General features: G+C 42.4%; 13 protein-coding genes across 14 annotated transcripts in view; 5 read left to right on the top strand and 8 right to left on the bottom strand.

Annotated features, from left to right (window-relative positions):
* Positions 1-658: 658 nt before the first annotated feature.
* On the bottom strand, positions 659-12461 carry LOC140996330 (triacylglycerol hydrolase DDHD2-like). 2 transcript variants are annotated; one of them, XM_073466698.1, is made up of 18 exons: positions 12357-12461; positions 11601-11789; positions 9664-9856; positions 8596-8789; positions 8374-8463; positions 8110-8230; positions 7908-7997; positions 7677-7818; positions 7334-7542; positions 7181-7242; positions 6942-7061; positions 6762-6857; positions 5574-5750; positions 4837-4992; positions 4342-4444; positions 4074-4235; positions 1215-1383; positions 659-1059 (listed from the first exon to the last, which is right to left on the bottom strand). In XM_073466698.1, the coding sequence occupies exons 2-18, from the start codon at positions 11718-11720 to the stop codon at positions 978-980; spliced, it is 2286 nt and encodes a 761-aa protein (XP_073322799.1). In that variant the 5' UTR covers positions 11721-11789; positions 12357-12461; the 3' UTR covers positions 659-977. The 2 variants fall into 2 exon arrangements, with proteins under 2 accessions (XP_073322799.1, XP_073322798.1); XM_073466697.1 differs by lacking the exon at positions 12357-12461 and adding an exon at positions 3795-3899 and having other exon boundaries at positions 896-1059; positions 11601-11783.
* A 1227-nt stretch (positions 12462-13688) lies between these two features.
* On the top strand, positions 13689-26333 carry LOC140996585 (clustered mitochondria protein homolog). Its single transcript, XM_073467021.1, has 28 exons — positions 13689-13896; positions 15335-15444; positions 15828-15999; positions 17498-17635; positions 17734-17888; positions 17971-18125; positions 18250-18372; positions 18503-18635; positions 18730-18822; positions 18942-19108; positions 19990-20169; positions 20266-20703; positions 20788-20861; positions 20967-21071; positions 21182-21282; positions 21373-21525; positions 21616-21678; positions 21818-22050; positions 22149-22233; positions 22768-22921; positions 23030-23169; positions 23376-23456; positions 23595-23720; positions 23808-23917; positions 24029-24122; positions 24208-24333; positions 24444-24514; positions 25483-26333. The coding sequence occupies exons 1-28, from the start codon at positions 13851-13853 to the stop codon at positions 26072-26074; spliced, it is 4218 nt and encodes a 1405-aa protein (XP_073323122.1). The 5' UTR covers positions 13689-13850; the 3' UTR covers positions 26075-26333.
* A 1383-nt stretch (positions 26334-27716) lies between these two features.
* srrd (SRR1 domain containing) lies at positions 27717-30421 on the bottom strand. The gene is made up of 6 exons (XM_073466583.1): positions 30202-30421; positions 29850-29890; positions 29598-29770; positions 29410-29508; positions 28137-28288; positions 27717-28055 (listed from the first exon to the last, which is right to left on the bottom strand). The coding sequence occupies exons 1-6, from the start codon at positions 30348-30350 to the stop codon at positions 27815-27817; spliced, it is 855 nt and encodes a 284-aa protein (XP_073322684.1). The 5' UTR covers positions 30351-30421; the 3' UTR covers positions 27717-27814.
* A 673-nt stretch (positions 30422-31094) lies between these two features.
* On the top strand, positions 31095-36150 carry tfip11 (tuftelin interacting protein 11). Its single transcript, XM_073467029.1, has 15 exons — positions 31095-31238; positions 31670-31880; positions 32151-32316; positions 32405-32561; positions 32677-32804; positions 32925-33086; positions 33334-33525; positions 33669-33848; positions 33948-34082; positions 34172-34275; positions 34391-34559; positions 34685-34928; positions 35069-35211; positions 35340-35505; positions 35652-36150. The coding sequence occupies exons 2-15, from the start codon at positions 31672-31674 to the stop codon at positions 35996-35998; spliced, it is 2502 nt and encodes an 833-aa protein (XP_073323130.1). The 5' UTR covers positions 31095-31238; positions 31670-31671; the 3' UTR covers positions 35999-36150.
* A 443-nt stretch (positions 36151-36593) lies between these two features.
* thoc5 (THO complex 5) lies at positions 36594-44507 on the top strand. The gene is made up of 20 exons (XM_073467030.1): positions 36594-36708; positions 36971-37075; positions 37525-37668; positions 37833-37946; positions 38334-38431; positions 38923-39069; positions 39181-39295; positions 39589-39721; positions 39827-39904; positions 40096-40139; positions 40817-40916; positions 42608-42716; positions 42815-42916; positions 43019-43115; positions 43199-43310; positions 43400-43503; positions 43616-43703; positions 43799-43914; positions 44011-44201; positions 44308-44507. Exons 2-20 carry the CDS (start codon positions 36977-36979, stop codon positions 44369-44371), a joined length of 2055 nt encoding a protein of 684 aa, XP_073323131.1. The 5' UTR covers positions 36594-36708; positions 36971-36976; the 3' UTR covers positions 44372-44507.
* Positions 44508-46707: 2200 nt separating this feature from the next.
* LOC140995508 (uncharacterized) lies at positions 46708-50369 on the bottom strand. The gene is made up of 5 exons (XM_073465513.1): positions 49775-50369; positions 48270-48469; positions 48055-48179; positions 47195-47965; positions 46708-47062 (listed from the first exon to the last, which is right to left on the bottom strand). Exons 1-5 carry the CDS (start codon positions 50367-50369, stop codon positions 46708-46710), a joined length of 2046 nt encoding a protein of 681 aa, XP_073321614.1.
* Positions 50370-54323: 3954 nt separating this feature from the next.
* Positions 54324-61063, top strand: fancg (FA complementation group G). Its single transcript, XM_073466696.1, has 14 exons — positions 54324-54462; positions 55388-55487; positions 55609-55734; positions 55865-56037; positions 56584-56737; positions 57529-57659; positions 57781-57927; positions 58158-58318; positions 58465-58531; positions 58613-58941; positions 59028-59068; positions 59175-59348; positions 59499-59613; positions 60749-61063. Exons 1-14 carry the CDS (start codon positions 54382-54384, stop codon positions 60849-60851), a joined length of 1902 nt encoding a protein of 633 aa, XP_073322797.1. The 5' UTR covers positions 54324-54381; the 3' UTR covers positions 60852-61063.
* A 466-nt stretch (positions 61064-61529) lies between these two features.
* On the top strand, positions 61530-70193 carry vcp (valosin containing protein). The gene is made up of 17 exons (XM_073465958.1): positions 61530-61695; positions 63410-63521; positions 63682-63854; positions 63940-64082; positions 64210-64340; positions 64432-64563; positions 64934-65036; positions 65496-65629; positions 65842-65977; positions 66873-66985; positions 67421-67585; positions 67671-67793; positions 67921-68133; positions 68257-68565; positions 68803-68958; positions 69064-69218; positions 69644-70193. The coding sequence occupies exons 1-17, from the start codon at positions 61679-61681 to the stop codon at positions 69747-69749; spliced, it is 2421 nt and encodes an 806-aa protein (XP_073322059.1). The 5' UTR covers positions 61530-61678; the 3' UTR covers positions 69750-70193.
* Positions 70194-70380: 187 nt separating this feature from the next.
* akr1a1a (aldo-keto reductase family 1, member A1a (aldehyde reductase)) lies at positions 70381-75107 on the bottom strand. Its single transcript, XM_073465962.1, has 9 exons — positions 75035-75107; positions 74343-74440; positions 74134-74253; positions 72563-72714; positions 72200-72395; positions 72069-72118; positions 71832-71981; positions 71572-71731; positions 70381-71237 (listed from the first exon to the last, which is right to left on the bottom strand). The coding sequence occupies exons 2-9, from the start codon at positions 74421-74423 to the stop codon at positions 71172-71174; spliced, it is 975 nt and encodes a 324-aa protein (XP_073322063.1). The 5' UTR covers positions 74424-74440; positions 75035-75107; the 3' UTR covers positions 70381-71171.
* An 873-nt stretch (positions 75108-75980) lies between these two features.
* dnajb5 (DnaJ heat shock protein family (Hsp40) member B5) lies at positions 75981-85959 on the bottom strand. Its single transcript, XM_073465961.1, has 4 exons — positions 85805-85959; positions 83872-84149; positions 82468-83123; positions 75981-78015 (listed from the first exon to the last, which is right to left on the bottom strand). Exons 2-4 carry the CDS (start codon positions 84080-84082, stop codon positions 77782-77784), a joined length of 1101 nt encoding a protein of 366 aa, XP_073322062.1. The 5' UTR covers positions 84083-84149; positions 85805-85959; the 3' UTR covers positions 75981-77781.
* Positions 85960-90022: 4063 nt separating this feature from the next.
* epg5 (ectopic P-granules autophagy protein 5 homolog (C. elegans)) lies at positions 90023-111626 on the bottom strand. The gene is made up of 45 exons (XM_073465612.1): positions 111018-111626; positions 110207-110815; positions 109596-109856; positions 109288-109486; positions 109049-109185; positions 108841-108948; positions 108680-108753; positions 108431-108539; positions 107701-107815; positions 107468-107618; positions 107226-107381; positions 106986-107143; positions 106194-106345; positions 105782-105922; positions 105506-105667; positions 105302-105424; positions 104932-105194; positions 104708-104848; positions 104458-104602; positions 102906-103103; positions 102460-102567; positions 102239-102361; positions 101325-101491; positions 100986-101222; positions 100747-100870; positions 100494-100638; positions 100134-100305; positions 99856-100018; positions 99619-99761; positions 99356-99512; positions 99013-99207; positions 98705-98918; positions 97604-97791; positions 97303-97510; positions 97095-97170; positions 96686-96789; positions 96428-96603; positions 94891-95109; positions 94590-94799; positions 92879-93023; positions 92548-92790; positions 92074-92287; positions 91744-91962; positions 91538-91652; positions 90023-91440 (listed from the first exon to the last, which is right to left on the bottom strand). Exons 1-45 carry the CDS (start codon positions 111069-111071, stop codon positions 91258-91260), a joined length of 7704 nt encoding a protein of 2567 aa, XP_073321713.1. The 5' UTR covers positions 111072-111626; the 3' UTR covers positions 90023-91257.
* Positions 111627-113468: 1842 nt separating this feature from the next.
* LOC140996561 (protein limb expression 1-like) lies at positions 113469-117825 on the bottom strand. Its single transcript, XM_073466994.1, has 6 exons — positions 117744-117825; positions 116309-116514; positions 115402-115542; positions 115205-115300; positions 114028-114105; positions 113469-113933 (listed from the first exon to the last, which is right to left on the bottom strand). The coding sequence occupies exons 1-6, from the start codon at positions 117823-117825 to the stop codon at positions 113469-113471; spliced, it is 1068 nt and encodes a 355-aa protein (XP_073323095.1).
* Positions 117826-119109: 1284 nt separating this feature from the next.
* LOC140996651 (serine/threonine-protein kinase RIO2-like) overlaps positions 119110-121896 on the bottom strand; it is a 3971-nt gene continuing 1184 nt past the window's right edge. Inside the window, exons 3-10 of the mRNA XM_073467104.1 lie at positions 121865-121896; positions 121396-121571; positions 121174-121262; positions 120889-121080; positions 120699-120791; positions 120041-120493; positions 119723-119822; positions 119110-119465 (exon numbers count right to left, since the gene is read on the bottom strand). The exon at positions 121865-121896 is cut by the window's right edge and continues 85 nt beyond it. Of these exons, the coding sequence (XP_073323205.1) occupies positions 119304-119465; positions 119723-119822; positions 120041-120493; positions 120699-120791; positions 120889-121080; positions 121174-121262; positions 121396-121571; positions 121865-121896 (1297 nt within the window). The 3' untranslated portion in view covers positions 119110-119303. The remainder of the gene's footprint in view (positions 119466-119722; positions 119823-120040; positions 120494-120698; positions 120792-120888; positions 121081-121173; positions 121263-121395; positions 121572-121864) is intronic.

The raw sequence follows: 121896 nt of genomic DNA, 5'->3' as shown, positions 1-121896 counted from the left end.
TACGATATAGTCATTTACCATGACTTCGATGACTGAGAACCTTCATCAATATATTTAGTATGATTGAAATGAACTACATATTGCAAGTGAAATTAAAATATCAGAATGCAAACTTCACTTGATAGTGATAGTGGCCGACATCGGCATTATTGATACATTGCACAAATGTAGGAGTAGCAGCTCCGAGTTTCAAGAGACCATAATGATGACAGAAGAAAATATAGCTGCCTGAAGGACTTGTTATAGACAACGCATCCACCTTCATTTATCTTAACAGAAAGTAAACGTTTTATGGTCAACCAAATTAAACCACCTGACCCAGTTATTTATGAAGGTGCGGCCTAATGTGAGGTCAAGCGAGAGCTTCCCTGTCAAATGAGCTTTAAGTTGAACAAACCTATGAGAATCAGTTATTTGTAGTTATAGCTCTACATTTTTGGAGACTTGTCATAGGGCTGGGGAATATATAAATGACATCTTATAGATTATATTATTAGAAATAATTATGTTTCTCTATACTTGAAGTATTGTGCATCTTCTGGTTATCATGATAGTTATTATTTAGAATATTAATCAGCTGTAGCTATATGCATGATATGTCAATAAGTGAAAATGAAGTGTAAGTGAAATAAAGAATGATTCATAAAACACAGAAAGGTGTGACCAGAACATGTCAGTGATGTTTGGGTGGATTACAAACAACTATCAGACACAAAACCCAGTTTGCAGTGGTAATTGAGGCGGCACCTAGAAGTCACCGCAAAGTTAAAGTTAACTGGCATATCTGAACCAAGATCACCTGACTGCTGCAACAGTCTCCATTGTCAAGAGCGGAAAGGGCGGGGCAGTCAGGTAACACCCAGACGGTAAGGCATTCTGAAAGTGGATTGTGCAGCCTCCGGTTCTGTCAGCTGTCCTTCATTTTCTCTCTTTCATGTTACAGTCAGGTTAAAAAGCAAGTCTTCATTCATCAACTATTACTGTTGTGGCTGTTCAAAGGCCACACCTAGCTTGTCGTAAATCTCCTTCAGTAGCAGAAGAGCGGTATCCTCAGATTCCCTAACAGACAGACAGATACAGAGAGGAAAACATCATTTATTTGAAGTAAATTGTGTTACAACAAAGAGAACACAATATACAGGAATAACAGCAACACAAACTCCAAAGAAACACAATTACTGTAGTCCACCCTGCCACAGGTATGCATGACTCACCAGTAACACAGATGGGACTGGATGGCAAACAGGTATTCGTTGAAGCTCTCGATGGGTTTTTCCTGAAGTACGTAGTCGATCCTTCGTCCTCCATTCAACATACCCACTTTAATTTCAGGCTGCTCCGTCTCTTCTGCTGACCCCGAGGACTCTGCCTCCTCACACACTCCTGCTAGGACAGAGGTGAAAAAGCTGATGAGACTGTACGGGCAGACAACAAAAACAATGATAAGAGTCACCAGCAGCTATTTGCTTTGACCCATATTTATATATGGTAAAACAGGAGGAAATCAGTGAACAGGCAGAAAAGAGAGTATGTGCTGTCTGCAGTAAGCAACATTCAAGCCAATACAGGTGAATAAAATTCACATTACTCTACAACAGTGTCCTTCATCTGTCCCAGAGGTGAGTTAGTGTCTGAATGTTGTAAGAAAAAAATTGCAAGTCACAAATATTGCCTACATTTGCTGAATTGGGTTTGCAATTCAGTCAGCATCCATTACTAAAGGAATTTTCCAGCGCAAGTGGTTATCTGCCTCCAAAAAGAATATTTTAAGAGGTGATTTAAGGAGGTAAAGTGCTTTGTAATTATTTTCTATAGCACTGCGTTATGCTTTTATAGTTAAGGACTTGTTTACTGTAGATGTTGTTTGGAATTCTAGTAGTGGTAACCCATTATGAACTTGGACGAGTGCTTATTTGATGACATTGCTCAGTAGATGTTTTAAACTTTCAGAGAATTAGTCAAATGAGTTTACGGCATTTCACATTTTTTGATTAGCACTAAATAGATGTCCATCATATCAACTGATAATGGAGGGGTCAAGTTTAAATCTCCCTTCACCCTTAGGTGCAAGTAAATATCAGTGAGGTGGGCTAGTTTTGTGATGAGTAATAGTATGTTATGTATGAATTATTGTCTTAACAGTCTCCATAAAGATGTAATGCTCTGCTGGTGAACCCTGATGAAATCACTGCCCGCTGGCTTCTCATATATTTTTAATGGCAACTTCTGACAATCTACCTCTATATTTATTGGCTTGTACAACCTATTCCAAGAAAGTTGGGATGCTGTGTCAAATATAAAGTTGTTGGGTGTTAATTTGCTCATCCCTTTTCACATATATTCAACTGAATGGCACTTAGTAGAGCGCATACCTTCGCCAAGGCCTAACAGTCCCCTTTAATTCAATCAAGCCTTATCAAGGGTTGTACTTTTCCGAAAACAACCTCCTTAGCGAAGTTAATCAATACAAAGTGAATATATCTAATGTTTTACCTCATTAATAGATTTTTGTAAATATATGCAGATTCTGGATTTGATGCCTGTAACATGCTTTAAACACGTTGGGACAGGACCAACAAAAGACTGGGAAAGTTATGTAGTGCTATAAAAAATGCTGTTGGGAAGATTTAACAGGTAAGCAGGTTAATGGGTAACAGTTGATTGGATATTTAAAGTACATCCGTAAAAGTTCACATCAGGATGGTGCGAGGTTCACCACCTTGTGAAACACATGACTATATTAAGCATATTACTAAACAGGCTCTAGGAACACCTTGTGAAACCACTGTTGGTAAACACAGTTAATTTACCAAAGGACTGCTTTCTGTTTTAAATGACATTTTACACAGCGTCATAACTTTTTGTAATTCTGACAGAACTATACGTGATACAACAAATGAAGGTTGTGAGGGCTGTAAATGAAAAACTATATGTCCACATTAACAAAACGAGTGATAGGTAAAATAAAAAGGTCTCATGTTATGTAATTGTACAGTCTGTTCTACCAGCAGCTGTATTCCTTTTGACCCATTTAATTAACTGACAGACTAAGTGCTTGAGGTGCTATCGAAAAAGGGAGGACATGTACCTGCATGCAACTAATGTAGGTGACCTGCTACTGATGAAGGATGACTGACTGCCTGCTGGTTGAGATCCAGCTTACTGTATGACTGTTGTTAAAAAAACAACTGCGATCACTACTGTTTAACTTGACCTATTTGTTCAGCACATGCCAGAGTGTGTCGTGAGCTGGTTACCTAAGTGGCTTTTAACGTTGACAATCAGTGAAACAGTCAATAAATTCAACCAATCAGAAGTGACAGCAGGAGAGGGAGGGAAGGGCCTCAAGGAGGTGTCAGTAAACTCAAGTTGAGTTGAGGACTAGGTGTTCAGCTGTAGTAGTGCAGTTGGGGGAAGGAGGAACAGAGGACTAGTGAGAGCCCACGGCAATAATGACATATATTACATAACATTTGCTCTTTGTAAGGGAGACGATGTGCAAAAGTGAACCAAAGTAATCGTCCATTGTCATTTTTTTCCCTAAATTCTGCAGGTAAAGCAGCAAAGTTTTAAATTAAAACAGGTATTCACAGAAATCATTTATTCCTCCTTTGTGCAGGTTTCTTTTCCAGATTCTAGCCAGGGAAGTTAAATGAAATACGCATAGTAAAATAAAGTTTATAGAGGCTGATAGGCTTTCACTGAATCAGGCAAGTTTACAGAGAAATCCAGATGGAAAGATTTCATTTACTCGTTTTCTCATTTATTCTAGCCAAGTGACTATCCTGGCTTACCTTGGAAGTAATGCTTATAAAGGGCCCTGGGCCACTCCAGTATATTAGTCCACAAATCAGCACTTTTCTCTTCCCTCTCAGCAGAAGCAGTGACTGCCGCTGATGCTGGGGTTCAAGGTAAAGTGGTAAGGGGTGAGGGAAGCAGGAGCAACAAGAGGGGAGAGGGAGGGTGGCAACATGCAGAAAAGGGTGAGAGGAGTACGAAGAGACTGGGTTAGACACACACTTGTGCACGCTCACACACACACACACACACGGCAAATAAAAGTGCTTTTTTACCCTGCGCCTCTTGAAGATTTCTCTCTATTGTAGTTTCTCCTTCCTCCACCGGGGGCAGTGCAGCAACTGGTAGTCTGGCAAAGGACTGCCACGCAGTCCGTAATGATCCCAAAACATTGTTCTTCAAATCCATGCTCATACGAGTCAAGCTGTCCTTTAGTTCTTATAGACAAAGGTGGACAGGGATTATCGTTAAACCCACTAAACAAAAAGCCCTTACCATTATATTGTTCCACAGAGACAAGGAGAAAGAAACAGACAGCCATACCCAGGTGCATCCTTTTGCGGCCTTTATGGTGAGGGATCAGCATGGGCTCCAAATCCCCATCTGACACAATCATGGGCTCTATCCGATATGCCACAGGGTCATACTACAAAGCAGAAAAAGGGACGAGATGAATGTAACTCCAATACATGCCTTATTTCCTATTTTCTTTTTATAAAATCTCTGTTTAGCACATGTGTAGGTAGACACGTGCTAAACATGGTAGATCAGACCAGTGGTTGCATCTGTTTATTTTGGAAACAGGTACGAGTATTCTTGTCATTATGTTGATTCAATGCTGAAACTACATCTGTCATTTCAAACATGACTCATGCAGGTCTACAATGCAAACAAAATTTGGAAACATTCAGAGCTGCCTTATTAATGCTTCTTTGTGTGATAATAGTGGGAAAAATCCAACTGTAGTTGTGGAAAATAAAAGCAGGTCTTATCCTGCTTAGCGCTGGATGTGTGCACAGTAAATCACAGAATACTCACCGGGTGATAGATGTTGTAAAAGCTTTTGCAGGTTGGGAAGGTGTAGTTGGGATCAACTTGTTTGAGACCACGGACGGTCAGGAACATTCCAATGGGAGAGCCAAAGGCAAAAAAAGTTTGAGGGTGGAAAGCCAGCTGTGGGTAATCAATGGATACCTGGATGGAGAGAAGGTAGCCAGAAATAAATGTGGCATTAAATTTGTTAAAAACTCAAAACAAAGTTTTTGTTCTAAGACTACAGAGCTATTCAGAAAGACACTTCTATGCTGCACAATGGTGTTGGGAACATTTAAACTACATTTCATGACATCGAGACAACATTCAGAGACTATGACAGTAAGTAAGGAGGAGACCAGCAAGCACTCATGCAGGATTGAATGAGCACAGACAGTGTTGTGTTGTATGACTCAATGGGAACAAGGTGGAATCTTCAATCACAGCACAATGTAGGAAACTCTATTGCTCATAAAAAAGCCACTATCTTTCATTCTCCTTAAGTTTGCCCTGACCAGACTTTATGTAATGAGAAACTCCAGGCATAGTAAGAACAAAGAGAGCTAAGGACAAAGCCTTAGGGCATGGGGACACCATGTGAGACACACCTGTCCCTTGGCTATGCCTCCATTAGTCTGTCCAGGCAAGCGGGGGGAGGAGAGAAGCAGGAAGGTGATGCATCAAAGCTTTTATCTACCGGTACTCGCAAGCATACATTATCGTGTCCTGTCCATGTGTGGTACCTGTCCGATGCCCACGTCAAAGTATTCATAGTCGACAGCACTGGTGATAGACTGCGCCCTGTGGAACTGGGGCTGCTGCATTGTCAATCCTGAAGACTGGTTTCCATCAGGATCACTGATCACTTGAGGTGGAACTTGCAGCCCTGGTGCCAGACGTACTGCCCCTGTCTTACAATCCTAGTTAAATTGAGAAATGTAAAAAATTATATCAACAATTCAACATTTAAATTATATGATTACTATCAATTGGAAAAAGAGCCCCAAGGAAAAGAGCATAAGTGAAATGAGCCACACCAAGCTGCCTGCTTCCTACTGTAGTCTAGAGTAAAGCAGTTCCCAGAGATAGTTTGACCTGTATTTGGTATGTAACAAGAACTACCACCTCGTGGTTGCATGCCTTCGCACACCAGTCAATTTGCAGTTTACATGTCCAGGCGCATATACTATATGTGGTGTAGACTTTGAAGGAATGAGGTGGCAATATGTGTAGTTCTTGCAAAATTTATTGGCATGTATTGTTTCAGTGAATAATGTTCAGTCAAATACATGCTGTCTTCACTTAGAGACTACTTTTACATAGGTGTACAGAGGACTGGTAGAGAGCCTCGTCAAATGGAGAAACGACAATCTACTGAAGCTCAATATCAGCAAATCCAAAGAGCTGTCAGTGGACTACTGCTGAAGTTAATTGAGAAACAAAAAACAGTCAAATTCTTGGTATGTGTTCACATGCTTTGCCAATAAAGCTGATTCTGACAGAACATGAAGAAACCACAATTTCAAGGTGGACACCCAAGATTTGTGTCTCCAAGTCAGTATCTGAATTTGAATTTGTTTGGCAGAACATCATGATGTCACAGTGAAGATGATCCTGAGACATAGTGTTCAGAAGAATGGGATGGATGTAGATATGGACTTACAGACAACCTGAAAACATTGTGTGTGTGTGGCCACAGCTATAGCCGTCACATGGCCAGCAGCAAACAATCCACATAAATGGAGGGAAATAAGTATGTATATGGTCATGTGAATGTTTTGTTGCAGATTATTGTGTGGACATTGAAAGTATATCAATGCCAAGAATTACTTCATTAATTAATAAGAAGAAACACATTAACGTAAAGGAGTTGTAATGGCCATATGTTCTGAGAACAAGAAGAGCCAGTATAGTTTCAGGTTATGTCTGACCTCTGGGAGCCATTTCCTCTTGACGTAGTTCAGGATCTTCTTCCTTGGTCCTAGAGGAATTCCTAAATCTTTGAGATCACTGTCTTGGCAAAGAGCCTAAAAGAGGAGATCCATACATTTTTAATTATGCATTACACTTTAATTTCTATGTACATTGCATGTCTACTGTGAGTGTCATACCAGAGATTCCAGGTCTAGGTTTTCTGCCTGTAGTGTTTCCAGGTATTGCTGTAGGCCCAGTCTGGTGAGAGTCTGCTCCAGTGTGTCACAGTTCAGGTGAAAGGGCTCATCAGAGGGCACCTGAGGCACAGCGGGGACAGAAAGGAAAAATGATTTATTTTTTCTATATGTAGACAAATATGCAATCTTTTTTTTAATCACTCTACTGGTTTTATCTTTCACTGTGAATGAGAACATACCCCCTTTCTGGGTTCTGAATCAGTTCTCTGATTAGTTAGCAGGTCAAACAGGATCAGTGAACCTGCGGAATGAGAAACACAGGTAAGAGTGAAGGTTTTGCATTTCAGTGACTTGCGACTATGTGGGAGTTTCTGTGTTTGTGGGTGTCTTACCCAGGCTATGGCCAACAACTGAAACTGCCCCTTTAAACTCAGGATGTCTCTGATTGAAGAGGGTGTGAAGCCTGTTGATCTCTGAGGCGACTGTGTCCACTATGGTCTGGCAGTAGGTGGGGCTGTTATAGAAAAACAGGTCAAGCAGAGTGTCGTTGGTGAAATGTCTCAGCTTGCTGATGCTGGGTAGAGTAATCCTCTGGATGTCCCTGGAAAAAATGGGGATTAAAGGAGAAAACAAAGGGAGGAAAGACAGAGTTTAACATGTTTTGCAACCAGTGGAGACATAAGTAGTATTGTACAACAGAGGAATCTTGTTTTGTCCATCTTTCTCCATACTTACTCATCCACACCAGTGGCATCCCCATGTAAGGAGCTGTGCCAGTTGACTGGGAGGAACTCCACTCTTCCTACCTGGCCATCCTGCTGAGCACGCTTGTAATGAGAGGCCAGGAGGGACAGAGAAGCACTCCTGAAGTCATTTACTGGAGAGAGACAAGAAGAAAAGGAGTCATGCATACACATAAACGTATGCATTTCTACACACTGTACACAAACAAAAACTCACACTTACCACACTGTATGATGGACCTGAAGCGCAAGTCACATGCAGGACCGATGCCATGGACCATAAAGACAAGGTGGTCCACCTTTTCTGGTTCACCTGAGAAGAAAAATGAGCCAGAAAGTACCAACTGTAGGCAATACTTTAAAAAATGAGCTTATGATGGGTTTATATTCTCATGTATTTCCTACTGGTACACCCACAGACATACCATCAGGTATTTCCACAGAGATGTTGTCCACTCCTCTCTTGACAGTTCGAGGCCTGGTCTGCTCCGAGGGTGAGGACACCCACTCATCCTGCAATCCGATTGGCTGATACTGCATTATCAGCTGAGAGAGAGGTAGGGGAATGGAAGAGAAGATGCTTAGTAGAAGTACCAAATTGAAAAACTATATGCTCAAAAAAGCCATGGTGTGGCTTTGTTGTGGATTTAATTACAGTGTACAAAGAGATACTTTAACAGAGGGTTTACTTTGGGATTGTGTAAAATGACAGTCTCTCCAGTGGGGAACTCCAGTTTCCTATTCCACTCGTCCAAAGTTACTGCAATCATATAGGCCTCCTGAAAAATTGGAAGGGCAGGAATCAAAGACAACCAAATGTGAAAAGAGAAGTAAGGGACAAGCAAAGTCAGGAGGAGGACAAAGTCAGAAGTTGTAGGAATGAGCAGTGTGATGGGTCAGTATCAAACTACCTCCAGACTTTTGCTGAAGTCCTCTGGGTAAGGCATGAATCTGGTGTCTTTGTCTCCTTTATAGAACCAGGTACAGCGGCGGACTTCAGTGGGACCTTGCTCCCAGTACACAGCGTGGCGCCTCCTTTCCTTGACATATACGTCATATCGCTCTCCATCCACAGCCACCACCACCTCCTCCCTATTTTCTCCTACTGCAAAGTAAACACACACATACACAAGCAGATACAAAGACTCTATAAAGACAAGTAAGTATGCTGGTGCTGTGCTTTAGTTCTGGCAATAGATTTGCAAAAGAGTATGTTCCCTGATGTTCCACATATTTGTGTCAAGAGCATGGTTGAAAAAGGTACATGAATTCATTGTTTATGGGCTACAGTGATTCTGGTCTTTGGACTTTTGCAGCAACAACAGCAAGTGCACTCTTCTAGAAAAATATGGGCAAATAATGTAGGCCAAGGAACTGTCATCCTGTCTCACGTTCAAGAGACTTATATTGTCAAAGGGAACGACAAGAACTTATTTAACTTTATTAACCTATATAACTTGTAGAAAAGAGTCCCTTTGGAATGATTGGGAAATATTCACTGCTGTTTTTTTCTTGTTTTTATATTTTTCCTTTGGTGGGCGATGTGTGTGATTATTAATGTACAGTGGATATGTTTAGGAATGGCAACGCAAATAACCTCTTGTAAAACCACAGCAGTTTGTTTTTAAATGAAATAACACAGATACTTTAAATAAGAGTATCACAGATTTCAACTCTGAGTAAATGTATTCAACAAAGTTTCTCCATATAATTCATCATGACATTTACCGAAAACCAACCTGAAAATCAACTTCAACTTTCTTGTTAAACAGCTTGTAAAAGTGAGCAAGTCCTGTCAGGAGAGTAAAGTGTCCTACTGGGCACCAAGCCAGTGCTGGCAACAGTCTTTTATCTTCCCACAGCTGTTAATAGCAAACTCATTACTTTCCTACTTTTCACACACATAATTATAAATAAATGTCTACAAAATGTACATATACAGAATAAAATGTGCATGTAAAGTATAAATGCATGCCTACCAGTGTTGCAGGCGTTTTGCAGTTTGTCAGAGTCCTCTCTGCTGAAGGGAAGCCAGGAGGTATTGTCATCAGCCCGTCGACAGAAGAACCAGTGAGGTTGCACCTCTTGATAAGGCGCTGGGACCGACTCCATGTCAAGCATCTCAAAGGAGGATGTGGAAGAAGGTGAGGCCTCATCCACCACAGGCGACACCTGGAGAAAAATGATGAAAGCATGCCAAATCAATGTAACTTCTTCATGTCAGCAATATTGCTCAGATCGTAAAAAGCAAATATACACCTGTGTTTTCCTTCTTTGGACCAGTCCACTTTTCAAATCTGTAGTTTCGAGATAAGTAAATATAGAAGTCTTAGCCTGCGCTCTTCCACTAAGCTGATGGCACCTGAGACCATCACACAAAGCAAAGGACAGTCGGACAGGAAAGGATCAGGCCTCTACTTGGACAGACAGACAAAGCCCTGTTTGATTCTTTCCTCCAAAACAAGCTGTCTTTTGTCCCTCTTCTTTCCACAGTTACAGCTTGTAAACAACCTTCTATCACTGAATATCTTACAGAAACAATGCTGCCAGTAATATTTTTGGCACAAAATCCTGTTTTAGGGTGTTGAGAAAGAGCAGCCTGCCACTGCTTGACACAACAACAAACACCCACATTACACAACAGCTGCCAAATCAGCAATCCGATTTGCAGGGTAATGTGCATACAGGAGGTGGACAGATTTAAGACAGGATTGTGGACTAACTGATATGTGAAAGGAACACCCTTCCTAAGAAATAAATCTGGTTGATCTCCTCTCTGCATGCCATGCAATGAAATCTTGATCCAGGTACATGTAATGTTTCTAGCTTATCATTAACACCCGGACACACGCTGGCAAACTAGCCCTGGTGGTTTTAGTGTCCCCTCTGGACTGTGTGTTGTGTTCAAAAATTTACAACATGCCCATACCTTAAGGAGGGACGCTATGTGACTTCTATCTATAACCCCACAAGCCCACCATTTCTACTTTGCTCTACAGTCAGGGGAAAGAATGTAGCAGAGCTACTTCTGCCTGAGAGGAAAGCACAACAATCTCTTTGTACCTTTCATTTGTTAATCAGATTTACAAGGCAGTCAATCATTTTAGGATGTCTTTGTAGGGGGAACATCACAATGCATCACATGATAACTGAATTTTGTTACCGCTGTAACACAACATTTGCACTTTTTCAAATTCATAATCACTTGAGAGGAGTAAATACTATTTCATGTCTGTTGTGTAGTATTCGATAGGAATGAAAGTCTGTTCCCCATCAACTTGTGTTAAACTTAAAGGAAAAGTTCACCCTCATGCCGGTGAAAGTCAAAAAGTCAGGTGAAGTTTTGTAGTCCACAAAACATTTCTGGAGTTTCACAGTAAAACAATGTTGCAGCATTGTCCTAAACAAGTAGATGGGTTTTTCAAAAATAAAAAAAAAACACACACACACACAAAATGGCCACATACAGCTCATTTAGCATAGTCCAAGTCTCCTGAAGACCAGAGATCTCATATTGATTTGAAAACATCTTATTTACACCCTCAACACATGGCCAAGCTTAGCACCCACTTCAGATGGGGTGCTTTTTGCCCAGCAGCTACAGTGAAGCTTTTGCCTTTAAAGGGGGTGTAAGTAAGGTTGTAAGAAAGTGTATAGGGGAATGCTGCAACACTGTTTTGCTGTGAAGCCCCAGGAATATTTTGCGGACAGAGAAGTTACACTGGACTTTCCATTGGCATGGGGGTGAGCAGAATGAAAGAATTTTCTTTTTAGGATCAACTTAACCTTCAAATGCAACCAATCATATTTGCAATGCCTAACCATAACCTAGCCTAATCCCTGACACCAATCATTGAGGGCAGTGCTATGACAAACTCTGTTAAACTCACACCAAGAACCACATATACACCCTCACCTGATCCTCAGGTGTTTTCTCTGTTGCCGTAGTCTGAGTGGGGTTGTCAAACAGGTCTTGGGGGTTGATGTTCGGGGCAGCCTGAGATAGACCCCCCTCTTCACAGGGACTGTTTGACATTAGCTCAAGACCTGACCCCAACCCTCAGCTCTGACCTGAGGTATGCAGGGAGCCACACAAACACAGGACCTGTAACAACCCACAAGAGGAGAGCAAAAAATGAGGCTTATAGACGTCACAACATCATCACAACTACTACATGACATGTTGTACACTCCCCAACTTGCAAGGAATTGTGTTAACTGCACCAAACTGTTGTTGACAGAGCAAGGTGGTTTATCGTTAACTAGTAACTAATCCCAGCTCACATGGTACACTTGTAGCTGTCTCATAAGCTGTTGGTCAGTCACGTTTAACCCAAGGGAAAATGTAAACACCCAGGTTATTGTGACAGCTAGCGAGCTGTTAAGACACACATGGATGAATTATGACTTATGTTGAAGTGCGTAGCAATTACTAGGCATTACCCAGAATAAAACTTGCTAGTATTAGCGGTTATATGTCATGTTACTGGAGTATCTTTCAGAATGCAACAAACACATCCCACAGGCCAAGTTGTTATCGTTGGTTGAGGTTCATGCTAGCTGAGTGACGATACCTGGACGGGACACTACTGTTAAGTTGTCCGTTTCCACACTCTGCTGGTGTTTGGGCCGCTACAGCACTAGTAACAGACAGTCGTCAACTTAAACTCACCAACAACTTCACATGCAGTTAATTCAGAGGTTTTGTATTCGTTGTTTAGTTTAGCTAGCTCACGCTAGCACGGCGAACCAAGGACAGCCTCTCCTGTCAAACGCTGCCTAGTTACAGTGTGCTCGGAAATATGAAGATTACGAGATTTACGTTCACGAACGAGCAGGCTAACAGCCAAATAAAGGCATAAAACAAGCGCACTAATAAATAAGGAGTTGTCTGTGACGCCAGCAAGTTTTCAAAGTGTGACCATTAGATGCTGAAATACGTGCTGTCACAAAAGAAAAAAATATTATAGTATATAATATAATTATATATAAAAATATAAGAAGTCTATCCTTTCTTCAACATAGTATTCCGTTGTTACACGAAGTAATCATCAATTAAAATCAAAATAAAACAATCGCCGACAAAATCACAATCAGAGTACAACAACGAACGTTTATGTTTGAAATTTAGATTTACGCGAAGCGCGTGAAGGCAACATCAACACCACCAAGCATCATGAGGCCACCGCCCCCCAAATACTAGCTGACGTCACGAATTAGTAATGTTGACAGTTTGTAGTAAATGTGCACCAATTATGAAGCTAATTTTACGCTAATGGTGGTCCTAATGAGGATTTCATATATGTTGTCTCTGCTGCAATACTCATTAAATGTCTAACATTTCAAACATGGGGCTGACATACTGTAGATGTTAGATAGAGTGACATTTAAAACCAAAGAATTTACCTGTTCAGCCTAACCCAGAAATCTTTGGGCTGGTACGGAGTGAAATGTGCCCAGGTACGTGTAAAACGTTCAGACAGACGCATACACACCCATTCATGGGATGCTAACTGTCTCCAAGTTAATTCTCATTTAACTGACTTCACTTTCATTAGTCACCATAGAGGATGAACCCATCAGGTTTCTCTTGACCTTGGTTTAGAGCAATATGTGTGGAGTTAAAAGTATAATACTGCCTCATAACATCCCTCTGTTTCCAAACATGTATACACAGATTCACTAAATGAACTGTTTCATTTGTAACATGAAGTATTTTACTTCAAAAGCAGCTTGGTTGCCCACCAAACCACCACACTATGTGCTTAATTCCCACCTTTCCTCCAGGGTTTATGGAGGGAGGGTGGAGTGAAACATACCAGGGGGAGGAAGAGTGAGTAGAGCTAAACTGCATAGACACACCCAGTCCAACAAAGTGTGAGAGAAAGCAGAGTAAAGAGTCGTGTGTGTAGCAATAAGAGGGTGTGGCTTTTTTACTCAGGCAGAATAGATAAGCTGAGTTTGCCTTGTCGAGAGGGGCAGGAGTCACAATCCTGAGCAGACAGTCGTTTACTTTCACTCTGCACGTTCCCTCTCACTCTGTCCCTCTTGTGTGCACTCTGCCAGCGGTTTCAAGCAAGACTTGGGGGGGAGGCAACTTCCAGCACAGAGAAGTGAAAAAAAAACACACAAGAGGACAGCTCAAGAAAAAGTTCAACACGCAGCCATGAAGGACAAAGTGAGGAAAGGAGGAAGAAATCAGGCCAAGGCTGGTGAGAAATCCCTGCGATGTGTTTTTCTTTACAGCTCCTCTTTGTCTCTCTCTGTCTCTCTCTCTCCTGTTGGGACTTTCCTCTTCCTTCTTTATTTGTCTGAGGCCTCCCTCGCTAGAGAATGTGAGAAGAGTGGAAGATTTAGCACTGCTGTGAACATGGCTGGTGCCATTCTCTGCTTTCACCTACTTTTTGACCACTTAGAGAATCTGCTGCGCACTTTTAACTCTCGTGGTGAATTCATTCACATAGATACACACTAAAACCAGCCTGAAATCCATAGAAGAAAACTTAAAGTATCAGTTACAAATAGCCTTTATAGAAATCTCTGTACACTCTTCCTGTTCATCCTTTTTCACAAATTCCAACCACCTTATCTACCTTTATCCTTTTGCCTACCTCTCAAGTGGGCCTCTCGACCTCTTTTAACCTTTGCCACTCCCCTTTCTCAAGACACAATGATTGAATTAAGGAAGAGTGTGTTCACCGACTTTAGATGAATTGCCTTGAAGTGTTATATACCAAGCAAAGACATAGAAATCTGTGGGCACATTATTATGATTAACAGGTTTTGTCAGATGTTCTTGTAATATATGATGTGTAAGGGAGGAATTTGGCGTGCTTGATAAGTTTATGGGATTGGTACGGTGCCAAAATAAACTTGTCAGGGCTGAAAACAATGCTGCTTTCTGTAGTAGTCACGCAGCAACGCCAAAAGGACGCTGACGACTCCAAGCCTGCAGAGAGGAGGGAAGTTCTTCCAGCCAATCGCAAACAGAGATGCTATTTTTTGGGTGTTTTCCAGTAGTAAAGCAGGCCCAGATTGACAACAAGAGCTGGGGATTTACAGTACAATAAACTACAGCCTTGAATTTTCTGCTTTGTTGTATATACAACATCTGCGTGAACTGTACATGCAGGCACGCTCTACTGCAAAGCTATAGGTTTGTTATAACATTCTGCTGTCTCCACATGCCAGTGCTGGGTGTGGTTGTCCCTTCACCCTGAGATGACATGAAGGCCAGTAGGCAAATTCAACAGGTTTAGTCACACTGCAGGTTGAGGAACACGCTGGGTCCTGCTCGCCCTCTGGTTCTGCATGTGTGTGTCAGAAAGCAGACACACCCCACTTTCCATTTATTTGATGTTTTCTTGCATAAATTCACTCTCACCGTCAGGCATTCTCACAGTCACAGTCAGAGATTAGTGACTGTTTAATCCTGCGGCAAAGAACAGGTGATAGAATCTGAACGTAATATGTCACGATTGTCTTTCATTCATTCTTTCATCGGTTATTCATGCATTATCTATAAAAAAAAGCATTTTCTGAGTCATAGCTACAAGCAGCCCCACCACACAACCAGCAGAAGGCAGGGAAGCCACCCAAACTATTTCGCTCGTTGATTGAAGGACTTTCTCTTATTTCTCCGTCCAACAGATGTTATCAGCCTGATTAGTGGGAAAGATGTTGCTGGTATGAAGCAAGACGAGGACACATCGTTCCCTGTGAAGATCCAGGGGGCAGGAGTCGAGTCATTTGAGCTGCAGGTAGAAAAAACCAAGCTTCTTCTCTGTTCCCTCTTATTCTGGTAATAATGAGACTTGACAAGTGATGGAAACTAACAATGATAGCTGAGACTATATATAGACAACAATGTATCATATTTATTGTGTATACTGTATGTAATTTATGGTACTTATGATATTGTTGCATATATTCTTCTATCTCTATGTAAAGACCTCACAGGATGTGTTTTCTACATATGATACTGCATCGTCTGTTAGTGTTAATGTTTAATGTACTGTCTTTATGTCCTTTTTCATCTATATCTTTCTGTCTACTGCAGAAACTATCCCCATAGAAATCTTATGTTTTTTTTAATATTAGGAAGGTTTATAATCTGTATTTTTGGCGTATTTTCTCTTTGTAGGTCCATGGATTTTGGCTTGTTCAAGATGCGATAATGACTCTGCTTTCGAGGGATGAGGTTTGTCCTCGTTCCAACCTGTTGCTGGCATTCGCCGGCACCACTCTGGACCCGCTCGCAGAACTGCAAAGCATCAAGGGACTTAAACCGGGAGCCGTCCTTCGCCTAGTGGAAGGTACTGGCATTCTTTATTTGAGAGTCCTCTCTTTTATTTCAGCTATCCAGTCCATATTTTTAGCATTTATAAATAGTTGAGAAAAGTTGTTGAGTCTGTAGACTTTTTTGGGCTCATTGAGAAACTGACTTTCTATTATAACTTGGATGACAGTACTTGAATTTTTATATATTGTGTGTTTTTGACACAGTTATAGCTTTTTAAGAACATTTCTGTAATGCAGCAATATAATATTTACTTCCATTAGCATCCATGAATGGATCCACATATCTGGGGTCCAGAGATGTGGACTTGAGTCAGTGTGACTTGGACTTGAGTCTACTTGAGTCACTGTTTTGATGACTTGAACTTGAACTGCTGCTCATGACTTGACTTGACTTTGACATTTTGTGTTTTCACTTTAGTTTTTTAGTGCTTTTTTTAAAGTCTGACTGTCAGTTTCTCACACTTTAGAAGGGATGGGTTTTTGGATTGAGAAGAAATTAATGAAATAAATAAGCTTTTATAAAAAAAAATGTTTGATTACATTTCTTTCACTGAATATCAATTGTTATATACAACATTATATATATACAACAATTTTTGAACAGGTTACATGAATCAGTCAATAATATCATTATTAGACAGGTATTAATACCTACTAAGGCTAGATGCTGCAGATTAAATTGCAGTATCTTGGGTGGGGAAAAGGTCACTTGACTTGCCTTAATAAGGACTTGACTTTACCTGACACAACCTGTGACTTGACTTTGAATTGACTTGACTCAACTAAGGAAAAATTATTTGGGATTTTTTTTCACTTTCTTTAACATTGCGTTTTGTTTTTAACAGAGCATTTTTCTGACATAATTATTAATTTCTTAGGGAATAATGCTGGATATTGATGAAAAAAATCAGGCGTATTTAGCTGGCTGGTGTCTTTGAGTGAGTATAAATTGATGAGGATCTTAGATCTGTTGGTATTAAATTATGGTTTAGGAGTTAATGATTATTAAGAGTGATACAGAGCTTTCAAGTTTTATATTGAATTAGGCTTGATTTAATTAAAGGGGACTGTTGGGTCTGAATGCCATTCTAGTTATAGAACTCGATTACCAGAATGGACTTGGCCCAGTCATGCTTTCCCTTTCACATACACACTTAAGTTTCTCTCAGCTCAATGTAAATAGCTGACTCACCTTTTCTGAGTCATAACAAGGTTTATAGTTGCAGAGATTACAGCTGTGTGTAAACCAATTAGTCTGTCTCTCACCGGCTAGCTGTTAAAATACTGAAACAAACAGTCCTGCAGTGTGTACCCTGTTAGATGTACTGTAGGTCTATGAGAAGATGCAGAATTGATTAACTGATTATCAATGTGTTTTTGAGGTTTTTGAAATGACAATAACTTCAATGTTGACCCCTATTTATTTTTGAGTGGATGATGACATTCTGATTCAGTCTTAGAGTTATTCACAGTTTCATGAAACTTTTATGATAATGCTGTGTGTCTCTCCAGAACCGTACACCGCCCGCGCAGCCCGGCTCCACCTGACTCGTGTGCTGGAGCTGCTGAGAGCATCTGGACCACAGGATGCACTGAGAGAAGGACGGTCACCAAGCATACTGGAGACACTCACACATAACCAAACACCAGGTAGACACTTACACTGTGCACTTATTAGGAAGGTTAATACAAAGATGTAAAGTTAAACTCACACTGAAATCTTTGAAATCTCTCTATTCCTGCTGCAGACACTAGCTTACCCAATGGAAAGAACCTGAAACGCTCTTTAAGTAACACAAAAACAGAAACAGCTAACCAGGACGGAGCTCCTCCTGAGTACCTCCTCCCTGGTTCCTCTGAGAGACCTCTCATGGCCTTGCTACCACAGAGCTCCCAACCAGAAGTAGGTGTTTGTTTCACAGTGGGCCAGCCCATAATGCGCACAGACACACTGACTCGCCTTGACTTTATATTTGTCTTATCAGGCCCCCAGCTACTTGAAGGACTTGTCTCTCAGCTGCTGGAACCCACCTCCGGGACACAGGAAGATGCAAGGAGACTTCCTGTACATCACTGTAGTAACAATAGAGGGACGGCGGTGTGACATCACATCCTGTCCAAAAGGTTTCTTTCTCAACAGGTAAAGACGTCACTTCATACAAGTAACTCAAGCAGTTTTATATCAATTATTGCAGTAAATTGTTGTACTAATAAACAAGTTTGAGTTTAATTGTGAATTCTTTTCTCGTCCTTCTTCATCTCAGGTCTACAGAGGATGTGTTTGATCCTCGTCCTGCACAGTCTTCCTCAGTTTGTCACAGTTTCACAGATGTGCTCTGTCACATCAGCCCGGCCTTCAAACAAACTTTTACTGCACTCAAAAACAGGTAACATTATTACCTACGCATATAGAAAACAACAATCCTACAATATGAACTGTTGCTGCATCAAAAGATTGCATCTAAACTGACTGTAAGTGAAGTGGATTTTGGATAATAGAGCTCTTTCTCCCTTCAGGCCTCAGTTACCCCCAGTTGAGGTGATGGCCACTCCCTACCACACGCTGAGCTGGCTCGGGCCTCCCTGTGCCTCTCGCACTCATAAAAATACCTTCAGCAGACTGGGAGTGGAAGACGAGCCAGCGACACAGGTCATTCACAAATCGGCATCAATAATTGTTGCTATTTGTTTTATAGTGTGTTTCTGGCAGTCATAGTAACTGTAACTATGTGTGTTATGTGTAGGCTCCAGACTGGAATGAGGAGTTGCAAGCAGCCAGAGATCTTCCACTTGGCAGTCTGGAGGAGAGGCTGCAGAGAGAGAGGGCTCTGCTGCAGGTAGCTAAGAAAAAGATATAATTTAGCTCGAAACACCAGCAGGACTCGTATTAGCTGTTTTCTTCCTTGTCCACTCAACCTTCTCCTCCCTTTACCTTCATTCATACCTGTTTTCTCAGGTAAACAGTGCGTTTGTTAGGGCCGTGATGCAGGGAGCAGAGACTGTTGTAGACGGCTTTGTGGAGCCGGTGAATGGAAACCACGAGGACCCGGCTTTCCTGTGGGGGGGCCTGTTCATGAGCCAAGGGGCAGCATGTGCAATGTTTGGTGGAGAAAGGAGCCGCAGGTGAGAGCAAGCCACAACTTCAATGACAAGATCCTGTGGATGTATATATGCAATGTATATATCGGTATGCCAATATCAAAACGCAATGCAGAAAAAGATCCTTGGGCTAATTTGTAATTATTGAATTCCCAGTAAAGTTTACTGTTTCAGTGCACTGATGTCAGATTGGAAATTAAAGGTTATTGTTGAATTTTAAAATATCCTGCCTCTGTTACATACGTATCTTGTTTGATAACCACATTTGAGGGTTCATGGCAACAAATTTGTTTTTATATATATGTACAGCAGGGTTAAAAAGTCTGAGAGCACTAGTCAAAATGTTTTTTCATTATAAATGATGATATCAGCCTAACAATGCCAGTGGTAAGTTGAATGACGACTCCACAAGTTTGTGCAAAACCTGATGACTCATGTTATCCCGGCATTATTTGACAAACCTGTTAAGTCCATGCCAGCTGTATGCTGTCATTACAGCAAAAGTGGAACTTACCAAACACAGAGATGTTCTGAAATTCATGGAAAGTCTTTTTAAAAATCCAACTTTTCACTCAATTTTTAATGCTGATATCATTTGTAGGGAAAGAAATAGCATGACAAAAGCACAATAGAAGTATTTTGACTAGTGACCTCAGACTTTCTGTTTATATAAGAACATCGAAAGCTTTTCCTCTCCAGTATCGATATTGGAATCAGCCCCAAGAATCCAGTATTAATGAGGCTCTAATTTGATCTTAATCATGTTATTTCATTGAGTGATGGCTGTAAACGATTCACAAAGTACACTGTGGCCATCTGCTGTGTCTGATAAAACCCTTCTAAAATCTTTCTTGATTGACTTGTAGAATTGCATTGCTTTAAGGCCAGACTTGTTCTTCTTGCAGGGTTGTTCAGAGGCTAGAGCTGAAAGGAGTTCAGGCCTACAATAATGTAGAGAGCCTACAGGCGCTGCACACTCTGCCTACAGCCATTGTGGACTACAGAGGCGTGCGTCTGTTGGCTCAGGGTCTGGCCCCTGGCTTGGAAGGCTCAGAGCAGGACCAGGAAGCTGGTGCCGCATCAAGGTACAACTCATGGACCCATTATTCAACATTTTACTCTGGTCGTTGTGTCAACGCTGTAAGCACATTTTTGTCTAACTGTCTTCTTCTCTCCTGTAGAGGCTTGTTGTATGGGGTAAATGCAGGCCCTCAGGAGTCCCCCCATCGCAGGCGACTACTAGAGCTCTTGGCTAGCTCTGCCAAGTCTCTTTGTCTCCAGAGACATGTCGTTTTGGCGCCCAACGGTCACCAGGTACCACTGTTCACCTCAGTGGATGCTCAAGGACTGTTGGGGGCTGATGGGAGGTTCTACGTACTGGATGTGTTCAGGACTTTCCCAGCCGATGCCAATTTCTGTCTAGAGGTGGAGACAGAAAGTCAGACAGTCACTGGAGATGAGGAGAGCAATAAAAACTGCGAGGGGGACGAGGAGAAGAAGGGCTGTGTGAAAGAAGGTTGGCCAGAGAATTATCACTCAGACTCTGGGCTGCCAAAGAGCTTCACTCACGGTCTCTGCAGACTGAAGCCAGAGCTGGTGCAGGCCTTCATCCAGCACAAGTGAGTTCACTGTGAAATAAAACACTTCAAACTCAGTTTTGACATTTTTCACGAAGCTGACGTTTAGTTTTTTCCTTGTTTTAGACATTGTCAGTTCACTCAGCGTGTCAGGGAGATATTGGACGCGAATGGAGGCTTTGAAGAATGTGCAACAGCTGGTAAGAAGTGTTGTAGTAGACTTAACTGAATAGAAACCACAAAAAAAGTAAATAAATAGAGTACTTTGCCATTTTATGTTTGACAAATGTTTGTTTAATGTGTAGGTGACTCTCGAGCTACCGAGGCAGTACGAGCTGCTTGTAAAGAAGTGGGCTCAGTTAGCGACATCATCTTTGAGATGCGCTTCAACTCAAGCGTCTTCTCGCCAGGTAACATAACAGACAACACTAACACAGACAAACACACACACACACACACACACACAGTCAAATCTTCTGCAAGAACACAATATGACAGGCTTCTTGTGCTTTGTGTTCAGGAGTATCCTTCCCTCCTGGTGAAAGTAAGTCAACGAAGCTGCAGGAGAGGTTACTGAGGGAAGCTGCATCTTTCATCATCACACACCAGATACCAGCCTTTGTAAGTGGAGCCATTGTTTGCATACTATAGTGGGCACATCTACTACAAACATGGCTCAAGCTCAGCATGTGTGTTTTTGTCTGTGGGCAGGTGGAGTATTGCCTACAAACCAACGAGGCGCCAATGGACGGAGCTTCTATAAAACAGGCACTACACCAGAGAGGCATCAACCTTCGGTATTTGGGCCACGTGGTCAAGACCATCAACCAGACAGAGCACAAGGAGCACCTGAGGCATATACTGGTGTGTTTGACTTACAGCTTTGTCACGCTCAGTCTCAGTGATGTAATCACTCTCCTAACCTTCTACCAACCCTCTTTCTGTCTTCACCAGAGATTGGTCATAGGCGACATTTTCATCCGCTCAACAAGACGAGTATTCAACAACTTCCTCCAGGTACTTTTTAGTATTCTGTAATGAGCGTTCTCATTTGTTCATGTTTGAACACCTCAAAGTTAGCTGGTGAACTAGCAGCAGATATGCGTCCACATACTCCGGAAAGAACGAACTGCAGCCTCTGGTCATGTCTTCGCAGGGTGTGGACATGCCTAGTCTCTCCGCAGCTGTCAGTCACTTCCTCTGCTGCCTATTGGTTCCCCACTTCACACCCACTACGATCGGGGAAGAGACAAAAAAGAAGTCAAGGCGGCGCGGCCGAGGGGCTGGGGCCTCTGAAAGCACCCCCTGGAGCACGCTCACGGGGGCTGAGCTGTGGAACCTGGTCTGCCAGGACGCTGCTGAGACATATAACATCTCTGACAGCCTCGGGTGAGGAAATAGCTTTTGTTTGTTCTCACCTTGTGTTTGTTATTTACGCAGCGGCTTAGAGCTCTTTGTAGAATAACTGTCATTTTTCTCTGTGACAGCTCTGGTCCAAACCATCTGGTGGAACACTACGGCATTCAAAAGCTCTCTTTGCTCAGAGAGTTCTGTTTGAAGACTGGAGTACAGGTAACACACATCTGAAATATTGGTTAAAAATAGTCACTAGATTAACTGAAACAAATATATTAGCAGTGTTATAATACACCATTAGTTGTAATTGATCAGGTTGATTGAGTACGCAGCTGAAACAAGTATCCAGTACAGATATTGTACTTTTTTTTGTATCATCCGAGTGAAATGTCTCATTATCTGTACTTGTGATGTAGGAAAATCCTCATTCGGTAGCTGAAGTTTATTCATTTAAAGGTAATAAAAACTTGTTTTGATACACTGAAGCTCAGTCCTAAGGTCTTTCTATCAATAGTTTTCTAATATATAAGATATATATAGCAACTTTTGATCAACCCACATCAATTTCAGGCTTAAATTAACAATGTTTAATAAGCCACACCCTTTTCCTGTTTAAGCCCCGCCCACTTCAAGTACAGCGACAACTACAGATAATAACATTGCAAAACTGGCTGCTTGATAAAAACTTGAAAATACTGTATAATAAAATGATACAATAAAAAATGTTTGTTAATTCTGTGTCTACACCAGTTGAGACTGAGAGACTACTCCCTCGACAACCAAAACAAAGCTCCCATTGGTCCAGACGATGTCCTCAACATCTTCCCCGTTGTCAAGCACCTTCACATGCCAACTGTGGACGCTTCAAAAGCACATCGTGCCGCACATACTTCCATTCAGAAAGGTGGGTCAATCCAAGCTGAGCCCTTGTGCTGCACCTTCTTCATGTTCAATGTGTGTTTTTTAACAAAGTCTATTGGAAAAGTAAATTCTGCGTGTCTCGCCACTGCAGGTCTGCTGGATCAGGCCCACGAGCACCTGAAGGAAGCTGCCTACCTGTTTGGTAGAGTGTGTAATGACCTCCACCCTGAGGCCTGTTACTGCCACAGCCTGCTGGCCAAGGTGGCCTTCCTGCAGGGGAAGCCAGCTGAGGTAGGCTGACTGCTCCACAACGTCTTACAGCTACATTAACACATTTTGCAGTGGTGGAAAGTAACTATGTACATTTCCTCCAAGTACTGTACGAAAGTACATTTCGAGGTACTTGTACTTAACTGACAAATTCAGGTGGTATTAAAGTGACATAAAAATACATGAAGCTGGCCATTATCATCACTGTGACTTTCTCTGTTCTCCAGGCTCGCAGCATCCAGCTGAAAGCAGTGGTCATCAGTGAGAGAGTTCTTGGATTTGACCATCCAAACACCATCCTGCAATATGTGAGTGTGCACATGTTTCATCAGTCAAAATCAAATGAAACACGTGTCCATTACTACTCAGTTCTATCTGTTTCTATAGAGTACGCTATGATTCACGTGTTTAAAGTGTGATTATTTTCATTTTGTTGTTATCTGTAGGCCCTCTTGGGTGTGTACATGTTTGCTGGAGGGGAGACTGCCCTGGCCCAGAAGTGTCTCCTCAGAGCTCGTCTGCTAACACTAACAGTCCATGGAGAGGACCATCCTTACATAGCAACACTGGATGTAGGTCACGACCCACTTCACCCCCAAACGCAACAGAAGCTTCTCACAGTATCATTATAAACAGTATTTACTTTTTGTTTTTTGCAGAGCTGTCTTGGGTTGGTGCTGACAGGAGATCAGAGAGGGCAGTACTTAAAGAACGCCCTCAGACTCAACACTTCCTTCTTTGGCCCTGAAAATCTGCACACTGCTCTCAAGTAAGATGGCATCAATAGCTTGCATTTTGTATGAAAAGTAATAAAGTTACTTTGATGTATTTTGTCCCCAACATCATCACCTTTTCTCTTCCTGATGTTTCCTCTGTTCAGTCAGCACCTGTTGGCCCAGTGGATGTGCAGCAAGGGTGACTACCGAAGTGCTATGACCCATGAGAAGGAAGCCCTCACTGCTTTCACCTCCTTGGTCAGTTTGCCTGTCGAGAGAGCAAAATGGAGATAAGTGGATTGGTTGTGCATGCATGTCATCTTATGGTTATTTTCTTTCTCAGTTTGGCGAGGATCACTCTCAGACACGCTGCAGCAAAGAGTTTCTGGGAGTCATAACCAAGCAGGCGGTGAAGGTGGAGCGCTCTCTCAGACAGGCAGGAGCTGACTGCACGGAGCAGGCAGTGGAGGTACTGTATGCCCAGGAGCTCATGCGGTCCAATGCCATTAACTCTTTTTTTGAGTCATACTAAGAAAAGGTAATTGTGTGTTTATTAACTCATGTCCCCTCTGTCCTCAGTGTGTGACTCCAACAACTGACACTGTGCTGGAGCAAATGGTTCTGGTGATGGGGATCAGGAAGACACAAAGGTAAATATTCACTGTACTGTATGATATGATGTGATGCCATATGATAAGCCTAAAACATGTTGAAGCACTGAAATGTAGCTGTTCTGAAGCTGATACCGAGATCAAAATCTTTTAAAATCTGTTAGCGATATATCGATAGCAAAATCAGTAGATATCAATCAGTCCAGCTCTGAAAGTACTTCAATAATATTTAATACTGCAGATGATATTGAAACTTATGACTTTTTTTGGATTATTTTCTTTTTTGTTGAAAAATGCAAATACTGAATGAAAACCGGACCTTTAAAGCATTCACTGATGCATAACTTTACCCTGCAGCTTTTTTTTTTTTTAGGGGTGACCCACATTTACAATTAAAGTCAAATAAACAAAGAAAAGGAATAACAATAAAAAGGAGAAATACTGACAAAGTAAAAGCAGTCCCACAACAGACTAGTGAACAGCCAAGGCTGTTAAAAACGTAAAATAATTTGATACAAAAAAAACAACAACAATAATAATAATAATAATAACATAGATTATAATTGAAAGTAAAATAAAAATGCTGTCATGTAAAGCATACATAATTAAAATAACTGAATCTTAATAAAAACTATAATTTGGGAGGTTTAAGATCACATTTCTGAAATAGCCAAAGAATATCAGAGATTTGAATTAAGTGTTGTATTTTGTTCCAGGAGGAGAAACAGAATCTTTCCAAGTTAAGACCCAGTATTGTGTTATAAACCACCATAATTGTGTTTCAGTAAAGGAAAACGTAATCTGGCTGAGCCAATATAAAACTGTTTATCACGAAAGGAATGCAGTTAGAATTTGAAGCAGTGCAAGGGACTGTATCCGAAATCTAAGCACTTTTTCAAACCTTGAAAACCTTGAAACACACATTGAAATCCAAGGATTTCCGGCTGGAAACTAAATATTCTTTTGCCAAGTATCAAGCCTTTCATGTATTCATTGTGTTCTTATAGTGACAAGTTCCAGGAGTATAAGCAGAAACACCAGGAACTAAAGGCAGCAGTGGCAAGGGAACTGGGATTCAAAGTAGTCAACGGGGTTGTTACCCCGCTGGATGAGAGTGAGAAGAGCTCCAGTCAAGAAACAGGAAGCGGGAAGGAAGCTGATGACGGAGGAAGCTCGGCAGTGGAGAATGCAAGTGAGGGCCAACAGGAGCAGCCAGCGGAGGAGACCTCAGTGGAGACTGCTGCTGTAGATTCAGCTAATGGTCATGTGGTGGAGCCAGCTGAAGAGAACCAGCATGAGGGCAGTGACAGAGCAGCTTCAGAGGTCAAGATAGTGAACGGGGAGTCAGAGGTTAAGGCTACAGGAGAGGAAGATGAGACGAGCACAGCCAATGGGGAGGTAAAGTCAGAGTCAGACGAGGTTAATGGTGAAATAAACAGAGCTGTGGATGTCCCTGCCAGCCCATCAGTCCTTAAGAGTAAAGGAACCTGGGCAGATGTTGTTTCAAAACCTGCCGTAGTCAACGGAACAGGAGACAAAGACGCAGCAGTGAATGGAGTGGCAGATAACATCACTGCTAACGGCGTCGCTAAGGAGTGAAAACATATCAAGCAGGGAAACAGTGTTGTAGTTGTTGTTTTTCCAAGTCACTGCTGTAAGATAAAAGTCTCCCAGGATCCCAGATGTAGGCTAATCTGATCTGATGAACATGAAGCAGAGCGTGAGATGACAGAGAGTCAGATGATGAGTATTACTTTGTGTTGGTGATGTTGACGATGCTGGGAGAGGGCTGTATGTTGAGTGTTATTTTGTTTCTTCAACAATAAACTTTTTACTCTCGTTTGTTTTTTGGCACATACGCGGTTTGTTTGCTTGTTAAAATGACGTGTGAAGGTGTGATTCTTCACAGGTACAAACAAACGTCTAATCACATTGAAAGAAAAGACATTTTTCTGCCAATCATTACCAGCACAAAGTGGAAGTTTAAGCTAGAAAATATACTTTGAACATAGAAGTTTTATAGTCATACTATTTTTGTAGCTTGTAAGTAACAATTATATCTGAAAATGCAAACACCTCAACTGAACTATCATACATATGTAAAGGACTACACCTGGGTTTTTCACTTTTACTCATTTCTAATACATTAATCACTTTAAAAAACACACCATAGTGACTAACATTAGCACTACTGTTTATTTAAGGTACAGACTGATTATCAGCCCGGCCGACTATCAGACCTGGTATTCGGCATTTGTCCAATTATCAGAGTCAAGTGTTTTTATGCCTCCACGCCTCCAGTTTGACATAGATGGCTTATTTTACTCATCTTTCAAACCATCTGTCTTCTCTGGCCAAGATGTTTACATTGATTTCCTGAAAGGAATGATTTTTCATGGTTTTTCACGCTTGTTCCTGTTGAGGAGGGCCAACTCTTTGGGTCAAGACTCTGCTGTCCACTCATATCTAAAGGAGAAGAATCATTCCACATGAAGGCCGGCTGAGTCAACGACCCACAAGCGGCCCTTACGACTCTGTAAGGACACTCCCACACAGGGTTTAAAGCCTGCAGCTCCTCTCCAGTTAGTTAGTTAGACCTGAAGAAGTGTCTTCAAGAAACTGAAACAAGTCCAGTTGCCTCTGATATAGCACTTAAAATGACCAAGACCTGGATGACTGAGAACCTTCATCAACATTCAATTTTGGTACAAATGTCAACTATGACTCAGGAATCAACTGATTAGAATTTTTGGCCACAACTCAAGAACTGAACGATAATTACGAGACAATTTTACACAAATGTCTTATAGGATAAAAAAAAGTTATGACGTTCGATGTTCAAAAGGTCAGAGATTAAATGCAATGCACCATCATAATCTATGTATTCAGTGCCACAGCGAAGGAACAGCAACTTGACTGGTGCGTGAAGGCATACAACAGCGGTGAGGTAATTCGAGTTTTAAGTGATTGAACTTCATCTAAAAATGTGCTACTTTGGCTCTGATGCAGTCGCTTCTCTGTCTCTAGTCTCAATATCCCACCATCAACATTATCTGAAACTTATCATTTTCAAAAGTATGTTATGCAATAAAAAAAGTGTTGGATAACTAGAGATGTACATTACCCACCTACTGAAAAACTGAAAAACCAGATATGTCACATTGTCACGGAGCACACCTGTACATCACAGGGTGCCGAGAACTGGTCCAAGATGCTGAACAGTGCAGTAGTACAAGACTCATTTCTCATTATGAAGCCAAGTTAATTTATTTAAAAGTCACTTATATCAATGAAAACTATAAAAACAGTGTAGTGTCCATTTCTTGTCCATCGCCTGTCTCATCTTTGTGTTTCCCTCTGAATAATTTCCAAATCAGGGCAGTGTTCATACTGTGGTTCAGGTGGCTCCTCCCAGGTGGATTGTGGGAGTCTCTGAAGGCTGCTGGTAGGAAATGTGATGACTGCCGTGTCACTGAAGACGTCAATCAGTCGGGACGGACAAGGCAGCTGTCTCTCCTCACACACAGACACAGCCTGAGTAATGTAGCCGTAGTCCCGCTTGAACTCTCTCTCGATTGTCCTGTTGGGACGACGGACAGAAAACGTCACCTCAACTCCAATTTCTTGAACACAATCTCCCTCATTTGTGTCTTGTACAAACCTGTCTCTCATTCCATTGAAGCTGTTTCCGATGATTATATTCAGAGGAAGATGTTGTGTACTCCAATTCTTCCACAGAAGGTTGTTGTACAGGGCTTTCCCACAATGCATCAGGTAAAAGAGTGTGGGCCTGGTCGCCAGACGCTTCCCCTCCTGCAGGACACAGTGAGACAGATGGCTGTTGTTTTTGCACTGATTTCCATCCGTACAGGCGGCCAGTCAGCTATGAAAATCAACTTTCACTGACCTGAAACCTGCTTGAGAAAAGTTGTCTTTGCTTTTATAATAGTCGTATTGTTAATCTATTCTTGGCATTTATGACGTTTGAGATTTAAAAATCTGCCCCAAACAGCAACTTTTGAATGCAATGATCACCCAAACTTGTGTTTCACAAAGTCTGTGTTTTCTTCTTGTTTGTGCTCTGGATCTGATCTTTGGACAAAAATAGGGCTGCACAATATAACGTTTCAGCAACAATATTGCAATGTGCACATGTGCAATAGTCACATTGCGATGACCTGCAGTGTCAAGTATAGCAAATTAACTGCTACAACTCTTTTTGCAGCTTCATACAAAAGCAAGACTTGCAGACAAGAAGTCTGTATAATATAACATAATTTAATTTGATGTCAGGGTTCGTGGATACAGAGCTTTTGCTTGTGGGTGACATGCAAGCTCTACATCATTCTTGATCAATTTATCAAACAAAGCAGGGTCTACTTTGGTTGGTTGATTGTTTGATAAAATGCACTCCCCTACAAAATCACCTCAATCATTCTACAAAGATTATTTCTGTCCAGACTGTAATCTGGAGGAAATCCCTCATGTCGCAATGTATTTTCCAATATCATGCAGCCCTGGAAAAAAAGTGCTTGCTCCTTTTTCAGTGGTTTCTAAATTTTGATTGTGACAGAGTTTCCCATAAGCTCTTTTAAAGCCACAACACTGGAAAATGTTACAAAACAGTCCACACTTACAGGCCAGATACCACACAACAATAACTCTGACTATGAGAGAAATCTACTCACCTGAACAACTTTCTAGTCTCTATAAATCAACGTTGACTCCGGACTGTAATTAATTAAAAATAATGTCCGTCTGAGAGGGTCCTGGTTGGCAACTCTGTAGTATTTTTAAGTATTTATAATTTGTATGAACTGGGCTGAAACATCTGACAACACTGGGACTTCCCATCTGTTCCCTGTACTGTATACCAGCTAACTGTTTTTCTGACAGGATAAAATAAACTTCAATATGAGTGACCAACAACTGACCTCATTTTCTGTGAGTACAGTGACACCCAGCTCTCTCAAAACATCCCTCTCTCCAGAGGAGAACGCAGGGTCGTATACAGAGCAGTCCTTCAGTGGAATCTAGAGGCAGAGTGACACAGACAGCATAATGAAGAGGATCTCATCAGGTAGAGGTTTTTATATCTCATTGGATAAACACATCCTCTAACCTGTCCTGCATCGAGCAGCAGCAACAACATGGCAAGCTGGTGGCGTGCAGAGACACAGGAGGAGAAGGAGCCAAGGCCGTAACACACACACTCCAGGCTGTCAGTGGGGCCCGCGGTGTCATTGCTCTCTGGAGGATATGAGAGGGCTGCTGATCCTGCAACCAGCATCTGCTCTGAAGACAAACATCCTGTAAGGTTCACTGAGCTGCAAGATCACAGCCAGACAAAAATATTTGGTGATAACAAACTCACTTTTCCACTCTTGCCAGAACTCCTCGCATCTTAGCTCAGACCTACAGAGGAAGAGGATGAGCAAAGTTACAGGACATTCTTGTTTTGAATATTTTTTATTGTGAAGCATCATTTAAAAAATCAGAAAAGCTGGTGTTGCACTGCTTCTTGTCATACTAACAAAAATACCTTCATGAGGCAGAATAAACACATGACAAAAGATAAGTAAGAAGTAGAAGAAAAATGAATATTAATGAATAATTAACAAAGGGAACCTCCATGAGACTTTCTCGAGTTTGTGGTGAAAATATGTATCCAGATGAGATATTAATCATACTGATGACTCTGCTGCTAAACTGTAATCAGAACTTACATTGTGTCTCTGATTCGTTTCACAGTTTTCTTGATGTCCAGATCATCCTGGCAGCATGTCGACAGTGAGGACACCTGAAGTGTTTTTGGTTTCCGCGCTGCGCCTTTTCGTCGCCGGGCCACCTGCCACTCCTCCCCGGTGTCCGACATCTCTGCTCATTCACCGACACCCCGTGAGCACAGACACGTGGGAACAATAGTGTTTCTTATCAACCAGGTTCTCATGTAAGTGCTGAGAGTCGACAGCAAGTGGGACCGTTTTGAGTGTAACACACACATTTCCTCTTCCGGTGTTAAAACTTCGTACCGTGGTGTGTTCTCATGTTCAAATGGTCGTTTTTCCCAGATATAAACAACAGCCTTTTGGCTTGAGTTACAGATATACCTTTCAGAAATGCTTGAAAAAAGATGTCACCCTAACAAAGATTGATATTTTACTCAACAAGTCCAACTTCTCCCCAGATGAAATGTACTTAATTAATTGAATTATTATTTTAGCAAAATATTAAATCCACAAAATGAAGTGGCTTGAAAGATTGACCTCCTGTCACACTTTTAAAGTCACAGATTTGAAATCGTATTTGACTTCAGTTGAAAATGGTTCACTTAAAGCATTTGAGAGAGTAGAAATGGCGACATCTGCGGGCCGATCCTTTGGCATGATTGTGTTTAACATTTGAGACCACGATGTGCGTATACAGCTTTAAAAACATTGTTTTTGCCATCTGAACTGCCATGAATCGAGAAACGGAACAAGACTAAATTATCTTCTAGTTTATATTTGTTTTGTACTGTAAAACTGACACACAATTACGCTTACACGTGCGGACATACAAACCGAGGAACGATATTTTTCGGGTTACGACGTTTGGTGCAACACGGGCAGTGACTGTGGTAACAACCGGAAGTACTTATGTTTTCGTGTGCACAACGAATAAACGTGAAGCTAACTGACTTTAGCTGAATTGTCTTTCACTACTGCCACAGAAGAATGACTGCACATTTGATCTCTAGTTAGAGGAATAACAAAACTTTCAGGTGAGTCAGAGAAAACATTTATTTCGTAATTTCCCTACACACAAGCTTTCGGGTAAAGCTATCTGTTTATATTAGCTAACGTTAGCCCTTGCTAATAAACGTTAGCTTGTCTTAACATTTGGTTTTCTCGAAGGGGAAGATCTGGCCATGTAATTGTAGCTGTTTGGATATGTTTACTAAGAGTTATTATGTGACCTAGATAATTAGTTCGTTTAAGATGTTGATATTTTACTTGGAATAAATATAAACTTAGCGTTAGCTAGCTAAATGGTACACTAAGCTAATTGTTGTTGATTTCGTATTTGGGCAAGATATATTTAACAAGTGTTCATAGCCTCGAAACATAATTAGGACGTTAATGTTGGTTTGGCGTTGAATTTTTAAGACCATTTTAACCATCTTTCTGTTTTTATTTTTATTGTGATATTCAGAAATGTCAATGTCCCACCTGTATGGGCGGAGAGGGGAGGAGGAGGAGGAAGGTGTGGAGATAGAGAGCTTTGAGGTGACAGAATGGGACCTTGCCAATGAATTCAACCCAGACCGCCGCAGACACAGGCAGACCAAGGAGCAGGCTACATACGGCATCTGGGCTGACAGGGACTCAGATGAGGATGAGAGGCCTAGCTTTGGAGGCAAAAAGTAAGGAATGGGTTTATTTACACTTCTGCCTTAATGCCCCTGATGTGTTTAAGTCTTTTCCCCTGTCAATTTGTGTTTCCAACACCTTAACCAAACACCCCTCTTCTGAGATGCTTAACCTGACCCCAACCATATCTTAACTCCAACCAGTTAGACATCGACTATAGACCCAGTCTTAGTCATATCCAGATGAATAGTCCACAGAAACACCAGCTGAGTTTTTAACAGTTGTGAGCAAAATCATTCATTTGTTTGTGGGGTTTTTTTTAGAACTAAAGACTACACTGCTCCAGTGAACTTTGTGAGTGGTGGTCTGCGTAAGAGTGCCGCGGAGGAGAAACAGCTAAAAGCAGAAGCAGGCTCTGATGACTCCGATGATGATGGTCCTTCAGCACCTCCCCCTTCTCGGAGCACAGCGCCCAAAAAACTTCAAATGGTAAATTTTGTTGTGTTCTATGTTCTTTTCCCATTGCAGCGTGTTCTGTAACAGTGTTTTTTCAAAGCAAATCGTTTTTATTTTTTAGGGTAATTTCCGGGGGAACCAGTCCCAGAGGTTTGCAGGTGGCATACAGTCTGGTAAAGGCATTGGTAGCTGGGAGAAGCACACAAAGGGAATTGGACAGAAACTTCTGCAGAAAATGGGATACCAACCAGGCAAAGGCCTGGGCAAGAATGCTCAAGGTTGGTATGCCTGAGCAATATTTGTTATTGAGATGTTTAGTAATACTGTGTGTTTTTACAGGGGAAACGGAGTAGAGGTGGTATATTCTGACTCTACCCCCTTTTGCTGCTACAGGTATTATAAACCCCATTGAGGCAAAGCTTCGTAAAGGCAAGGGAGCCGTGGGTGCTTATGGCAATGAGCGAACCCAGCAGTCTCTTCAGGATTTTCCTGTGGTTGACTCCGAGGAAGAGGAGGAAAAGGTATAATGCTGTAAAAATAAACCGTCTTTGCTTTTTCCAGCCATACATACCCGTAGATCATATAGCATAAGTGATATTGTAGAGTTAGTCAACATGATTCCCCAATTGTTGTCTGTGTAGGAGTTTCAGAAGGAGCTAGGCCAGTGGCGTAAGGATCCTGCAGGCCCTGGAGGAAAGAAGAAACCCAAGTACTCCTACAGAACTGTCGACGAGCTGAAGGCTAAAGGCAAGGTTGCAGGGCGCAGTACAGCTGCAGCCGCTGGAGTGTTGGCACAGGTCAAGGTATGTTTGAAAAAGACTTACAATAATACTTCTTTGCGTCTGTCTCACAGGGATGTTATCAGGGCACAACGACTTTAATCTTCACACTCACACTGAATTAGGCTGCAATATTATAATATGCACCAGGAACTTAAATTAATTTTACTTTTACACTCAGTGCAATCCCCTGTGGGTGAAATTTTTATGAATGAAAGCACATGATCGACTGTAAGAGTCTCATTTTCCTCATATCTCTTTTCATCTCCAGGTAATAGATATGACTGGAAGAGAGCAAAAGGTATATTACAGTTACAGTCAGATGTCCAACAAGCACAGTGTTCCAGATGAAGGTCCGCCAAGCATGTCCACTCAGGATCAGAAAGGATCTGGCTTTGCGCTTCCCGAACTCGAACATAACCTGCAGCTACTGATAGACCTTACAGAACAGGACATATTACAGGTAAGAGGGAACCAAACATATATGCTAAATATCTTCAGTTTGTGTTGTTGTGGTTTCTACAAGTTTTCTATGTTACTATGCTACGTCTTCTGTCGAATACTGACAGGCTTTCTCTTTTGCTATGTAATTACCACCTCCTGTAGTCTGCCAGACGTCTGCAGCACGAAAAAGATGTAGTTGTGTCCCTGAGCCACGAGTCACGAGCACTGCAGACCAGACTGGATGCAGAGCAAGATTCCATCCAGAGAATGGAGGCCGTTCTGGCATTGGTGGAGCGTTTTCCTTCTGTGGAGATGGCACCGGGAGAGGGACCCAGCCTGCAGGTGCATACACAGTGATTAACAGCTTAAGTTAGTCCTTTCTCTGTTATCACATCCATATAGATAATTATTTGTTTCTGTGCCTTTCTTCTCTTTTTTCAGGAGTGTGCCCGGATTTTTGAGACTTTACAAACAGACTATTACGAAGAATACAAGACAATGGGACTGGCAGACCTGGCTGTAGCTGTTGTTCATCCATTACTGAAAGAGAAACTTCGTTCGTGGGACCCTCTTAAGGTAAGCTTTTGTAATTATCCTACTACATAATGTAATGATTTGCTGTAATAAATTAATAATGAGCAACCACTGTTCTCTGTTTATTTCAGGACAGCTCTTATTGTCTGGAAGACATCGGCCAGTGGAGAGCAATCCTTGAGTCTAGAGACCTCCTCTCAAGTGGCCCAGATTCAAACATGGATCCTTACCACAGGTCATTTTAAACACACACATATTAAACTATAGTTGTGTATTTACATGGATACATTTTACTGGCTATTTGTTACACTCTGTTAATGACTGTATATGTGCTGTTTCTGTTGGTCCAGACTGTTGTGGGAAGTGTGGATCCCAGTGATGCGGCCCTGTGTGTCAGGCTGGCAGCCTCGTTTGGTCGGGCCGATGGTAGACTGTGTGGAAGTGTGGGCTCCTCTTCTCCCCCTGTGGATGCTGGATCACCTGTTGGAGCAGCTGATTTTACCCCGGCTACAGCGAGAGGCAAGACACATGAGCATTATCTCCAATGTGGAGAAACTTCCATGGTTTTGATAATTTCTCATAACTGACTTGTGGATAAATGCTGTCTACATTGCAAGCTGTATTTATTCCTTTCTGTTTGGTAGGTGGATAACTGGAACCCTCTAACTGACACAGTACCCATCCACTCCTGGATCCACCCATGGCTTCCTCTGCTCCAGTCACGTCTAGAGCCTCTTTACCCACCAATCAGAAGCAAACTATCAAATGCCTTGCAGCGTTGGCATCCCAGCGACACCTCAGCCCGCCTCATCCTGCAGCCGTGGAAAGCCGTTTTCACACCAGGTGCTTGGGAGGCCTTCATGGTGAAAAACATCATCCCTAAACTAGGTATGTCTTCATCAGTGGCAGCCCTAAATGGGCAATAGCAGTGTGAGAAAATGTATTTTTCTGCCATCTTATCCTTCCCTCAATCTCCATTTCCTCCTGGTCTTTTTTCTTCATGTGGTGGTTCCTGTTTCCCTCCACAGCCCTGTGTCTGGAAGAGCTGGTTATCAACCCTCACCAGCAGCAGATGGAGCCATTTCATTGGGTGATGGACTGGGAAGGCATGTTGTCCCCCTCCAGCCTTGTGTCCCTGCTGGACAAAAACTTCTTTCCAAAGTGGTTGCAGGTCTGTATACTTTTATACTTTAACAGTAAATTGAACACAAAAAAGGTTTTTAAGATGCACTTACCCGCAATTGATTATTTTGATTGTTCTGTTTTTGTGACTTTATGTCTTTGTTTCGGTGATTATAGGTCCTGTGTTCATGGCTGAGCAACAGTCCTAACTATGAGGAAATCACTAAATGGTACCTGGGTTGGAAAAGCATATTTAGTGACGTCTTGCTGACACAGCCGGTCATTAAAGAGAAGTTTAATGAAGCTTTGGACATCATGAATCGTGCAGTGTCTTCAGGCATGGGTTGGTATCACATCAAGTCTAAAAAATCAGTACTTGAAAACTATAGAACAGCATTCCTTTTATAAAAAATATAATTCAGTACTTGAGCCTGTTTTTTCTCTGTACCAAAACATACAACATTTGTTCATCCTCTTTCATATCCACAGGTGGATATATGCAACCTGGTGCAAGGGAGAACATTGCATATCTAACACAGACGGAGAGACGAAAAGACTTCCAGTATGAAGCGATGCAGGAGAGAAGAGATGCAGAGAGTGTGGCTCATAGGGGCATCAGCGCTGGTGTGCCGACTAACTTCAAAGATCTTATCCAGACCAAGGCAGAGGAGAACAACATTGTTTTTATGCCCTTAGTTGCCAAACGCCACGAAGGCAAACAGCTGTACACATTCGGGCGTATTGTCATCTACATAGACAGAGGGGTTGTGTTTGTGCAAGGAGAGAAGACTTGGGTCCCCACGTCTCTGCAGAGTCTGATAGATATGGCCAAGTGAGGCCGGACTGACGGATTCCTCAGTCTGCCAAGTGTAAAAGAGAATAAGTACAGCAAAAGTTTGCTTTTCATGTAACTCAGTATGCTGATCCTTGTTGTCTTTGTACATTTTTAAGTGTCAATAGAGCTGTGAATAAATACTTTTTGAATGTATGTGGTCGTCTTTGTGAATAACTCAATATGTTCAAATACTGTACTAACACAGAATAGTGCATGTATGTATATGATATTAGCTTTCTTTCAGAAGGTTATGCATTTGACACAGGCAACAACATTTTCTGTATAGCATATTTATTTATAGGGAAAGTCACCTGTTTAAAATAAATGCTGCTAAAGGTAGTAGTAGACCATGTATATATACACAAAACAGTACTTTGTGTACTGTACCTTTTTGAGTATATTTCCACCGTTAATGTTTTTGAATATTTATTCTTGTATGGAATATAAATCTAACAATAGAGAAACAAAAAATAGAGTAAACTCATTTTTTAGTATAATGGTGTTTGAATGACTTGCAATACCAATGTTTACATTTTTACGGTAGGTGGCAGTGTAGCTGCTAGCTCCGTTTCCGGTAAACCGGTTTGGGGATTGTTGGCACGTCAGGGCTTCCGTCCGTCTGTGCTCAGCGGTTTGTGGTGAAACAAAGTACCGTGTACATGTGTATTTGAGCAGATTTAAGAATTTTATAAGTATTTTTGCATCACAGAGGTACGTGGATGTTTATAGATAACTAAGCAAACACACAATATATCGACGGGTTGGCGTTTATGATTTGAAAACCTTACTTTATGATTAGAAACGGTAACGCTTAGCCAATGAGCTAGTCACCCTTAGCTATCACAGAGCTACAGTGCTACCATTAGCTAGCATGCTAATAGAGAAACATTGGCCCGTATGTCGCTGTAAATAGCTTAACCCTAACCCTAATCTCTCTGTGTGTAGTCTAAATACTGTCGATATATTTATCTAGACACCCATGTCGTCGGACGCCCTGAAAAAGCGAAAGTCCAAGGTTCTCCGCAGTGAAGGAGGAACCCCAGAGATGAAGCGAGGTCGCGGAGAATTGGACCAGCAGGTAGGACACTTGGGGCAGAAGGAGTGGGTCAAGGTCCTGTGTCAGCAGCATAATATCCGCCTTGACAAGGTGTCATTGGGCGATATAAAATTCTTCCAATTGAGGTGTACACTGAGGTAATAAGCACTTGAAAAAATGTATCCACTCCAGCCAAATCTCACTTCAGTTTGCACATCTTATACAGAAAGACATGTGAAGCATTTATTATATGGCTGCGGAGTTACCCTATATTACAGTAAGTGTTATTATGTCTACATCCTGTCTAATTTAGACATTGTCACAGAAAAGTATTTTAAGCCTATACTGCTACCAGATAACCAGTTACTTATGCACAAGTCTTTACATTAATGGACTTGAGTCACTCACCACTTTTGACCACAAGTCTGAATCCCTGCTTGTTGTGTTGTAATAGATTAAGGATTGATGTAAGTTATTTTATCTTTTTTCAGGATGTGCGTGTGTATAGTGAGGAGGTGGAGCTGGATGGCAGGGACCCTGAGCAGGACTTCCTGCTGTACAAGGAGTCATGTGAGAGTTTGGCTACACTCATGAGTGAGATCCAGGATCTTAAAGCCAATGGAGCGAAAGAGGGGGTAAGAATCATACAGTCTGATACAGAAGCAAGAACATTCCCCACTAGCAGAAACTTTATACATGCAGTTTGTTGTACTAGTGGATCTACATCACACTGTTGAGGAAGTTGATTCTGTGTCCTAACTAACAATAGTGAAGTTTAACCTGTTGCATCTGTTTACAGTGTGCCGAGGTGGAGCAGAAACGTATGCAGAGCTGCATCCACTTCATGAATCTGAAAAAACTCAATCGTCTGGCTCATATGCGACTAAAGCGAGGCAGAGACCAGACACACGAGGTAACTGCCACACGACTTTCAAATGCTGTCCAACATTTACGAGGTGTTAAAAGAAATACCAGCTGAGATGAAGTTTATACTATTTCATTCATTTGCTGAAAAAGTGCTGCCTCAGCTCACTTTTGTGCTGATCAGGAAAGGCGAGTTGAACAACAAGCACTTTGTTTCACCTAACTGCAGCTGCTACTGTCAGCAAAGAAAAGCTTAAGCACCCTTGGGTTTGTTTTCGTTATTGATCCAGTATTAGAACCTTCTTATTGATCCTTGTTCTCATTGAATCCTGGTTCTGATTATTGGTGCATTGTCTTACGTGTTTGTATTTCCAGGGTCACCTGGGTTGCGTTTACAAACAAGCCTTAACCATTGTGTTATTGTTTTTTTCTTCAGGCAAAGCAGAGAGTGGATGTGCTGCACCTCCAGTTACAAAACCTGCTGTATGAAGTTTTGCATCTCCAGAAGGAGATCAGCAAGTGTCTGGAGTTCAAGTTAGTTCAAAATGTCTCATTAAACTACAGCTTTTACTTTGAATTTACTTCAAACCAAGTAAAACTACCAGCCTTGAAAATGTTCTGAAGTTACCGATCATTACATACAAGAAGAATAGAAAAGCAGGCTTTATTTATATTGCACTTTAATCTAAGAAAGATTACACAATTCCATTTCAAATAGACATCAGTGCCACAGTAAGCCCTAGAAGTAAAAACACCCTGGTTCTTCATGTCAAGATACGTTTCTAAGGAGCCTATATGTACTTAATCTCCTCAAAAGTTATTCAAAATGTGTAGTTAATTATACAAAAAGTTGCTCATGTGAATAAAGCTTGTAACTACAACTTGTTACTTCCCTGTTGATACTTCATGTACATATTTTAAGAAATGCATGCTTCCGCTGTAGTATTAGTAATACATTTTATTCATATAGCGCCTTTCAGACCACGGCTCAAAAGGCTTAGTTAACATACCTTTTTGTGACCCAGGTCTAAACATGAGGATATAGACTTGGTGTCTGAGGAGGAGTTTTACCAGGAGGCGCCAGAAGAGATTTCCAGGCCCAACCTAACTACAAATGATCCCCACCAACTCACACTGGCACGCCTAGACTGGGAGCTTGAACAGAGGAAGAGGTATGCAAACTTCCTTACAGCATAGTGCATTATTAGCATGCTGTGGTCAAAAAACAGTCCTGATTTTTTGGGAACACAAAGCATCCATTAAAAGTCTGTGCTTGGTTACAGGTTGGCTGAGAAATACAAGGAATCACAGGCCACAAAGGAGAAGATCCAGAAGAGCATCGAGGTGAAGAAGGAACATCTGACCAGCTTGCAGCCAGGACTCAATGCCATCATGCAGGTATAACAACTATCTGGGTGCCATAATACATAAAGGTTTTGAGCTTTGATAGGACCACACCCTTGTGTTCCAGTCTCAGCAGCTTGGAGCATTGATTTTGCTAAGAAAGTGTGTTGTTGATTTATTATTTAATGATATTAAATGTCTATTTACATATGTAGTATTAAAAAAGTCTTCTTTAGAGTCCCATTAAGCTTTTGTGTTCATTGAGGTGAAGGTGTCAGCTGTTGTACCACCAATGGACACCATGTATGTATAGTCTGAATGACGGTATGCTCTCTCTTCCTTCCCAGGCCTCTCTCCCAGTGCAGCAGTACCTGGCCATGCCTTTTGAACAGATTCAGAAACAGACAGAGATTGCCCGCCACCTGCCTCCACCTCTCTACGTCCTGTTTGTTCAAGCCAATGCCTATGGCCAGGCCTGTGGTAAGTAATCGTGACAGAATATCCTGTTTCGAGACAAAATTGTGTTTTTATTAATGGGAAGAAAGGCCAGAATGTCAATAATTTGTTTTTGCTTTTCCATTTCAGACAAGAACTTGACTGTCTCCATTAGTGGTGATGTGGATGAGGCCAAGGCCCTGTCCAAACCTCCAGAAGATTCCCAGGGTAGAAACACTAAAATAAATGCCTGCCATCACGTATACAACATGTGCACATGGCACACAAACACTGAGCTTTGTTGTGCAGCTCATTTTTCTTTTACACTCTTTTTTGCTTAATATTTAAGATGTTACATTTGTTAGGGATGCATCCCGAACGGAAAGTAATAGAATAATATGTTTTCTGGTTTCATCCAGATGATGAGAGTGATTCAGATGCAGAGGAGGAGCAAGAGAAAACGGTGAGCAGCACTTGTGCACAAACACAGACACACTCAGGTCAATGGGTTCAATGATTTCTTAATATACCCGTATCTGCAACGACACAAACTGTCCCTGAAGCCTTGGCTGCCACACAGTGTGGTCTGGCAGGACGGGGAGCAGCAGTTATCGATCGCCTCCTGCATCCGGACAAGCCAGCTGAGGGTTTCCGGGAAATTTTTGCCAAGAATGGCTAGGTGACTGTAACCTGAGCCCACCTCATGCATGCACACTCAGCACCAAACCAGTGCTTGTTCTTGTTGTCAGATTGATGGTTGTTTGTCTATATATGGAGTAAATGAGTATTTTTACATTTACATTAGATTACAGGTTTGGGAATAATTGATTTGCTATTTTGTTGTAAACTCTATTTAGGCTTTTACCTCCTTCAGACAGCTCATCTGAAAATCCTGCATCTCTTTCCGTTTTTTACAACTCCAGCCTTCCTTTGAACTGCTGCTTCCTCCTTTTATCTGTAATAGTAGAGGGCTAAAGTGCTAGCGATGCTAAGTGACTATCATGTTTCTCCTGTAAGCAGCTGAAATTTGATTCAAATTGTTTTTCTGATTTGATATACCACAATGTCAAACATGTGCTTTGTTTTTCGTTCTTTCTTTTCATCTCTTGTTTCCATTGCTTTTTATTGTCTGGTTGACAGAAGAGGAGGAGGCCGACTACTGGTGGCCAGCTGGATGAGAAAAGAAAGGAAATGCTGAAAAGGCATCCTCTGTCCCTCTGCTTGGACCTCAAGTGTAAAGGTAACTCATTCTACATTATTGTTGACTAACGTTTTTAGTGTCTGCACCAAATAATTCTGTTATTTTTTTGATGGGATGACACATTCCCTGTCTTAAAACTAGGACTGTTCCGACTCTGTACGATGTCTTAAAAAGCTGAATTGGGTAACGGTGACAATTGAGTCGATCTACTCTATTCTAATTCAGTTCTAGATGAACATATTCATTCTGCACTGTCATGAATCACTAGCACGCTGGTAGACCTACTCATTTTGCTTGAAGGAAGAAGGAGGGAGTTTTCTCAATACATCCATGGAATTATCTCACATGGTGGGAGCCAACAACATGGGGGAGAAAAATTTTTTTAAGCGTAATGAACGTATCATTACAGAGAGGAGAGGTGAAACAAGATAGAGACCTGGGGTCCGGTGAGTGCGGAGTTCATTTAGAGGTTGAACTGAATTTAAATTTACAGACACACACCCTCTGTGTGTGTTTCACAATAGCTTATGGCTCATGTACGGTAAAGTAATCTAGTAGTAAAGTAATCTGGCTGCTTGCGGTCAATAAACACTTGGAACACAAATAAACAAATTGTGAACACATCATTAAACAACTACCATTGTTGTTGAAAATCTATTTAACGTGATTCAGGCACAAATATTTACAGACGAGGTAAAGTTTAATCACGTTACGTTTTGTCTTCCTCACTCTCTGAATCTATTCCAAAAGTTGAATACGACCAAGTGAAACGCACTGTTACCTTAAACAAACTAGTGGATTTCTCTGGATTTGAACATTGTTGTAAACATGTGTGATAATGTAAGTACATGACTCAACAAAATTTATAACAATGGTCTAGTTGCTTTAAGACATTTTAATGCAGAAATGTTGCATGTTATATCTTGAAACACTGGTATTGTATCAGTGTTTTCTATTGGCTGGTACCCAAATCCCAGGTATAGGTATTGGTGCATTCTAACTTTAAGCAGCGCATTTAAGCCCAAATATTTACAAATTAAGCGTGTTACTTTCCCTGTAATGTGACCATAGCTGCACTGTGTATTGTGGTAACTCTATACCTGCCAGATAGTTTGTGAAAGAAAGCAACCCTGACCTGCGCTATGATGTCATGACACCAGTTGACCCATGTGTTCCCTCTGCTGGCAATAAAAGGAATAGTGACCAGCTTATAGTGAGATCTGCATTGCAGGCGTAACTCTACCTAAAGGGGGAGAAGGGAGAGAGGTGAGAGAGACGCTTGCAGCAGCATGGGTCTGCAGCACCTACCACACGCCGTAAGCATATTTTCTCATCGCCAGTCTCTCTCCAGCTTCTGCTTTTATTTCTAGTGCCTCGCCTCTCCCCAGTTATCTTCACTGCTGCCAGCTGCAGCAGTCAGTTTGCTGCAGTAGAAGCAAAAAGCTGTGTAGGATAGGTGTCTGTGAGTGACAGAGTGTCACTGGGTTTCCTGAGACTGCAGAGAGAGGAGTGTGAAAGATGACCATCAGCATAGTATGCATCCCATGGGTGCTGCTCGCTATCATCTTGTCCACACCCTGTTATCTCTTTCTAATGCGCTGCAGTGTTAAGTAAACCCTGGGGGACATTCACTGGGAAGATTAATGAAAAGAGCTGCGGGGTAAAGGGAGTATTGAATTCAGCTAGTAATGGATTAGCTCATCAGTGTGTTACCTATCATGTCTCCACAGATGGCAGCATCCTCCACCTCTACTTCTACTATCTGATGAATCTGAACATTATGACAGTCAAGACCAAGGTCTCCACCTCCACAGACCTCAACACAGCCATCAGTGCAGGGTGTGTCTAAGTGTGTGTGTGTGTGTGTGTGTATAGAGAGCCTTCATCTCCCTCTCTGTGTCCCTGAAGGGAAAGTCTAATGATGTCTTCTTCTGCAGGGATCTGCTGAAATCAGATACTCTGCTCAGCTGTCTCTACACTGGCGACCATGGACGTGAAACACCAAATCCATCTAATCGCTACCAGTTTGATAAAGTCGGGTGAGGATGTCAAACAATTAGAACAAATAAGAAGATTAGTAGCCAATCGCATCATTGAATTCAACAAAATTCCAGCAGAATTAACCCGTAATTTACTTTTAGGATTGTTTCCTTTGTGGATTATGTGGACGAGCTGGGCTATCCCTACATGTGGGTTCAGACTCTGGGAGGACTCCATTTTCCCAAAGATTCTTCAGAGGTTTGTGTTGAGATCAAGTTTTATCTGAGATGAGCACATTGTCTGTTATTTACAGCCTCATCATGTTGCTCTTGTTTTTCCAGGGTGCGCGTATGGGCAGTACTCTGAGTGCCAGCCAAATGGAGAACACCATGAAGCTGCTGAGGGGACGAGTCCAGTCCCGCTTGGCTTTGCACAAACAATTTGCCTCTTTAGGTACATTTTATGTTAATGACCACACATGAAATACTCTTCAAGAAGATAAAGATGATTTTGACTGAGATTGTTTGTGCTTGTGTCTTCAGAGCACAGTATCATCCCCGTCTCCAGTGAGTGTCAGCATCTCTTTCCTGCTAAGATCATGTCACGTTTAGCTCGCTGGACCACCACCACCCACGAGGACTACATGGTATACACATATAGAAACACATGCACAGATATCTGAAATCACCTTTACTAAAATGATGCATCCGAAAGTCACCCCATGTAGCACATGTCACTGATCATGTCTTCCTCGGTAGGATCTGCCTTATACACGTCACGTGACTGATGCCGGTCTGGCAAAGGAGACTGATATGTACTTCATGACTGTAGTGGAGAGGGGCACAGGTAAATACTAGAAGTGATAATAGAAGCAGCCAATATTGAAAATGTTTTCTTATCCTATTTTATAAACCGTCTTCTTCAATCTTTTTCTTCCTCAGCTCGTCTCCATGCCGCTGTGGTGCTGAGTCCCCGTTACCCAGAAGTCTCTCCTCTTTTCTCCCTCTGCCTCAGCTGGAAGGGAGAGCGCAGTGGACGCACTGACGACAACCTTCGAGTACGAACATTTTTTGATATAATAACTGTTGTTTAAAGAGCTTGTTTTAGGTCTAGATTTTTGAGGCTCCAAATTACTCACCTGTTCCTTGTTTAGGCCATGGAAAGCGAGGTCAACGTGTTCAAAAATGAACTACAGGGACCACGTCCAGGACACCAGCTCCTGACCAATCAAATTTCACGCCTGTGCGTCTGCCTGGATGTGTATTTGGAGACTGAAGGACAAGACGACGGCGTGGAGGGACCAAGAGAGTTTCCCAGAGAAAAGATGTGCTTGCGCACTGTCAGGTACACGTGCACGTACATCTTCAATAGAAGGAAAAAGTTAACTCTTTGCACACATTCAGATCTGAGTAGATTTACTGTATCTTTGACATCTCTCCCTCTTTCTCAGGGGTCCAAATCGCCTGAAGCCATTCAAGTACAATCACCCTCAGGGTTTCTTCAGTCATCGCTAAATCGGTTCATATGTTTCTCTCCAGTATACTTTACATCTTTAACTCCCTGAAGCTTACATTTGTGACTTTTTTGACTCACTCTCTTTTTAAGTCTTTGTAACAGTTTGAAAATAAAAAAAAACATTTTCTTAAACAAGTGTGTATCTGGTCTATTTAAAACTGTGTTACGCCCATGCTTTCTTGTTTCTGTTTTATCTCTCCACCTTCCCTTCTACCTTCACCTCTTTCTGTGCCGCTCTATTTATAGGTGTCGTCTGCACTACCTGATTATTATGCCATTGTGGTTCAGTGCTACAGCGCGCTGAGTCATTTCCCCAGAGAATTCTGTCCATGGAATATGATATTTCGTGTATTGTCAGCCTTTGACCTTTCATTTATCATCCCAGATGCTTTAATTGAAGAAAACAGGCTGTTATTCAGGATACTGATGTTAAATTCATCAAGGATTACTTTCTTTTTATGATTAGCTAGCAGCAGTCGACAGAAGTGTTTGACAAAATTATTCATCTCGGTTTTTGCGCATTTGGAGGGCGAATCCAGCAGGATGTAACCTAATCCAGACATTAATTGGCTCATAGATTTATATACAAGGATGTAAATCATTGGAAGGAGAACACAAGGCCACTGATGCAGATTTCTCTTGGATTTTCACGGTGGAAACATTACTGCAAACAAGGACTTTTACTGATGCTTGTTTCTACTTAAAGATACAAAAAAAATAAAGAAATGGAATCTATTTTAAGTAAAATCTTTGTCTTTAAAAAAATACAATTGGAATAACTATCAGCAAAAAGCTCAAACAAAATGAGATGGCTTCTCACGGCTGATGTGACTATGAACTGCTCCGCAGCTGTTCAATACTTAAAGCCTGCTGGGAGCTGTCAGAAGTGATGTGATTTCAGATATGGTACTTCAGGAAAACTTGGTGGAAAAAGTGCTGTTCAAATGCACTGAAATGAGCAGAAGAAACGACCACCTGTTAGCTGCTGATCCCATTAATATAAAGCCATCTATCAGATGCAATGAAATTGCATTTGATGTAAAGGGGACGCTGAAATCATGCCAGGAGAGAAATCCTTCCATTGTCAGCCAAAGCGTGTCCGATGTCAGTGTTGTATCTGCAAAACAGAGGTTCGTCAATGGCGTCAATTGAACTGCTTTTAATCGACATGACTGACGCTGCTGCTCTCAGTAAATCATAGTAGATATTCAGCTTCAGCTTTTTTGTGAAAGATAGAAATCTAAGTCATGACCAAAGACGACAGGGGACTTGTATTTCCTCACTAATGTCGCAAAGTGAATTCTTATCTCATGATAATCTATTACATAATTAATTAAAATGTTAATTATGAACTAATAATAATGAGTAAATGTGGGAGTGGTTAAATAATTATAAGATCACTGCTTCAGTGTGTGAAGTTAACTTTTTGCAGTGAGGAAAGGGTGGGAAATTGAAGGGAAATGGAGTCTGTTCTGTGCAAGCAAGCAGCGCTGCTCCTGATTAATACATGAGCGTGGTCTCTGGGATGTGAGGAAGGGTGCACTGGGTGGGTACAGCTCCTCCTCTCCTCAGCCGCAATGCAGTGCAGTTAGAGGCAGCATCTACCTTTCAGCCTCACGGACCTCGTATGATAATCTTGACACCTCTCCTTCATAAATCTCCGCTTAAGGTCACAGTGTGGGGGCAGTGAAAACACATTAAGAACAGCCTCTTGAGTTTGATTTTTCATTCTTTATTGATCTGTTTCATATTGCATATTCTCAGCAGTAATACATAGCACAGTCATCATTGTCCTAGCATTGCAGACCAGAAGAGTGAGACACTGCAGTTCACCTGTCAGGAGAAGCTGCATTAAGGTGCACAACAAGCGAAAATTCAAATCTTTCTTTACTCATGTATCTGTAAATATAATAGACATTTGTATCTGCTTAAATATACATCTTTATATTTTATATCTGTCACAATCTTTAGCTTGACATTGTTTTGACATCTCTACCCTTGGAAGGCTTGTTTAGGTACAGCAGGCCCCTGCGATCCCCGTCAGCGGGATTCAGTTTAAATGCACTTGTTATTTATTAGGGGCAGTTGTCACATTCAGATAAAGAGTTTAGAGCATTCTGCATTCACTACAGTCATACATCAGAAGCATCGGTTGGGTGTAATGGCCATACCTAGGGAGCAGGGGATTATTTGCTACAGAAATCACTATTGCTTACATACCATTACCTGCTTTGCTTTGAACATTAAAGTGCCTGTCTGCTTTCTCCTGCTCTTTACTCCCTCATAGTTCTTTGGCATCTCCACCTTCTCCTCTCTCATGCCCTGATTCACAGTCTTACTTCTTGGCCTTCTCCTCTTTGCTCTCCTTAGACTCAGTACCAGAGGATTTCTCAGCCTTCGCTCCCTCCTTCGCCTCCTTACTTTCTTCTTTACTAGCCTCCTTTTTCTCCTCTGGTTTCTTCTCCTCTTTCTTGGTGTCTGTTTTCGGGGGTTCGGCTTTAGGTGCAGGCTTCTCCTCTGGCTTCTTCTCCTCCTTCTTTACCTCTGTTTTCTCAGGCTCTGCTTTGGGGGCAGGCTTCGCCTCGGGCTCTGCTTTCTCTGGTTTGGGAGCAGAAGGCTTCTCCTCCTTCGCAGGGGGAGCGCTCTCTTTAGGCTCAGATTTAGGGGCAGGTTTGTCCTCTGCAGGTTTGCTGGGAGGAGCAGGTTTGTCATCCGTCTTTGGGGCGTCATCTTCTTTGCTCTCTTTCTTTGCCTCAGGTTTGTCTGCCTTCTCTGGCTCTTTCTCCTTTGGCTCCTGCTTCTTCTCCTCCTTCACAGGTTGCTCTTTCTCCTTCTTTTCCTCCTTGACAGGCTCAGGTTTCTCCTCTTTTTTCTCCTCTTTAGGGGTGTCTTTGGCAGCGACAGGCTTGGCCTTCTCTTTCTCTGGAGACTTTGGTTCAGGGGTCTTGGGAGGAGATTTAGATTCAGGGGATTTGCTGGGTGGGGATTTTGACACAGGTGACTTTGGTGCAGGTGACTTTGACTCGTCTCCTGCGGGGGATTTGACTGCAGGCGACTTCGCAGGTGATTTGGGCATCGGGGATTTGGCTGCTGGGGATTTAGATTCTGGTGATTTAGATTCTGGTGATTTGACAGCAGGAGATTTAGGTTGAGGGGATTTTGAAGGAGGTGACGCAGCCTTTTCTGGAGATTTGGACTTCTCTTCCTCCTCACCAGCCTCTTCTTCCTCTCCCTTCTCCTCACCCTCCTCTTCCTTCTCTTCCTCTCCTTTTTCTTCCTCCTTCTCTTCTTCACCCTCTCCTTCCTCCTCTTTCTCTTCTCCTTCCTCGCCCTCTCCCTCCTCTTCTTTGGTTTCCTCACCTTGCTCTTCTTCCTCTCCTGCCTCTTCTTCTTCTTCTCCTTCTTTCTTTTCCTCTTCTTCCTCCTCCTCTGCCTCCTCTGTCACCTCTGTCACCTGGGTCTCATCTGTCTGTTCCTCCACGATGACTGTATCTGAGATCTCCTCTCCTTTCACTTTGAAGAGTCTGCTTTCCAGGTAGGAGTATGGACTTCCTCCTGACACGAAGCGATTCTCCTCTCCCTCCAGCAACTTCCTGTTTTAAAGACACATGCGCACACTCAGTGAAAATGTCTATAGCGAGAGAATCTATTTAATTATGTGTGGTTTCAACCTCTGACCGACCTATAAGCAGCAATCTCAATATCTAGAGCCATCTTCACATTCAGCAGCTCCTGGTAGTCTTTCAGCTGGCTGGCCATCTCCCATTTGGTGGTTTTCAGCTCGTTGTCCAGCTGATTGATGGTCTCCTGCAAAATGACAACATGCAGCCTCACAGGTCATACTCATGAATGTGCATGTCACGTGTAATATGTGAGATGTTTGTGTTGATTTCCTGCCTGTAGTGAGTTGAGGTCGTCGTTGTGTCTGTCTTCACTCTCTATACGTTGCCTCTCCAGTGACTCCTTGGTTCCTCGGAGAGTCTCCAGCTCAATGGTGCGGCTCTGGAGCTGACGGCGGTACTCTGCAATCTCTTCCTTGCTGCCACGAAGGGCGTCCTGGTTAGACCTTGCGGCATCAGACAGATGCTCCATACGCACTGCGGAAATGACATAAAAAAGGATGCATATTATTTATAAATCATATGTGCTGTGTCTGGCCTTAGTCCCAAAACAGGTCGACGTGACAAATTCAGCATTCTGACTCGGCCCGTATGCATGCATCGTTGTTCTAACTTCCTGAGACACTTGACCTGCCCTCTGCCCACAAGGCCTCACAGAGCCACTGGGAGCCTGAGTAACCTTGACAGTGTCCGTCTGTCAGTCAGTCGTCTGACTCAGCTCCCTCCCTCTTCCAAGCATGAATGAGCCACACTGCTGCAGTCAGCTGGACACCACACAGGGAAGGTCATCCTGACTGCACCTTTCACTGCTTATATCAAGTCAGCATGTGGATGTACAGCAAGGGCCGATCCATAGATCATTAAGTTCTGTGACGTTCTCAGATAAAACCCTTCAAGGCCTTTGAGGGTGCAGATTGTGTGTGTGTTGTACCACAAAGGTCAGCAGCTGTGTGTGTATCGGATCTTGCAGTATCATTGAGAGGAGGATTCTCACAAGATGATGTCTCAGTTACTGCCTCGCCTCAGCAAACCTAATCCATCATAACTGCATTAATAACTCACTTCTGTGGCCTTGGTTACCTCCAGTCACGACATCAGACAGAATGACGTTAAAGGGGTGGCTGTCTGGTCTGCCTGTGACCTTGAGACGATGATTCTATTTGTAGAGGTTCAGGTTTTGGGTGATACACACAAATAAGAGCGTACATGGGGCGCTGGCAAGAACACACCCACTGTTACCCACAGTGAGAGTGCAAATTAATCATGGTCTCCTCTCAGTGTGCCGTCTCACTCCTGCAGTGCTTGCTGTAAGTAAAAATTATCATTCTGCGGCAACGATGCACCCAAAGAGAGTCGCATCACCTAAACTGGAGATTATGCTGTTTGAATCTTTATCTCTGCACATTTTCTGTTTAGTTTATCTGCCTTGACTTACTTTCTTTGACTGTAACCGGTAATAAAAGTAAATTAAATCTCTTTTGTTAAAGTTTGCAATCTGGCAGGTTGCTGGGATCTGTTAGTCTGTCAGCATAATGCACCACAGTGTTAATGGTCTCAGTGGGTAACCCTGCAGGCCCCTGCTCAGTCACCTGAACTCACCTTCTACATGATAATAACTATGAGCTATAGCCTCATTTAAAGGTTGATGTTAATCCCACGGGTGTGACCTCAGACTTTCAGCACCATGGACAGAGAACATGCACTATGTTACACAATTAAGTTTCTCTGTGATTTAAAGACTATACGATTTTTAAGAAACTTTGCCTTTTTCACCACACTCACCCTTGAACCATTCCTCGCTGTGCCTTGAGCTCTTGGATGCGTGGGTGTCCAGCTGTGAGCGGATCTCTCGCAGTGCGCCGGTGACGTCCGCCTTCAGCGTGTCTCGCATATCAAAGCTCACCTGCGCGCCCTGAATCTGAGCGAGGAGCTCGGCCACTTCTTCCTCGTGGTTCTTCCTCAGGAAAGCGTCCTCCTCCTCCAGGGAACGGTGCTTCTTGTCCAGCTCCAGTCGCGCCAGCCGGCACTCCTCAACATACTTCTTCATGGCGCGGGCGGCAGCCTCCAACTCTTCCCGGTTGCGCGCCTCGTCCTCCAGCCTCGCCCTCAGGTGCTGGATGTCCTCCTCAAGGTGTTCGTGCTCCAGAGACGCACGGGCCTTCTCCCCGGTCAGCTGCTGCAGGAGACCCCTCAGGTCGCCCAGTTCTCGCTCGTAGTGCTCCCCGACGGAGGCGCGTCCCGCCTGGCTCTGCCGCAGAGCTGCCGCCTCTGCCTCCAGGTTGCGGTTGTGCATCTCCAGGTTGCGCACCTTGTCGATGTAGCCGGCGAACCGGTCATTCAGGGTCTGCAGGATCTCCTTCTCGCTCCTTCGTGTCATGTCGCCGTTGAAGGTCTCTATGCTGTCGACGGAGGACGGCTGGCTGTAGGTGAGGCGGCGGCGCTGGGAGTGGAAGCCGCTGGAGGACACGGAGGCAGGCCGTGCCTTACGGTACGAAGTCGGGCCGAAGAGGTGGTGCTCTACCGAGTAACTCATGATGGCTGGGCCGGAGCAGTGACTGCAGCAGGAGGGGGAGCGCTGGGCTTATATAGGAGGGAGGGAAAACTCACTAGTCAGCACCAGGATGCACTATTTAAAGAGATATGTTTCTACAGAAAACTACTGCCTGCGCAGGAATCTATTCATTATAATCAGTGTGGCACCTTGTTGGTGATTTGTATTTTCATTGAAGTTGTTAATGAGGTGTATTTTATTTAAATCTTTTAAATATATATAATATATATAATAATAAAATCTAAATAAGGGTTTTATGTAAGCACCACTTTTCACTTTTTTTTATGTTTTATGCATAAAAAACTCCGGGAAAAAATGTAGCATGTGTGTTAAATAATTAAAACATAAGTAGGCTCATTTTCAGGCCTATTCCAAACGGCCAATGGCTTTTAATAAATAATAAAATAAATTATAATTTTGAAAACTTTAATACTTTAGGATGTATTCATATTTTGCTGTGGCTTTCTTTATTTGTGTCTATGTGAAGTGATTGTGTTGGTGAGCTGTATGTTCTGCTGATGCTCTCTGTAGCTGTACTGCTGCAGTGTGAGTTTGCAGATCCATGCCAAACCCCCTGAGACTGAACTCAACTGCTGGGCCATTGACAGACTCTCTCTCTCTCTCTCTCTCTCTCTCTCTCACACACACACACACACACACACACACACACACACGAACACAAAAGGTTTATTTCCCCCTTTATACTTCAAAGGAAACATTTCATCTCTCGGTTTCGGATTTTCGTTGTTGTTGCTGAAGATCTCCAGCTGTGCAGACTTGGTTGTAGGCCAAGCCTGACATGTGACAGCACTGACATAAAAACCAAAAACAGCAGCAGCAGCATAAACAGCCACTTTATAGTGCAGGATACGCATTGAGCTACGATGATACAGCATTCACAAAAATCCAAACTGAGCTGTCTGCTGATCTGAGGAGAGGACCAGATCTGAAGAGCATGTACAGCACCTATTGATTACTCAAACTCAGGGTGAGTGAGTTTACTCTGCATACCTTAAAGGAGCAGGGAGAATGGTGTATTTCACTTGAGATGTGTGTTGAAGAATAGATGGATCAGCACGCAGTCATTTCTCTGTATCAGCCATTCTTCAACCCTGTGAACATGTGTGTTGTCAGCCAAATGACACCCCGGGGACTGTGTGACACCCAAGTCCTTAGCCTGTCCTCCAGCGATGGTGTCATGTGTGTTTAAGGTCCTCAAATCTTACCTTCAAATAGAGCTGAGGCAATTAGGGTGTTGCCTTTTCTTGTGATATGATTATTGATACACTGGTGCCAACTCTCAGTGTTTTTATTAAAACACTGTGCTGCACTGTTTGGCTTTCTGGCAATTCCATCTTTTGCTTGGCTATTTTACGTGGGACTGATGGCACACGTGGACATAGACAAGTCAGTCTGTGTAATAAAGAGGCACTAAGCTAAGCCTCATTTGTTTTGTACATAGTTTCATCTGAGTTCAAGTCAAATTCAGTCAAACTGACACCACAATGCAGTGGATAAATACATAACTCCTGCACTTTGCCATTTTAGGGGTATTTTGTATTCTTCAGTTAGACAAATATCATGATGTAGCATTGGATGATTGTCTTGCAATGTAACAAGTGTCGCAGAATTTCTGTATCATGATACTATCGTTATCGTGGGCAACGTATCGTCTATCGTATCTAACTCTGTGATTCTCACCCTACTTTTAAAGGAGACCTATTATGCTTTATCATTTTTCTCTTGCAGTGTGTTATATAGGTTTTTGTACATGTAAAAGCTCTTGAAAGTAAAAAAAAAGCCAAAAGTCTGCGCCCACGGGAGCTCCTCTCTCACAGAAAACAATGCTCCTAAAGGGCCTCAAACGCCTCGTCAGTAGTCCCTTAAATTCTGTGACTTTGTGACATCACACTACATCACCATGTCACACATTTGCATAATCTATGCCACATTCAAGTGATGCTCACTGGAAGCTGAAAACACGACAGAGCTGACCAGAGACCAGATGAGCAGTGCTGGCTCAGGCGTGTGTGAGCTGACCAATCAGAGCAGACTGGGTATTAAAGAGACAGGAGCTAAAACAGAGCGTTTTAGACAGAGCTGGAATACAGAGCTGCAGCACTGCACAGTATGAGAAAACGTATGTGTTTTTGAGCATTAAAGCATGTAAACCTGTTCTAGTAGTAACCTAAAATAAAATTATGAACCTGAGAATCAGCATAATATGTCTCCTTTAAAGTGAAATCCATGAAAGTTTTATCAACTGTTTTCACAAATTGGTGAAAATGCTTCTTTGAATCTGTGTTGGTACTGTTTGCGCAACAGTCACAGTGTGTTTTGCACCACATCTCACATATTCAGGGAGCTGAGGGTCATTCAGAACATAAATAACATGTCACAGCCCCTCCCTCCACCAGCTTCATGGTTTATAAATGAGGATAATGGAGCAGAGTGGGCAGAATTCAGTTGTGATGTTACAAGGATCTCATATTCAATGTAGCTCATGTTCTTCAATACCTTGTTATTTGAACCAACTGCAAGTAGTCTACAGGAAAAAATAGATGCACAATTTTTCATTCTGTGCTAGAAAATTCCTGCTGGAAGAAACATAATATAACATGGCCATATTTGGAGTTCATCCAAATGGTTGCTGTATTTGTAATCAGAATAGAGTTCCCCTGCAACTATTACGATGTTGAGAGCCAAATTTGAGACAGAAAAACGCCATAGAAGCGACAAACTGTCAAGCGACAGTATTGTTGGTTTCTCAAAAGGAGCATAAGCTGCACTTTGATGCTGCCATGAGTGGATTTGTCGCAGTGACCTTTCAATGAAAGTTGAAGTCTTGCCATGTGAATGACATTGAGAGAGAACAGCAGGAAAAGAGATGGTAGGCTCTTGCCATGTAATGACCTTGTCCTTGAAGGGATGGATGGAGAGATGGAAAACATCAGAATCGATGCAGAGAGAAAATGTCACAAAACAGTGAAAACCATCCTACAAGAAATACGATGTGGGGAATCAGAATGAAAGATATCTTTTGTGTATGTTTCCTGTGTGCGTGCAAGTGTGTGATTGTGTACTGTGGAGCAGTGGATGTCAGGAGCTTCCCTCGTTTTGTTCAATGGTGGTATACTTAGAGCTTTCTGTGATTTGAGACAATGAGAGAAAAGAGGAGCTGGGGGTTGTGATCAAGGCAGACATGGAGGTTTAGACAACAGGGAAGAAGATGATGCACAGAAGGAAGGCTGACAGACACACAGAAATAGGGATGAGAGGAGAGGACGGGGGGAGTGGAGTTGTGTGAGAAAAGAGGGAGTCACCTTGGGAGGGACAACTAGAAAAATGGCTGTCCTGGCAGTCTCAGGGATGACTCAGCTGCAATACAATTAAGTCCCTGGATTGTGGTCACCAGTTGCTTTATACATGTAGTTGTGTGTGCGTGCATGTGTGTGCATGTGATTGTGATAGCATCACCACTGTGAGTTATTAAAGGAGAAAAGAGCCATCATTCAAAGTCACACCGAACACATTAAGGTTATTCATTGTGATGGTTATGAAGCTAATGAACACAAACAAACAGCTGTGGCACTTCACAGTTTGTGGCTGTGAAAAATCAACCACCAGATTGAAGTTTCCAGAACACTGAGGCTTCGTCACAGCACCATCTGCTGCACAGTGAGCAGACTGCGGCTGTAGTTTCCTGGTGTGTCCACAGGGGGCAGCAGAGCCCCGCTGCGATACACTCACTACTGTTTACTTCCGGTGTTAGCTCCCATTTGACAACCGAGGGAAAGTTCAAACAAAATACAGCTAACTTTTTCAAAACAGGGATAAAATGTCTATTAAAATGTACCAACCACTTTCTTTATTTGATAGATGGATCCAGGAAAACAACGAGTTGGTTAACAAATGGAAGGTAAGAAGTTAATGTTAAATATCTCGTGTTTTCAGCGGTTCACGTTAGCCTGTACAACATTAACTCAACGTTTCATAAACACACTGTCTTCCACTGTTAAGGTTGATGTATAGGCCTTTCTATGATGGACAATAAATTATGCTCTTAAGTCTTACCAGAACTGGACAAAGTTAATGGTGCTTATATGGCAATAACACACTATTACAAAGAAACCCCCCATTGAAAACGTTCCTTCACTTCAATATTATTATTACAGATGCATTAACATGGCAGTGACATTATAATGTAGCTGGTTGATTAATGTCATTCATATACTGCTGCTGGTGTAATCTATATACATCAAATAAAAAAAAAAAACTGATAATCTTTTTTGAGAGGAAACGTCAAACTATATCTATTAAATGTGTTGCATAGTGTTTAGGCAATGTGAAGTAGCATAAAATGTAAATACTCTAATGTTGTACTTGTTGTACTCTAAGTCAGTGTGTAAAGTGAGTTTACAGGTCTTGGGGAATATTAGAGTATAGGTGAAAAAAGTGGAGGAAGCTGTATGTAATCTGATAGTGCCTCCAGTGATGTCACTCAGTGGCTGTTGTAGGTGATGTAGGTTTGAAAAGCAGTCCACTGGTCTGAATTGCACTGTAACACTGTTGGACTCATCATGGAAAGTTTAAAAACAAATGATCAAAAGCGATACACCAAAACGTGGCTCCTAAATTGCCCATAAAACAACTTAGTCACTGAGTCACATCACTAGAGGCAATTTACAGATTACATTCAGCCACAAAAGGCTTCATACTACTTTTTTCATATATGCAGTAGTACTCCTCAAGACTTGTAAACACACTTTAATGTGGCAAAATTGGCGGAGTTTTCCTTTATGTACCATTCTTACTTTCCAATTTGCTTCGCTTTCTTGTTTCAGCAGCAAGAAAGAGGAGGAGAAGCTGTAATCCACGACCAGAACCAGACCCATCTGAGATGGTGTTCGTCTGAGTTTCACAAACTTTCAAGGAAAATCCAAGGTGCTCCATTTCCATCATAATACTGTTTAAAAGCCTAATTTGTTAAGGTGGGGAGCTCAGCACTAACCTTTGTGGATCTTCTCTCTCCATCTTTTCCATTCCCCATGTCCCTTTCCTGCAGGTATCCCTCCTCTCGTAGATCATGCACAGTTGGAGCTGACAGTAGTGTACAATGCCTGTTTGTGCTCTGCTGCTCTGTCTCAGTTCTCAGAAGCTGAGCTGCTCCTCTCACAAGCCACAGAGAGAGGTAGGCCTAAGCTGCCAGATGATGACAAAACCATAGATTTAGATGACACAAGAAATAATGCCAGACATCCAGTTTCATGTTAGAAGGATCTCTAAACTGTGATTTCACAGCCTACTCTTGTTCCCTACAGTTATACAGATGACAGGTGATGACCCTATTTCTTCAGACCCTCCAGCATTTTGGAAAACACTTCTCAAATCAGTGGGAAACACAACTTTTAATTCCTCTGTACAGCACCTTCTTTGTCTGCAGTGGGCAATATGGCTGGCCACCTGCCAGCTGAAAACCATTCAGGAGTTTCAGGTACGATCCTGTTTATAGATTGTGTTTCCACCTAACTTGTTTGGTGTGATATTCATCCAGTCGATTTTGGTGAAGCTAAAGAGATAGGTTTCATTTAACCTCTGGTGTGAACCAGACTAAACCAAAGGTTTGTTTGTGATGTTAAAAAACCAGAAGGTTGTGTGTTATGAATATGTGTCATATACTCTATATACATGCTGTCTCTGTCCTCTTCATCCTCATAGCCCTCATATGTTATATATGAGGCAAAGATATAATGACTGCTATCAAGTGTTGGATTAATATCCATTCAACAGAGAAATTAAATATGTTTTTTGTTTGTTTGTTTGTTTGTTTGTTTGAAGAAAAACATGAAGAGGTGAAAACATTCTGAAAGTTTTAGTGCAGTTTTCCCCAAATATTTTTTTTTCTAAACATTAAATGCTGATTTGCCTTACTTCTACAGTGTCCAGTCCCCACTGTGTGTAATAGTATAGGCTTGATATTGTATTTGTTGTTGACAGTATTATAAAATAAATTGATACAGTATTTTTTCCTGTGATGCAGGATGAGCTGTTCTCCCTGTTTGAGACACTATCAACTGAGCTTGAGGATGACAAGAGGAGCAATGAAAGGGGAAAGTCCTCAGACATTCCACTACTGGTGATGGACCCAAGACGGCTGATTGAGTTATTGCAGACCTGCACTTTTATAGCCCAAGGTCAGCAACATACATTTTATTTGTTGATGCATGTTGAACGAACAGATACAGATTGTTGTAACCGAGTGGCGGACTCAGGCTGTCTGAGATGCAAGCACAAGTTGTGTGCAGTAGGGGACGAATGAGGAAAGTCTTAATGCAGTTATAGTGAAAAAGTTCTAATCCCTGGTTAAGATAAAAATAGTCTTATTATGTGACTCATACATTTTCTTCATACATAAAAAATATTGTATAAAGCTAAAGTATATAGTAAATGTCTTGATTTCTGCACTCTAAAAACATGTCTCAGCTCAGGGGCAGACAAACTCTATCATAATACAGAAAAAAATATTAGTTGAATGCAAACTGATGTGTTCGGGTGTATTTGAATGGTCGGAGTCGACTTTTTAAAATACAAGTGAGTAAACTGCGGGTGCATGCTCCCAGAGCAAATACTGGTGAGTAGTTCTCATGTTCCTGAAAAGTGGATTTATAAATATTTCTTATATATTGATAATTTTACTTTATGGGTTATGTGCAACTTAGATATTGGTTACAATTTTAACATTTGGTTAAAATGAGATGTGACCTACGTATTTATTTTTATTCATGATTTGAATTGCCTTGGCCAAAGATCCTCGGATGGCTGACGTAGTGTGTTGTGGTTGTTTTATGTTTGATCTATGTAGGTTTCTCTCTGAGGACAATAATGTTTTCTAAACTAAACTACATGCCAGTGATGTATAAAAAAGACTCTTGTGTTTATAGTACAAAGTAAAAGTATTTTGCCGTTTTCTGTATGTTTTATTAAGGTGCAGAACGATTGAGTGAGGGTCAGAGTTCAGAAGCGCTGTCTGGCCTGCAGATAGCTTCCTCCCTGCCCGCTCCCAGAACTCTATTAGCATACACACACCTCCTCTCGGGCTCCTGCCTCGCCTATATGGTATACACACTAATAAAGTCTACACATACGCACAGAAAATTTGCATTCATCATGCATGGGTATGACAGGTTTTAGCATTTGCATGCAGTGAGAGTGTGTTTATATGTGTATTTGTCTTCAGAGCTGCCCTCAGATGGCATTGCAGTGTTACAGGAAGGCACTGGAGACAGACTCCCGGTGTGTGTGTGCTCTGTACCAGAGCATACTCATATACAGACAGCTGGGCAACACACAGGCTGAGATACAAGCTCTTCGTTTGCTGCACTCAGTGAGTAATACAGTATACATACAGTATGTACGGGGAAAGCAGAAAAAAGGTGACAGAAATGGTCTAAATGTTGTTCTTGTAGATAATTTGTTGTTAAAAAATATTCTGTGCCGTTGTTGTTGTGGAGTAGCCGTCAGCAGATGAACCAAAAGGTTTATTTGGGCCACTGACACATATGCATGTAAGTGTAGGCCTGTGCACTGACACATGAAACCTCTCTTGTCCCACAGACTTTGCTGTTGCCCTCTGCCACAGAGCCTCCTCTGGCTGGTACTCATCTCCTCTCCCCGTCCGTATTGCTTTGCAGCCAATCACTGAACAGCTTGCTCTCAGTTCCCTCTGCCCTCTCTGTCCTTCACAGTCTGGCCCAGAAGTGTGTGCTCCATGGGAGGTGAAAAGCACAGCATGGAGCTCAGAGTTAATGTTTCTTTATGGCACCTGATCATGACTAAAAACTAGAAAACAGATGAAGATGAGAATAGTACACACATGGTGCAAACTGTAGTTGTAATATGGGTGTCACTGCTGTTTCTTCAGGGTGTCAGAGGGTGTGGAATATTATTTGGACCTGCTGGCTGCTCTTCACTCAGATGATCAACATGGAGTAAGACTGAAAACCCTGACAGATGAGACAATTTAATAATGAACTTTGGATATATTTTAATTGATGTCTGTATGCTTTAAGTCTCCATCTCAAGTACATGCTAAGGACCCTCCCCTCCCTAAGTTGCCTGAACTTTACCTGGAGGCTGGCGCTGCCTTGCTCATGGCCCGACGGCCCGCTGATTGCATGGCGCTGTGCGATGAAGTCATTGGCACAACACTGGAGCTGCTGCCAGAGAAGTTGGTGTTGGAGGAGCCAGAGGAGAAGTTTGAGGTTGAGACCGGGGCTGTGGGTGCAGAGGGTGAAGATAGGATGAGGATGCTGCTCTGGACAGGGGCTGCCTACCTCCTCCAGGGTCACTGCCACACTCACCTGAGGGACTGGAAACAAGCTGTGACTCACTACACAAGGTCTTTAAGATGAAAATGGCTCTTTTTTCTGTTATGATGATAAAATGATTACAAACAAACACATAAGTGTATACTCTGCCTTACAGGTGTATCAACCTGCTGGTAAAGGTGCACTTTAAAAAGAGAGGTGAGTACTTTTTTCTCTTTGACGCTTTGGAGAGACATTTCCATTTTTACCAACTCTACAGCTACTATTACTTTATGCATTTTTCCTGTTGATTGTTCAATTGCAGGTTTCCAACCACAGATCCCCAGTGCAGACATGGTTGGCAAGCAGGGAACAGATCTGTGTATCCTCCAGAGGCTGAAGGGGCTTTCACTAGCTGGTAGAGGCATCAGCTTCTCCCAGACAGACCAGCTAAGAGAGGCACTGAGAGACCTCCATCTCAGCTTGCAGGCAGTTCCAGGTATACACACCACAGCTTTACCTTATTGATATATACAGCAGAGCTCATGCTTTGGTATTATGAACTATGATTTGAACAGTGTTAAATCTGTACTTTGTCTGGTCATTTGTTAGAACATGTCATCATGCTGTATGTACTGTACTGTCTCAGACTGTGTGGGTGCAGGGCTGTGGTGCGGTGAAGTGCTGTGGAGGCTTGGCAGGAGACAGGAGGCAGCAGCTTGTTGGGAAAAGACATGGAGCTTCACTACACAAGCCTCAGTACAGTAAGACACTGCCACGCTTAAATTCACTGCCTCTGCTTAGTTTTTAACCCACTTAACCCCTGTTAACACCTGGCACAAAAATGCATCTCGGGTGACGAGGTTACATGTGTCCAGTTTAGACACGTGTGAATGTGCCAAAAACTAAATAAATAAATAGTGTGGGGAAGTGGCATTTGATTATACTAGCCACACTCGGAGGTGGCCAGGAACCCTTGTGACCATGCAGATACGGATGCATCCACAACCACACCAAAGCATTTTGTACTCAACCATAAGTGCACACAGCAAGACAGTTGATTTCTAAATCTTCTTAAGATCTCAAACAGAGCATGTAAAGCTGCTGTCAACAATGTTTTGCCATTTTAAATTACAGCAAAAAAATTGAAGCATCAGATTGCAAAATGTTGTTTCACCGTATTTTTGTAGGAAATAAAATATATTTTTAGACAGTTTTAACATCGCCAACTGACTGGGTGTGGCCCAACCAGAAGAAATGCATTATTTTAAGTGTTTCACCATTTTCCACGGCACAGATTGATAATGTACAAATGTAATTACATTTTGTATATTATGAAGAAAAAATTAGCGATTTCAACTATAAGCTTGCACCTTGGTCAATGCATTTGACGCATTACTTGCATTTTTTTCAAGCTGTTTTTGTCAAGATGGCCATGTGCAAATGTGCGATCTTGATCTAAATAGGATAGCTCGAATCTGTTGTGACTTAAAATGCATTTTAGAGGCATTCCTTGTATAAACTGGCACTCACTCACATTTTCACCTGACAGCCAGAAGCTATCCTCAACGGATGCTAACGCACATTGTTTTTTTTTTTGCCCACAATAAATAAGAAGACCAGTTATCTGTAAGTGCTGGAGTTTTGTTTGTTTTGATTCTTGTCACTGCCCGGCGCTCGATATATTGTTTAAGTTTTGAAACAGTGTGCGCTGTTCTTCTTTCACCACATGAACTTCAGTCTGTCTTAATCAGATTCAGACACTTTTTTATTTATTTATTTTACCAAGAACATAAAACATAAGTAGTTAAAGCAGTCTCACGTTGCTTTAGGCAGAGAACATTTACCATGCTGTCAAGTTAGTCTCCATCTAACTGGTATATGTCTTCTGTGTTGCAGGAGTTTGAGTCTGTACCTACAGGAACCCCAGTCTGGCCCTTCGTTGGACTCCACGGAGCTGCGGCACAGAATACAGGAACTTGGTCCAACCTTGTCAGCCTAGAGAGGGACGAAAGACGACTACCCTATCACTTACTCAACCGGATCAACTTTCACCTGCCTCTGAACTGAAACCCGTACTCACAACAAACATGTATCTGCTTCAGCAGTAAAATAAAGCATGTTGAAAGTGTTTGAGACTGAGAATGAAAACAGTGTACACAAGATATACTGTAAAGATGCTGGGCCATAGCAAATAAAACGTGTATTTTGGGAAGGCAAGAGTAATCACGAATGTTACTTTAATAATTGATTATGCTTATTAAAATAAAGCACAATAATACCACCTCAGAAGACACAACACAAACTATACTGCTGCTCTAAAATGCCTATTTAAGGCGATTTTTGTATGTATTTTTCCTATAAAAAACACAATATAAACATAATACTTTTGTTTTGTTCTTTCCACAAACCGGTTAGCTATTATCACTAAAAATAAAATAATATTTCATGTTTTTACGGTTCTTCAGTATCAACGCGGTACGCATTCATTGGATGACAGAAGTTTGCTGAGAAGCTGAAGTGACCAATAAGAGACAAGCTGATGAAAATAGGAACGTCCCGCTCAGTTGTAACTGGCCAGAGTTCCACAATGTTCCTGTTGACGTCTGACTCCGGCTTCTTTCATTGGTTGCCGAGGTGACGGCCAGCCTCCAGCCAATCAGAATGACGGATGCATCCAGCTCACGGTATAACTGTAAAGCAGAGCACGGAAACGGCTGCTCTTTCGTGTGAAATCACAGAGAACGTCGAGTAACGAGAACCGGTCAAGCCTCTTACACATTTAGCTAGAATTTCTTTATTTATTGATAGTAATCCAGGTGGACGACCATGGCCTCGGGAGGGGAGTAAGTAGAAATGTCTTTCGGTCCTTTTAAAATGCGTTTTTCTGAACAATGGCTATCAGCAGTTGCCTTTTAAATGGCTAACGTCAGCTCAGAATACGTTCGTTTATTAAAGTTAGCTCAGTTGCTAATACATGACCGAGTTTGCTAGCAGGAGAGCTAATGGGGTCAGTTACTTCAGCCTCCGCACTTTTGTCCATTGGTTGGATAACCTAACATTAAAAATCCACTGACAGCTGAGTGTTATATCGACAGTTGTTAAACTGTTGTCATCCTCACGGTTGTCTTTGGCTAGTTACCGACATTGAGTTAGCTAGCTGTGTGACAGCTACTTGACAAAGCGCAGTCATCTCTGTCGTGTTTGCATGCTAATGTTAGCTTAGCAGTGTCAAGGCCAAAGCCATCCACCATCACATCGACAAGTTGGCCTATCCACCGGCTAAGAGCCCGTCTTTACAGTGTGCTTCATATTGTCAATTGATCAATATAAACCTAATCGGCAAATGGCTGAGGCTACGGTTGCAGGCTAATGGTTACACGAAAGAACACGCTAGCTAACGTTAGTCATCCAAACGGCTAGCTACATGGCGAGCTGTCCATAGCCACTCTACACAGTGCACCTAAGCTAGCAGGCTAACAAGGTCCGGCTATTCATTCTGAATGATCGACAATTTACTTCGGCTCTAATTCGCTGTTAGCAAAACAGGTGTGAAATAACACATTTCCTCATCGGACTATCGTGTGGGTCATCCTTACATCGGTAGCTAATATATTTAAAATCACTACCGAGTTTGTACATGCTCTAACCGTGAAGGAACCTAGCGAGCTAACAAAGTTTTTTTCTAATTCTTTTGCTGTGTCATCTGGGCTCACTCGCCAGTCAGTTAGCTGTAAAGCTAACATTAGCATGCTAACAACATGAAAGAGAAACCACAAAACGGGTTCAAGACTTCTCTGGAAACTTGTGGCAATTTTAAACCTTAACGTTAACCACTGGTTCGTAGTTTGCAGTATTTTGATTGTTCGCATGATTGTGTGTATCATCCGTAGGTGACGTTTAGTCTTGATGATAGGCGAGTTGTATAAATGACCTGTTTACACTCCTGGTTACTGCGACAAATGCTTAATCAGAGTTATTATCATTAATAATGTAGGGACATGCACACAATTGAATTGGCCTAAGGTTATCCGAACTGACTAATGGCTCCTATCATTTATAACACTAGTTAATTTGCAGTTTTTCATAGATGTGTACATATAGAAAAGTACAGAAACAATACAGTAAAAATACATTTACAGTTCACTTTACAAAGCCTAAACCAATCAATAACATTAGTAAAAGCACTTATGTCTGATCTCACTTCAGACACTGTTTGGTCTTGGGTTTAAAACGATCCCAGTAGCTTAATGGGTGTAAGAAGTTCACTGTATTGCCCCCCTGATAACAGGATGCTGGACCTTAACAAAACGGTGTTTTCCAATTTTGCCTAGATGTATTAGAGAAACTAAACCCGAAACTGAGAAGTTTCACAATGTCACAGAACACTGCTTGGTTATTAATGAAGTTACCAAACCTAAGTCATTTGCATTAATGTTGTTAATTCCTTACTAGATTAAGGAGCGTAGTTACTGTAGGACCTGCGTGATACCTTGATGATGCTCAATAAGTATATTTTTCTGACCCACAACTTGTTTTTTCTGTTTGTCGTCATCATAGATCCAAAAATGATGATCTAGCCACTGCAATTCTGAAACAGAAGAACAGACCTAACAGACTGATTGTTGATGAGTCCATCAATGAAGACAACAGTGTGGTCTCTCTCTCTCAGGTAGACTTTAAGCAGATTTTACACATTGCTGATGTTTCTATGATTCTAAAATACGTGTAATCTGTCATGGATACGATGTTTGGATATCTTTTATCAACCTTATTTAAAATGTAACGACACAATAGATTCGAAAAATAACTTTGTTTTTATGTCTATTAAGACCAAGATGGACGAGCTGCAGCTCTTCCGTGGAGACACAGTTCTGATGAAGGGAAAGAAGAGACGGGAGACTGTATGCATCGTGCTGTCTGATGACACCTGCTCCGATGAAAAGGTTCGCATGAACAGGGTGGTCCGCAACAATCTGAGGGTCCGACTGGGTGATGTCATCAGGTGAGGAAAAGCACGCACTTAATCATCTAAATTCTTTTCACAGCCTTTAAAAAGAAAGTGGTATTAAGTATAATGTCTCCTCCAGCATTCAGCCATGTCCCGATGTGAAGTACGGAAAGAGGATCCACGTGCTCCCAATAGATGACACAGTAGAGGGAATTACTGGCAACCTGTTTGAAGTCTACTTGAAGCCATACTTTCTGGAGGCTTACAGGCCAATCCGCAAAGGTGAGTGAAATCTTGCATTCCAAGTTTAAGATTTTATTTGGCCTGATTTGATTTAAATCAGTTTCATTGTATGACATGCAACCCTTGTTAGAGGAAAATGAACATTGTTTCCTTTTACCATGCAAAGGTGATATTTTCCTGGTCAGAGGAGGTATGCGTGCTGTGGAGTTCAAGGTGGTAGAGACCGATCCCTCTCCCTACTGCATCGTTGCTCCTGATACAGTCATCCACTGTGAGGGAGAGCCAATCAGGAGAGAGGTGGGTAGCTGGTACACACAAAGTGCATGGGTTAACGTTCTCCAAAAAAGAAGCGCATTAAAAATTGAACATCTTGTGTTTGAACATGCAGGATGAGGAGGAGTCCCTGAACGAGGTGGGCTATGATGACATTGGAGGAGTGAGGAAGCAGTTAGCTCAGATCAAAGAGATGGTGGAGCTGCCTCTTAGACACCCTGCACTGTTCAAGGCCATTGGAGTCAAGGTAAGGCACATTTTTAATCTGTATGGAGGAACAACCAGAACTTGCTTGGCCTTAAATGTAGAATTATAAGTGACCCTATTTTGCTAAAAAAATACATTACTTTCTCATTCAAAGCTAAAGTTGAATTTAAAAAGCACCCATTCCCAATTTCAAAACGCTAGGGTTTAGCTCCAGTCATACTTGTACAGAAGTGACAAATATTAACTGACTTTAGCTTGATCTCGCTGTGTAACTTGACATTGCGTCACTTTAGGATTCTTCTAAGGTGACTGATTCAAAGTGTAGAAAAATTCAGACTGTCTTTGTTTTTCTTAAAAATGCTTTTTATTTTGTATTTTACAAAATAAAAAAATGTTTTACCCCTTTTCAGCCCCCACGTGGTATCCTGCTTTATGGACCCCCTGGAACTGGAAAGACCTTGATTGCTAGAGCTGTAGCCAATGAAACTGGAGCTTTCTTCTTCCTGATTAATGGTATGAACAACCATCCGCATTTTCCTTACACTTATTCATAGTCTGGGTGATAGTGTTGGTTATATTTGTGCATCAGTTGAATAATTTCTTTCAATGGTTGCTTGAATATACCATGAGGATGGAAATACACTTTCTGCATCATTGTGAGTCCGGGTGTCTTTTTTTTATGTTCAGAATGATATTAAAAAATCTTATTGGCTAGCTGCAGGACGCAATATCACCTTTTTATTAAATTCTGTTATAAAGTAGTAGAGGTGTCTCATCTCCCTTAATGAAGCTTCACAGTTAGGAAAATTGGCTCTTTGTATATGCCACTGTATGCATTGACATCTCAGACACCATATAGAGTTGTCTTTGACAGTGTTTAGTTGGGATGGGACTTACTCTGTGCATACATATGAAATGTATTTGGTATATGCTATGCTTTCCTCTGAAACAAAATGTTGGTCTCCATTTTAGGTCCTGAGATCATGAGTAAGCTGGCAGGAGAGAGCGAGAGTAACCTGAGAAAGGCCTTCGAGGAAGCGGAGAAGAATGCTCCTGCCATCATCTTTATCGATGAGCTTGACGCAATCGCTCCTAAGAGAGAGAAGGTGAGTGGGAGGAGAGCACAACTGAATAACATTACAGTGTCTGTTTATAACTTTAGTGTTTTGAAATGAAAATGTATCTGATAGGGACTTGGTGTTATCTGTCACATCCTGATCATTGGCCAAAGGGTTCAAATTCAGTCAAGACAATAATGTAAAGATAAAGTTTAGATGTGAAATGTATAGCAACAATGTTTTTGTTGTTTTTTTTGTAGACTCACGGAGAGGTGGAGAGGCGCATTGTTTCTCAGCTGCTGACTCTTATGGACGGCCTGAAACAGAGAGCTCATGTCATCGTCATGGCGGCCACCAACAGACCCAACAGCATTGACCCTGCACTCAGGAGATTTGGTAAGTTTAATGTTTTTAAACATGTTCACATGTTCCTGCAGTGGTAACTAGAGGAAGCTACTAATACATGTACTAGTAACAAAATGTAAAGCCAGCAATACAGACACTTTTAAAGAAAAATATTTAACCCAGCTCTGATTGATGTTTTATTTCAAACTCGGCAATTTTTCCTAAGGATGCCTCATCATGTGTCTTCCCATAGTATTTACTTTTTAAATAATGGATGGAATATTTTTAATAGGTAGTGCATGTTTTTCTTTAGTTATATTTTTATTGTTTGGCATCCTTTCACAGTGCTCACATGGCCAACCACAGGCCTTCATTTAAATTCAGGAAAGGTTAAATTGCTGAACAGATTTGCATTCAAATGTAGCCTGGTTTCCTATATTTGTAAAAATTGTTTTAGCAAACTCTTGTATTAAACTCCAGCAAATTTAAAATGTCATTTTCAACCAACAGCATCACATAAATTGAGTTGTGCTTCAAGAAATGTCACTACAATAGAGCTGAATTACTGCGTCTCATTTTACTTAACCTCAAGCTGCTGTGTTTCTGGCATGTTGTCACATCACTGATTAAAACTGCTGGCTGCTGTTTATTTTGTGGGCTCTGCAGGTCACTAGTGGGTCAGTTCCTCACAACACTGTGCAGTTTCCACAGTTTTTTAAAGGCATTAAGGTTGTGTGATGGGATGTTTCTGACAGCCTCGACAAAGGATTGGAATTGGTTCTTGCCTGTCAATCAATTTCAGTTACTTTTGTAACTCTTATCTACAGTTTGAAAATGTCTTCTGCTACCACACTATTACAGAGCAGGCAATACCCCCCTCAGGCTGTGCTCTTAAATTGTATTGAGGTGTGTCTAATCGGTGTGTTTGAACTTCCACCATCTCCAGGGCGTTTTGATAGGGAAGTGGACATCGGCATCCCTGACGCCACTGGCAGATTGGAGATTCTCCAGATTCACACCAAGAACATGAAACTGGCTGACGATGTCGACTTGGAACAGGTACACATAATACTCCAGCAGTCAGGTGACACCAAACCACACACTATTTGATGAGAGGGAGAATCATGTGGTTATCACTACCTGTAATTTCCGAGTAAAACCACACAGGAAATTGCATTTTATTCTGAATTGTTTCCTTGGATCAGGTGCTGTAAGTTTACATTCTTTTTTATTATATGGAGGAATGTGATCACTCTTGTCCTGATTGTGCAGTATCCGGTGTGGATTTTTTATTTTTTTTTGCCGTTATACACGATCCAGACATGCATTGGTTAACAAACAGTAAGTGAATACACAAATATAATGCATTCTCATAACTGGAGTTACTGCATTGCAGTGACAGTGTTCATTGTTAGACTTTATGAACGTGTATGGTGTTTGTATGATACTAGTCAGGATCTCAACATCATTGTGATCTCTGTATCTTGTATGTAGGTAGCCAATGAGACCCATGGACACGTGGGTGCAGATCTGGCTGCTCTCTGCTCTGAGGCTGCCCTGCAGGCCATCAGAAAGAAGATGGACCTGATTGACCTTGAGGATGAGACCATTGATGCTGAAGTCATGAACTCACTTGCTGTCACTATGGATGACTTCAAGGTAAGGCCTGTAATATGTTTTTTGCTATGTTTGCTCCTTACGGCCCACTGAGCCCTTACTGAGATGATTGTCTGCTGTCCTTCAGTGGGCTCTGAGCCAGAGCAACCCATCTGCACTGAGGGAGACAGTTGTTGAGGTTCCCAACATCACCTGGGAGGACATCGGAGGTCTGGATGATGTCAAGAGGGAGCTGCAGGAGTTGGTGCAGGTATGGACCTCTTCCAGAAATAAGATCATATCTAAAAAGTAAAGTATTAGTATTACAAGGGAATTGTACAAGCCATAAAATGTGAATGTTCTTTCTAACTGTGCTTTTCCTCTTCTTGAATATTCAGTACCCAGTGGAGCACCCAGACAAGTTCCTCAAGTTTGGCATGACCCCCTCCAAGGGTGTGCTGTTCTACGGTCCCCCTGGTTGTGGTAAGACTCTGCTGGCCAAAGCCATCGCCAATGAGTGCCAGGCAAATTTCATCTCCATCAAAGGACCTGAGCTGCTCACTATGTGGTTTGGAGAGTCTGAGGCCAACGTCAGAGAGATCTTTGATAAGGTAAGAATGTTGTTAAGAGTGTGTACATGCCACTACAAGTTTCAATGCAACCATTTCCACTCTACATAATTAACTTCTGCACTGTATTTAAGACCATTCTGTGTGTCTGTGTGATGTTTCCAGGCTCGTCAAGCAGCCCCATGCGTTCTCTTCTTTGATGAGCTGGACTCCATAGCCAAGGCTCGTGGCGGCAACGTGGGAGATGGTGGTGGAGCAGCCGACCGTGTCATCAACCAGATCCTGACCGAGATGGATGGTATGTCCAGCAAGAAGAACGTCTTCATCATCGGTGCCACAAACAGACCAGACATCATTGACCCCGCCATCCTGAGACCTGGACGTCTGGATCAGCTCATCTACATCCCCCTGCCTGACGAGAAGAGCAGGATGAGCATCCTGAAAGCCAATCTCCGCAAGAGCCCCATCAGCAAGGTGACTGTGCTGCTATTCATAAATGCACTAACAGACTTGCTGCATGGTCACAGTTTCTCAGTTTTTTTAGATTGATTTGTGTGATGACCTTTTTTTTCTTTTTCCTCAATGGCTTCTGTTGTCAAATACAGTCATTACATTAACTGTTCTTTTAATACACTTGACCCCTAACCCTAACTTCACTAGAATTAAGAGAATCAAAATATGTATACATTTCTAATTTTCTGTTGTTGATAGGATGTGGACTTGGATTTCCTGGCAAAGATGACCAATGGCTTCTCTGGAGCAGATCTTACAGAGATCTGCCAGCGGGCATGTAAGCTGGCCATCAGGGAGAGCATTGAGAATGAGATCCGCAGAGAGAGGGAGAGGCAGACCAACCCATCAGCTATGGTCAGTGCTTCTGTCTCTTATTCACCTTTTCACATTTGCACACTTCTGTTCTGCTGCTGCTTTAGATGCTTTACATGATGGTAACTCTCATATTTTTTTTCATAGGAGGTGGAAGAGGATGATCCTGTGCCAGAGATCAGGAAGGACCACTTCGAAGAGGCAATGCGATTTGCTCGCCGCTCCGTCAGTGACAACGACATTCGCAAATATGAGATGTTCGCTCAGACACTGCAGCAGAGCCGTGGCTTTGGCAGCTTCAGGTATATTTTTCTGTTTGATGGGTTGTATTTGCATGACTGTTGCATACTCTGTAGAAAGTATGGCACTCCACTTACATGGCGTCACTCCATGGCCTTTGTGGAGTGGTGCCATGTAAGTGGAGTATCATACTTTCAACAGAGTTGTTTCACAACATTGGTTTCACTGTTCTGATTGGCAGCCAGACTGAAGCGGAGTTAAATTTAAGTCCACTTATTACATGGACGTTGGACCTAATCTGCATGTTTTTTAAAACATGTTTGTAACAAGCTTCACTGTAATGGTGGTAACATTTTCCTGGAATCCCTACTGCTCCTACTGAATATCCTGTCATTACTTCACACCTCAAAGTACTTAAACTCCCGTAAATGTTATCGTCAGAATAGTCCCCTATAAAATTGGTCAATGATTCTTTCTTTGCTTTCAGGTTTCCCTCCAGTGCTGCAGGCGGCAGTGGTCCAAGCCATGGTTCAGGAGGAACTGGCAGTGGTCCAGTGTTCAATGAAGACAACGACGATGACCTTTATGGATAAATGTACACTGCCCCACAGTGGTCAGTACCGGGATCACACCTGTACAAATTCTCACCAGATTCCACATTTTTAGGACTTTGTGCTTCTTTCATGTGTTCCTTTTTTTTGTATGACTTCCCTCTGAGAAAGCATGTAGCCGCTTGGTTTGCCCTGGCTTTGATGTGGGTGGGGGTAAGGGGATGTTGGAACTGGAAGGTGAGTGACTGATGCTGATTGGGGAGGGAGGGGTGGGGGGGTTGTTATTGAGTGACCTCATTCTCAGTATATCACAACCAACATGAATGGCTTTAGTGACGGGATTCTATGCTAGACTATAAGAAAGAAAAGAAAACAACATATTGCTAATGACTTCCTCTCTTTTTTTTTTTAAATAAACAGTAGCATATAATGTATTACAAATTTGTCAAGGTTATGTTGTTGAAAATAAAATCTCACGAAATGGAAGTGTTATCAGTGTCTGATTTTTGTGCTTTTAATTTTTAGTTCATGTCAGTTTTGTCTGATTCAGGGTCCCATCTTTTAAATCTTAATGTACATATCCTCCTATGGTAAGTGTCATTTCAAACTTTATACATATAAACATTGATGTCTGATACCATGTTCAATACCACAGGGAAAAATTGACACAATATTGAGGGTAGAAAATTAGATTTTTATTGAAGGATCAGTAAAACACTGCACTGTTAAGTTAACCAGCATATATTTTAATTTACTAAACGCAGCTAGTACAGGTGCATCGATACAGCGAAAAGTGATTTTTTTTTTTAACCTGTTCAAACATTCAGAATCAATTTTTATTGACAACAGTAAGTGCATTTTAGATTTAAAGAAAATTAACATTTAATAGGGAATGTATGAGAATATATAATGTTGCGGACATAAAGCAATGCTCTATGAGTGCTTGTCATGGAAGTTTTTAAGTAGAGACAGACAAGAAACCTTGAAGCTTTGGCTTGACTTTTCACTATTTATGAATGGAATTATCCTTTTAAGACCTTTTCAACGTAGGGCAGAATGAATTGCTGAATTTAGGCTGTGAGAGCTGCTGCAGTGACTCAGTGATGATGATGTCTTCATGCTGCCAGACATGCAGGCACCATGTGATCAAAGCTTGTGACATTTGGCAGACGGGCAGTTCTGTTACCATCCACACAGTGTCACTCTGGCAGTGAAAGAAAAGTGAAGGCAATGGACGATGGTAGCGTCTGAAAATGTTTTATTTTTTTACTGAATCAGTAAAGAGGTGCCTAGAAAAAACATGTTCTAATCCATTTTCCTGGCAAATTTAGTCACTTGAATATTACTAATTTAAATTCCATCCATCCCAAAGAGGAATGATTAAATTCAGTGTAAAAATTTGGTTTCTGCAGTATACAGCATGTGACAATCATCCTTAAGACACGATATCCCCTGTGTGTAGACTCAGTAAGGATCATGGAAGGGAAAATGAGGATGTTCTGCATCTCTCCACACTCTCTTGCCATCCCTCTGTGAAAAATGAAATGACAATTAATTATTTATATTCACATTTTAACCAAATGAGGGTTTGTTTACGTAGAAGACCACAAGAGTCAGGAAGATTCAGATTCATACAGTCCAGCTCTCTAAGAAAGAAAGAGAATACCCTGCGTATTGGAGATTTATGGAGATCTAAAACCGGCTGATGTCTCAGCCATATGGTGTCACCAGTGAGTCTTTAGCAGCTTAAAGTTAATTTTGGACTGAGATGGCTGCTGTACATATATAAACATAACTCACTGGCATGATATGGGCTCTACTTTGGTGGGACGTCCTCTGAGGTGTCATGAGATCAGTGACTCACCTCGACTGATGGAACGATGAAGCGCTCGTTGCAGTTGAAGGATTCGATCAGCTTCATGTCCTCTTCTGACAGGGAAAAGTCAAACACCTGCAGGTTCTGCTGGATCCTGGAGGGCGTCACACTTTTAGGGATGCACACGACGCCCCTCTGCACGTGCCACCTGCCAAGAGGACACCAAAAACTTAAGCAGCTGTTTGGCGCTGAACTGTACACCTGAGCTCACAAGTTACTTTGTAGTTGAGGGATGCTGAGTGTCTTACCTGAGTATGACTTGGGCAGGTGTTTTGTGGTACCTCTGGGCTACAGCTTCAAGTCGAGGATCCTGCAGCACACTTGGTTCACCAGGAGAGGCCCAGGGTCTGTCCCCGCTACCCAGAGGACTGTAGGCTGTCACACAAACGGCCACTGACCTGAGGCAGAGGTACCGTCACTGACACAATGGGAACAATATTCAGTGGAATTGACGACAAAGAAATTGATCTGCAAATTACACTGACCGACAATGAGACAGGAGACCTGCTTGAGACAAATACGGATGGCATTCCACCTGTGGGACAATGAGACACACACACTGAATCACAATTGTCAATAAAACCTCATTAAATGTATTTATTTGGCCACATTGTACCTGGTTCACCACAGGTGGGTGTCTGGCCATGCTAATAATGTCATCAGTCTGCCTGGCGTTGAAGTTGGACAGTCCTATAGCTTTGACCAGACCTTTGTCCACCAGGCTCTCCATGGCTGCCCAAGTGTCTCTGTAGTGTGTGTCAGAGTAACAAATACTCCCATCCTCCCGTCGAGGCATCAGCTCCTTCCCACGCCTGAAACACACACACACACACACACACACACACACACACACACACACACACACACACACACACACACACACAGAGGCAGCGTCACCTAATGTCATAATAATCTCACATTGATCCACATATTGACAACCACAGAGGGACAAATCGGTTTATTGGCTGCAGATACTCACTGGAACGCCATGGGCCAGTGCATAAGGTAGAGGTCCAAATAGGAGAGACCCAGGTGGGCCAGAGTGGTCCTGCACGCCTCCTCAACATCCTCTGGGTCGTGTTTGGTGTTCCACAGTTTGGATGTTATAAACACGTCCTCACGACGTAGAGCCTGGAAGGAAAAGGACAATGTGTATACAAACCTTTAGCCATTCAATTCAGGGAAATACATGGCAGTTAAAATACTTCAGTCAGAGCAATCAGGTGTATAATCAAAATGTTTCAGCAACTAGACTGTGGCCATCTTTACCCACAATGTATACTAAACCACAGGTCCAATCTTGCTCAACCAACATTAATATTTCTCTAGTTTCCAAACCAAGAATGGACCACTGACCAGGAAATGACCTTAAACTGCAGACGCTGCAGTTCATGGTCAGTGGTTTAACCCCTACACCCACAGGGCTCTCTGCTTACTCTGTCTGACTCCATTGTGAGTGCTGAATCAAAGCTCATGTCAGTAGACTTGTTACTGACAAGTCATAGTCAGTAGCAAACTGACAAGTAGCATTAAGCTTTGTAAATAAAGTGGATAATTTTATTGTTTAACTCAAGGTCCACTTATTTGCTTGTTCTGGTGCTTTTAGCCATAAAACATAACACTTTATATTAAAGTGCTTGTAATATGGTTCAGTTAATAAGTAATAAGACCCTTATATGTCCTGCTAGCTAAGATTCTTATTAACATTACTAAGTATTGACAGCATACTAAACAGTTTATTGTTCTGTTATAAGACATTTATGAGCCCCTGTAAGACACTTTTTTAACACTTCATAGAATTCTGTGCAAAATAAAGAATTTATTAGCCTTATGGCATTTTTCTTGCATATTTGATGTTTAATAAGTGCTAATAAATGCATAACAAAGTATTTATGATGTGTTTATGATGCCATTATTAACATTAATGGTCTTATTAATGTTAATAAGCAGCTTATAAGGACCTTATTATCTATTAATTGCGATTATTGCATGGACCTTAGTATAAAAGCACTACCAAACATATTTTTCATCAGCAAAAAGAAAGTTTACTCGGCTGTCATGTAACTGCAAATGCTAAAATTTTTCATTATTCTGAGAATTGACAAGGAAGTCAGTGGATCTTGTTTTGTAAACTGCTGTTTTCAATGTTTAAATTGAGCTGTCGAGCTCAACTTTAGAAAGGAAAAGAATATTTTGTCTACCTTCTGTGGGCAAAAATGCAGAAATTTGTCTTTGCTTGAACGTGCAAAAAAGGGTACATTAAATAACACAACGTATCACATTCAAAACAGGACACGTTAAAATACATCACATAGAAAGAAAAAAAAAGATAGGAGCTACATCAAAAAGAGCATCAGGTACTGAATTGGAACTTTAATCCAACATTGACAAGAAGTCTTAAAAATGCTCCAAATAAAGGACAGTCTGCAGTTCTGTGACGACTCTGCAAACTCCATCTACTGATGAAAAGTTAAGTGGATCCTGAACTGAGATTGGTCAACTGCTGTTTTCAAAGTCATGTCTAATTCAAACTTAATCAGAGTTTCTCACCTTCCCTGGACCGAGCCTGACAGCCAGAGCCTCTCCCACCTCCCGCTCATTGCTGTATGCAGCAGCACAATCAATGTGTCTGTACCCACAGTCTAAAGCTGCCAGCACTGCCTGCTTCACCTGAGAACATATAGACACAGACAGTCCAACACTACTTCTTTTATAATTTCCTTAAATGTGGTTGGTAGTGTTAGAGTTTGTGGTTCCACCTGTCCCGGGGCGCTCTTCCATGTGCCGAGCCCGACCAAGGGCATCCTCCGCCCTGTGGAGAGAGTCACGAAGGTGCTCATGTTTCACCTCTGAGGACCTGACGGAGAACAGACAGAGAAGTGTGTGAGGTGTTCACATGTAGACTCTTATGGAAATGGACGCTGTCATCATGACTAAGTCCTAATAGCATGTTACTGATTCACACTCACATCTGAATTCATTAACAGCAGGGGTTGTGTGTGTGTATTTACTCTACATGTGCAAAGGCCTTTCACAAAGCAGTCACCCTCATACATGTAGATACATTTTCTGCCTACAAAGCAACAAAAATATCGGTGACCTGCTTTTTCTTATGTGTTTTCACTCTGAGCTAAAAAGTGTTTCCTTGGAACTATAAACCCTCTGTGAACTCAGCCTTATTACCACAAATAGCTGATTAAGGTATATGGGATTAGTCACAGTGCGGCATTACTGCAGAACATCCCAGAGTCTTCACTAACTGTCTGCTGTATCCTTACCATGTGATACACATTTCACATGATCTCTTAACACAGATCACCTGCCCTGACAGCCCAGCTGCATGACAGATGGTGTAATTGACTAATGCTCTAACACAGCCAAAAATGTTACAAAGATTAAACATAAAGTGAATTAAAGTCTATTTATCTGTTAGTCTCTTTATTTTTCTTACCCGGGATCGCTCTAGTAGATGGACATGTGATGAGCTGAGGGTCAGTTTGGATTTTAACAGGCTGAGGTCAAAGTCTGCCTTCGTTTGTTTATCTGTAACTCAAACTGATGGAAAGTGTCCAAACTCCACTATACTCACTGAAGGTAGCACACAGATAAACATATATAACTGCAGTTTGATCAAACAGGATTCCAAAAAATATTTCTTACCTCCTTTTACTGCTTCTTAATGACTGATAGTTTTGTTTACATGCACATTAGTATCTCAGTCTTACTGGCCTTTCTCAGGATCTGATGTTTACATTAAATATGAGAAACCTGATTCATATCATTATATACATGTCATGAATCCTTATTTTTCAACATCTAAGCTACTTATTTCTGTACCAAGAGGGACTGAGCAGAGGTGCAGAAGTACTCAAAGTCAATAGTGCCAATACAACAATGTTAAAAGCACTCCATCGGAACTTAAAGTCAAAACACTTAAAATTGTACTTTTGTGAATGTATTATCAGAAAAATGTATTTTAAGTATCACAGTAATGTCCCCAGTGACTGATACATTATCCTACATCACATTATTATTAGATTTAATACTGATTCATCCATGTGTAAGCAGCATTTACTGGTTGAGGTGGAGCTAGTTTTAACTGCTGTTTACCAGTGCAAATATGACTAAAGTTACATTTCTGAAATATAGCTCAATTACAAGTAAAACTACTGGTAATAAAATGATACTGAAGTAAAGGTGCAAAGTATTCTTTTCAAACGCTACTCAGAATATTAGTTACTCTTAGACCGTTGATTGCGGTACCTCAAAATTGCACATAAGAACAGTTCGTGCACTGAGTTACACTCCATCACTGCACTCAGGAAGCTGATAATTCTTGAAAGAGAAACTCAGATGACACAAACTGTGAACTTCACACATTTGGTTTATTTGTTGTCACTTTGAAAAGATCATAAATATTGTCAGATGCACAGAAGCAGTGAGAGTCGCTCAGCAGCAGCAGCACGTGTCCAGTCCAGCGTCCCCGGAGGCTCTGAGAGGCAGGACGCTCACACACTCAGACCACTCATTCACGTCTCCCCCGTCACCTTAAAGTTTTGTCAGAACCTTTTATGACATAAAAGTGCATTTATCGACATTCGCATTCAAACATTTTCCCATTCACATGGTATCTACGACCTACCAGTGCTGTCTGCATAAACCATACTCACACATACATCTTATCATTGCTTTAAACTACAGTAGGAAGAGCTGAAGAGAGCTTTCAGAGCCCCCTGCAGCTGACACAGAGAACAGCTGCTGCAATGTTACAAATCCTGTTTCCTAAACAGGGTTTTCTACTGAAAAAACAGATGTTAAGTTCAATGTACAGATGTTACAGATGACAGAAGCAGTTATCAAATCACAAACTTCATGAAGCCAAAGAGTAGAGCCCGAGGGGGTCTGTTTTTGGCACTGCTCACAGTAGCACCGAGACACTGCCTTCAAATGGCACAAGAGAAAGCAGAATATAAACAACAAAGCTGGGTTTCCCAGAGAAATCTCCACTTTTCACTATGGACGTCAGGTTAACTGGGAAATCCAACCCGTCCTTGTACGGCACTTTACAGGGATACATTTGCAAAATTCATCAGTCTTGTATCAAATCTTTACCTAAAAATCTCCTTGTGTTCATACAGTACTATATGGTGATTGACTTAACATTGCTTACTGGTTTTCCAAGATCACCACCACTGGGAGAATGGTAATGTCTAACACAGCATAGGGCATTGTCTGTTGTGCACTTAACATGCCTGGTTGTATATATATTACAGTGTGACCTGTATGTGTGTGTGTGTGTGTTCACATATGTGGTATGACCCTGGACTAAGGCACCTAAATGTCCCTCAGATAGTGAGCCAGGCTACTGAGTTCAGAGGAGCCACACAGCTCAGAAGGGAAAGCACCCATATTATGTGCAGACTGTATTATCCAAGCTTACACTGCTGTTACAGTCTGTGATTGTCATTCCCAAATTTTCCAATGCAGCTAAGATATTATTTAAAGTAATGCGAGCCTTTAAGTGCGCACGCATCAAACTACAACTGATCATGGGGATACAGATCTTACTAAACAGTAAAAGGCCTACAGACTTCAAGCACAATGCTTCATCAGACTGAAAGCAGGAGTAAAGCAGGTGGCAGGGAGGGAGTTGTGTTAAAACTGGGTTTCGCACTGAACACACGGAAGCTGCTGGTACACCCAAAGTATAAATAAATAATTCTATTTGAAACTTCCTTTGGAAAAGAAAATCCTGGAAAAAATGTGTCTTTTAAAAAATATCTCACACTTCATTCTATCACAAAAAGGATCAGAGAGTTGGACAGCATATAAAACCACTGATAAATCCGTAAAAAACAGAGTTAAGAAAAGACGATCCTGTAAAAGCCACGATTGTGCTGAGCACCGCTCCACTGCTTCGGACGCTTGTGTGTGTGTGTGCTTGGGCCAAAAGACAGAACAAATAATTACATCCTGATTCTGCCATTCATCTCGGAATTCTTCCCTCATCCTCCCACCAGAAAGTCCCTACCCAGATCAGCGTGCTGTCACACAGGACATGATGGGGACTGGAAGTGGGAAGGGGAACTACAATGAGGGTCAAAATATAAGATAAAAGACCAATAAGGGTTGGTTTTTCGGGGTTTGGGCCATTGAGTCTGGAGTGTGTGGTAGTGAAGAGGTTGACAGTGAGTATTCCTACGACTGGGGGAGGTGTTGTCTGATGATCTCTCTGGACTGAGGGGGGATCCTGTCGGGAAAACGGACAGAAAACTCCACGATGAGGTCACCGCGCTGTGACGGGTTCTTGGGGAAAGGCAGGCCTTCCCCTCTGAGTCGCTTCACCGTCCCTGGCTTGATGATATCATGACAGGGGAGCGATATGATGCGGTTTTCCAGCGTGGGTATGCTAACTGTGCAGCCACACAATGCCTGGAAGAGAAAGGAAGAGATGATTGAAAGGGTTAATATCTTTAGTAGGAAGTAAATGCCAAAGCCATTAATATCCCCATGACTTCATGTTCCCATGAACTAAAAACTTAACTTTGTCTTCCCTCAGTATGAAGTCAAACTTCCACATGCTTTCTGTGTGTGTTCATCATGTGTGTGTGAGACAGGGTGGCCTTCCTGGCAAATCATTTTCGTATCGACTCCAGCACTGTGGGGTCTACTGAACAGCACTTGGATCAGGAACATTAGGAGAACATGACTTGGCAGTGGAAAAGTCTCCCAGTCTTTGTGTGTGGGTGTGTATGTGTGTGTGAGTGTGGGTTGAAGGGTTGTGTGTGTGTCAGTGTTGGAGGGGCTACACATTGCACAGGGGACTAATTTTAGCAACGATCTCATAGCGGGGGCTAATGAAGTGAGGCAGGAATCGGCTGAGCTCGTAAATACTTGGAGGGCTTGTCAGATGGGCTGGCAGGACGAGGAGAAAGAACACATACACAAACTTCCCCCCCATACACACACACACACACACACACACACACACACACACACACACCCGCACCTCCTTATCACAATGCCTGATGAATCCAGTCAGAGCGTAGCGAGTGCCAAACTAAACACGGAGACCTGTGGTTATCACGACTTCACAGGCTTTCCAGTGAGCATCACTCGCCAGATTTGCGCTGAATAAAAAGAACTATTTAAATCCACAACTCTGTGAATGAACATCCTGATGAATAAAAAAAAACTTTTCTTATATAATGCATTTATAAGCAGCTGTAACAAAATGATATACAACACAAAATAAGGTCAGTGAATAAATACATGGAGGTGTGGATAAAGGAAGACGGATAGAACCTATGATTCACTAGGATTAAAGGGGGTCTAGGTCAAGAAAGTAAGAAAAGCAGAAATATATAACGAGAACTTGGAAATTACAGAGGTTTAAAAATGACGTTTAAAGAAGGTATTTTAAGGGGTGATAGTTGCCAAACGAGTTGGAACATGTGGTTATGATGTCCGTGTTTCCTAGTCTGGCTGATGATGGCCTTTGTTATATGTTATTCCCACTAATAAAGTCAAAAATGACCCTAAAAGTACTTTTATATAACCTTGATATACTACCTTGACTTCATCATGCACAGCTTTTCAATGGTCACATTTTGTTGCCATTTGAGTTTTTGGGACACCCAGCTGGTCTCTAAAGACACCTCAGTTATGGTAGTGGCTCTCTAAGACTGTACGTAGGCACAGTGGTGCTTTGCGCTAAATGCTAATGTCACCATGCAAACATTCCTTACAGTGACAACTCCACCATGCTAATGTTTAACAGGTATAAATAAATTGTTACCCGTCACAATTTACCATATTTACATGCTATCATTTGCCATAATCTATTAATTAGCTATCATTGGCTAATTAGGTCTTTTTGACCTGATGATGCCACAGGATGAGGAGCTATGTTGTTGCTATTCATCCTTAGGGAAACATGAATGTGTGTTACGAATTTCTTACCAATCCACCCAATACCTCTTGAGACATTTCACTCAGAATGACACGTGTAACTTGAGGTGGAAAAGTTAGTGGATCACAGGAGTCATTATGTTGTTTGAGAACCATGACTGTTTACTATTTCACAGGATAAGTGAACGTTTTCACCTGTTGGTGGTACTCGATGAAAAAGTCAGGCATTGATCACCTTTGCAAAATGGATACGGATATCAATGTCTGATATATTATTAAAAAACATGCTACTCAAGGCAACCCTTTTAATAAAGAGTTCTAGTAGTCCAAGTTCTCCTCTCCTCTCCAACTCTTAGCACCAATCATCTCAAGGCGACTGGGCCATCATGATGTAATAGTGATTTTGCCTGCATAGGCACGTGCTTAGCCTCTAACACTCGGCCCATGTCATTAAGTGGCCAATGTTGTATTAAGACTGCTGGAGGATTATCTTGTCTCGTCTGCTGTTTTTTTTTTTTTAACAAACAGGGGTGGACGTGTGGACAGTTGAAGTTCAGTCAAGCGGAGCAGCTGCTCCAGAGGACAGACAGTTTTCCAGCCATGACATCAGTCTACTTTTACCCCCTACATACATTAGGAGGTGATTTAGCCTGTGACTGCGATGGAGACTAGCGCTCATCCTCCTGTTATGAACAGTTCCATTCACCGACACAAATCTTACACACAGAGACAGGTTGCCATGACGCTCGACACACACTGCTTGCTGATCTGAGGGCCCACTGATTGCATAAGCCTCAGCTCAGACAACATAGCTCTAAAACACACACAAACACACACACACGCACACACTTTGATTTTGCTAGTTGTGTGAATGCTCTGTGGAGCCTTATGCTAACGTTATCCATCATTGTGACATGCATAACTGAACAATCATGTCCACCAGTTTAATGTCCTCACAACCCAAACAGTCCTCATAAAGCTGTGTGATGTCAGGTCAGTCAAAACCCTTAATACATTCCTGTCCTGAATTCTGGCTGCTATTGCTGCATTTAATTGAACTGACAGGACTGAACCACAGCGATTCTTCCACCATTGTGGTTAAACAGGATATTTGTCTTTCCAAATTAAATCAAAGGTGAGGCTGTAAAGAGCTGTCCACGTTGCCTTTAGAGCCCAACAGCTACAGTTAGCACCTATGTGTGTTTGGATGTGTGTTAGCTGCTGAGCTGAGTGCAGTGGTGACAGCAGCTAGAAATGCGCTGCCACAGACGATACCATCACACTGCAGTGGCTTCATTAATGTCAGAAAGAGCCAGACTATGAGTCCAGGTACAGGTCAGTTTCAGGGGAGTTAACGTGTGAAATCAGTGCTGAACTCTCTAACTGCTTTTGACTGCTGTCACAGTGAGAGCATTGCAAGGCTGGAAATTGCCTCCAGCAGTGTCTCCCTGTGGTTTATGGCGTGGTCAAATGAGTGCTTGGTGGCACTAATGCAAAACTGAGCAACCAAATATCAGGGGAATCATGCAGAAGTCAAAATATTAAGTAATGCACTTCCAAATATCATTAAGACATAACCTACCTTTTTTGTTTTTGCATAACACCCTTGAAGAGCTTTTTTGCTAATGGAAAACAATCATCTTGTGGTGTATTATCTACTGGTGGATTGTATGATGTTCGCCATATTACATGTGGCTGGTTGTCTGGTGTGCAGCATGCAACTCGTGCTGTGTTTTCACTGCAGCATCACATCTTCAGGGAAGCAGAAATGAGCAGTGGAATATGAGCTCTATTTGCTTTGGATACTGAATCATCTGACCCACTTCCCCTCTATTCCCCAGATACCCCCCACCCCCCCATCTCCCCTCCTCTCCTCCATCCCGTCTTTGGCTGCATCAGACTTAAGTCTCTTATCTGGCTGCTGTTAGAGCAGAGCACTTAGCTGTGGGAGTTCTGCAGTGTAAACTTAATCATTGTACAGGTTTGATCAAGTACCATCTCCTGCTTAACGCAACTTAACCCGCTCTAATACGCTCTCATTAATGAGGCTGTCTTCATAGCTGTGTTGTGTGCAGACATCCTTGATTCCTTGTGAATCACCTCTGAAGAGAATTATAAGAGTCGGTGCTGCTTTTAGAAGAAAACTGCTCAAAATTGGCTTGATTGGAGTAGAGACAACTTCCCTGACATGCCCAACTCTTTGACAAAATATGCCATTAGACTGAACATGGGGACTACAGGCCAGTGAGTGGCAGTGCTATTAGAAACATTAAAGCTTGTGCAATTCACAGACAGAGAGCAGAGCTGTGCTGGACTCGTTGCCCTCGTAGAAGCGGCTAATTAAATGTCCTGCCAGTCACAGTAATAGCAGCCTGGATTGTCACAACTGTTCCACTACAATCCGTCTTTTTCTGAGTGTGTTTGCAAATACACTTGAAGATGCATAAGTGTGTACACTTGCATGCAATCTTTATGCCCGTGTGTAGTTTTATGTGTGCCTGGTTGCTTGTGTGTTTATGCAAAACAGACAGCAGTGCAGAACAAGTGAGGACGAGGGCTCCTCGCCGGTCACACAAGGACAACACATTCCTACTGCTTCTCTCACACTGCAGTGACAGAGTCTGCTGTTCACTGATCCTGCCCTCCAGCAACACACACATATACACACTCACTCCTCCATATGCTCTATATGGCCACCCACAGAGGACATAATCCTATCCTTAAGTTACACTCACACCTCTGCACCTCATCCAGCCCAGGTTGAGTGACAAGACCGATAAACATGTGCCATTTTTGGATATTCATCCAAAGCTTTGCAGCTACATGAATAAATTAAGTTTCTGCCTGGTTTGCTCTCATGGGATTCAAACTCCCAACCTCAGTAGCATTATCTGCTCATCTACATGCAGAACAGACAAAAAAAAAATAGCAAGAAAGATGAGAGAAAGAAAACATGAAAAAGGACGGACGCACCTCTTTTAGACTGATCTTGCAGTTAAAAATTATATTGGAACCGTCTCTCTTGAAGTGGGCGTGCCCTCTATCTTTAAGCACAAAGGCTATGTCAGCAGGAATGTTCTCAGGGGTCTCGTCTCCTTCCTTTGGGAAGGTGATCTTGGTTCCCTCCTTCCAGCCCTTCTTGATGATAATGTTGAGGATCTTGTCCTCTGTCCTCATGCTCCTCCCATCTGGATTCAGTCTGCGGCGGGTGATCTTCATGCGCTTGGTGCAGCCGTGGAAGATCTCCTCCAGGGAGACCTTCAGCTCGTGGACTACGGGAGGGTCCTGGTGCTTTCGCCCGGCTGACAGGCGCTCTGAAGGCACCCCCCTCCTCCTGCGGCCCTCCCCTGGGAAGCCGTTGTTCACCCCCGCTGGAAAGCCAAACTGCCTCCCGAAGTGGGCGAAGGGGTCATCCTCATCCATGTCCATGTCCTGCTCCGTGTCGTGGTCATTGTGGAAGGAGAAACCGTTGGATCGGTTGTGGCTGCGGTTGGAGCCAAAAAACATGTCAAAGGGGTTAGAGCCGCCAAAGAAGGAGGCGAAGGTGGCGTGGGGGTCTCCGTGGAAGGTGTAGTGGTACGTTGTGCCGCCAGGAGCGCCTGAAGAGCTGCTGCCTCCTGTTTTCAAACCTGAGAGAGTAAAGGGAGAGAAGAACGTGAGACCTCAGATGCACATGCACACTCAAACACCCACCAGCTGAAAAACACACATTAACACAAACTCAGATAGCAGAAACAGGACCCTGTTCAGAAGAGACTGCATGTGGGTAACAGTTCAGAGGAGAGTGGAGCTCATGTGGGCGGGAAAAATCCCACAGCATCACTGATCTTCTAACAGCGCTGGTGGTGAAGCAACTCATGAAATACCAGGTCACTCCGTTCATCACACTCACACAAATACACACACCATTTGAACAGAGACACATGCACAAAACACCCACAATGAAAACTACAGGAGTCGCTGCTATTCATATCTCAACCACGTAATGATCTTTAGCAGTCTGTCTGTCAGTGAACACACACACACACACACACACACACACACACACACACACACACACTATACTCGTAGCGGATGAGGATGACTGTAAGGTATTAGAGCTGGTAAGTGTTGTTGACACTAAGAATAACAATAGAAATCACACACAAGTTCCTGCACATAACCACAAACATAAAAACATGGCAGAGACACGGTGTTATTACTTCAGTGGCTGAAGCCTAATAAAGTCCCCCTCTGTGATATTAGAAGCTGAGTCTGTTCCTGAGCTATTTCAATAACAACTTAATACATCATAACGCTTGCACTCTCTGTCCGCTTTCACTCAATGATCCTTCACAGACACAGACAGACAGATAGGATCAAACCCAGACTTCTCACCTTCCTCTCCTAGCTGATCGTAGACGACCCTCTTCTTGGGGTCGCTGAGCACCTCGTAGGCCTCCGCGATCTCCTTGAACTTCTCCTCAGCGTTGGCATCCTTGTTCTTGTCAGGGTGGAAGCGCAGCGCCATGCGGCGGTAGGCCTTCTTGATCTCCTCCTCATTGGAGCCCTTGGGGATGCCCAGGGTCTTGTAGTAGTCCTTTCCCATAGCTGCACACACGCATACACTCTCTGGAATGGGACCCCCCCTCTTAAAGTCTGGCAGTGGTCAGTCACTGGGGAGATACAGAGCTACTGTTACAATATGGTCAAAAAATCCAACAGTGATTATTTCGACAGATATTGCGATTGCTATATGATTTACAATTAGGGGTTATCAGTTTCCTCAATGATTAATTATTGCTATCAGCCCTTAAAAAACCATTATTGGTCGATCACTAGTCCACTAGTGCCACTAGTCACCAAACAAACATGCTTTCTTACATCTGGAGAACAAGATATGTAGACTAGGTCATCTCTGCAGCACTACAGTACATGCTGTTCTTTATTAGAAAAATTGCTTCTTGATTACATCTTGATCAATTGTGCAGCCCTGTGTTAGTGTCTTATTATACTGCTCCAAGGCCGATGCTGACCAGAGCAACAGACTATATGTGTCTTGGCAGAGGTGCAGAGAACACTCAAGTGCTCTCTATTAGAGGTTTACTGTGAGTCTATTTAGTGATAGTTGGAAATGGAAAACCAGAGCACTGGTTTTCATAACTGTTGCCATGGGGACATGGTTGCAGAGGAATCCCCATCATCCGCTTTATCAACGGGCTTCTCCTCATCAGATCAGCCTGTCAGGTACAGACAATACCTGGACTCATTCATCCCAGATGCACTTATTTTGAAATGCGGTGATTTAAATTTTTCTTTTTCTTTTTTGCCATATACATATTAATAAAAATGGCTTGACTACAGACTGATCCTGCTCAATATATGCTGTGTTAAACCAGCTGGGCAGAGACACACAACCTGTCAGACAGCACACTCCTCTTCACTGAGACACTGCGGTTACTGTGAACAGGACACAGCGATCCTCTATTTAACCGAAGGAGCACAAAAGTGGGGAGGAAAAAAAGCCTTCTAGTATCTCTTCATGCTGCTATGCTGTCAGACAAAGCAATGGTTCGCTATTACATCATAGAGCCCAAAATCTTACAGCCCGACATTTTAAACCATTCATTTAAGTCATAATTTACACTAAAAATGGGTTGTACCAATTTATAAACCCGACACATTTTCATATTAATCCACAGGATGAAAATGAAATACCAGTGGCAGAAAGCCAGGTTAGAAGCATACACGAGATCTTGGAGAAAAAAAACGAGATTAAGGAAAACAAAGCAAAGGAGCATCAAATGAAGAAAATCCTACCAGAACGCTCAGCAATTTCTGAGGAATATCACACCAACATGGCCCGGCTCCTCTGTCTTTCTCTCCTTCAGCCCCTGGTATCTGCCTGCCGCCCGGCACCGCTGGGTCCTTATAAATTGACGTCAGGACGCCGCGAGGATCACAGGCTCGGAAATAACCGGTGACCAAACACTGAGCTGCATCTGACGTTTCACTGGAAAACCTCGGACAACTGCCCATACAGCCAGCCATAAACCTAGACCCATCACACATAACCCCCCGGCTGTTATTCTGTGCGCGCAAGAAAGGATTTGGAGAGAAAACGCAGCTCCAAAAAGTTCGTGTGGTTCAGTCATTAATATTCATGATCTAAAAATCAATGAACTTATTAATTTGAGGCTGTGGGAGCTGACGACTCTCTCCCCCCCGTGATGGCTTGTACAGTTAACTCTACTCCCCATCCGTGATCATGGTAATCCTGGTGTCTGCTGCGTAAAATCTGCATTTGAAAATGAATAAAACAATTTCTTACCAAGCCTGCTACCCTGTGTCCGATCCGCTCCTGTCGGTGTCTAAAAATCTGTTTGCAGTCTGGAGAGCAAACCCAGCCCTCTCAACACACCGCCGGCAGAGCTCTTTGTTTAAGGTCTGTGCTCGCAAACACGCTCAGTCTGAGTTAAGCTACATTTAGGATGAAGTTATACTGAGGGGCTTAAAACAAGAAACGGACCAGTTGCATTGCTTTAATTCTCTCTCCCCTTTGTAGGATCCAGCAGTGTAAGCTGGCATGTCAGAGGCTGTGGTTCACTGTGCGGACAAACAGAGTCATATTTGGAGAGAGAGAGAGAGAGAGAGAGAGAGGAAGAGAGAGAGAGAGAGAGGAAGAGAGAGAGAGAGAGGGAGTCCTGAGAGTTGTCAGAAGAACAAACACCTGATAGAAAACGCGTGCGTGCGTGCGCGTGGTCGTGTAGTCGTGCCTGGATTGAGTTAAACACTGCTGAGTCATGTGATGACTCCACACACGCACGCACGCATTTTTGATCTTCTGTCTCTGTAAACAGTGAAGATGTATTCAGTCCCATCCTACGTTTCCAACAATGATGCCTGAAATAACCCCCAAGTTTAACCCAGCCTCCCAAAAGTATCCATCCTGCCCTTTACCCTGGGCCTTAGTTTGATGTCCTGGGTACTCACCCCAATTAAAATTCTAAAACTCACCCCAAGATCAAACACAGGGACGCTGAAAATCTTCTTTGAAACACCCTACAAAAATGACCCCCAATATGAACCTTTTTTCTTACATTAAATCTACTTTAAAAGGTGCAGTTTGTAGGATTTTGGGGCAGAAGTGGAACACAATGTTCATAAGTTTCATTAATGTAACCTTCGAAACTGATGCTTTTGCATTTATATACGTGCACTGGCGTGTCTCTGTTGCTTGCAATAGTGAGCCGTTTGCCAGCTGTAGTTTCTCCGGTAAACATGTAGATTCAATGCAGAAGCATAAATCAAGCTTCAGCCTTTTATATCTACAGAGTGAGCACATTCCACCATGCTTTTTTATACAGTAGCCCAGAGCGGACAAACAAAACACAGGCTCCAAAGAGGGTCTTCCATGTTTTTAGCAGCCATCGTAAGGAAAGGTGAAATGAGGGGTGTTCAGTTGGTTGCAATCTGCAAACACACCGCTGATGCCATAAATCCAACACACTGGACCTTTAAACAATCCCCCCAAAATAACCCAACTAACCTCGAACCTTGACCCATAGCCTAATAATGTTATGGGGGGCCGAGCCTACCATAAACACGTTCCTCCCATAGTCTGTGCAATAAGTTATTAAAGTCAAATATATTAAAAATATTCAACACACACGCATTACAATAAAGAAAGTCTTAAGCCTAGATTTAACCCTCTTCCGGGCCTGAGGGTTAGACTGTAAAGCTTAGTTCTGCCCTTCATTTCACCTTAAAACTACACCTCAACCTAACAATGTTTTCAAGAGTAACCCCAGAATCATCAGTTCCACAGTACAGATAAAAACCGACATTAACTTGTTTAAAAAAAAGTCCTCTCAGTGGAGGTTTATATGTCCTCACTGTTAAGTAGATTGGCAAAAAATTAAACACAGTACATCGTGAAGGCCAAACATTCCTCCGAGTCTTCCGCATTGAGCAGATCAACAAGCAGCCTACTCACCTCTCTGAAAATCACATATAGCCGATTATAGCGCTGGTAGAGGCCTGAGTCATTATTGATGGCCTTTATGCACAGAAAGGTACACTCAGTGGGACAAAGTGCTCCTGCTCTGCTGGGGTCAATGTGAGAAATAGACAGAGAGAAAAATAAAGACTCATTTAAGCTTGAGTCATCGCTCCCCACCGGACTAGCGAGGAGGTGCGATAAAGGTGGGTGTTGTCAATGGAGGAGTCTGTCTGACACACATGCATGTACTCAGTGACTTGCACTCACACACGCACACAATCAAAACAATGGAAACACACAGAGAAGTCACTGTGAGGACGAATGTGGATAGACATTCCTGTGTGTCCAGCTGAGTGTGTGTTTTGGCAGCAGTGAGGGACTTCAGGCCAGTGCAGCTGTCCCAGAAGAGCAACTGGTCAGCAGTGGGCTGTTACCCTCTGCTCCGCCTGTGACGGACACTGGAACATGTTGAAATCAACTGCAAGGCACTGACGGAAACAAGAGCTCAAAGCGGGATCTGAAAGCTAAATGCAAAATGCACATGCACGACACAACAAGCTTCTCTTACTCAGTCCTGTCAGATTTCTTCATGGCTAGTTCGATTTCAGAGAATAAAATCACATCTCTGTACCTGCAAGCTGTGTTTGTTTTAAGTCTGCATCCTAATTGCCAATGATGACTGAGGGAAGCTGATCCACGTGCTGCTCCGATGCTGAGTGAGCACTAAAAGCGTCTAGGAACAACTATTCCTGACCTGATGCTGGGTTTCCATGGTGACACGGGAATCTGCCAGACAGGGATGTGTCTGCCAGGAATACTGTCTCAGCGACGGGTCCTCTGAGCACGCAGATGTGTGTATGAGAGAGAACATGGAAAGAGGTCTCTAATCAAGGTAATGTCTGAGAGCAAATTGTCACATAAATATTGAGTACTTCAGTGTATCCCACTAACTGAGCTGAGAGACGGCAGTAGGCGGTTTGTGGGGGGATGCCATCCTCCTCGTTAACCCGTCACCACCCCTCTACATCCCCTAATAGCAGAGAGAATGCAGGGGGGCAGAGGGGTTGTTTATCTGAATACGTATAGTCTGCATGACTGAGGTACTGAAATATCAGTAGCATAACTGTGTTGTATATTGATAAATCCATGGTGCTGTCTGTGGGTCTGAAGCAGCAGATGGATTTATAATTGTGCCTTTGTCTCTAAGTATCACCCTTCTGGATCTATAATATTCTCTGAACTATAAACTATAAACACTCAATTTTATGTCATATCGCAGCCTATACTCTATAGAGTAGTAGTGTCATCTTAATTTTCAAAGTGACCATGCCTAGTCACAGAAGGGTGAAAGGATCATATAGACACACTTGCATTATTCCCATAATATTCCATATATTGTACCAATTTAGCTTACGATCATCATTTACGCTATATTGCAGACTATATAGAGTTGAGAGAAGTAGTGTCACCCTCATGATCAAAGTCACAACACGTAGCCACAGAAGAATGAGAGGATCATATAAACACTCTGGCCTGTGGTATTCCTATAATATTCCAAATACCAAGCCTCCTGCCACAAAATATTTTAGGAGGGAGATATGCTTAAAGTTATAGTTTTCACTATATGGTTATGGAAATCCCCCTTGTTATAAATTAACAAATCACCTACTGGAGATGGGAGGGCAGGAGGTCGTTGAGATGGTGAGAGACAACAGACGAAAGGTTCGACTGAGCACACACAAGACCATTTTTTGAGCGTGAAGAGCAGGCAGCGATGAGCGTCTGTAAGCATCTCCCACCTCCTCTCTCACAGCCTCAGAACACCCCGTCCTTTCCACCTCCTCTCTCACTTCTACCCTTCCTGTAACCATAGAGACCACCATTGCCTGAAGAGAGGTTTCTCCCAGACATACGTGATGGTGTAAAACGAGGATGCTCGATGCATGTGTCCTCAAAGCACACAGCTCAATTTACCCCCCTCCCCCCGAGCAGTCTTTGTAAAAAGCTTCTTTCAGTCGAGGACATGTATTGTACCTTCGCACACATTTGAGGAATAACAGGATGCTGATATCAATCACATTACATACTTGTCATAACAGGCTTCTAAGAAAGGAAGCTTTGATTTCACTTTGACCATCTGCAGCGTTATGCATGGAGAATGCTGATTTCAGGCCAGTTTTGTTGTAGATGTAGCACAATGTATTCTGTACCGCTGTCTGGCTCTCCGTTTCTCTCACCGGTTCTTTTCAGCTCTTGCAAGCAAGGTTGTACATATGTGTCCCTCTTTGTATGTGACTTGTCCTGGGAGTATAGATCAGTCTTTCACTCTCAGAGGCTCCATGTAGTACATATGGTCCCTGATAACCAGCCTGAATTAGCTGTGAGACATTCAGTTCCCTTTATTGAACATAGTCTCATTTGTGCAGCCCCGCTCTGAAGCTCCCTCCTCCTCCACTCTTGAGACCCATTCCCGATCACTGACTCATAAAAAGAAATGCCTTTGACATTAACAGTCACTACATAACACAGGCAATAAGGCGAGCTTCGGGCGGTAGAAGTGCAGCACAATTATTATTCAGATGGCACAGAGCAACAGAAGTAGTGAACTAACAAAGGTAATTAAAATGTAAAAAACTGTCTTGGATGTACAGAGCAGTATGAAGGTCTGACACATCTGAGATAAAATCTGCCTTTACCCTCAGATCACCAGCATGTGCCACTATTTGTGTATTGGTCTGTTATATACCAGCTCCAAAAACATGTCATGCCTGCTTGTTTAGTAATACCAACAGTGTCAGTAACTTGTATTACAGTGCACACACTACTTTATAAGGAAGCTAAGTGTCGTGGCACATTGTAAGTGGTACTTAGTGTTCCTTCCAGTGTGTGTGCTTTTTCAGACTGCAGCTTTTGTACCAAACAGGGACAGACGAAACACTCATGATACATACTCAAGAAGATTTAAGTAGCTGAGCAACGAAAATAACATCTCTTTGGCAGAAACAAGGAAAGCACTTTTGGCTGGACATTAAAATAATACTGGCAAATGTTCTGTTACTAAACATTATCACTTCATACAGGCAGCCACTGTATCCATCTGTGTGTGTACAGAAGCAAGGATTGGGAGATTTCAGATTTTAGCTAGATGCTAGCATCAAAAGCTGACTTAAATAATTGTATCACGCATTTAAACCCTGCCTACCAGCTTTCCTGGTATGTCCCACACCCCATTTTATGAGGGTACCACTAAACGTACAGAACTAATAGATATGTCCTTCAACTTCCTCCGAATAATCTGTGGACCCTTCGACTTGTTGTGTTAGATTCCACAAACAGGTGTGAAAACTGATAGCTGAAGCCCAGTGTTGAATACTGATTCATGAATTCTGCTTCAATAAATATGTGCAACTTCCTCTAAAATCAAGAGTAGAACTGATGTGTTGAAAACTGACAGGCAGGTTATATAAAAAGCAACAAGGCAGAAACATGAGAGAAGAAAGCAAAGTGCATGTAAAGATCAGGTTAGCATAACATTTCTTATGCTTGGGACTGGCTTGATGAACCTTCATTGAACATAACCAGTCCAAATGTATTTTTCACAGATGCACAGCGAGCTCTGATGAACAGTCAGTGTCTGTCACACAAACCCCCTGCTTATAAGCGATTCACTACTTGAAAACATTGTGCTCCATAAAGATTTTCTCTGTATAAACAGAGGTCTAATGTCACAGAAGACTAAAGTCCTCCTGGATCTCCAGCATTAAAGTCAGCTTGATTCATGGTTAACGGATAATGTGCAGGTATCTGAGGTCGGGGTAAAGTAGGTTGGCTAGCAGGGCCAGCAGCCGGGATCCATCTCTGAGACAGTGTCCTGGGTAGCGGATGAACTGGACAGCTTTATTCACAGACTCCTCTAACTCAGCATACTGCTTATTGCTGGGCATGGCCTCCAACATCCCCAACGCCTACATCCACAGAAAAGAGGAGGAAGAAAAGTTATTTTTAGGAGATAATTGCAGACTAGAAAATGAAAACACTGTATGTGCAGTTTTTCTTGCATACTTGCTGTGCTTTCGCAGAGAGCTGCAAGTCACTGGTGGGTTGGAGTCGAAGCTCTGTCTCTGATGGCACCTGGACTGACAGGAATGCGGCCAGGCTGCGTACCACCACCCTGAACCTGTAGGGTTTATCGACAATGATAAATTAATAATCCACTCTATTTGGCATTCAGGTATTTTCATAAGCTAATAAAAGCCACGCCAGGATACCTATTAGAAACAGGAGATCTCTTGCCCAGGCCTATAGCTCCTAACAGCCCGGAGTTCTGTCTTTCTTCTCCCAGCTGAAGCAGCCTGGTTTGTAACCTCAACAGACCCATGACAACTCCTGACACTTCAGTCTGGCCTGACTGCGGCTGCAGCTGCTCCGCTGACAGGTTCAGCGCTTTGTGCCACCACAGAAACAGCTTAGCTTCATCACCTGGACCACTGGACACACACAACACATCATAGCATGAATAATACACTCACAGAGGACACATGCTGACACACTAAATATAATTTTAAAAGCCAAAAAAACGAGTGTATGAGCAATCATACCTGGGGAAGACCTGATTGGTCCATGTGTTGATGAGAGCCAGAGTCCTCCTCTCATTGGCTGCTGTGTACTCAGTGTTGAGGCGCTGCAGGATGAAGGCATAAAGCGTCAGGAAGCTGCCTCCTGACTGGCTCTCAGAGAGGAAATCATCCACTGTGAGCTCAGGCACCTGCAGCGACGCCAACACAGGACCCCAACCACCAGACTCCTCCTCGGCTGAAACGAAAAAACAGACAGTGAAGTTATAAAAAAAAACACACACACACGTGAATCCATGATAGCACATTAACTATCTATACCAAAGATTTAAAACTAAACCAGCTTTTTGGGAAATTGTTCAGAGATATCTACCAGAAGAGAACACTTTCCACTTTGTGTAACAGTAAGAAGTAATCCTTACAAGCTGACAACTCTCCAAAAAAGAAAGTAATCCTTAGTTAAATAAAACAGCTTCCAGAAAAACCCCAAAGATTTACCATGGTTAAAGTGCGCTGTAATGCACGCCTCCATGATGCGCGTCATGTGTCGTACTGATGCAAGACAGCGAGAGCAAGCTGTGAGAAGAGGCAGAATAGGGAAGCCCCTCCCCTTCCGGTCCAGCCAGGTGATTACGTGAGCAGCGAGTGCCTCGCCTGTCGAGACACCCACTCCATTCAGCAAAGCCAGAGCGTCACTGAACAGGCTGCAGAACGCCATGTGCCTCTGCTCCAAACCAGTCTCTGTAGAGGAAAACGGAAGACGCGATACAGTCTGGGTGATAAAAAAAACATTTTTTTTTTTTACTGATGGTTGAGGAGAACGGCTCACCTGGTGGGTTGAATGTCACAACGCCCTCTAGAACGGTCTCCAGCTGAGTCTCCAGGCTGCTGAGGCTGATGCTGCCTCCTTGTTCCAGAGTCACCAAAGACTGCACACACCAGCACACATACACTCCAGCCTTCTGCGTCTCCTCCTGACAGATGGGAAGTAACAGATGGTTTTGTTTGTTTGGGTTAAAGCTATACAGAAATAGATATATACGAATAATTACATAATATTCATTAATAAAATTGATAGTCAAAGCACTATTTAGATATTGTAAGTACAATTTAGGCATTATTTGGATTCTCTCAATTAATATTTAAGCCTCACATCATTTATGAATTATTACTGGGTTATCTTCAGTTTCTTTCAAAAAGAGATTTTTTGGGTAAAGATAGCTGCCAATTCTTACTTAAAAGGTGAAATCTGACTCATAGCTTCTTATATTTGCAGTAAGTCTCATGTTTGATGTTGGTATGAATGTATCTGATTTCCACAGCTTTTCCTGTATATTTCTGCTATAACTAGTTGTACCTTATTGTGTTTGTCAGTAAAGCTACTTTTAGGAATGGAATCGGTAAAATTAAAGAGAAAATGGATTTCTGGATCTTAGTGTGGTCTTGTGTACAGCACAGCTTGGAAGTGTACTGCCAACTCTGGCTACTTTGGAACATTATCAAGTATAGTATAATACTGCCTTCTGTTGCTCTACAACAACAGCAACTATCAGGTTTTAAGTGTTACATTTATGTGATTTGGCTGAGTGATACTGAGCTAGCGGAGGAAACTCAATTGTTTAAGTCTAAATTTAAATGCTCCAAGCCTCCCACTTTTACACAAGATGTACCTGCCTGGGGCTGTGCACATGCAGCTATAAGAGAAGATTTAATGCTTATATTCTCGAACATCAGAGCTCCTCTTCATAACACAGCTGTTCAGTGAAAGCCATGTCTATTATCTTCTGTCACCCTGTAAATGGACCCTGATGAAATTTCAGCTGTATGTAGTGTCGAATTTATGAGAAAAAGGTCTGGTGTACTGAATTTATATTAAATTATAAGGGGGTATGTTCTTTGGCTGACACCTTGACTGAGCTGCCAACTACTAAACAAACAACTAAAGTTTACTTGAATGTAGCGTTGCTACTCATACCAGACCTTAAGAGGTTCACAATGTCTCACAAAGTTTTTTTTTTCCATTATGCACTCCAAGAAAAAAGTCGAAACGTCGAGAATAAACTTGACATTTCAAGATTAAAGTCGACCTTTTGAGACTACATCAAACTGCCTCAACAAAATGCCTTGTGTAGATGAATTGGTGAAACTGTACTTCAGAATCAGCTTTAGTAACAATGAATGTATTTCTGGTTTAGCTCATAAACACAGTGTAGTTGTCAGTTTTAGGACTTTGAAGAGATTGTTACACTTATCACAGAATGTTACACTCCAAGAATGTAGTGATGTCAGAGACCATACGCTTTGGCAGCTCACATAGCTGTCAGTCGCTCCCCTAACTGGATTTGATGGACCAGAAGACTTTACTTTATTCTTGACATTTCGACTTTGGTCACAAAATTGTAGTTCAACTTTATTCTCAACATTTTGACTTTTTTCTTGAAGTGCATAATGAGAAAAAAAAGACCCTGGCCCTAATACTCTTTTGTACTTAATAAATCTGTGATTTGCCATGTCGAATAAACAGTACTGCGTCGTCTCACCTTGTGTGGAACTTCAATGGAGCAGGGATGGAGCCCAGCAGCACTGCGCAGGCACTTCAGCAGCAGCTGAGGCGCAGAATCACCAGTGAGCAGCAAAGAGGGGGGGTAGTGGGTGCTGACATATCCCAGAATGCCCTGGTATGAGGACAGGTCCAGTTGGTGCCATGGAAGAGAGGTGGACTGGACCAACAGACTGAGCAGAGGGGAATCCTGGAGATTGACGAGACAAAAAAGCAAAAGATGAACGAAGAAGGGGGCAGATATCTGATCCTGATGTGAAACCAAAATATTTTGGACTTACCTGTTGATTCAGAAGTTGATCCTCCTTTGCCAGAAATACTAGCATGTAGAGTAGATAGACTAACATGGTATGTGACTCCTTCTGTGTGTCAGGAAGAGTTGGATATGCTGTAGAGGTCGGGGGTGTTTGTAAGTGGTCACTTAGGACACTGACCCAGTTGACTTCACATAACACCTCTCCTAGAAAGAGGAAGCAGCTCTTGGGACTTCCTCTCTCCACCTGCAGGCACAGGAAGGCAAGAAAATAAACAAAACAAATCAAAGCTCTTGGGTATCAGGTGACTGTACTGCAATTAGTTATAACCTCGGATTACATTGTTGAATTTTACTAAAAGTGATAGTTCAGGTTTTTTGAATGACGTACTTCATTGTCAGTTTATGACCTACAGTAGATGGTGGTTGGCATGCTCTCAGTTCTGAAAAGCAGACAGCAGCACTGACAAGGAAGCTAAGCAATGTACTGCTGTGGAGGAGCAAAATTAATCTAGCCACCTAGTTTTAGAATATTTTCACCGCTTTACTTTGCCATCAGAAAACTCTTTCCAGCGGAAACTGAAGTCTTTACAACGCTCTCATCAACGCCACCAAACTCCTTTGAAAGAAATAGTAGTTTTACCTCACAGAACTTGTTAGTTGCTGGTCTTCCGATGCCTTGACTGGTTAGTTTGTTTTTGTTATTGTGTGACTGTCATGAACCCCACTGAAAGCTTTAAACCGCCAAAATCACACAGTACCCCAAACAAACAAACTAACTGATTGAGGCAGCGATAGACCAACAACTTCTGGATTTTGCAAGGTAAAATGACGTTTCTGTCAAAGGCTTGATGTTTCTGTCAAAGGCTTTAGAGAGAGCAAAGATGGAAGATAACAGCTTCAGTTTCCTGTCGAACAGGGCTGTCTAACTGTGAGGTAAAGTGGTGAAAACATTCTAAATATAGTGTACCCTTAAACTGGTAGTCATTTTTTAAGTGGGCCCTTTAATAGGTGGCTAAAATATGCATTGCTGCTGCCCTTACCAGCAGTACATTGTTAAGCATCCTACACTGACTGTGGATAAGTACCTCATACTACCCCACTTCAAAAAACCTGAATATCCCTTTAATGTAAGATGCATATTTATGGTGAATATCTTGACTATAAGCTGGTGGACAAAATGGATGATATTTTTGTTTGAGTAATGAAAATTACTTATCTTTAGCTCATATTGCTTACTTCCATTCCTTTTTTTCTGGCATGCTTTACCAATTAACAGATAATCAAATATGATTATCAGTCACTGGGATTTGATTTTTACTTATTGCTTTATATATTATTTTCCATGCAAATTCTGTATGGTAGATTCATGTGGGTCTTGAGAAACAGCCTGTTTCCAGGAACAGAATCTTGAGACCAAAATAACAGGAAGTCCAGCTAAAAATAGTAGCTGAGGGCCAAGGACCCAGGTCTCAAATTAACAAGCTCCCCTGTGTCATGCATGTCACGATCAGTATGCAGTGTCGGAAGTCAGGGGTTAAGAGTCTAAGACTAGAATGTCTCACATTGAAGAGTTGCTCCATCAGCTGAGTGTCAGGGTGCAGGTGTCTCCAGGACAGGCTGCGGAGGTGTGTGTGGTACAGGTAAAGAAGGTACTCAGGTGTACGGGGAGAGGTGCAGCTCTCACAGTACTGCATCATGCACAGCCACAGTGCACCTCTCTGACCGGGCAGCAGACGATCTGCAACATACATACACACAAAGATATAAATAACTTCAGCAGCACAGACAACAAAGAGACGGATGGCTGGCTGGGAACCCACCTCTGAATTTGTGATGCAGTGTGTCAGTGAGTTGAGTGTATAGGCCAACCAGACATCCCGCTGCACTCGCTTCTGTCTCCAGCCAGGGGTAACACTTGAGGTTACTGAGACAGAGAGACACCGATATTGACTTTGTGTTTTCTTTTTCTTTATCCTGGAAAGCACTAAATGGCTGTCTCCGTGTTTCCTCCAAAAGAATCACAGGACAAAACACTGGCCTCATGAGAGACTTTACAACCTATAACTCAGAAGTAAACATTGAATGTTTTCTCTGAGCATTGTCATGTTTGTGGTTTATTCCATATAATGTACCTCAGAGACTTTATTCAGGTAATAAAACAACGACAACATCATAAGCATCAGCTTTTTACCTGCAAAAAGAAACAAATATAGGGTACGCTTTGCTTACCCGCCATCTTCAGTGTCCAGAGGAAAGATCCAAGGCTTGAATAACTTCACGATCTTACTGTGAAGGTCCTGCAGAGCTGTGAGAGTACAACATACATTGCACTTTAGTAATGACAGATAACAACAAAGCATATAAACAAACCAGCTGAATTGGATTAATGATCCAGAGTATTAGTATCATAAAATTTGTGCTGACATTTGGCAGTTACCTTTCATTATTTTGCTGCTGCCCGCTGACTCTCTGGAACAGCTGCTGAGTTGCAAGTTGATGAGACAGCCAACCAAATAGTCCCAGAGGGAAACAACCTCACTGACGTAGGGTCCCCAGGATGAGTAGAGGCCGAAGCTGCGGAGTTCTGGCTTACTGAGACGACTCCGCATGAAGTAATCACTCAGCCATTCAATAGTCTCATCCACCTGTCAGCAACCATTAAAACCATTTAGCAAGGTTGGATTAATAATGAACGTTTGAGCGTCACACGATTAACTACAAACACCAACGTTGGCTACCTGCTGAGGAGACAGGCTGATGGTGGACCTATAGGGAGAAGCTGGGGGTCCGCCAGCACGGCCGGAGGCATCAGTGGTGATCAGTGCTTGTTCAGCTTTGCTCTTGGTATGGCGAGATGGAGGTAAGCAGCCAAGCACTCGCAGAGTCACCTTCCAGCACTCTGGACTCAGTAACTGGTTTGAGGAGCCTGATGACATGAAGAAATATCTTAGTTAAATAAGAAAAAATCAAACACCGAAATTTAAATCTGTGTGTTCATCTAAAATGATCTCATATCATGTGGCTGTGAACATTAAACCCAAACCGGTCTTGGTAAAACACACAAATAGACACACACTTGTCCACACGCTAATGGCTTGGCCACACTACACGACACTACACGACGATTTGAAGCAAAAAAACAAGGAAGAAAAAGAACAGAAGATGAGTTCAAGGATGGATTAGGATGCTTGAAAAGCAAGTATTACTTTTGGACTGAGCTACTGTGGAGACAGCAGAGGAGAGAGAGAGAAAGGAGAGGAGGGTCTGCTCTCATTGGCTGTAGCTCCTTGACCAGTATGCGACTCAATCAGATATTTAGCCTGCTAGATATCCAGTAGACATCAGCAACACGCTAGCTAACTGTCCCTAAGATCTTGGATCACATACAGATTGCCGTTCACAGGAGCGCGCACTGATCTGCCTCTGATTCAAGGCCATTTGTCGCCAATCTCCAAAAAATGTTGGGACGGCAAGATCAGGGCTAAAATCCTATTGTGTGAACTCAGCATCCGGTTATACCCTACATTATTTTCCAAATCAGCGCATTGATGGAATGATCCAACTTTAGTATTGTTAATTAATTAATTAATGTCATCTTTTGTTGGTGGGAAGATGAGTAGGAGGCATTCTTTCACAAGCATGAATGTGTTTTGATGAATCACAAGAGGACTTTTTAAAGCAGCCCTTGCTTCTAAGTGAATTACCAGGCATTGTGTAACATAATAGACAAACCATGAAAACGATGATTAAAGTTGAGGCTAATAGAGGTTCTAATTATTCGAAACACCAAATTCAGTCAGGAAGCCTTTTTATACAGACACACACACACACACACTCACTTGTCATGAGCAGCCGCAGGCAGTCACTGTAGTGATCAGGGAAATGGTGACGTAGAAGCCAGGTCCAGTGTTTGGTGAAGAGGTGAAAAGGCGTGAGAAGTTCAGGCTCGGGGTCTCGGCCACAGACGCAGAGAGCTCCGTGGACCAACTCCAGCAAACGGGTTCTCTCCGAAAACACAGGATGCGCTTCATTCAGCCACTGGAACAAATCAAACTGCAGGCGGAGGGAAGGAAGTTGTGTGTGTGACTAAAATATTTTAAGTGTATATCATCTCTCTTTACTGTGTGACATTTGTGTCTTAGCTAACCTTTGTGAGCAGCATAAAGATGACATCAGCACTGTCGAGGTGTAGTGATGTCACCACATCTTGGTAGAGAAAGACGAGCTGATTGGGTGCAGCGTTGGGAGTGAAGAAGGGGGAAATGAGTGGACAAAGACGCCTCTGCTCCAGAATGGTCTTCAGAACACGGCCACATTCCTCTGCATTGCTCTGGATAAACACCTAGATACAAAGGAGGAGAAAATGAACCTGACCCTTTAGTGGCTGAGTTAATTATTCCCTGAGTAGCAATGTTTCTGATTCAGGACATCCTCAATACAGCTACACAATGCTTCATATAAATCTGCTATGTGTGAGTGTGTGTGCGCACCTGTCCCAGGATCTCCACACATGAGGAGAGGTACTGGCGTGTTGGGGGATGTCGCAGAGTGTCTTCGCACACAAAGGAGACCACTTGGTAGAAAGCAGACACGCCAACATGCTGCACTGCCGGTGATTTCTGTGCCTTGTACATATTCACCAGAGCCCTGAGCACATAAGAACAGCCCATAATTGAATGAAAACACCTCCCTAATGCATTTGCACTTATATCCATTGTGATATAGACCAATGGCATAATGTGTTTATACTGACGTGATAAAGTTCTCAGTGTGGACAGCAGCCTGGGCCAGGTTTTGAGGTGGAGGAGCCATGGAGTCTGTTTGAAGCTTCTTGATGTCCCGGCGCAGTGATGTTATCTGAGTCTGCACCGCCTCCTGTCTCTGGACACGCTCACACTATGAGGTTACAGAGACAACACACAAACGCATTCAATGATCATGGCAAAAACATTCTATAATGTTTGTCGGAATGTGTTTTTGTTGGCCGTACTGTGACTGTGATGTTTGCTGGTCCCTGGCATGGCTGCCCTCCCTTTCCTTTACACTCCAGGGCCATGGTGACTTGCTCTGGTTGGTTCTTATAAAGTAGAGGAAGGCTCTCCAGCAGCTCCTGCTCCATCGCCACCTGCTGGGCTTCACGTGCCACTGCAAGCCTGACACCAAGATAGTATTATTTAGTATTTAGTTTTCAGAGTGTAGCTTGGCATATGTGTTTTTGTGTGTGCCGCTAAAGATGTGGAAATTAATCTTTGTATGATCTCCAGGTACCTGGCTTGGTCCTGCAGGATGCGGAGGTCCTGTTGCACCAGTTCAGCAGCAGCTTTGGAGTCAGTGAGGCAGGTGGTGGGGACTTCAGCTACTGGAGCCTTCTGCTGCTGCAGCTCTGGAGCTGGACGGGGAACTGGATGCTTCTGCAGGTTGGACAAGATACGGTCCCTTGCTGCACACAGAGACATGCAAAGCATAACATTAAACAGGTGAAAAAAGTCTAAATTATCATGTAGCAGGATGAAATGGCTGTGTTTATTTTTTTTTGTGATCATCATTATCAGACATTTACCACTGCGTGTCTGCTAAAGTTAAACTTTATGTAATCTCTTGGATCTCCAGTATCAGTTTTGACTGTACCATTGTCGAGGCTGGTGTAGTCAGTGAAGCCGGGGTTTTGGGCCTGCAAGAAGGTTGGCTCACTCTGCACCTTCTCCCACAGAGACAGAACCTCTCTCTGATCATACTGCAGTCGCTCCTGGTCTACATACTCCAGCCACAGTTCCTACAACACAACACAAATTCAGATGTATGAGCCACATGATATAACAGGATTTGACTAACCTGTTACAACCACTGTACCATAAATGTAAACACACAAAGACAAACCCACCTGCTGCCGCTGCATGACCTGTGCCAGTCTGTGTGGTTCATACTCGGGAGGAAGAGAGGGAAGGTACACTTCCTGCTTCTGCAGGGTCTCATCATCCAGCCACACGGCAAATACACCAAACAACCTGTAAGCAATCAATCAGCTGAGATCTGAGAGCCTGTCAACACCCTAAGGGCTGTTACTACCTGCAAAACAACAGGAAAAGGTGTATTTGAGTGTATTAAGGATCACTGACATACCTGACCAGCTCTGTGTGTAGCTGAGGAGAAGTGAGATAAGGTGGACGGGGATTGTCTGGGCTGTCATCGCCCTGGCTGTCTGATGAAGGCGTGTGTGGCGGGGGCACCCTGAGAGCTTGGCTGGCAGCATGGTGGAAGTCAGACACCTCCTGTATTCTCTGTCTCAGGTCTCTGAGCAATGAGGCCTGAGAAGAGCCCTGGAAGAACCTTCGGCCGATACATCCACCCGCAGCAAGCCTGGTGGACAGGGCATGCAAAAGAGATGTGGCGCCTTCACATGGATTCAGCACATTTCCTGGTTTCTCTTGTTAGGTATAGCAATGAGTGTGTGCATCATACCCATAATCTGGTCCTGGCTGCCTGAGGTAGAGCTGAAGGAACTTCTGCCAGACCAGGGGAATGAGGGGGTGGTCAGGAGGCGTGGCTAGAGCCTGACTTGCCCAGCGGTATACCTGCAGTCGCTGCAGAGATGGTGCTACCGGCAGCTTCAACCTCTGTTGTGCTTTCTGGCTCAGAAAAAGACTAACTGTTAACACCATCTAAATACAGCTCTGAAAGGGTAACTCCACCAATTACATGTCAAAGTGTGTTCACAGGTCTTGGGGAGAACAAAAGTAGTATAAAGCCTTTTGTGGCTCCAGAGGAAGCTGCATGTAATCTGATGAAATGCCTCCAGTGATGTCACTCAGTGGCTACGTTGCATAGTGGGTAATGTAGACGCCAGGTTTTGAAAAGGAGGCGATCAAGGTGTATCAATTTTGATCATTAGTTTTTAAACTGTTCAGCATGAGTCCAATAGCAGTGTTATAGCAGTGGAATGCTAGACCAAAGGACTGCTTTTCAAAACCTGGCGCCTACATTACCCATTCAGCAACTAAGCCAGTGAGTGACATAACTGGAGGCATTTTAACAATTACATGCAGCTTCCTCTGGAGCCACAAAAGGCTTTATACTGTTTTTTTTTCATATATTCAGTGGTACTTGCTAAGGCCTGTAAACACATTTTAATGTGAAGAATTGGTGGAATTACCTTTTTAATAATGAGCCAGACTGCTCAAGGACTCTGTAACTGCAGTGCGTTATTTTGGGTCAAATGTCGTACAGTGCAAAACTTTTGAAATTGTGCAACATTCTGTCCTCCGCCTACGATGTACTGAATTGTGAAATGTCCTGCCAAGTGATACGGAACGCTTGCTATCAATAACATCCTGACATCAATAAATATAAAACTTACTGTGTATGTGTCTGCATACCTTTAAGGCTTGTTCTGGGGAAATGTTGGGGTCTGACAGGAGCTCATTTTCAACACAGCGTCTCAGCTGAGAATCATCCTCAAACACGCCCTCCATATTCAGCACCAGCCAGGCAAACCAAACCTACAAACACACCGATAACAACAAGTCTGTCAGCACTGAGAACTTTACTACTATGATCAAGAGTACTTGCACATACTGTCAGTGCTTTGGGGATTTACCTCCACACTCAGGGATTGGCCCTCTATAAATGAGGGCGTGGCATTGCCAGCGATCCAACCAACCAGAGAGGAGAGCAGACCCCGATCTCCGTGGTAACCCAAGGCATTCTGCATGAGGCATGAAAATGGAAAAAATTACGACGTCACTGTGCTTTTTCAGCTCCCTGAAGGTTTCCTGATTGGAACATTCGTAAACTTTCAGAGTACAACTAATGATACAAGATCAGTTTTAACACAGTGTGAATCACTAACAACACTAAAATGAAAAGCTCAAAGTGTTAATCTAACTGTTCATCATCCCTAATCACCAAGCTCCGGATTTTACTGTAATGTGTATCATCATAATGTTACTGAAAACAGCCTGCAGTGCCAATTTCAGCATCTGCACCTGTGAGACCTGTAAGAGCCCTACATAATGCAAACTTCTAACATAACAAAGTAAATACCTTATGCTGTTGGTACAGAAGTTTCTGCACACATTCCTCCTGATGGTGTGTGAATGCTGCACAGCAGATCTGATCCATGAGGAACAGGACTGTTTTGTCCCGGTACCACAAGTTCTGCTGAGTTAAAATCCCCACCCAGAACTCCAGCACTGCTGCAGCACCGACATGACTCGGCTGAGAACTCTCCAGCACATGGCTCTGGAAGATAATACACACATTTATACATGTCTTCTTTGCAGAGGATGGATGGGCTAAAATGTTGTTCATTTCACAAGTTGTTTTTGCTTAAAGTCTTGAGCCATCTTTTCTGTATTTTTGTTTTAATTTTGAGAAGATTATGACCAACTACAGTTTCAATGATTTTCCTTCTGACCACTGGCTTATGATATTACGGACACCTACATATCAGGGCTGAGCGGTAAATAGATTTTTTAAGACACTTCAATATATTTGCATATGAGATACAGTTTGAGATACTGTTTATATCAATTGAGAGCAAAAGTTGCGAAACATAACCTGTTTCTTCTGTAAAGCCAAGTCAGTTTGAGTCTCTCCTCTCTCTCCCTGCCTCACTCACAAGTTCTGCAACACTGAGGGAGACACAGCACCGCTACTCTATGTTAATCAATCTGTTGATTAATCTACAGTATGACGTAGGCCTATGTCTGTCTGTGCCATGGATGAAATCACAGCTTTGGCACACGTGCGATACAGTGTTGTGCTGCATGTGTGTGAGACAGGGCTGCTTGTTCGTGTGTGAGCTGAATCATTGCGCCTCCCTTTTCTACTTGGTCTCATCTGTTGTGTGGCAGTGAGACAGCGCTTGGATGCAGGTGTAAGATGTGTTGTGAAAAAAATGCAGCACAGTGACAATACAGATTTTTTTTTTTTTTTTACATGAGATGTAAATAACGCGGACAAAGTCTCTCTTCCTCCCTCTCTGTCTATGATATTTGCATAAACAATAATAATAAATAAGCAAAGATATTTTAAACAATATCTGCATTTTTTTCAGAACTAAATTCATTTGAAAGGCCATGGGAAATGACTTTTTAAACTCTCCCCAACACAGAATTTAAATTTTCTCAAACTACAATGGACTTACATCATACTCATGCTACAGTTTTGTGGCCTGTGCTGCAAAACTTTAAACCTCTGTAGCTCCAGTGCTATGTGAAAGAAAAATGAATGTACAGCCCTGCTATTTATTTATTAATTTTTTTGCTTGTATTTCACATGTTGCAGTTGTATATTTTCAAAACCCTGTCTTTGCATTTTATTTTGATCGCAGTCTGTTTTAATCAGAGTGCTTGTGACACATCAAATGTGGCTTTGACCTACAACTGAACATTTAGCCCACTTTATAGCAAATACAGAGTTATATATTGTGTATCACCATTCAATACAGAGATGTGAATTTTGGTCCATATTGCCCACCACTACTACATATGTATAAAAAGCAAAGCATCTGCAGTCTCCTGGCTGTAAACAATTGTCTGTGACAACTGAAAATCTGACATGCACCTTTATAGGAAAGCTTGTTGTGACAAACCTGAATGACACTGTTCAGCAGTCGGACGTTGTCTCCATAGGTGGTTCCTGTGAGAAGTGGCGCTACCCGGTGAGTGACCTGCTGTGTCACACCTTGAGGACACACGCTGTCGTACTGCAGGAACAACTGGATACAGCTTACAAACCTGGCAAAAAAAGAGGGACGACAGTTGGAGATATAATAGCTGCTCTTATAAATAACTTTCTTTGTGGTCTTTATAGGCTGTGCAGGAAGGATGTTTCTTTCTTACTGAGAGTTGTTGAGCAGGTAGAAGCTGAGAGGGTAGGTTGGGGGTAGGATGTTGTCCAGAAGATGCACAGCAGCTCTCAGGTGGCGCGACTGAATCAGACTCTTCAACAATCCAACTCCATCGGTACAAAAGTGTTCCAGGCTAGAAAAACACCCAGAGGAGATTAACTTCATTCAAATTCTATGTAAATATAAGCATTATAAATAGCTTGAGTGAATAAATACCTATGTCCCACTGCTGTCATGGCGATGGACAGGTAGCATCCAATAGGGATGCCTGCTTTAACAGCCCTGATGACAGAGTGCATGCTGGGAGTGTGTGTGAGCTCTGGAGGTGGGTTGGATGTCAAAGCGGGGACAGACCAGGCTCCTTTTGGGTTCTGGGCGTTGCCGTGGAGCTTCAACCTTAGCAACAGCTGCCATGCCCATTGGCTAAAGGATGCTTCAGGAGATACACCCAAACGAAGGACACTGGCGAGGTAAGACACCTGAGGGGGGGGGGGCGGGGGGGTTAGTAAGAGAGACAATAATAAGAAAACATGCTTCCAAATGAATGTTGGATGCCCAGTTTGTGAGAGAAAAGTAAATGTGTCACCTGTTTGATTCCCTCTGATATGAGGCCACTGTATGGTTTGTCAGTAAGGTACTTCTGAAAGGCTTCAGCCACCAGCAGAGCCACTTCACTGTGGAGGGATGAAGACAGGGCCAAGGAGCCATCCTGCGAGAAGAAGCAAGTTTAAAGACAAACTCACAACAAGATATATGGACACATCATCTTCATTGCATCAGTAAAAACTACCTGTGTGTAGCCCCAGTTCAGACCCTCCAGTATGACACAAGCCAGCCGGTTCTCCACAGCAGACAGGGGATGCTGGAGCAACCATGCTCCGATCACACATATCTCCTCTGGCCGGGGCCGCCACAAACTCAGAGGAAGCTCTTTGCACAAGTAAAGAGCCACCTATGACACACATGCGCACAAATATTCACACAACAGATATTATCACAGTCACTTATTTTCCTCTCAAGTACTTGCAGTTAAAACCAAAAGTATTAACAGAATAGCAATACGAACCATTCCTACAGTTTGTATGGTCTCTCTCAGTCTCTCCAGGAGCACAGAGACAACATAGGGATGGACTGTTGCTATGGCAGCCAGCAACTCCCTCCCCACTTTAGAGTAAGTTTCTCTGGTAGACACACTCACATAAGACACCTGGAGCAAAAATAAGACGAGAGATGTAGAAGAAAAGAACAAGTTAGTTACTGTATGTTTTCTACCAAAGGGACCATGGTGATGAATTTTTAACCAGTGTTACATATCCTTGAAATGTTATGCTTTCTCTGTGCTACCCTCCTCAGTGTTTTCATATTGGCTCTCATCAGTACTCTATGTGAAATACACAGTGTCCTAACCAATAAAATTACTCTTTGTGTGTATTTTGAACGTGCCTCTAGTGTTTTCCCTCAGCCTCTCTTTGACGCACCTGGTAAATCAGTAGAGTTATGGTTGTGATGAATGCGGGGTCAGAGTGCTGAGTTGGTGTGGCCATGTGTGCTAGTGCTGTGAGGAGGGAGATGCCATCAGAGCTGTTCACTTCACACAGCCAGTGTTCAAACCTTTCCTGGTGCTCTGGGTCTGTAGCAGACACATAAAAGAAAATATCAGGTCGGTAACTGTCAACATCAGACGGAGAAGAATAATCCACAAAGTTCCTGGTGAGGTTACTGGGGAAAACATTATTGGGGACACTTCCGGTGCTTGGCATAAGTATCACCCAAAATCTAGTAAACAAAGTATCATTATAACTGATTCACCGGTGGCACTTTCATGGCTTGAGAAGCATTAGCTATGTTGGCTAAGCAATAATAACAGGCTTAGTCGTATCCTCTCAATAAAGTTGTTACACTAGATCGTCATGAATCAATGATATGCTGTACCGAACGCTCTAAGAGTGTCATGTTACCATGAAAGACATTGGTTCCATAATTTGTGCAAGGTATCATGGGGGCTAGGAATAAGGTGGCTACAACCCATGTTTTTGAACCTGGTTTTATATTCCCAAGGCCATAAATGTGCCAAGTGTCCTAAAAAACTGAGTTTAAGTAGTTTGATAAAAGTTCATTACAAACGTTTGTGCGGCAAAAAAAAAGTGTGTCAGATACATTCAGTTTTCCAAATGATGAAACTATGAGGTCACATCTAAGTATTACTACAATGTCCATGCTAGTTACATTTTTGAGGTTATGAAGTATATTTAGTGCAGGTATACTGGTACCTCTAAGAGCCTGAACGCAGGAGTGTGTATCACTTGTAGTGCCGAGGGTTTCCAGTCCTGCTGTCTCTGCACACTGCATAACATAAAGCACCCTCCACAACATAGAGCTGGACAGAGTCCCATATGGCATCTCGGACATAAACAACCAAATCCCCAACCTGTGAGAGAGGAGCACAGAAAATAAATGCAATGTCCGTAAAGTAAATGGGTTCAAGTTAAAACAGAAACTGGAGGCCTTACCTTTTGTTTCTGAGTACATGTAAAACAGCTCTGAGGAAGAGATGGTCGTATTCCAGCTGTAGTTTTTCCAGAGACAGTGAGTGTGAGCCGGACCCACCAGCACCAGTTAAACTCACATACTGGGCCCAGTGATCACTCACATAACACACTGTCATTCTGAGGAAAAAGAGAAGACAACATTATGATTCTCCAATATTATATACTGTATTCATAGTTTTGAGCTCTCTGATTGGTGCACTGACCGTATGATGTGTCCTATCCGTTTCACCAGCTGTCTGTATCGTGCCCTGTTGTAGGTTTGTAGTCCAAGAGCGAGAATTTCAATGAGTGACGACGCAAAACCAAAAACACGCATCATCTTCTGACTGGAACAGGCCACAGGTTCATACACACCTGGATGGGAAGAGGTGTGTCAGTTCATACAGTGAATGAGACAAACTAGCAGACAGAAGGACGGACAGACAGACTCCCCTACCCTGCTTGCTCATGCCCAGCATGTGTGAATAGAGCTGCTGGAACGGGAACTGGGTGAGCAGGGAGATCAGATCCTCCTCACAGAGCAACAACCAGCTGCTGTCTGGGTCCTCATCCTAAACAGAGGAGAGAAGTCTACTTCAGATAAGGCTTAAATGATCACTTCACGTACTCAACAGCTTTTTAAGGCAAGAAGCAATGTGGAAGCAACTCACTTTGTATATAAAATGGTAATAACAGACGATTGTACAAAAAAATTATACATTATTATATAGTACTTAAATTACACTATCTTAAAATGTTACTATTCTGCAAAATAATATGGTTCTTAAAGTGGTTCCTAAGCAACACATTAGCACTGGCAGCAGTTGTGGTTTTAAGACGGCAGACATGATATTTAAATGGTCATAGGTGTTCATTTGGCACCCTTTTCATAACAGCTTTGCATATGACTCAGTGTGTCAGAACGAAGACTAGAACATTCTGATTTAGAAAGTCATCATCTATAATCCCCAGTGACATATCACATTTTGTGCAACAGTCAGTGAAGGAAAAGAAAACAGACACTGTTTTTACCGAGAAAATAAAATGAACTTTATCATATTTCAAGTTTTCTACTGTTTTTCTTTAATTTTCCTGACCCACATATACACACACCAGAACTAACATTAATGTGGAAGTTTCGTGAGGTTTCTTTTCTCAAAATACAGCCATTGCTTTCATGCACATACCTCCTCTCCCCCTTCATCCACTAGTGTCCAGTTGCCGGACTCAGGTCCAGAAGCTGCTGAGCTCTGGCTCTCACATGGCTTCAGATGTCCCAGAAACTCTGCACGGTGTCTGAGTGCAAGACAAAGACGCCATTGGTTTGAAATGGGAGGTTGTTAGACCCTGAAGGGTTTACATGGATTCTAACAGAAAACCAAAGGCATAAAGCAAGAGTGTACAACAGGTCACAGTCAGTGGCTAAGAAAGAGTACCTTGAAGGCGACATTAGGATGGACAGAGCTTGCATAAAGTGCTGCACTCCACAGGTGTTCCCCAAAACTTGGATCTGAGGCAGACATTGGGAAGAAAACTCAAGTCAGTTTGTACAACCACTGAGAAGACAACAATAAATGAAAGACTGTCCTTCACTAACCTGAAGGAAGGGTGCAGCCCACTTGCCAACGCCGGCTGGACAGCACAGAAGATGGCACAGCAGGTAAAGGTGCTCTCCTGACCCTCCAACGTGCAGCAGGACTGCCACCTGGAAAGTGTACGAGAACCACGTAAAGAAACAAAACAACACAATACCTCGACCAATGGAATGTGGAGTAAGAAGGGTGGTAGAGTGTTTGTGTGTGTACCAATCTGTCCAGCCAGTGATGGATGTCTGCTTGAAACTGTGAGTCATCCAGGACTCTACGTGTGAAGCTGAACAGGACACTGATGGCCTCTTTCAACGGCTGGAGAGAACAAGGTTGTGTTTGGCTGCCAGAACAATCTAATGACAAAAACAAGCATACACAAAACAGATACAGGGTATGTACTTAAGATCTGTATTATGCATGAGAAGCATGTTCGCAACAACTTACGAGTCACTCACCTTTTAGTAGACGATACAAGTATGATTCCACCTGGAGACGTGAGAGCAGAGCAGTGTACGCATGTAGCGCCACCTTTTGATGGAGCAGCTCACTGCGAGCTTCAAACAGTCTCCTGAGCTCAGCCAGCACACTCTGACTGAACTCTGCCTGCTGGAAGCGGTGGTACCCACACACCTTAGACTGATCTGCGCACACACCCTGTATGAAAGAAATGTTTTTTCAAGTGTTATTACAGCAGACGACCATTAGCTATTTTCTCTGCATACTATATTTCTTTTATTTCTGTTTTTTGTTTTAATGACCACACCTGAAGTGTAAGCTGCTCATCTTTGAAGCTCCAGAGACGATTCTGTGTGCTCTTGCAGTCAGAGGACTGAGTATGTAGCTGTGTGTGTGACTGGGTGAGTTGTCTACGACAGCGCCAGTAGTTCTGCAGCAGTTCGGTGAGCTCATGGTTCTCCTGCCGGGCTAAAGCACAGAACTGGGCTGCACACACTTCAACACCCTCTAACCAAGTTCGTAACCCTCCGCCTGGCTCCCAGACACTCAGTTGCTCTAATGAGAATGGCTGCAGAAGAAAAACATGAGATGAGAGACGTTATGTCACATGTTAATGCATGTGTATGTAAGGCACGATGGTGAAAAATGGGTTTGGGCAATACTGACAAAATCAAGCATCACAATATAATGTTGGAGTTCAACGTTGTTTTTAGAAATTAAATTACAAATGATGTCGACACTTTCAAAAACATACAACTTTTAAATGTTAATGTTTCAGGGGGAAAAAAATGGTGATGGACTTTGAAAGCCTTGGTGTTCATCTGACTACAAACTAATTGTATGCATAATAATTAAATTCATTAGGGCTTCTGTAAAAAAAAACACAAATATACTCATACTCTTGATTTATGAGATTACCTGCATTTCCGGAGCTGTCTTGGGTAATTCTGGGTACAGTTTGCTCCCTGACAGTTCGGTGACAGACTCCAGAGGCTGCAAACTTGGAGGGGAAGATTCTTGTTCAGGCAGTGCCAACACTGCAGGTCCCTTTTCCCCATTTTTCACAGCTTCCTCACAGAGCTGTAGCATGGGGCCCTCCTCCAGTGTTGGGAGAGAGGGGTACAGTGCTGGAGCACTCGGGGCATTTGTGATCTGAAACTGAGTTGAAACACAAGGCTGATTCCATGATTGTGTGTCAGTGGTCTGTGCTGCAACTTTGAGCTCAGCCCTCTGAGCAGCCACTCCACCATCCTTGTCTTTTGATTCGAGGGATGGCTCTAAAGTCTTAGTTGACACTGATGTGGATAAGGACTGTGATGGGGTGGTCTGCTGTTTCTCAGAGGGCTGATCTGGTTGCTGTGCCGTGGTCTCAGGGAGCTGAACAGGGTCGTGCTGCTCCTCCTCTGGTTCCTGATACGGCAGACTGAGGGGAACATCGGTGAAGCCAGAGGTGGAGGCCTCATCACACACAGCTGAGGGGACTGTGGCTCTTTTGTCTTCCTCTGCCTGCTTCTGCTTCCTGGCCGACTGAAAACATACAACAACAATCAACCAAAACAATGATTATCCTTGTTTAACAGCTCACCCTTTAATGTTGTTTTCTTCATGTGACAGAAGAACAATCACCGTGATGGAGAAGGAGTGTAATTATCCTCCTGACCCAAGGCCAGTCTGTGGACTGAAAAAGAAAGAGCAGAAGGAGTGACTGTAAAAGTCTTCTTTTAATTACCTGAGATTTTCCGCTGGTTTTTGCCTTGGTCTTCTTTGGTCTTACAGCCTCCATCTTTAGTGTCTGCTCAAACCAGTTTCAATACAACTCAGATCACATTGAAAAACAGCTGACTGGGGTGTCTCCTGGTGGAAACAGTGCAGCGCAACAGTCCTCATACGTAGAGTAAACACACACATACACCCACAATTAGCTGTAATAGCTAGCTGAGGTCGATAAGCAGCTAGTGGCTGGCTGTGCTGCTGAGATAAACAGCGTCACTGGTTGTAAACACAACACTCTTGATGGCCGGCTGAGAAAAGTCTCTGACGGAGGACAGCAAGCCAGCACTTAGCATGTCTTCAAGAACAGACGTATTGTCCAGAGAGCACATTTCACGAAAACGAAACCAGTCCCTGCTGATGAAACTCTCCTTAGCTAGCTACATAACTGAGACGTTCTGCATGGCTAAGCTAAGCTAACACGTAGCTGTTAGCCTGGTACGCTGTCTTCCTCCTCAGTAATTTATTCACCAGCAGTGAACACTTTTTTCAGTATTGTTGCGCAAATGCCCAAAATAAGATTTCAACACGTCGAAGCGAGTGACACGGGCTGGTAGCCCCGTCCACTGGTCAGCTGTCATTTGTTTTGTTTGTTCCAGGAACTCAGCGATCACAATCTCTGACCACGTGACTACTCCACCTCTCGACGGACAGCCAGAGAGCCCAAACTTTATATCATACGCACAAACACAGACACACAAAAAAAATGAGGACAGTTATTTCTTGGCACCTGGACACGAGATCATACTTCAACTGTAGATTATAGGTATCGGTATCATCATCTCCTCACCCCCATCTGGAAGGAAAGTCATGAGAGGTTTCCTAGTCAACAAAACATTTGTAGAAATTCACAGAAATACAGCACTGCAGCATTTCCTAAAGTAGATGAGGACTTGTTTAAAAAACAAAATCAAAACAGAAAATGGTCCCATACAGCTCATTCGGCATAATCCAAGTTTTCTGAATCCCCAGGGGGCCGTTGTTTTTTAGGTTTTAAAACAAGTCCCCATCCACTTATGTTGTTCAGTGAAATACGCCAGTGCTGTTTTGCTGGAAAACTCCAGAAATGTTTTGTGGACTACAAAACTTCATCTGACATGGCATTGAGTAATGACTGAATTTCCATTCTTGGGTGAATTTTTCCTTTAAGCTCTACTCATTCAGGAAGTCTCACTGAGATCTCCTTCGCAAGAGAACGCTGAGATCAAATCATATACAGAAAATCCAAGCAAGAAAAGTCCGTCACACTAAATCCAATGGTTTGAATATTTAAAATATCAGCGAGCCTTACTATAAAGTCTCAAAGAGGACTGAGCGTCCCTAACTGATCTAATCTTCCCCAGTTCTGAGTTGGTATAGTAAACTTTAAAAGCGTATTCTGTGATCTGGTTCATGGTGGTTCACTCTAATCTCAACTAAGGTGATCATGCAAGAAACATATCCCACAAACCCAAAAGTATCTATTACAATTAATATTTTCTCAGTCATTACACTTTAAAAAGCACCTTACCATTCCCGGCAGCGTCCATATGAATGCACAGGCAGGTCATGAGTCACAGAAAATATTTATTTACAAATGTACATTACGATGATTAAAAACAAACATTTTCCCTTTAAAATGCATTTAGTCCCAATGCCAAACCAAACCTAAGACAACTGAATGCTCTTGGCCTGTATGCATTTTATCATGAGGTACAAAGTAAGTGCTTTTCAATACAAGAGTATCCATATTTCATACCCTTTTGCTCTCCAACACTATCAAATAAATGTGTCTCACACTCAACAACAGACACTCTTTTTCATAACACCCAGCAACACGTCATCCAACATGTCCCACAGTCAGTCAGTGTCCTGGCAAGTAGTTTCCAATCAGTTTGGAATTGATACGCCAGATGCCAGGCAGAGAAGGAGAGAAGAAGAGTGAGGCATGGAGGAGCACTAATTTGCTGGTATGTGAACCAATCCAGGTTGAATCATTCTAAGTCATTTTAAAATTCATGTATTTTGACTTTCAGGTTTTCCTCTCAGAAAGACAACGTAATTGAACATACATAAAAGCGAAGGCAGCAGTGAGCTCTCATACAAAAATAGCCTCGACAGAAGGTTACAGCTACAGTTCAACTATATTTCCTGTTAGTTGTTCTAAATTATTTTAATGACACAACAGACATCTTTAAGTATTGGATCTATAGTCACAAAGGAGTGTTAACAAGGCTAGAGCATTATTATTAGACATATAAACACAATATTTGTAACTCTCATGATTACAGAACGTTTACAGAAAACCTGAATACCGTGTCCATGCTTGATATGTTCTTCTCTCAAAAAAAAGGTCAAATCTCAAATGACAGACTTTTAGCTTATTTACAGAGTCAAATGTCAAGTTTTAGAGCCCATCTTCTGCTTCAGTCTATTCAAAGTTATTTATAGGCACAAAGGTCTCCTGTGAGCATGACGAAGGACTGTTGGAGGGCATGTGTTTTCCAGACGTTTGACAGACTGTTTGTTTTGTGTTTTTATGGAGGCTTGGTGAAGGACTGCATGGTGGGGTTATCTGGACTTCAGAGTCCTGGCTGTATAATGGGTGTAAAGGAAGTTGTTCTTGCTTGTATGTGTGACTCTGCACCTGGCTGAAGTCCTCGGGTGTGTGGTGAATGTATGCTTGACTCAGAGCCAAGCTGAGGATCTCCGTCTTTTCCTTGTAGAAGCGCAGCTCTATGCCTCGACGCCTGGCCAACACCAGCTCCCTCTGCGCCACCTGCAGCTCCTCTGCGAGTCGTCCCGGTGACCTTTGCTCCCGTCCGAGCCAATCCAGAGCTAAGCTGCTGCGCATGTACTCATCAAGTCCTCGCTGAGAGTAATAGGTAATCACACTCTGAGTAGGAGGAAAGGAAAATAGGCATAACTGAAATGCTCAACCAAAGTTAGCTGACACCAGGGATGAGATATATTCTTGGCAAGGCCTGTACCTGTCGAGAGCACTGCCTTTCCCTCAGAACCTTCAGCGTCCCGTTCCAGTGCAACAACTGAAAAATCGTCATCATCTCCTACAGAGGGACAGGGAAAGCTCCTCAGAATACATAAAACACAAAGAGTGAGAGAGTCTTGCACAACCATATAACTAATGACCTGAGTAACAAACCCACACATCCAGCTCTGTGTACACAGGTCCGACAAAGATAACATATTATGTGAACATTTCTTGAAGTCACACCTAAACTGTGGATGATTGGTTTGAAGAGATATTGTAAATCTTTTCACACCAGGTAGGCCTCATCCTGATTTATAAAACACTGTCTGGCTGAACAGCTGCCGTGTGTTAAGAGCTAGTGACATTTGTGTTAAACAGAGAGAGTCTATAGATTAAATGAACCTAATGAGACACAGATGGAAAATATGACACGTTAGTCGCCTGGGGTCAAAGTCCATGTTGTACCTACCGGCCTGTTTGCTCTGTTTCGAATTGTGCATCTGCTTTATGCTACTTGCTCATCTGCTTGACAAACAAACTATCTGACAGCTCCAGCATTGACTGCATGTATAAATGATACGCAGACGGCTGCATACCATATGTGTAAAGATTTGAGGGTGTGTGTGCAAATGTATTTTTTCTGTGTATGTACATGTGCGCACATATGGAGGTGTGTGTATTACTTGGAAGTGTTTCATCTTTATGAGCCATGCTTTAGCAGGAATGATAATGAACCCATTTCCTCCTGCTAATAGCCCTCTGTCTGCAGACGTGGGCTTATTTACACAAAGGTAGAAATATAAGGTGTTTCATACCAGGACTCCCTGTTGGGGTCTAACTGAGAGTGAGATGGAGTGTGAATAAATAAGCAAAAACAGACTAGAGCTGTAATGATAACAACGGGGAATGTAATTATCACCCACCAGTTGTAATTTTGGTCATGTTTGGCTTAATAATTCCAAATGTAGGTGTGTAAAATGATAACAATTTAACGTGGGGTCCAATTATAAATAGACTATATTAGATCCCCAAGCTTAAAGCGGCACTTCAAAAAGCTTAAATCCTTTGAAGTAAATTGATCTTTCACAAAATTACCACATGACTCCACATGATTTATGAGCACTGCTACAAGAAAAATAGCATTTTGCAAAATGAGCCTTGGCTTTATGTTTTACCTGGAACTCCAGCATGGTCCTTCCTATGTAGGAGTGGAGCAGCAAACTGTAGGTTCCTATACTGGTGCTTGAATCACATGCGTCTTCAATAGAGACCTTAACAGAGCCAACATTCATGTTAGACTAAACACTCTCCTTCTGTGTCATAGCTACAGTCTGAAAGGGGTAATACTGTGTCGGCACTGGCTCACACTCACAGCACTGTCTGTTGCGGCCTGCTGCAGACTCTGAGTGATGAACTGAGGGCTGATGCGTCGACATGGCAGCTCGTTCACAAGTGAGTTCATCAGAGCCACGCGAGCTGCGTCCCTCCGTGCCTCTGCCTGAGTGTCACACACCTGAGGATGAGAGATAATGAACACGAAGGGTTAAAATGTTACAAAGAGTGGAAAAAGAAAGAGAAAAGATGTGAAACTTTCTCACAGTGTGTGCTGATATGTATTGAGCCTCGGGTTGACTGACTTTGAGCCAATAAGTTCTGTCTTCAAACGGGCACCCAGTCTTAGTTCCATTTTGATGATTTTACACTTCATTACAGCTAATCATGGGATCAGAACTCAAATCACCAATGAGATTAGGACACGAGAGGTATTCACAAAAAACCAATCACATGCCTTCTATGAGCTGGGGGCTGCTGTCTGGGTCACAATGAGCCCATTGATAGGCATTTAACAGAATGACATCAATTTAAAACAACCCTAAAAGTCTACGTGACTGTGTTTATCGCCACTGAATGACCTTTTGCTTCTGAGTGCCTGCCTCTGACTTTTAAAAAAATGGATTCTGGGGGCTGTTGCTGCTGTAGCAAAATGAAGAGAAGCGATTACAGATTATAAAGTTTTGTTACCATGTATGCATAGAGACTAATAGTTAATTTGAATCAGTGGATGTACTATCCATTTAGGTTGTATAATAAACTGTCAAGACACAAACATCACCTGCATCATGTTTTTTAACAACCCTTTTTGCTTATGTTTGGTCAACTATGTGTGCTCACCACATGATGGTGATATTTCCAGTTTCACACGAAGGATAACTGGTGTAAGTTCACACAGTGCAAAGTGTAGAGATCCTGCCAGACAGCACTGGTGATGATAAACACACCTTGTAGTTGCCAAAGCAGCTTCCTCCAGGCAGGGTGACGTAGCAGATGTATGGGGGACCAGGGGACGGTGCAGACTCGTACAGCAGCAGGCTCTCTGTCTTGATGGCTGTGTCCCCAACAGAACCATCAGATTCACCGATGGAGCGATTTGACTGGCTCATCTGCCTCTGCTCCCAGAAGTTATGGAGCATGGCCACGACATTCACTGTACACATGTAATAAGGATGCATGTCAAAAACAGGACTGACAGCACTGAAAGCATACATGAAGCAGCAGGCAATAATCAGCTGGAGAGACACTACAGATAAAAACATGTTTGGGAAGAAAATGTCCAAAATACACATTTAGGTGTTTATTTTAGTTCAGGTTTCTGTTCAGAAAATGTATGCAAATTAGTGCATGTTTAATTAGGTGCACTCGTTTAAAATGTCAGAAAACTTTCAACACAAAAAAATGTCTAATAAGTAATCAACTGGGGAAGTTTCATGTGGAAATCTATGACTTATTTTGTTTGATATTGTTTATTTATGTCTATGTTTTCTCAAAATGACTTGTTATTCTTATACTCTGAGCCAAAACTCTCTTCAGTAGCACTTACACACCATATGCTCCAGTTTTTAAAGAGGGGGTTTGTTCATATATAATTCATCGCCTGATTACAGTGAAATAGATTTTTGTTTGTTGGCAGTATTTCCTGATTTATGGATTGATTAAAAAAAAAAATCCCAAATTCTCTCTGTAAAAGCCATTGACTCATATATGTCAACAAAATGAAATGCTAATGTTGTCTTCTTTTATGGAAATCCATGCAAATGGTTGCATATTTAATTAGATAATGAATCATTTGCATATTTATTCATTACATTTCAGGAAAAATAAATAAATAAGTAATTGATTTAATGTAAGTAGTCAACATCCTTACCCTATTCACCTGTAGTGTCTCTGTAAGTAATATCAGAGGTGAAAGTTTTTGTTTGAGTCACATTTTGAGAAAACCTTTAAAAAGAAGCGTCTTTAACCTGTAATGTGTAAACCTGACATCTATAAATCAGCATTCCCAGACAGTTTTTATTAAAGTAGAATCAGGAGCTTCAAGTACCTCCCATAACTTACATGAATCAGCATTTTGAACCTTGAGCTTTTCCTGACCCTGAAATCAGTTTAAACACTTCCTGTGTCCTCCACTGTGTGCCAAATAATTCACTACAGCTCAGTCTATTGCAACAGGGGTAACTTGACTGACACTTGTTGGAGGAAATACAACAAAATTATGAGACAACAGTTAACTTCTTGCCTGGTTTTTATCAAATTATTTTAATGCATCACTGTCAGGTCATCACTGGTAAACACAGTTGGTAAGTTTGATTCTTACATTTAAAACAAAGATGTGTCTCTTTCCATATGAAAGTAACATTAAGTTTCTTAGTTACTCACAGTCGTTTGGGCTGGTGTCAGTCTCACTTTGTGACAGGTATGACATCATACTCTCCTCCATTTTCACTTTACTCATCCTCATCCAGCGTTTTCTTCCACAGCGGCCTGGCCTCAGACACGTTTAGTCAACTGCTTCTCATCAAAATAGTCCATCAAAACACCACGCATGACCCTAGAAATGAGCATCCACCACAGCCATCACAGCTCAGGATGGGAACATCATGAAGAATAAACTCAAAATCTGAAAGCCACTTCTGAACTCTCTTTCTCCACCTCCTAAACCGCTTTCTCCCCCCTCCTCCTCTCCTGTGTGAACATCTCACCAGGGTTTTGCTTTTGAAGCAGACCACCTTTGTCACCCTTGCTGCCAATTAGCTCAGAGGGCCCCTCACTCTTTCTACACATGCACACACACACAGCGGTGCAGAGCTGGAATGCTGAGCCCCTCCCTTTGGGCTGTGCAGCTGGCTAATCCCTGAACGCAGACCTGCATAAAGTTGGTAGGTTGAACCACAGACAGCACAATCATCATTGAGGAACAGGAAAAATAAGAATAGTTTTGTGGTATATCACTGGATGCTTATTTTTATATGAAGGAGCAACATCTAAAGGACAGTCTTACCCAATATGTAGTGTCTGAGATGAGTGGGGGTAGGATACTTTTGACTTCACATACTAATTTGAGGCCACAGAGCCCGGGGTCTGAGCTCCATTCATCCTCTTCAATATGAATGGGCATTGTTCAAGTCTGAATTCACCCGCTCCCTGAAAGCCTCTTACACATAAATGAACCAAATTCTGAGGGAAAAAAAGTGGTTTCTTAGCTCCCAATTGCTCTGCTCTCTCATCTCTAACATGTCATGTCTCACTCTCTATTGAGTCATGTCAGAGTGACAGAGAGAACAAGGTATATATGTCCAATTGGCGCTCCATATAACGCTGAATGTATTTTGGTTCTGAAGCATGTATGTTCCCACATGCATGTGGGAGTTGTGTTTTTTGATTGGTTGCAGTGAGTGGAGGTAGCAATCTATTCAAATTTCCATAATAGTTGGAGGCCTTTGATTGACTGGAGTTTAGCGTGAATAAAAGCTCCCCATGAACTTGCTTGAACCTTAAATCCACACCCACATTAGTCATTCTGTCAGCAGCATACATAGACCTAGAATGAACTTGAAACTACAATGACAAAAGTTACTCAATGGTTTTCTGGCTTCTGTAGCCATTGTGAAGGTTGATATGAGAGAACTGATTAAGAAGAATGTGCTCACTGTGCAAACATATTTATCACTGGCAGAAGAAATGTTTTTTAACTCATTTGTTAAACAATTCTTTTGAAATAACAGAGAAAAACACACCTTATCTGTATTGTTTAAATGTTTTAATGATCAATCATACAGTTTCATTATAATAAGTAGTCGATATTTACATTAGACTGTGTGTTGAACGTGATAGTTCACTGCAGTTCCAACAGAAACTCTCCAGACAAAGGAGCAGAGGATCAACACAGTATACATGTTAACCAAACTAAAAGCATGTTGTCCACCGCTGCAGTCCTGTTTATCCCCAGAAGGAGGCAGTCTCCATACTAGACTTGATGTTATTTTCGTTCTCTCTCCTTGATTTGGTCACCAAGTTGGCCTCTCCCTTCTGTAGACGTCTCCTCTGCGCCGCCTTCTGCTGCTTGGTGAGCTGCCTCCGCACCTTCTGACGGACTACCTCCTACAGGACACACAAAAACAAGGACAGCAGGTTACTACAGATGAATGCAGCGCTGTCTGTCTCTGAAAGGCAGACACAACAGCATGTGGATATGTTTTCTCTGCTACACCTGTCACAATCCTGGACAATGTGAAATGTAAAAAGCTCTTTAGCAACTCCTGCAGGCCATTCCAGTTGTGTCTAAAACGGGATTGCTTCAATGCTTGAAGAAATGTCCAATTTGTCAAACTTTTTAATGATGTGTGTGTTTTTCTTACTGGTGGTATGGTAGAACAGCTCCCTACGCTTCCCATTGTGCCTTCACTGTCTGTCCTCATCCTCCTGTGCTCTGCCATGTGTAGAAGACTGTCTGAGTCTCTGCAGGAGAAAACACAATACATTTTAAACCAAGCACAGAAATTTACTGTTATATTTTTGTTAAATGTCTCAAGTTACCAGACATTCCCATTAACAGACCTACAAATATTTGTTGGATCTGTACCACAGCTGGAGGTTGTGTACTCAGATTCAGCATTATCTCATCAAATCTGTTTCTATTCGGGTATTGGATTATGTTAACTTTCCATTAGGTTTACCTGAATGGTTTAAACTCTTTGTTGGCGTAAGAGAGGTCTGACAACTCTGGACACTCATCCTCTGCCTCATTCAAATCTTCCTCCAAGTTCTCCGCGGTCTCTTCATTAATTTGAGAAGTTGGCTCTGTCTCAGTCTCTGTTTGCTCTTCCCCTGTTTCACTCTTGTTGTCCTCATTTTGTATATCTGTACTTGTGTCGCTGACTTTTAGACCCTCCAGTTCCAGCATTGCATGCTTATATTCCTCCATGTCGAAGCTCTCTTCTTCTTTTTCTTCTTTCTTGTCTGATTCCTCTTTATCATCGCCCTCCTCCTCTTCATCATCATCATCATCATCATCGTCATCATCATCATCTTCTCCCTCAGGTCCAGCTGGGTGTAGCAATGCGGCATCTCTCTCCAGATCTTTGGTGAAGCCACTAGCTGAGACTGCAACATCGAGAGAACAAGACCGCCTGTAGGAACAAAGTTCAGTGACAACAAAACATCATGTAAGAATTTATTTCAAGTGAATGTAGAAATTCAAAAGTATTAATGATGCAAATTTTCCATGGTCACACTAAGAAAAATGTTTTTTGTACATGTCTTAAATGCACACCAATATAGTTTTCTTTGTATTTCAAGAGTGTAATTTTCACCAAAACATAAATGAGCAGTTACCTGATGTCTTTGAAAGTTGGGAAGAGCTCGCTTTCATAATTGTATCGTTTTGCAAAGAAATCTCTGATACATTTGACATCTCTGTCAAAATACCTGAAAATAAAAAATTGGAAAGTGAACATAATCACACTTGCTTTATTAATTTTGGGAGTTCATTAGTAATTTTCAGTTTTATAAATGAGGCACCAACCATTCAGCGTTAGGATGTGAGGTGGACACCATCTGAGGGAAGTCAATCATGGTTATGTGGTCCTGGTCGTCCAACATGAGGTTGAACTCGTTGAAGTCTCCATGAATCAAGCCGTGATTGGCCAGTTTGACTATGAGCTCCATGAACTCGCTGTACAGGGCTGATGGATCCTGAAGTTCATGCACCTGACACCTGATGGGGGGATTCACACAAATTACATAAGAAACAGAGGGTGGGTATGGTGTAATACGTAATGCAAGAAAGCAGGACGGCTAGTTTACATACAGTGGATATCCATTGATGAGCTCCATCACTACAGCATGTCTGTTGTAGTCCACAGGTTTGGGAACAGGAAAACCCTGATCATACAATGCCTGAAAAATTAGTAGATGAGTCAAAAGATGCATCACACAAGACTGGATTCCTACTGCACATCTTATGAATTGCTGCTGACATTTTCTTCCTATTTCAAATAACTTACATATGTTCTCTGATTTGTTCCATTACCTTCATGTAGGCAAACTCCTTCATGGCAGAAAGGCGAGAGAGGTAGAGCCAGGACATGTTCTTCCTGTGTTTGTGGTAATCTCTCTTGTTCTTCAGGTTCCTGAAGGAGGTGCGACCCAATCTGTGAAGCTTCAGAGCATACTGCTCCCCGTTTGGACTTGCCACAATATAGATATCTACAGGTAAACACAAATACATATTTGTATTACCATAAGCACAAGATGGTTTCTGACCTTGGCTAAGCAGCCTGGAAACCTGCTGTGAAAATATGTTGAAATAAAATATTTAGAAGTTTAAATATTCCACACTTGAGTTTACTTGTGTGAACCATATTATGATACTGTACATATCAATAAAAAAGGAGTGGTATCATGCGATTGATTTCAACTAAATCATGCAGGCCAAATGAGAGGTGGCTATATAAATAGATATACAGTATGTGCACAATGAATGTGATTGTCGGTCTTACCTGACTCTTTACCCACACCCATCTGGTTGCCG

Source organism: Pagrus major, chromosome 5 (genome assembly GCF_040436345.1).
Source record: "Pagrus major chromosome 5, Pma_NU_1.0".
Lineage (NCBI taxonomy): Eukaryota > Metazoa > Chordata > Actinopteri > Spariformes > Sparidae > Pagrus > Pagrus major.
Note: the sequence above shows the minus strand (reverse complement) of the source record. Positions and strands in the feature narration are given on the sequence as shown.

Excerpts from the sequence above, each read along its gene's own strand:
- LOC140996585 (XM_073467021.1), top strand. The coding sequence starts at position 13,851 with ATGAAGGACAAAGTGAGGAAAGGAGGAAGAAATCAGGCCAAGGCTG. Across the intron at positions 17,889-17,970 it reads CACAGAGCTCCCAACCAGAA|GCCCCCAGCTACTTGAAGGA; the intron begins GTAGGTGTTTGT and ends TTGTCTTATCAG. Across the intron at positions 24,123-24,207 it reads TCACTGCTTTCACCTCCTTG|TTTGGCGAGGATCACTCTCA; the intron begins GTCAGTTTGCCT and ends TTTCTTTCTCAG.
- srrd (XM_073466583.1), bottom strand. The coding sequence starts at position 30,350 with ATGTCGGACACCGGGGAGGAGTGGCAGGTGGCCCGGCGACGAAAAGGC. Across the intron at positions 29,509-29,597 it reads TGCTGCTCGATGCAGGACAG|ATTCCACTGAAGGACTGCTC; the intron begins GTTAGAGGATGT and ends CTCTGCCTCTAG. Across the intron at positions 28,289-29,409 it reads CTGTACTCACAGAAAATGAG|GAGGGGAAGCGTCTGGCGAC; the intron begins GTCAGTTGTTGG and ends TGTGTCCTGCAG.
- fancg (XM_073466696.1), top strand. The coding sequence starts at position 54,382 with ATGTCTATTAAAATGTACCAACCACTTTCTTTATTTGATAGATGGATC. Across the intron at positions 55,488-55,608 it reads ACTTTCAAGGAAAATCCAAG|GTATCCCTCCTCTCGTAGAT; the intron begins GTGCTCCATTTC and ends CCTTTCCTGCAG. Across the intron at positions 58,319-58,464 it reads AAGTGTGTGCTCCATGGGAG|GGTGTCAGAGGGTGTGGAAT; the intron begins GTGAAAAGCACA and ends CTGTTTCTTCAG.
- LOC140996330 (XM_073466697.1), bottom strand. The coding sequence starts at position 11,720 with ATGTCAAACAGTCCCTGTGAAGAGGGGGGTCTATCTCAGGCTGCCCCG. Across the intron at positions 9,857-11,600 it reads AGAAAACACCTGAGGATCAG|GTGTCGCCTGTGGTGGATGA; the intron begins GTGAGGGTGTAT and ends ATTTTTCTCCAG. Across the intron at positions 1,060-1,214 it reads CAGTCCCATCTGTGTTACTG|GGAATCTGAGGATACCGCTC; the intron begins GTGAGTCATGCA and ends TCTGTCTGTTAG.
- thoc5 (XM_073467030.1), top strand. The coding sequence starts at position 36,977 with ATGTCGTCGGACGCCCTGAAAAAGCGAAAGTCCAAGGTTCTCCGCAGT. Across the intron at positions 43,915-44,010 it reads GCACTGACGACAACCTTCGA|GCCATGGAAAGCGAGGTCAA; the intron begins GTACGAACATTT and ends TTCCTTGTTTAG. Across the intron at positions 44,202-44,307 it reads ATGTGCTTGCGCACTGTCAG|GGGTCCAAATCGCCTGAAGC; the intron begins GTACACGTGCAC and ends CCTCTTTCTCAG.
- LOC140995508 (XM_073465513.1), bottom strand. The coding sequence starts at position 50,369 with ATGACACGAAGGAGCGAGAAGGAGATCCTGCAGACCCTGAATGACCGG. Across the intron at positions 47,966-48,054 it reads ATTGAGATTGCTGCTTATAG|GAAGTTGCTGGAGGGAGAGG; the intron begins GTCGGTCAGAGG and ends TCTTTAAAACAG. Across the intron at positions 47,063-47,194 it reads GAGGAAAAGAAGGAGAAAGA|CAAACCTGCAGAGGACAAAC; the intron begins GCAACCTGTGAA and ends TGCTCCTCCCAG.
- LOC140996561 (XM_073466994.1), bottom strand. The coding sequence starts at position 117,825 with ATGAGGATGAGTAAAGTGAAAATGGAGGAGAGTATGATGTCATACCTG. Across the intron at positions 116,515-117,743 it reads TGACACCAGCCCAAACGACT|TGAATGTCGTGGCCATGCTC; the intron begins GTGAGTAACTAA and ends ACATGTGTACAG. Across the intron at positions 113,934-114,027 it reads AAAGGCAGTGCTCTCGACAG|AGTGTGATTACCTATTACTC; the intron begins GTACAGGCCTTG and ends CCTCCTACTCAG.
- akr1a1a (XM_073465962.1), bottom strand. The coding sequence starts at position 74,423 with ATGAGCACCTTCGTGACTCTCTCCACAGGGCGGAGGATGCCCTTGGTC. Across the intron at positions 74,254-74,342 it reads GGAAGAGCGCCCCGGGACAG|GTGAAGCAGGCAGTGCTGGC; the intron begins GTGGAACCACAA and ends ATATGTTCTCAG. Across the intron at positions 72,119-72,199 it reads ACCCACCTGTGGTGAACCAG|GTGGAATGCCATCCGTATTT; the intron begins GTACAATGTGGC and ends ATTGTCCCACAG.
- dnajb5 (XM_073465961.1), bottom strand. The coding sequence starts at position 84,082 with ATGGGAAAGGACTACTACAAGACCCTGGGCATCCCCAAGGGCTCCAAT. Across the intron at positions 83,124-83,871 it reads CGATCAGCTAGGAGAGGAAG|GTTTGAAAACAGGAGGCAGC; the intron begins GTGAGAAGTCTG and ends TTACTCTCTCAG. Across the intron at positions 78,016-82,467 it reads GCAAGATCAGTCTAAAAGAG|GCATTGTGTGGCTGCACAGT; the intron begins GTGCGTCCGTCC and ends TTTCTCTTCCAG.
- tfip11 (XM_073467029.1), top strand. The coding sequence starts at position 31,672 with ATGTCAATGTCCCACCTGTATGGGCGGAGAGGGGAGGAGGAGGAGGAA. Across the intron at positions 33,526-33,668 it reads CAGAACAGGACATATTACAG|TCTGCCAGACGTCTGCAGCA; the intron begins GTAAGAGGGAAC and ends CACCTCCTGTAG. Across the intron at positions 35,506-35,651 it reads TGCAGTGTCTTCAGGCATGG|GTGGATATATGCAACCTGGT; the intron begins GTTGGTATCACA and ends TCATATCCACAG.
- vcp (XM_073465958.1), top strand. Across the intron at positions 63,855-63,939 it reads CGACTGGGTGATGTCATCAG|CATTCAGCCATGTCCCGATG; the intron begins GTGAGGAAAAGC and ends TGTCTCCTCCAG. Across the intron at positions 64,564-64,933 it reads TCAAGGCCATTGGAGTCAAG|CCCCCACGTGGTATCCTGCT; the intron begins GTAAGGCACATT and ends ACCCCTTTTCAG.
- epg5 (XM_073465612.1), bottom strand. The coding sequence starts at position 111,071 with ATGGAGGCTGTAAGACCAAAGAAGACCAAGGCAAAAACCAGCGGAAAA. Across the intron at positions 107,619-107,700 it reads GCTGGGCATGAGCAAGCAGG|GTGTGTATGAACCTGTGGCC; the intron begins GTAGGGGAGTCT and ends CTTCCCATCCAG. Across the intron at positions 91,441-91,537 it reads TCTCTGCGAAAGCACAGCAA|GCGTTGGGGATGTTGGAGGC; the intron begins GTATGCAAGAAA and ends CTGTGGATGTAG.